Source organism: Thermobia domestica, chromosome 17, assembly GCF_964235325.1.
Source record: "Thermobia domestica chromosome 17, izTheDome1.hap1.1, whole genome shotgun sequence".
Taxonomy (NCBI): domain Eukaryota; kingdom Metazoa; phylum Arthropoda; class Insecta; order Zygentoma; family Lepismatidae; genus Thermobia; species Thermobia domestica.
In genome coordinates this window covers 182,409,639-182,553,817 of record NC_137470.1, presented here as the reverse complement: position 1 = coordinate 182,553,817, position 144,179 = coordinate 182,409,639, and the positions used below count along the sequence as shown (strand labels likewise).

Here is a 144,179-nt window from a genome sequence, read left to right as displayed (position 1 = left end):
AAACACGCACATGAAAGTTTCTTTCGTTAATTGTAGGTTGCAGAACTTTTTGTTTTAATTTTGAATAAGATTCCTAATTCACGTGCATTTTTCTGTGCATTTAATTTTGCAATAAGTATTAATTTATTCTCAGAAAAAGTGTTCATTATCCGAATTAAAATTGTTATGTTCTAACATTGTGAATAAGAGTGTAATGTAGTTACACTTCCAATGAGACAGTATTATAGTATTAAACACAGCAGAGTGTTTAGGTCATTGCCTCTAGTAAAAAAAAAAAAAAAAAAGGAAAAAGAAAGAAATAAAGAAAGAAAAGAAAAAAATCACATTTCAATAAAAATACTTTACAGATTAAAACTTTTCTTTAAATCAAAAGATCCAAAATATTTCAATTTAAAAAAAAAAAAAAAAATCTTGTACGCCTTATATCTGCAGAACTACATATAGTGTAGTCAACCCCAAAAGTATCACTTAACTCACAAGCAAGGTTTTCCAAGTGCCACTCTCCGATTTGCTTGAAAATCCTGCAGTGAATAAATGAATCAAAAGTAGGACATACGTGTTTTTTTTAAATATATATATATATATATATATATATATATATATATATATATATATATATATATCGGCCAACGTGGGGAATTAAGAGGGTAAACAGTCCCCTAAAATGCAAACATAGGACAATATGACACATTTTAACAAGGCGGTAACTAGCAACGCACAATGGGGATTTGCTTGAAACTCCTGGAGTAAATAATGCAATCAAAAATATGACGTACGTGTATATATATAATTCAATAAGAACGTACCAGGCCTATATCGCAGCTAATACTGCACGTAGAGCCTTCAAAAAAAAAATTGCATTAGCAAATCGTATGTGTAGAATGCAATAAAAATAGTAGCGAGACCAGTGGCGTCTCGTGAATACCTTCAACGGGGGGCAACTTCAAAATTTGCAACGGAAAGTGGTATAACTGTTGGAATCGTTCGAAAGGACATTAAATGTCATGCAACTTTTCGAGGACAAATTTTGTCATATAATTTCCCATTTAGCCGATAGAGGCGTTGTTGCAGACTTGTATCTGACTACCCGTAGCAGGCCTTTATCTCAGCTAATAATGCACATAGAGCCGTCAAACAAACAAGTGAACTACCAAATTGTATGTGTAGAATGCAATAAAAATAGTAGGGACACCAGTGGCGTATCGTGAATATCTCCAACGGGGATCATCTGCAAAATTTGACTTGGAAACAGGGGTTGGTTGTGCCTCCATTGAAACAAACGCACAATGGGAGAAACGTCAAGAGGAAACACCCTCACACCATCTGACTTTCACCTAGTTATGCGACCGTGTTGCTGCCAACGAGGAAGAAATATGACAGCGGAAGTATCAAAGAAACATTCATAGGTGGTTAATTTTGAAGAGGGGGGGAAATATGCTATACGTATAAAAAATGTCATGTTATCGTGAATTACAGGATTTAGGATTTTAGATTTCTGGGCTTTCGGCATCTAAGGCCATTTAGTCCTTTACGTTTTTGAGGGATGACGTCTCTCGGCGAGCACACAATCCGGGGAAAGGGAAGGAAGAAAGGATTGAGGAAGGAAGGAAGCGGCCTGGAACCTATAAATTAGGTACCGCCCCGGCATTTGCCTGGTGTAAATGAGGAAAACCCAGGAAAACCTCATTCAGGGTGTCTGGCCTGAAAAAGCGTTTTACACTTTTTCGACCGAGTGGCCCCACCGAAGGCGAGAGCGTTAGCGACTACGCTACGCTGGGCCACTATCGTGAATTACAGTTTTAGTGAGAACACATTGTACTGAGAAGTCCGATAAATAGAATGGAACTGAATATATTTTATTTAGAATTCCAGTAAACACATCGTTTCCATCTTTTTTACCCAGTGATGTGTCACGATCATGTCTATTCATGTGGTACCTAGATTCTAGCACCTCACTATCTCTAATAATCGGCATTAATCAGATTTCAACTATGGCTATTAAACTGTATTCATTGAATAAAATGTTTTTATAAAAAACCTGAAAGCTTGCTACGCAGCCCTCTAGCATTGTGAAAGACAACTGTAAATATGTTTTTGCCCACATGGTTTGCATTGCCTGTCAAATATTGCCATTTCTTGGTTGTTCGTACATCGCCACAGGCAGCGCCTTGGAGTGCAGCATATCCTTTTAAAGATAGTTTTGTGTAGAGTTTGAACGCAAAGATCTGTTTCAGAATTGCATGGTTTATTAATGAATTATTATTGAATACTAGCTGAAATATTCATTCTTCGCATAGGTGAGATAAGCTATCTATGGAAACTGAACGACGAAAGGAAAAAAATATATCGGTCATTTTCTACTACTGGTCATTAAATATCCTGGTAAGCACCCTCTGAGACCCCCTGGTTTGATTTTTTTTAAGAAACAAAAGACCTCTTGCCCCCAGCCAATAGGAGCTATATTTGAAAGTTAACGCCTGTGGAGGTATCACCATTCATCTCAGCAACCGCGAAAACTATGAATTTGACACTAATATCGGTCATTTTCTACTACTTTTACATCTCCCAGCAAACGCCCCCTGAGACCTCCCTAATTGGATTTTTTTTTAAATGCTTCGTTTTGGTCTGGGGTCTAGACCAAAGTAACCGTGACCAAAATTTGGTAACTCTCGTTCACTCCTCTGGTCCGCAGGCCGCACACAGACAGTCAAACAAACAAACTCTTTATTTTATTTATAGTAGATTATAATATAATTCATTGAATTTTTTTCAATAGTTCAAATACTCAAATAATTGACTGAAATAATGCACTCTGAAGAGGGACATTTTAAAGTATTGAGAAAAACTACACTATATCAACGGTATCAGTGCTACAGTGATCAGCGTGTTTGTGTGCAAATACAAATAAAATGAGGCCGTATGATCACTACATGTTTGAGGATGGTTGATACCGTAAGTTAGTTAAGAGTCTTCATCCCGGCGAAATTAAAATACCGCTAGTTTTACAGTAATTATGTGATATCTTCAAATAGATAAAAGATAGTCGAAATGTGGAACAAGAGTGCCCTAGACAATATTATTTTACATGAGATACCGTTATCACGACTCACTTATCTACTTTCGATTTCGAGCCATTTTGAAAATCGGCATTTATTTTCGCGTTTCTAAACGGCTGAAAACGGAAAGCTACTAGGTGACTTGTGGTAACGGTACCTCATGCAAAATTATATTGTCTGGGGCGCTCTTGTTACATATTTCAATTATCTTTTATCTATTTGAAGATATCACATAATTACTGTAAAATTAGCGGTATTTTAATTTCGCCGGGATGAAGTCTCTTAACTTAGTCTTCAGAATGTCTAGTCATCACGTGCATTTAATTCAGCTACCAAAAGCAGAAATACGATACCCTACTTAAACCTTCGGGAAAAGTTAATTAAAGATATTCTACTTTTATTTTCCATGTTTTCAAAAATTCAAAACAAACAAAGGAAAATCAAAATTTAAGTGATGATAAGACGGGTCGATTTTTATATCTTTTCAAACTTCAATATAATATATACAGTCTTAGAACGACATAAATTGGACATACGTAAATTAATACTTAAGTAAGAAATTTCTGATGTAAGTAACATTTATGAATGGTACTTATATTTGAAATAAGAAGTAGTAATCAATTTCTAATCTTTCTTGAAAGCTAACTAATAAGTGAGACATGAACTAATTAGGTAAAGTAACTGTTGTCGAACTGTTATTAACTAGTTATTTATTTATTACAGGCGCTATAGAGGCCGCGGTGGCTCAGTGGTAGAGCGTACACCTCTGGTGCATGTAGTCCTTGGTTCGAGTGACTCAGCTCTCGCCAAGTGAGCTTTGTGGTGGATAAACACCGTGTGTTTGAGTTTTCTCGGGGTTCTCCCATTTCCTGCCACTTTCTTCATTAAACCATTTCATTCATTTCTTATCATCATCGTTTTCTTTAGCCAAGCCGGCATAACCATGGAACCTAAATCGAAAATATTAATAGGCACTGTAAGACTACTAAGTTATTCCATAACTATGAAGCATATCAGGCTGTGTAATTGATTTTTTTGTATTACAGTGTTGCAAGTATGCCTAATTTAGCAGTATTCTCAATGTCATAGTGCCTAGTAAATTGAAACATTTCAAACTTGTGAAAGGTTGAGGAATTAATTTTGACCACTGACAACAGAGGACATGTATTCCGTCATACGAAAGAATATTTTCCTTCTCAATCATCTGGATCACTACTAAGAAATTAGATTAGATATAATTCTAATGCAGCTACCCATTTAACTAAGTATAAAAATGAAATAATCTTAACTATATATAAAACTACATGAACTGACATAAATTAAAGAGGTACTTCCGGTTGACGTGGAAAGTTGAAATTTGACATGATTGTAGCTTTCAGGGACTAACCCACAGGAGAATTGCCAAAAGTAATATTTTTAATTTTTAGGGGTCTAAAGGAGGCATGAAGAAATTCTCCATGTTATTTAAATGGGCATTTCTTTGGACATATAATCTCTTGTTTTAGGTACTTGGAATTGGAATAAAAACTTGAAGTTCGGTATGCTTGTACGTTTTCGTTAGCACTACCTAAGAGATCAATGAAAATAATAATTAAAAAATCCAACTATAGAGTGGTTTTATGGGGAACTGGAAAATCTTTCCCATGTTACTTATATGGAACACCTTTTACACCCCCAAATTATTGGGCACTTCCTATAGGACTACAATGATTAAATTTGATATGATTGTAGCTTTTTGAGAATAACCGAAGGAAAGTTGTCAAAATTGAATATTTGTAAGTTTTAGAGGGTATAAAGGATCGATGAAGAAATCCCACCATGTTATTTAAATGGGTCTTTTTTTTTTACCTATAATCTCATATTTTAGGTACTTGGAATTGGAATAAAACTTGAAATTCGGTATGCTTATACGTTTCCGTTAGCGTTAACTAAGTAAGTCGACAAATGTAAGAATTTCTGACTGTAGAGTGGTTTTATGGGGAACTGATAAATCTTTCCCATGTTATTTATGTGGGACATCATCTACACCCCAAAATGTTTAGGCACTTCCGGCAGGATTAGAATGATGAAATTTCGCATAATTGTGGCCTTCCTGGGCAAACCCACAGGAAAATTGCCAAAAGTGAATACTTTTAGTTTCTAAGGGGTATAAAGGGGTTGAAGAAATTCCCATGTTATTTAAATGGGCGTTTTCTTGGGATATAACATTTAATCTTTAGATAGTTGAAATAGAAAAAAAAAACTAGAAATTTGGTAGATTTATGGATTTAACTCCGGGCTAATGATTCCAAATGGCATCATAATTTATTAAAATTTTCTGTGTACATACTGAACACCCAATGCAAGCGCTTGGGATCAGTAATGTTTCCTTAAGCTTTCAATTGTGTGTTAGCAACATTGGTTGGAGCAAACAAAATAATATCGGGCAGCGTTATCTCATTAGTTTATGAAAGACTGCATCGTTCACACGTACCCACATGCACAGGAGTTTTGTTATTGTTCTTGAAGGTAAGTGTCAGCTTATATTTGTTGTTTTGTGCAGTAATATTTATTTTAAGATAACGCTTGTTATTTTAATATTAGAAATGTGCGATTAAAAACTCATTTATAATGTATAATATGATTGCAAATATTGATGATTCCATATGGTATCATCGGTCATATTATAGGGATAAAAAAACTCTATAATCAAACAAAAATCATACGTATTTTTTCTGCCAATACTTAGGAGACGAATTCCAGAGGAAATGTTTGTTTAGAAACGAGGTGTTAATTTCCCTGTTCGTTGTAGTTCTATTAAATTTCTCTCACGAAAGACCTAAAAATAAGTCAGTTTGATCCTCTGTATACATAACGGTGGCATATAAAGAAAAGTATTTTGAAACTTCTTTGAGTACGTTTCGTACGTTTCATACGTTTTTAATTGAACTGTGAAATTTAGCCCGCAGATACTTAATGCAAAGCCCTATGAAGTAATATATAGATATTTTAGGTTTTCCAATTTCCATTTTCACCTTGTAATTGGGTTGTGAGTAACAGGGGAGTATTTAGGAGGTGACTCTGGTGGTCTGGTCACTTCATAAATTTAGCGTTATGCAAATAAGTATAATATTATATTTAATTGTAGGCACTTAAGATATAATTCACACTCAAACGCAGCTTGGGTGTCCTTCCCGAAATCCCGTGGGCCTAAACCAAAGTTGCTAAAGGCTTTAAAATTCAATTTTTCGATAGAAATAGTTATTTGGAATAATGATATTGTTGCAATAGAACAATTGTAAAGTTTTTAGTAGCTCTCGTTTGTCACTGTTTTCTGTCACTTTCTTCACGCTAGTTGGCCGAGGTATTGATGTAAAATTTGTTACTGCTTTGCATAGATTTATGTGTTCAGTTTTCTGAAACATATTTGCCATATATTTATGACGTTCGGTTTACTTTTCATTGCAGATGATTTGTGGGCACCAGTTACTGGGAGATAATCAGATAATAGTTCTGTTGGAAGGTGACGTATCTGATGCAGAACTTGAAGACTCATCTGATGAAGAGGCCACCGTAGAGAAAGAAGTACGACAACCTGATTCAAGTTCCTCTTCAGCCATACCAGGAATAGAAGTGGAGATACCAAACATTGAAGAGGATGACGTCGATCAGATTCCTTTAGCAATAAGATTGAGATCGGAAGGCAACACTAGTTCGTCAGAAATTTTTCATATTGACGTGCACACTCCAGACATACCAAATGATACCAGAAAATATCTTCGGTGGCGAGTGAAAGACATTAATGAGGTCGACTCACATTGTAATGTAACTTTTTCGGATCCTCCTGAAAATTTAACGCCGTTCGAATATTTCAAGATGATGTTAAGTGACGATATCGTAGAAAATTTTGTAGAACAGTCAAATTTATACTCTATCTGTTTTCTGTAGTTCATTTATGATTTCCGATTTGTTTCTGTAGTCAATACTTTCAACTTTGTGTTATTGTTCATGATATCTAATTTTAATAACTGTATGATTGTTTATTAAACTCATATGTAGTAAAGTAATTAACATCTTTTGCATTTCGAATCTAAAAAAAAATAAAAAATAAAAATATCGGTTTTCAAAAAGATCTAGATGAGCCCAATGATTCCATATGTTATCATCACGTAGATTGTAAGCGTAACGTGAGCTGTGCCCAATGCTGCCATATGTACTCACAACGTATTTTGATAGTAAAGTCTGAAAAAAAAATGAAATGGGTATCTTTGTAACCAACAACCTCATTTTGAGCAAAATTCAGATAAAAATATTTTTTGTAGGTCATAGATTTAATTTGGGCTGGAAAAGATAGAGGCGTGAGGTCGTAGGTCGAACAAAGGTGGGGATGTGAGGGCGAAGCCCTCAGCTGGGCAAATTTAGAGAATATGAAGAGCAAATGCACGAAATTTCACTGTTAATGCAAATGTTGATACATAAGAGATAGGCCGAGCCAAAGTTGTTGTCTGGGGCGGAGTGAATAGCTAGCCAGATGCTATTCTTATATAAAGTTTTTCGTCCCACGATTATGCCGAGTAGGCTAAAGGAGACGGTGTTGATGAGATATTAACGAAAGGATGGAATGATGAAAGTGGGAGTGGGAGGAAACGGGAAAACACTAAGAAAACCCACAAACATGTTGTTTGTCCATCACAAAGCTCACTTGGTTCGAACTAGGAGCAGACCAATGACCCCATGCACAAGAGGTGATCGCTCTACCACTTTTTTAATCACCCCAACTGGGGCAGAAAACATTTTTTTGGCTTTTGATTTTCTGTCTAGTTAGTATACTTGCTCGTATTACACTAAACATGCATATTATTATTATTATTATTATTATTATTATTATTATTATTATTATTATTATTATTATTATTATTATTATTATTATTCTAAAGTATGCTACCGATAAGTGTTAGAAGTCTCATTGAACGGCTTTGCCCGTCCGTCCGTCTATCTGTTGACACGGTAAGAGATGTCGAGATGCAGTTTCTTGCAATTGATCCAGCATCCAAAGAATAAGGTTCAGATTTTTCGTTAACCCTATATTCAAACAGGAGGTAGTAGAAGGTAACAATTTTCGGTTTCACGTGTCAGCGTTTATCACCACAGAACAAGAATGGTAATATATGTCGATAAGGAAACTTAACATCACTACCTGCAAACCATCAAGTCGTTGACATTTACTAGTACTTCCAGTCTCAATACTCATTTTTAAAGAGCTGGGACGGTAATATATTTTGAAAAGTTGCTTTTTGATACAGATTCAGCATCCTGAGAATGAGTTTTGTTTGGACTTGTATCTATCTGCTGAAACCAGAAGTGGTGAAAATCTGGTTAATTTTTCGGTTAGAGCATTGATGGCACAACGGATGAAAAGGAAATAGATAGCAACCAACAGTTTTCAACGAACTTAAAAAGTTCGTTATTGAATTCTCTATTCTGTCCATGTGTGTGTACATATGTCTGTTATTTGCGATTTTTTCAATTTTGAGCCCCCCTCCCCATTCAACAGAGCATCAAAACCTATCTGAAAAAGTGATGAAATTTTCCGTGTCACTCTTACCGTTTCCTAGGTATTGTCCAAGAAATGGCCGATTTCCGGAGATTTAAGGAGCAACATCTCTGGAACCGTTAGTCATAGAGAGACCACATTGGTGTTGATTAATAGCTAACAGAGTGGTAAATATTTTGGTAGCAAATAGTAACCGGTGCCTAGTTGCTAACTGGCCACCGTTCCCTAGATATTAAACAAAATAGTTCGAATTTCGGGAGATTTAAGAAGCCATATCTCGGGAACCGTGAGTCATAGAGAGATCACATTGATGTTGATCAATATATAAAAGGATAGTAAATATGCTGGTACTAAATAGTAACCGTTGGCCACTGTCCAACTGGTCACTGGTTTGGCCAATGGCTAGTTCGCCAGTGGCCACCAATTAATATGGGTGCCAAAATGTTTATTATTCTCCTAGGTACTGATTAACACCAACATCATTTCTCTATCACTTACCGTTGCCGTGATATTGGCCAAAATATGGTCAATTTCTAGATACTAAGGGAGCCACAGCTCGGGAACCGTAAGTTGTAGAGAGATGATATTGATGTTAGTCAATTCATAAGAGGATGGTAAATATTTGGTACCAAGTAGTAACCGATGGATACTGTCCAAGTACTGGCCAGTTGTATAGTGGCCATCAATTGATATCGGTACGAAAATGTTTAACATTCTATTAGACATTGATTAACACCAATATAATCTCTCTATGACTTACCGTTCCTGTGATGTTGTCCAAAAGTGGACAATTTCTAGATACTTAACGAGCCATAGCTCGGGAACCATAAGTTGTAGAGAGATGATATTGATCTTGATCAATACCTAAGAGGATGGTACATATTTTGGTACTAAATTGTAACCGGTGGCCACTGGCTAACTGGCCACTGGTTTGGTCAGTGGCCAGTTGTATAGTGCCCATCAATTAATATCGGTAAGTAAATGTTTAGTATTCTATTAGGGATTGATTAATAGCAATATCATCTCTCTATGACTTACCATTCCCGTGATATTGGACAAAAGAGAGTTCGGATTTCGGGAGATTTCAGAAGTCAAATCTCGGGAACCATAAGTCACACAGAGATCATGTTGATATTGATCAATACCTAACAGGATGATGAACATTTTTGTACCAAATAGTAACAGTGGCCACTGATTAACTGTCTACTGCCAAACTGGCCACCGTTCCCCAGATATTTTCTAAAAAAGTTTAAATTTCTAGATATTTAAGCAGCCATATCTCGAGAATTGTAAGTCCTAGAGAGATGATATTTACTATTTTTTTGTGAGAAAGAAAAGAATGTGTGGATAAAGAGATTTACTTTTACATCTAGGAACAATGACAGTTATGCTTCCCACTCAATATCTCCATTCTTTTTAAGTTCGTTCAGGCAACGCTTTTGGAGCATTCTCAACTGGTTTGATATGAATTCAGTACCGCAAGAATATGTCCCACCTCTGATTTTATTTCGTTACTGCTACAGGAAGTGATATACTTTAATTAGAACTTTCGGCTCCAATGTACGTATAGTTCCAAACAGCCGAACCAGTAATAGATAGCGAGTAAGGCCTTACGCTATAGATTCAGTGTCCGAGTAACAGGTTTTATCTTCAATCTTATTTCTTTATTGCAACCAGTAGTTATAGATGTACTATTTCCAGTATGAGTATTGAACTTCCGTAGTTGGATATCTACTAGATATGGTTTCATACTGTGTAATGAAACTTATTAAATTTATTATTAATAATTTTATTATTATTAATTTATTATTTTATTGAAGATGATACCGACTGACGTCACGTGTGGATTGTGCCTCAAGTCATTTTTGGTAAACAACTAATATTGGTATGCTTCTTATTTAATAATATACAAGGTGTTTAAAAATAACACCGGCGATGTTTGGAAGGTGATTCCTGACACCAAGATAAGACAAAAAGTGTAGACCGTCCTGAGTGCACAAACGTTTCCTTTCGGAATTATAGGCTTCCGAAAACACGAAAAATAAATAAATAAATAAAAGTCCATAACTCAAAATGTATGGGACCTACCGTAGTCGGGTCAAGACTTCACTTAGAAACTGGTAATGTTCCCTGTCCAAATATTCATGTTTCATAATCCTGCGGTACTTCTGCAACAATTTTTATAAAGGTAGTTGATGAGTACTTCAAATTATGTGTCTGTAACCAAATTCTCTTTATAAAAATTGTTGTAGTAGTACCTTAGGATTCTGATACATGTATTTTCGGATAGAGCACATATTATTTCCGAAGTGAAGTCTTGACCCGACTACTGTAGGTTCCATAGTTTTGGAGCTATGGATCTTTATAGTTCATTTTTTCATGTTTTCGACAGCCTATAACTCCGAAAGGAAGAGTTTGTGCACCCAGGTTGGTCTATATTTTTTGTCTTATCTTGGTGTCAGGTATCACCTCCCAAATGTTGTCAGTGTCGTTTTGAAACAGTCTCTTTCACGTAAAGAATTGATTAAACTTTGGACGCATTCAGTATGACATGTATTTGGTGAATTGTATATAAACGTATAAATGCAAAAATTGCTTAAGGCAGCGAAATGTTATGCGCAATACCTGTTCATAACAATGATTTTTGCTAGAATTAATCAAGGATTTATTATTATTATTATTATTATTATTATTATTATTATTATTATTATTATTATTATTATTATTATTATTATTATTATTATTATTATTATTATTATTCAGAACCTTGAAACTCTCTCATTTCTACTTCCAAGAATACAGCTTGGTCCGGAAGTAGGCATACCCTTCATTGGTGTTTTCTGACGGTTTTAAGTTTTACCCACATTTGTTTGGTAACATTGCTTGTCATTGTCTGGTAACATTACTTGGCATTGTCTGGAAACACTGCTATCCATGTTCATTTGTTTTCTGCTTGGTAACAGTTATTTGCAGTGAAGTTTTGGTAATCAACAATGTGTGATCAAAATTCATATAGCATATTCACCAGCTCCCTTCGCCTGGCCTCCGAGAAGTCCCGATCTGACAACACCAGGAAATGCTCTCTGGGGTTTCATAAAGCAACAACTAAGAAACCCCTATCACACAACACAGGAATTACGAGCATCTGTGGAACACACCTTCACCCTCATGACTCCGGAGTATCTCTGCAAAACATCTGGGAAAACTTGGCGCAGAATTCAGCTGTGTTACAACATGGATGGTGATCATACCGATGTTTATTACTCTTAAGATTCTTAAGACTTCAAGGTAACTGAGTACAGACATTTTGCCATAACTAACACTATACTGTTGAAACTAAAGGGGGGTACGCCCACTTCCAGACCACCCTGTACATAACAATCGGTTGTCTTAACATTTGCTAATGGATCGAAGTATTAAACAACTTGCAGAATGCCCGCTCCTTCCACGGAAAGAACGATGTTTATGCGAAATATTTGAAAGTTATGTAAAACACTTTTTTTTTCTGTTTTCAAATACGTATCAATACAAGTTTGTTTTCGCTGAAATTATGCTCACAGGTGCTCCTAAATTGCCTTTAGTTACATCAAAACCAAGTCAAATCGTTTTCTTGAATCCGAAAAGAGTGGGTCTACTGAAATTCACAGAAATCCTTGGCAAATTTTTAGACATTTTTCTCATTCCAAAATATATATTTTTAAAGTAGTCTATTTTGCCAAAGTTATGTTATAAAATGTCTTTCTTGCAACCAAAATCGGAAGATTTTCTCATTTTTTGGAGAAATTTTACTTAAACTGAGTTTTCCAGGAACCGCCTATTAGTCTTGTGTGACATATTCATATTATGTATGTCCAAAATATATAGTATACAAAAACTTCATGGATGTGTGCTGAACGTTTCAAGACAAATTCGTAATATTAATGTATAAATTTTTAAATAAAACCTTTGTACTTCTCAGAGTGAAATTACTTAAAGCTCCATCGTAGAAAATTTCAAATTCCTGAATCAAAGATAGGTTTATCCCACTTTTTCTAACGATTAGAGAGCTCTCTTGTCGCTAAGCGGTTAGCGCACGAGTCTTTTTCGTAGGGGGAACGTTGTTCGATTCCAGGCAGGAGCTCATGTGATTTGGATCCCACGTTAAGCTGTAGGTCCACGTATCATATAGCCTCGTTGCTGACAGGAACGCTAATCAAATAACACAAAACTGTCTTCTCAGGTCTCAAATTTCTATCTTATCCGTTGTCTAGAGTTTGAGGAAAATATTTAGCTATAAAGAATTTGAATTCGCTACTCTCAAATGTTTTGGATATCTGTTAAACATTGGGAAACACTGCTACTCCGCTATCCTCCCTTAGGTACATTTTTAGTAGAACTCCAGTCTATCCTCTCTCTTGGATTCAGTGGGAAAATTAGTACAAAATTGCACGTTTTTGCGCTCTAGAGTTCCAAAGTTCTGGTACAAGACGAAGCAAATATTCAAAATTCCCTTTTGACCTGTAAACTCCCTTTACTTCTTAAGACTATTAAAGGTACATGAGAAATATTTATATACAAAGTTTATAGGTTCTATCAGGGCCGGATCAAACCCTACGAACTACTCATTCGCAGGAGGCGCCAGACGAAAAGGGCGCTAAACTGGGAAAGGGATTTTGTGTTTTAAATATGAATATTTATTAGAGAAACTGTTACGATGAAAAATTTGCCAAATAGTTTCTTAAAAGTATTGTACAGACTGAGATACATATAAAATACAGCAAAAGAATAATAAAGCCATATCTTTGTGTGGTTGGCTGTGAAACACCCCTTTACAATTGAAATGGACTTGTACATGAATTGGCACCAGTGCCCACACTCACAAGTGATGCTAGTTTGAGGAAAATTTTCTGTGGCGCAGGGAAATTTAGGAAAGATTTTTTAAGAGAGGGGAAAAAAGGGAGATCTTGCGAATACGAGATAAAATGTAGGGAAATTTAGTTTTTCAATAAATGTTATATTAAGTACTACGGTAGTACGACTAAACACAGCGGCATTCTTTCCACAATTCTACCATGTGCACAAAATATAAATGTAACAGACTCTTCGTTCTTCTTTCAACAACACTTCCTCGATCATGCTAGAGAATATCGTTGCCAAATATGTCTTTGAAATGGAAATGGATCAACAAACAAAAATAAGTCAAGTGCACGTGTTGCTTATGGATTGGGTGGCATTATCACAGTTGAAAGAATTTTCTTCAACGGTGCTCTGCCTTGTCACAAACAGTGTCCCCGCATAGTGCTTTGGTTCAATGATCATAGTTAAGGGTTGAAAAAAGACCACGTTATGCACATTATCGAAATTTAGGCGACTATGCTTTTGTTCTGCATTGGTCCAGGGAGGGAACGAATACCAAGAAAAGACGGGCGGTACAAACGGATTTTTGATCATTTCTGAGGAAAATTTTAATATAAGTTCCTAATATCACTGGGTCACAATCGCTGCCCACTTCTTAATCCTCACTTTATTAAGGTCTACTAGTCCATTTGTCACCCGTCAACTTTTTCGTTTCTATCCTATTTTTTTTAATTATTTACAGTCATGTGTATTCACTTTGCAATAGTACCTTGCTTTTCATGTAATAATAATGGCCGACGATAAAAAGACAAGTGAGCATTTTATCAGAAAGGAAATTTACGAAATTTGAATGAAGATCAGAGGGAAGCGAAGGCTCTAAAAAGTTTCTTTTGACTTCTGGACAAAAGTGATAATCGTACAAATGCTAAGGTAGAAGACAAAAGGTTTTAGGGGCAAAAGCCCCTACCCAGAATTTTGAAAGTTGTCGTCCGAAAGACAAGAAGTGGACCGAAGTGAATGAAATTGTGCACAAATATTGTAGAGATAAGATGAGGTAATACGTATTTCGTATTTTCCTGAAAAAAAAAAAAAAAAAAAAAAACTGTTTGGCGCACCGAGGTGATGGGTGGCGGAAGGAATGGACCGAAGAGAATGAAATTGTATGTAGATATTGGATATGTAAAATAAGGCCTTTCCTGTTTTACAAGTGTCTCCATCCGATTTCTTCAAATTTGGCAGATCAACTGTAAGCACAAAGACTAAAGCGTATTTTATAGTATTTCAGGAGGCGTCTTTAATACTTACAATGTTTTCCCGCATAAACAAAAACACGTTTTGATTTATTGCCTGCTTACTGTTGATGTGCCAAATTTGAAGCAAATCGGATTAGGATTCTTGAGAAACATGAAAGGCTTTCTTTTACATATATAATATTTACACACAATTTCATTTGCTCCGGTCCACTTCTTCCTGCGCTATTATGGTAATATTTACTTTTTTTTTCGGAGGGGGCCTAGCCCCAACACAGCCTTTGCGCAGAAATTAAAACACGTTTCGTTTATTGTTCTGCAAATTGTCCCTATAGCCTACGAAGTTTCATTGCAATTCTCAATATTTTTAGGAACTTCTGACGAATGCTTATTTACACTTTTGATATTCCGTAATCAGTGGTTTAGAAGGTCCGAGTCCCACCCAATCGCTTTCTTCCAGAAAATACGAAACCCAATTACCTCATTTTACGTCTACAATATCTGTGCAGAAGGTCCATTCTTCTTGCCTTTCGGGCATCAACTTTCAAAATTTTGGGTGGGGGCTTTTGCCCCCTAAAACCGTTTTCCTCGTAGAAAATAAGAAACTCGTATTAGTTTATTTTTTTGCGTATTGTCACTACACAAAGTTTCGTTCCATTTCTTGATGTGCTTTAGGTACTTCTGATATATTCTAATCAGTTCTTTTGATATTTCATGATCAAAAGTTTGGAGGGGTCCGTGCCACACCCAGCCGTTTTTTCCAGGAAAATAAGAAACCCGTACTCCCTCATTTTACATCTACAATATCTGTGCACAATTTCATTCACTTTGGTTCACTTCTCCTTCTCTTTTAGGGCTCAACTTTCAAAATTTTGGATGGGGTTTTCGCCCCCCAGAAACCGTTTTCCCACACAAAATAACAAAATGTATTCGTTTATTTTTGCCTATTGTTCCTAAAAAAGTTTCGTTGTAATTCTTCATGTCCTTTACATACATCTGACATACTATTATTAGCTCTTTTGATATTTCTTGATCAAAGGTTTGGAGGGATTCGTGCCCCACCCAACCGTTTCTTTCAGAAGAATACGAAACACATGTTCCCTCATTTTACGTCTACAATATCTGTGCACAATTTCGTTCACTTCAGTCCACTTGGTTTTTCCTTTCGGGCGTCAAGTTTCAAAATTTGGGTGGAGGCTTTGGCCGCCTAAAACCGTTTCTCCGCAGAAAAATAAAACACGTATTCGTTTATTTCATGTGTAGTATCTACCTGCCAAATTTTATCAAAATCGGAGTGTTACACTTGGGAAGTGTTACTTGTGAGTTAAGTTATATAATTTTGATTTGGCTATACTATATGTAGTTCTCCAGATATAGGACCTACAAAAAATTTTTGCCTGAAATATACTGGATCTTTTGATCCAAAAAGGTGGATTATTATTCGGAAGTCAGTACAGATATTAGTTCATTGCCTTAGGTACTGAGTAATGAAACATATGTAACATTCGAAACGTATGAGTAATGAAACGTAAATATTGCACTATAACATAGTCATGCTTCAGTGCAACAGCATATAGTGATTTCTTTGTTTATGCTTTCTGATATTGCTAAAGGAAAAATTGATTTGGTTCGTGATGAACACGGAAGATGGCGTTTGCTGTTAGATCTTGCTCGACTTGTGCTCAGTTTTGTGAAATGCTTATTTATACGTGCAAAGTAGCCCTATTTGAAAGTAACGATCTCATTATGAAATAGGAATATTGTTTGATCGTTTTTCATGTTATATTTTACATTTTATTCAAATACTATTTAAAATACTTGTTTTTCGTACGGGAAGAATAAGTTTATAGGAAATATTCAAATTCCCTTCTTCCTTAGGATATTTATTACTAAGAAAGTGTAATGATAAAAATACAGAAGTTTTCTTACTTTTGGTATAAATATTGAAATACCCTACCTCCACAGAATACGCCTTTAATCAAATTGATATGATTAAAAAAAAAACAGCTTTCCGTGGGCACTAACTTTCTTCCAAAAACATTTCGAACTAGTTAGATGTTTTATCGACCCTAAAAACTATTAATTTGACACAAATATAAGTAATTTTTGACATTTTTCACCTGTCAAACCAACCCCATCTCTTGCGGATGGGGATGAACTTGGGCTTAAAAGGCCTTGGAGTCGTCACTATTCATTTCAGCGACTCCGAAAACAATGCATTGCTCCGTAATAATGTCAGTCGTTTTCATTATTTTTACATGCCACTCCTTACAACTCCAACCTCTTGGACTGTCTTATCCAAAGTTTTTTTTTCCTTTTTTTATGTTGAAAATCACATGTCTACCAAGTTTGGTCGAAATTGCTCCAGACATTCCAGAGTTTTGCTGGAATATACATTCTGACGCACACTTCTATGTTTATACATATGTACGAGCAATGCCTTCAGAGCTTTCCCCTGTAAACTCTCAATCCAATTGGCATGCCCGTTAATACCTAAACTTGGGATTATGTATCATTGCCATCGTAACCTAATAGCTTAGCGAACCTGAAAACTATGGACTCGACACTAATCTCTGTCATTTGAGACACTTTATTTCTCATCCTTGTGGATGGGAGCAGAATTTGGACTTTAATGCTTTTGTTAGTGTGCTTATTGATCTCAACAACATCTATAACTATTGATTTTACACTAATATCGGTCGTTTTCTATTATATTTACATGTCAACCCCTTCCTGCCGCCACAAGAGTGCTAACGGGGATTAAACATAGGCTTAAGTTTTATAAGAAATATCACCAATCAACTTAAGAACACAAAAGCTATGGATTTGACATTGATATTAGTAGTTTCTGGTTAATTTTCTTGTCACCATTTTGACCTCAAGGATACTAATGTGGGCTGAATTTCGATTCAAAGGGCATCGGAAGTATAACTTTTCGTCTCAGTGATCCCGGAAACTACGGATTTGACACTAGCATCGGAAGTTTAAGGTTATTGTACATGTCACCCCCTCCCCCCTAGATGTGCTAGAGTCTTACACCCACTAGCTCAACTTGAACTTAAATGGTATTGAAACTGTTGCCAAGCAACTTAGAAACTAGGGATCCGCCTGAGACGAGTCGAGACAAGATTTTCCTGACAAAATTCGAGTCGAGACACGGCTCTTCCCATAGTAAAATATACATTTTTCGAGTTGAGACACCACTTTTACAGCATATTTTCGAGACGAGACAGCCACAAATCTCGTCTCGTGCGCATCCTTATTAGAAACCCAGAAGATTGTACATTCTACACAAACATTGGTCCCTTTTGTTTATTTTTACATGTCTCCATCCTTTCTTTCAGGGGCGCTAACGTGAGCTGAAATTGAACTTAAACTGCACAGGGAATGTCACTATTCATCTCACTCGGAGACCCTGAAAGGGAAAGTTCTTATTGCAATTACACCTACCAAAAATATTGTTGCAATGCTACAGAAGCAGAGTAATTCAAAATTGTTTTAGAAAGTTCCCACGCATATGCTATTTTAGGCAATATATACAGCCTATAAATTCCTCGATTTGTTTGAGATATCAAATTGCTGTAAACGGCATAATGATCTTCATGTTTATTGAAAACCATGTATGTAACTTGGATACTTATCGAAACATTTTCTCGACATGAAGCCCTTTGAAAAGAAGCCAAATTTTCAATTTCTTGTACATTGTTTCTACGTGTTCGAAATAAGTTATACGAGAACGGTAGTATTCGATACTACGGCACTTTCGATATGCATTACCCTGTCCGTCACACTTGTTTTTTACTGTTATAAAAGCCTCCAAAATTGGTCGTTTTTCGGTGTTTGTGATACCGTAGAGCAGTGCTACTCAATCTTTTTTTTTTCGCTTACCCCTAGACACAGTTTGCCATCCAATTGTGTACCCCTGCCCTGAAGCTGTTAAAAAGAAATTAAATCGAAATGAATTTATTGAACTTAATACACGTCTGTTGATTAAAAAGGAGAACAAATAGAGACCCAACAAAAGGACAATCAGTGTGCCAATCAAAAGATTATTTACAGGGGATAAAGCGTACATCCGAAATAAATTAACATGGGAAATTTCAAAACACAGGAGACACTCAGTTCTACTGAGGGGGATTTCCCCCTAATCCTCCCTGATAATTCGCACACTGAGGACAATGTTAAAAACTCAAAAAAAGAAAGAAAGAAAAAAAAAACTAACTAAAAGTAACTTTAGAACTTATATATGCATTTTCTCAAACTATGATCATTCAATAAATGTTGGAAATATGCTTATTTTAGGATTACGTACCTCCAGAAACATCTTCGCGTACCCCTGGTTGAATAGCACTGCTGTAGAGTCCCTAATTTGCAACAGTGCATATTAAGTGTGATATTGCAATTTTTTGTCCACATGTATATGTGAAATATGTAATAACCTGACGTAGTGCAGTTTTAAAAGATAAAACTTTATGTTGGGTTGGCGACACTGGTAGCCTTGTGGTATTACATAGTATATCAAACAATATACCCTTCTGATATTTTTATGATAGAAGTTTTCAGCCTCTTTGTCTATTAGTTTAAAAGTAACAAGGGTGGTTTTATGATAAATGGTCCACCATATATATATATATATATATATATATAGGGTGATTCAGGGAGAACGTCACATAATTTGTGAAGTGATTTGACATGTGAAAACAAACCAAAAAAAGTCCTATGAAAATGTGCCCGATTTTCAATCGTTACGTGGCTGGAGCGGGTTGAAGATTACACACTTCCAGGAATGATTGCTATGATGGATAGAATAATGGTGGGAAAATGAATGATCTAACTTACAAGAGGTGTGGGTGTTCTCCGACAGATGGCAGCACTGACGTCGCACCGAGGCAACAGCTGCAAGTGTACCCAGTGTGAAATCGTGGATTGGATCAGTGAGCAGTCGTGTGACCGGGTCCGTGTTGCGCTTGAGTGTTCCATTAACTGTCCTCCCAGATCAACCAACCTAACCCCATTAGACTTCCGTTTATGTTGCTGGTTAAAAGGAGATGTGTACGCTACGAAGGTTGATACCCGTGAAGAACTTGTCGTTCGCATCCCCGACGCTGTTACCTTCATTAAAGCCCGGCAAGATGATGTTGGAGTGAACGCAAAACTGCCTCCAACGCGTTGACATTTGTATTGAGATGGGTGGGGACTGTTTGAATACCTCTTGTAGGGTGAATCAGACATCTGTCCCACCATTATTCTGTGCACCACATCGCCTACACAACATTTCGCGAAGCAATATTCACACTTGTCTTCATAATCATTCAGGGATGTGTGTTGTCTTCAACCCTCTCTAGTTCCATAAGGATTGAAAATCTGACACGTGTTCATAGGACTTTTTCGGTTTATTTTTACATGTCAAATCAGCTCACAAATTATGTGTCATTCTTCAATGAATCACCCTATACATATCACCCTATCATTCTATACTTCTCACCCTATCACTCATTATTATCACTTCAAAGAAGAAACAACATTATATACAATAGTAAAACAAGAGAACAAAATCATCTGATGAATTTATTGCGTACTATTTGCCTTACAAGTTTTACCTATATTGGACATAGTAGAGAAAAATCAATTTCTCTATTGTTCTTAAACATATTATAGATTCGATAAATTCGAATCATAGAAGAATTCGTATGAACCAAAGTTCTCAATTTGGCTTTATAAAATGGCATACTAGTTCTTAAATAGGTCTTGTTGACATTAAAATTTATCATGCTTGAACGTTCTTTCTTGTCTTGCATAATGCGATTTACCAATTTTAATAAGAAAATTAATTGAGAAATTTCCCGCCGATTTCAATAATGACGAACAATTAAATTTTCCCGAGGAACCTACACACGCTCGGCGTTTATTTAACACAAGGCCCACTTGACGGGAGTTGGGATCGATCCAGACACCCCACGTGCCATAGCTGGGAGCTGTAGCACTGAGTTGACGCTTCTCTCCACACTCTCATCCAGTTGTTAAATGATTTCAACTACTTATTCTTCCCTCTGAAATTCAAGAAACACAATTGTGTCATGATTTCGCAAACTTGTGCTTAGGCAAACTACATAGTGGCAACAGTGTTCTTACGTCAAAAGGCTGTGTTTCAGTACTACAAGAGTTCCGTAGCTGATACGGGAATGTGAGGCGGGAATGTGTAGTCAATGGTAATGAATGTGCGTTATTCAGTCAAAATCAGCAATGCCATAAGAGTGGAGAATGAGGAAAGTTGAAGCGCCATAAAATACACGAGGTGTGTTCAAAAAGTATCGAAACTTTGGTTGGCAAAATTACATGTATTGATTAGGAAATCCAAAACACTAATCCACTTCAAAGTAGTTTCCTTGATAATGAACACACTTCTCCCAGCACTCCAGCCATTGTTGGAAACACTTCTGGAACACGGTTTTTTGAACAGTGAGCAACCGTACCTTCACATTCCACATGATGTCTTCTCTTGCCTCAAATCGGCTCCCTTTTAGTGGCATTTTCTGCTTGAAAATAAGCAAAAGTCACTTGGAGCAATTGTGGGCGAAGAGCGAGCCTGACGGCAGACAGAAGTGTTGTGTTTGATGATGAAAGCCTCAACCAAATTTCAGGGACATTCTCCTCATGCCCAAATTCTCGTTAAAAATTAAATGTACTGATCCTACCCGATTGAAGTTTTTGGGAAAGTTTGATGCAAATCACTGCTCAAGTTTGTCTGTCAGTTTACAACGAACTGAACTCCGACGACCGGTGACTACACGTCTTCACTCGTTGGACGCCTGCCAGCAACTGACACTTTCAGCGGGACGGAAAACATTCATGACTGCGCATAAATGTCCCCTCTATATCTACACTGAAGAAAGTCTCCCGCGTTTCATTGGTTTAAATGGGGAATAAAATGTTTCAATACTTTTGAACACACCTCGTATTTTAGAAAGACGAACAACGTGCTTGGATTGAAGTGAAATGTATGGGCAGTCTACAAGAATGCTTTCAGGGTCTGGTCTTCCATACCAAAATGAAGGAACCACTTCGCGGGAAGCACTACGACACAAGAGCAGCCATCGTCCCTACCGCATGGCGATCCCTGTGAGACATCGATAAAGGTAGACCCGCTGACGGTGTACGACGCCTTCCACCGGCAGAAGGTAATAGAGATGGGAGGAGATTACATTGAAGAAACACAACAGGCGTTCTTTTGTGCATAATAATGGTACGAATTAAGACAATGTTGACATTACTTTTGTCCAGTTGTTGTAACTAGCCGACTCCAACGATAGGGGACGATACACAAAGCATTGAGGAGAGAGGATACGGAAAACAATGAATAATCACCTCTCGGATTTAGTAATTGATCATGAATCCTACTCAGGTTAGAGCCATTCTATTTTACGTGTGCCCCTTCTGCCGCTGTTGTCAATGTGTGTTTTCTCTTAACTACCTCAAAAGAAGAGGGACAAGTTACTGCGGCTGAGTTGAGTTGATTTTTTAGTTTAGCGTCCCGTTCAGCAGCGAGGCTATATGAGACGTGGACCTGCTGATTAACGTGGAACCCGAACCACATGAGCTCCCGCCGAGAATCGAACCCGGGTCTCCCACGCTAAAGGCGCGTACGCTACCCCATCAGGATTCTGCCGCCTATTGTCGGACAATTTGTCCATGCCGACCAGATGCCGCGGTCGGATTGCCGGCGCCGGACGCCGGCATCTTTCAGCGAGGTTTTCGACCGCGACGAATAGTTGCCTTGGCGAGTGGTCGGCAAACAGCCGGAAATGAGCATTAAATGCGCCGGCACCGCCGTCGGAAAGTTGTCTTGCCGAGCAGTCGGCAAACAATCGTAAAGGCGCAGTAAATGCGCCGGCGCCGCCGTCGAAAAGAGGCCGGCATAAGGAGTCGGCAGAGGGTCGGAAAGAGGCCTTTCCGATTGTTTTGCCGGCTCTGACGGTCGGCAACAGTCGGCAAAGAGTCGGCAAAGGGAATTTTACTTGAAGATTTTCGACCGCTTGCCGCCTCGGCAAAAGGTCTGCAACTTTGAACAAGTAGATCGTCGTGCCGCCGCGGAAGGGTGCCGGCTGCCTCTGGCGGCCCGCCACCGTCGACGGCGGCAATCCATCTTTCCGACCGCGACGTCCTGATGGGGTAATCGCTTAGTCACGAAGGAGCTCAAAGTTACTGCGGCGGAGATCATACAAATGTTTGATGCGGAAGCGTTACCACAATGAATTATTTCACGGACTTTACTGTGCTCTGTTTTGTTAGCTATTCTAAGTAGCCTACAATCTTCGCCCTTTAAGACAAACGACTAAATGGCAAATTGGCAACACAGCTGAGGTAATTCACTTCTTTTCCCTAACCAAAGGGAGGGTTTCCTCCATGAGAGGGTAGCGGGGGTGGGTCAGAAGTGTGTTTCGCATATTTTCCGAGGATACACTTGAAATAGACAGGCTTAGGGAAAACTTGCACCAGAAACTGCGAGCTCCATTGAGGCAGATCTAAATCCAAGTTTAAATAAAAAGGTTAGCAGATCACTGTTATTCCTCATTTTGGCTTATCACTAGATACTTGCAATTTGTTTGGCGCTCGGCTCATGGTGACCTATGATCGGTCACAGTGGAGTATGCAGAGTTTTATCAATTGAGTGTTCAAGCACTTATTATCATGTTATTTCAGGACAGGCGTGATTTTTGTATGTAAGTGTGGTTTTGATCTTAAAAGAAAAAAACATTTATTTACTTTTTTCATTTTTGTATATAGGCGGAATTTTTACCCTATTACAGTAAACACTTGTTTTTCTATAATATTTTGTTGAAGGGGGGGGATCGAAACCACAAACCCCTTGTGTACGACAGTGATGTGCCAAATCATGTAGTTATGTGATGCGTGGCCAACTAATAGGCTTCCAAACAACCACATCTAGTTATTTTTACAGCAGAATTTGTAAGCCTTAAAAGTTACATGAGACGTGGGATACCAGGCTTCGATTCCTGGCGGTGATTCTGATCTCACTTTAAGTTGTAGCTCTACATCTTATATAGCCTCGCTGCCGAAAGAAACACTAAGCTAATAATTCAACTCAACGTTGCATGGCTCAAATACGAGTAACAAACAAGAACACATTTAAAATTCTTTGTTCCCAAACATAACTAAATATTCGTTCAAGTATTTTTTTTAAAACTTCTGGCGGAGTTCAAAAGATGGCACCTCAACTGTGATATTGTTCAACTTTAACCTCTATTTTTGACTTGTTCTTGCTTTTTAAAAATAAACAAATAATAATTATATCATATAATACTGTGAAGTTAATTGTTTTAAATTATTTATTCATTCTGTATCAATAACAAATAATAAAAAAAGACATGCCGTTCTCACGTGCTTTACTTTATTATGATAACTACAAGTGCTTTTTTCAAGCGCCATAGTTTACTGTTAATTATTTGGCCCCACCATTGGGTTATTTTTGAAGAGCGTGCTACGTATTGCACGCATATTTTATAGTATTAAATTGTGGTCTTTTTAGATGATTTTAGTATTAACAGGGGTTTCGATTCGCTTCGAATGGAATGGAGATTTTGAATTTTACGTTCCACGTTTATGCCGGTTAGGCTAAAGGAGACGGTGATGATGAGCAGTGAATGAAATGGTGGAATGATGAAAGTGGGAGGAAACGGAAGAACCCCGAGGAAACCACACTGTGTTTGTCCACCACAAAGTTCACTTGGCGTGGGATGGGTTCGAGGTGAACGCTTTACCACTGAGCCACCGCGGCCCTCTATTCGGTTCCATGACGTTTGAACTCCGTTTCTTAGTTTACTAAGAGCTGTTGTCATACAATCTAGTTTTTTTGAGAGAAGCAAAAGCACGTAAACATAGTGTAAACTTCTTAGTGAATATCCGCCTTTCGCAACTGCAACAACTCTGAAACTAACACACTTAGCACCCTTAAAGATAGGCATATTCATGTACTTAGTAATAAATGTTAAAAAAATGTAAAAAGTGCTAAAAATAAACACCCGCCTATAGTGAACTACGATATGGAACTGGCTGTTGTTGCCATGATGAAAAATAAAGGATTTCGTTTACTTAGTTATCAGGACACATAACAGATGGCAGTGGCCTATCCAAGGGACTAACCAGCTAGCCTTCCCTTATTGCAGTAGTGTTGAAAATTGATTCTGTTACATGCAATATGTTCCATGTGTTGTTCCGAATTTACGACATTGTTTTTTAAATAATTTAGCACAAGAAAATAATAAATAATGTACTGTCATGTTAAAAGAAACTTACTCACTAGAAACTCTATATTTGACTCTTGAAAATAATTCATCAGACTGATTATTCTTTTTGTGCTCTTCCTCTGAAGCATATGTCAAAATTTACCATCTTGAGGTGCAAGTAGGAAGCATTTAACAAGTGGGAACACAATCAGTGATCCGATCTTAGAAGCTCCAAGCGTGGAAAGCTGTGAAACACACCCTGTTGCTAAGTAGACTATATCTCTTGCCAAGCACGGCCACCATGTATAATGATCTATCCCTTTCTGGAACCTGGGTTTTGGGGGCATATTTTAGACTTTCAGTCAAGCAGTTACTGCATCGTCACTATTTATCCTAAGATCATGGTTCATACCTCATTCTCTTCAGAATGGAACAGGCTTTCAAATTGTACCACTTGCATGCCCATACCATATACCAGGAGAGGGAAAAGTGATGTCAAAGGGAAAATTTCGGGGGGATTTTTTTCACATTTTGGGCCCCTCTCGAACGGCCCTGTGTGAACGTAGAGATCTCAAAAAATCTGATAAATACTAATCGGTAGACTAAATGTGTGTGCCAAATTTCAAGTTTTTATCTTCAATAGTAAGGGCGGGAGAAATTTTATCAAGAATCCCCACAATGCCCCAAATTACCGCAAAATACCCTGATCCCAGGTAAAAAATTTCCTGAGACATCTCTATTTACCCTAGGACTATAATCCGCCCATCATTCTCTTCAGAATAGAACTGCCTTTCAGACGGTACAACTCACGTGTCTCTATCATTTATCTGAGGCGGAAAAATCCCGAAGAAATGAATTTTTGGGTCAAAATATCGCTTTTTCCCAACTTTCTGCCCCTCTGGACCCCCCTGTTTTAAAGCAGAGATCTGAAAAAATCTGATAAACACTACAAGGAGAGCTGAATGTTTGTGCACAATTTCAATCTTCTAGGTACAAAAGTAAGCCCGCCTAAATATATATATATATATATATATATATATATATATACCGACAATGTCCCATATTCCCGTATACAGAAGGATATTTTGTAAAAATTCCCTGATACATCCCTAATTACCCTAGGATTATAATCCGCCCACAATTCTCTTTAGAATAGAACTGCCTTTCAGATGGTAGGACTCAAGTGTCTCCATCATGTATCTGAGGCGGGAAAAGTCCGAAGAAAGGGATTTTTTGGGTTAAAATATCGCTTTTTCCCAACTTTTTGCCCCTCTGGACCCCTTTGTTTTAACGCAGAAACCTGAAAAAAATCCGATAAATACTACTAGAGGGGCTAAATGTTTATGCACAATTTCAATCTTCTATGTGGAAAAGTAAGCCCGCCAAAAAAAAAAAAAAATACCGACAATGTCCCATATTCCTGTATACAGAAGGATATTTTGTAAAATTTCCCTGATACATCCCTAATTACCCTAGGACTATAATCCGCCCACAATTCTCTTTAGAATAGCACTGCCTTTCAGATGGTAGGACTCAAGTGTCTCCATCATCTATCTGAGGCGGGAAAATCCCAAAGAAAGGGATTTTTGGGTTAAAATATCCCTTTTCCCAACTTTTTCCTCTCTGGACCCCTCTGTTTTAACGCAGAGATCTGAAAAAAAAAGTCTGATAAGTACTACTTGACGCACTGAATGTTTATGCAAAATGTCAATCTTCTACGTGTAAAAATAATCCCGCCAAAAAATAATGAACATAGACTTAATAAAACAAAATATATTGTTTAAAAATATGTCGTCATCACCTCCTATGTCTCGACGCAGGAAGTTGTGAAACCATACGTAACGTCTTCTACAATGCCTCTGGACTTGAAAAACAAACAAACAAACCAAAAAAACCGGACGGAAAACCTCAAATAGGAGAGTTATAATGTACCATGAAACACTCGTATGGTACAAATTGTACCATAAGATCCAGAAAGGGCTATATACTTTCGATGATGGGCCAATTGCCTACCAATTTTCATTCAGATCCGGGCAGTAGTCACGGAGTCCAAGCAGTGATCCGTTCATATCATATACAAGGCAAGCCGAGCCTGTCCCTGACCGAGCACGACCACCAAATATAGCGACTTTTATTCGATAGGCTACTTGCGCCCCAAATTTAGTTTAGATCCGGCCAGTCATAATCATCATAGGTATTATATCATTATTGCAGGTCACTTGTTCCAACTGAGAAGCTTCCATGCTCTACGGTCTTAAACTAACTTCCTCATCTTCACGTACGCTTTTTCTGTTTTGACATCGTTCATTAATTGTAGTCTCCTTCGTCCCCTTCCTTTCTTTCCTGCCACCATACCTCTAGCACGTCCTTCACGATACAATTTCTTCTTAGTAAATGTCCAAAGTAGTTTCTCTTCCTCTTCTTAATAATATCTAAAATGGATATCTACCCTATCATTTCTAATGCTCCCTCATTCGGTTTCAGCTCGACCCACTTAATTCTCTCCATTAATTTCCACATCCGCATTTCGAAAGCTTCCATTCGTGTCTCATCATTTTTGCGTAATGTCCATGTTTCTGCCCCATACAGTATAATACTCTACACGAAGCATTTTATGAGTATTTTTTTCAGCTCTTTATTCAAAATTCCACAACATAGACTTTTCTTCCTTCTAAACTTTTGAATGTATCCCCACCAAATTTAAAACTTAAGAATTTTGTGAAGTCCCCTAAGAGATTTTTTCAAATTTTCTTCTTATCCCGAAAATTAAGGGTAATTTAATGAAGCGTAAAAATTGAAAAATGTAATTATTTCGAAAACAGCTCTAGTATTTTTGCCTACTGCTGTAAAAATCATTTCTCTGGAAAAGATCTAACAAGGATAGTTTAGTCTAGGGAGTGAGCTTTTTCCGGTTATTTTCCCAGAAACATCCATACATTGATTGTGTTCATATTTCCCAAATAAATATTTCACTAATAACTTGTCTGTACGACGTAAGTCATTTGTCAAATCCACAAGAGTTAGTTTATTCTTGGCGATTTTTTTCAGGTGATTTTCTCAAAAAGTCTCAGTTTTGTTCACATGAGCTCATCCGTGGCTAAGCGGTTAGCGTAGGGAGATCCGGATTCGATTACCGGTGGGAGCTAATGTGGTTCGGATTCCAAGTTAATCAGTAGGTGCACGTCTCATATAGCCTTGCTGCTGAACGGGATGTTAACCCAAAATCAACTCAACTGAATTTTGTTCACATTTCTTTAATAAATATTCCATTGATAACTTCACTGTACACGATAGTTAAGTGTTAGTTTGCTCCTGTGCTTGAATTAATTTTCGTACTTTTTTCGGAAACGACTCAGGCGATTTTTTTCATATTTCATACATACATATTTCACTAATAATCTTTAATGTTGCGTAATTAATCCTTACGAAAATATCAACAAGACTTTTGAAAGCTCTCTTCGGTCTTTATTTTCTTCGAAAACGCCTGATATGCTGTTCGCATTTCACCACTAAATGTTTTAGTTATGACTGTAGCATAATGTAATTCAGTATAAAGAATTGTAGGATGAACGTGTAGTGCTTTGGGTCGTACCCTTTATTTGTTATAAGTATTGATGAATTACAACATTTCGAGAATCCACCACGTTCAATTTGAAACATTTTAAAACAGTCCCACTTAAAGAATCTCAAATTTTCACAGTGCAATCGCTATTTAGGTGGTAATAGAGAGGCCTTAGATTTTTGATGCTCCATCATATCATAGAATTTGGTGGGATTTCTGAGACAACGGTTTCAAGTAGACAAATGACTTCTGTAATTCCAAACCATTAGAAATCGTGTCCATGCATTTCCACCAGAAAGATCCTTCTTGAAACATTTATGGAATTCTTACCAAACAAGCACCAACGTTTTAGAATTTTCATTTGTTATTCGTAGATAGGTGCCTTTGTAGGTGTTGTTTGCTATCTAGAACAATGCACATAGTTTTCTTTAAATATGTAACAACATAGTAGAAAAGATATCGAAACCTAAGCTCAGGAAAGAATGTGATGGAGAAATGAGAAGTTATTCGGCTTCTCTTAGATTTTGGAGAATGTACAAGTCTGTCAGAAAAGTAATGTCATACATTTTATTGTGAAGCAACTGAACGTTGTAACGTGCTCTATCCACCGGGATCGATTGTGGTGTAAATCAAATAACGAGCGAGTGCTTGTTCACTTGTCTCCGATCTTTTGAAGGTGAAAGACTGGTGATTTCGTAAACCTCTGTTTCGTCTCTTGTACAAGTCGCGATGTAGCGCTGACTGGAACAAAGGTACATTACCAATTTTTGTGCGAAGCTCGCCAAGTCTGCAGCAGAAACTTTTCCAATGGTTCTACAAATCTTCAAGAATGAAAGTTTATTACAAAGGCAAATCTACAGATGGCACAATACCTTTAAGAAGGCTGCACATCTCGGCGACCCCTCGCCCCAAGAAGGCTCGAATAGCCAAATCAAAGATGAAGACCACGCTCATTGTATTTTTTGACATCAGGGGGATTGCTCGGCATGAGTTTGTACCTCCCAGGCAACCGTTAACTCTAAATTCTGCATAGAAGTCCTCAAGAGATTGATAAGAAGGATCCGGGGAGTCAGACTAGACAATCAGCAACAATTCGAAAGTTCGTCAGGACAACGCGCCAACCCATATTACCTTCGTCGTGACCAGCTACATACCTGGCCATATCTAACGTGCTTACGCTATCCCAGCCATCCTACAGTCTCGTCTTAGCTCCCGCAGACTTCTTTTAGTTTTTCCGTTTGAAACTCCCTCTGAAATCGTTACAGAACAATTGACGACGTGAAAGCAGCTTGTGAAATGGCTTTAAACGCACAACCTTAACAGGCTTTCTGGGATGCCTTCACAAATAGGAATTCCTACTGTCAAAAATGTATCGAAGCAGGAGGACAATATTTTTAAGAATTTTAATACACAGGTATTATTATTGTGTAATTATTTTTTTTTCATACTTGTAGACTTGGTGACATTACTTTCCAAACAGGCCTTGTAAATACTAACGTGACAAATTAAAAACATTCTCAAACAATGAAATTTTTCTACTCATGACTAACGCGAATAAAACCATAAATTATCTTAGGTAAAATAAAAGAGGTTGAGTCATTATTGGATTAAAATCTTACGCCTCTCCTTGCAGAATGAACTACTCTTGGCAAACCAAGAACGTATGATATTTTCCAACGTTGAGGTGATGAATATTGCCACATTCAATACAACTCTATTTTAATCTTCCGTGCCTTTATTATTTTTTTTAAAAAAATCGAAGGTCAAATCGCTATGTTCATTTACATTTTTATCGCTGCTCAATTTAAAAATGTATTTTCCAAGTGACCAAATATTCTAGGGTGTTGCATTTAATTACATATATATATATAAGTTCTTGCGACGTAGTAATATGATACCACGTAGTGTATTGTAGAGAATTATATTGTAGTATGAAATGTAGAAATTATCTCACACAGTTTTTATTACAAAAGTATTTATACAGTTTACACACTGAATTACAAATAAGAAATGTCTCTACATAATCCAACCAAACTTGGTAGAAGTATATTTGGGAGTATGCAGAAGCGGTTGGTGAAGAAAATTAAATTAGTTCCAATTTTAGCCACCAGAGGTAATTGTGGCGCTGTACAATACCAAGTAAGTACAACGTGGAAGAAAAAAGACACTAGTGATGCTAAATGATAAGAAAGGCTGTAATTACCTCTCTAGGTGGTTACTCACGCCTGCATGTGTTTCAGTGATACGGGTTTGAGCGTCACTGTGTGCTAAAAGTGAATTGATGGTGATCTTGATGTTTGCTTCTTTTTTTCTTTCCACACTCTTTGCCTTATGATCAAGGGGTCACGGGTTCGGTTTCCGGTAAAGACACACGTGAATCGCATCTCATGTTAAGCTGTAGGTCCCGTCCTTAGAACGACATCATCATCTCATGCGGTGCTAGTCACCAAGGGTTGTCCTTCCCCAGGGATCTTCACGTCAAAGATCTGCCTTTGGACAGAACCCCACACCACCATCATTGCCCATAACACATCAGTACACCACGGGGTTGTAGGTCTACAAATCAATGCCACAACTCACACGCGGGGCATAATTACGGCCTTTCATTGAACATCAGTAATAGGTGTATTATTTGCATTCCATGCCACAGTTACCGTATTTAACACTGAACGGAAACACAATAGCCTCTGGAGGCGAGATTTGACACAATTATTTTCCTGGAATTTTGGGAGAAGCTTGTAGTTTATGAGCACAGGAAAGACTAACATTTAACTTCGTTTTTGTAAGATATCCAACAATTTTAAAGGCATGCTTCAGCTCGAAAGCCCCTCCCCCATAAATCCGCCACTGATCACGAAGTATTAATAGCATTGGTAATCAATGCCACGAGACTCACACGAGAAGTAATTACAACCTTTCTTATCATTTAGCATCACTAGTGTCGTTTTTCTTCCACGCTGTACTAATTTGGGTTTGTACAGCGCCACAATTACCTCTGGTGGCTAAATTTGGAATTAATTTAATTTTCTACACCAATTGTTTCTGCATGTTCCCAAATATACTCCTACCAAGTTTTGTTGCATTCTGTCAAGTGGTTACGTCTTCAGAGTTCCCCTGAACAGCGATACTTATTTTATGATAACCTGGTATGTCCTACCTAGTGATGGGTAAATTCCCGGGAAGATATTTTTCGGGAATATTCCCTGGGAATATTCCCGGGAAGATTCCCAAAATGGGAATTTATCCGGGAATTTATGTACAAACAGAAAGAAAATTGCATTCTATTACTATATTGTGATTTCAAAGTGGAATTAATTTTTATATCAAAGCATATTACTACTGTTGTCCACAGAGGATTCTTTAAAATGTATATTCTGAACGGTACTATGTTACTTTATTAACCCTTTATTATATTTAGAGAGTACGCATAAATGTATATTTATTTACAACATGTTATATCAATTAAATATGTGTGAGAAAATTATAAAGTAACAGTTTAAATTTATATGTAAGTGGATTTGCTCAACTTGACTCTATTACTGATATTATAAACATATTAAATTTACAAATGTTCTAAACCAATTAGATTGGGTAAATGCTAGAAGATACATGTCTCACCAATTTAACAACATTTGCGCATACATATTTATAGTCTATAAGAAAAAGTTATATGATTGGTTAGTAACGAATCCATTTTACTCGATTCAAGAGTTTAGTGAATGTCAAGACATTGTGTCCTAATTTGCAGTGGCAGTTTATTTCAAATATTATTAGGTTGTTCATTATAAAATTAACCAATAACTGATTGTCTGTATGCAATGATTTATATATATATATATATATATATATATATATATATATATATATATATATATATATATATATATATATATATCTGTATCTATATGTAGGTATATCTCATTCGGACGTTATCTATTGCTTGTAAAGCTCAATGACAATAAAATATTCTATTCTATGTTTACAAAATTTGCAAGATACTTACTTATCTTTATATTTTAGCACGTAACATTGCCATACAGGGCCTTTCATTCTCCCTTTTTGTCGAAATTCTATACGTTAATTCACATGTAAAAGAAGTCCGAGTACCTCTTCAGAAATTCGAGTCAGAGAGATGAGACAGACCGACGTCTATTACTAATGTTGGTTCAGGGTTTATTAATAGCACTTCATCTCTATTTCTACATAATTCTAAATTACTTTACAAAATGGTTCCTTTTCATCATTTGTAAATTAGTACTTTGCTAATTTTGGCTGTTCTTTAGCATTGGGGGCCAGCTTTTGCACCTACTTTTTAGTGATATTCTATTCCGATTCGGTTGTTTTATTTTTTCATACGTTAAATTACGTTACCAACATTAAATTGAGACAGCATTGCAGAGCGAGCGTTAGCGAATGTAGGCGGGTTAGAGCCTTCCATGGCACGTTGTTTTATATCCAAATTCTTTATAACCTAGAAGTAAATCATAATATATATTAAAATAAAGTAATTAGTCATATCGTTTCTATAATTTTGAAGATAAAGTAAAGAAATGGAAATAAATTCCTTCCCGGGAATTTATAGGCCAGGGAAAAAACCCGGGAATATTCCCATTTTTAAATTCCTTCCCACCGGGAATATTCCCACTGCCCATCACTAGTCCTACCCAATGCAGCGCGAAGATTGGTAAGGAACCTCTTGACCGTAACAGAGCAGATGTAAGGTTAGGGAGTCTCTTTCGCCCGGAGCAGCTTGGCGGGATAGGTAGTGAGTGATCAGCTGGAACTTGTGTCTTCTGCCTCTTGACATGCTCTTTTATATTCAGGTTTTGAGGCGGAGCCTATGGACAGTTTGAATCGATCCTTTTCGTGACTTTTCGTGTCCTCGTATTACTTCGGATATGGCATCTGTCAGCTGCTTGGTGGTTCTTGTGCTGAAGCACGTGGACAGACGTCACAGCGTTATCTGTGACGCGTTGTGCGAGGGTTTTAAGGAGCAGGGGTGGTTTGTGATTCGGGAGCCCCGAATTCTGACCTCAGATGGACTTAAGAAGCTTGACATAGTCGCTTATAGTGCGTCTCAAACGACAGTAATTTAGAGACAGTACTTTCTGATGTACAGTCATGTCCAAAATGATTGTCGCATATTTATAACTGTCTTCTTGTAAGAATATAATTTGCTAATGATTTTGCAGGGTACTTTTAATACTGACACTATGTGTATAATAGCGAAATATATATTTGTATTAAATTTCATAGGAAAATAATTATAAATACGAAAATTAGATTTAGTAAAACAAAATGTTGCTAAATGAACAAGAAAGTTTTATTTTTGTTCTATTGTTCTTAATCACTACTCTTTTGACATGAAAGTTGCCACATACATGTCTTTGGCGATTATACACATACTAACATTAAAAGAAATACCGGGTGAATTCGTTAACAAATTATATTCCTACAACACCATATTTATAGACACGCGACAATAATTTTGGACATGAGTGTACACAATGAGAGCAGCGAAGGGTAAAAATCTGTGCCGGCTGACGACTTTGATGAACATATGAGTCGTGGAATTCAGCAATCGTCCAGAGAAATCAAATTATATTGTAGTTTACATTTGGGGAGCGTTTTGACTGCACTAGATACGGTTTCCATCTCGCTAATTAACAATGATTGAATGGCAAAGTCTACCTGTCGATGTGAATAATGAGCGACATCCAATGAGTAGCTTTGTCTTATATCGTTTCGTCATCTCTCGTCGTTCTACTTTGATGGCCTAACGGAGGTTGAAAAAATAGCCCTCGTAGAATGTCTGCATAATTATCACACACTGAAATAAATAATTAAAAAGGCAATGATGGTATGTTGAATACTGTTTTGAGTTCTACCACGGGAACATTCCAATTTGGTGAATTCAATTGCTGAAAATGATTGCTAGCACTAGATTCAGCATCAAAAGAAACAGAACAAGAGGGTGTTTAGTGGCAGACTGTATACAGGGTGGGAGATAAGTGAGGACAAAGTGCGAAGATAGAAGGTAGAAAATGTCTAGAAATGCCATGTTAATTTTGAAACGAGTAGAGGGACTGAAGTCAAATGTTGGACATGAGGAATGCATGTAGAGATCCACTGAATAGACGTAATGTGAATCATCGGGGACATCTGAAAAGCCGGCATGTTGGAATTAGCACAAGAATAATATACGAGAAAGGGGCCGTGTGACACATGGCTCTTGACGCACAACATCTATTGGAATGAATAGTGGCCAGTACAGTTTTAGACCTCTGTCTAATTGCAACTGTTATGGACCTTAAGAATGATTGTGTAGTTGACACAAAAAATGGAGACAACAGTGGGTACATTTGAAAGTGAAAAAGGTGGACCATCGGACTCGTCACAGCTGTCTCCGGTATTGAAATTGAAGCAGTAGTCTACAGGTATCATGAATCCGCCAGGTGCTGTTTGTTAATATCCAATTTTGTAGAAAGCATATCTAATCATAGATTGGAACTTCGGTGCTGTAAACTCGAAGTGGGTGAGTGATTGCAAGTTAATGGAGTTGTCCTGTTGTCATATTTTGAAGTCATAACACATAAAAATACAATGTCTGTTATACATTTTACGAGATTGTTATAAGGACGAAAGAAGAACACATTCAACGGTTGTATGAGTGACGTGCAACCATCAGGGATAAGGAGTCGGGTAAGTCCTACATTGTATGGTTCCTGAACGAACTCTTCATCTTTATTGGTTCTCAATGAACAGCGAGAAGCAGAAGTTTTATCTGCTCTATTATAGTAGAGTGCCACAAGACGTCAGTCATGAACTCTTTCAGGTTGTCCTTGGTCATATTTGCACTTTTTCCAGCATATGAACGAATATTTTGTGGATCGGGAGGTTTTTTGGCTGGGAAGTGGCCTCATTCACGTTTGTGGTTGTTCCTCATTCACGTCACCTTCACGATAGTATTGCTGCATTGACATAGCGGGGATCGCCTCCTGTTACTGAAGTTTCAAACTGTATTGGCATTCATTGATTTCAACAGGCGATGTGCATCAAGGACCATGTGTCACATGACCCCTTTCAAGTATATTCGTCTTGCGGTAATTTCAACATGGCAACTTTTCAAATGTTCCCAATGATTCACATTACTCCTATTCTGTGTTTTACATGCATTCCTCATACCCAACATTAGACCTCAATCCCTGTACTTGTTTCAAAATTAACATGACATTTATAAACATTTTCTACGTTCTATCTTCGCACTTTGCCCTCACTTATCTCCCATCCTGTATACGGTCTGCCACTAAACTACGGTCTGTTTCTTTTGTTGCTGAATCCAATGCTAGCAATCACTTTCACCAAATCGGAATGTTCCCTTGTAAGAACAACTAATAGAGTATGTGTGTGTGAAAGTTCTCCAAGCAGGTAAATAAAGTATTTCTCTACAGTTTGCAGATACGGTATGTTTCTATCGTTCATAGTTTGCATGGTATTACATTTTTAAAGAAAACGAAAAAACTGTTCTTGCCGTTCTAGAGCAGTGATAAACAAAGAACAATATAGTGGACGGTACGTACCTTTAGGTTTCCTTTAGCACTCAACACATTTTGCCAATGTTCCTGCAACTGCACAATATCCTGGTGATAAATTTCGGCGGTCGAGGGCGCAAAAAAGATCTGTGTGTGCGTTACGTACGTCTTCCTTATTTGCGAACGCTGTTCCTCGGAGGTGGTTGTCGAGAGAATGAAACAGGTTTATCCGAAGGGCTCCCGAACGAAATTACTGGGACTAATGCTTTGCATTCACGGCATTCTCCAAAAATGTTTGGCATATGTGGCGAGTTGATACGGCAGCTGACAGGCCTATTTTAGTCATAAACAAACACATGCAAACAAGTTGCCTCACCAACTACACCAACTACCAACGATATATATCACCAACTACACCAAATTATTTGGTGGGCAGATAGCCTGGCAATAGGTACTGTGTTCCACATTTTTCCAATGAAGACTTTCTGAGTTCAGTTCACTGACTGTGTTCTGCTAGTTTTTCATGGAAATACTTTGTGTCTAATATGTATATTAATGACGCATCAAAGTTGGGTGCATTTTATAACCCTGCATATATGGTTCCGATGAACTTATGAGGTTCTTACTGAACTTTATTCAAAAGTATAACATTTGTGACTATCGATTGAGAATTATAAGAAGGTAAATTTCGTTTTTACAGAAAGGCATAATTGCATTTTGAAACACAGCAAAACTGTTATTCTTTAGTATGAAACGTACAGATATAAATCATCTCTAGATTTCAAAATTTTACCATTGATAGGTATGTCGGAATACATCAATTTCAGTATACATAATTTCTGGTCATAAATTAACATAACTTACTTCGACTTTCATCATTTCACCCCCCTCATATATATATGATACAAGTTATTGTGTTTACGCTGTCTCTCGCGCATCAACAACACGCAAACATTAAGTTCTGTTTGAAGTTGCAAAAAAAAAAAAAAGTGTCAAAAATTCATGAAATGTTCAAATTGGTGTATGGCAATAATGCTGTAACACTGAAGACTTCTTATAAGTGGTATGAGTGATTTTAAAGCTAAATGTGTAGGTAAAAGCTGAAGAATGTCCGGGATGTCCATTAACCTCAAATACAGATGCAAACGTAGAAAAAGTGGCAAAAAATGTATTGGGGTGTTCGTTCAAATAGGCGAATAACTATTCGAGAGCTTTACGAAGAACTAAACATATCGCATTGATCGGTACAACGCATTTTCGAAAACCGTTCCTAAACTTTTGACTGGGCGACCAGGAATTTTTGGACGAAAGATATTCCTGTATGACCATATCAATCATACTCTCTAGATATAACATGAGGTGATTTCTTCCCCAAAATTAAAACCGTGGTTAATGGAAAATGTTTTGACACCATTTCTGACATTGAGTGGGCTATGACAGAACAGCTGAACGCCCTTTTAACAGAAACCTTCTAGAAACCGTCCAATCACGGATTCAATGTTGGTATAAGTGCATTTGCTAGCCAAGGACAGTGCTTTGAAGGAGATTAAATCACATTCTATGTAATTTTATTACTTTGTTTCTAATTACATTATCCACTGTATTTTTTGACCACTCCTCGTAAATCATAAAAGAGAATAGTACTTACGTTAGTTCCAAATAGTTTACGTGCCATCTTTCTGAAGGTGTACTTCTGATTTAACACAAGTTAAGATATTAGAAAGAGTGCAAATTATATTACTAAGGTTTTAAACATTATTTATTTTAAATCATACATTATCGATAAAATTTGTTTATAAAAATGCATTAGCTTGTTTAAAAGTAACTTATATATTATACAAAAGGATTTTAAATAACCTTACAAAATATATTCATATTAAATATATTTTTAAGGATTGTGTTAAAATGTGCTTTTATTCTTAAGATACATACAGTTTAATTTATTAATTATTATTATTATTATTTAAATACTTTGTATATACCTTCAAGCATCTACCTTCCCTTTGAGAAACCATAAACACCAATGTAAATGCGTATCTCAAAGAAATTTTTCATTTTTTCAACTTACATTGAATATATGTATTTCGCACAAACACCAGACAGTGCAACTTGCACAAACATAACTTTAATCATATAAAAAAGTACAAAATAAACATTTTTACGAAAGTAATAAATGTATTAATTTACAAAAATATATATATATAAAACAACAACAACAATTTAAAATCAACAATAACAATAACAAAACAATAATAAAATAACAATGTCGTAATCGGTTCATCAACAATGACTAGAATTCTGTTGATTGTCCTCATGTCTGTCACTAATTTTTGGAACTATCTTACAATTGAAAATCTGATGTCTTGATTTTATTCATTCTTTCCATACACTGTTTATTACACTTAGGCAGACATTCTTCGTTTTATATATATAGTTATAGTTATTTACAATCTTATAAACATTCGAGACCAAAATGGCACCCACTCATCCAGGAAAATGTCATGTCCATGTTGAAGACAACTACACCCAAGTCAGTCAATTGTCTATAATTTCAACTGGGATCCTACTATTCCAAGGAACGTGATTTGTAGTTGCGTATTTCCTGTAGAATAATATACAATAATTAATGTAAAATATTTTTGAAGCATATCATAATTAAAGATCAGCAATTTTGGCAAAAAGCCATAAATGTCATGTTTTTGCCATTTTTCCAAGAAATTATGAATAAATGCGTATATTGTGATCATTGGCCATATTTCCCATTTTATGATTACTTCTAGAGTTGGGTTGTCACTTTACAAGAATCTTGTAGCTATCATTAAAATATCTGGTAACCTGATCTTTCTATTTACTATTTACACATTACAACTTTCTGAAAGCAATAAAAATATCTCCGTCGATGCACCACTGCACTCTAGTGGACAAATAGCGAACTTATTCTTTAAAAACTTGTATTTTGGCGTGCTTCTCCTCTTAGTCCAAACGAATCCGTTGTTTTGGAAGCGGTGAAACTGTTTTTTTCTTTCTTTATGTCAGAGGGAGGGCGATAGCAGGTAGCAAGCAAGACGGCCCAGAAAGTTGAAATGGTTTGCCTCCTTGCAAGATGAGAAAATGTTGTATGCAACTATCAAGGCTATGTTTACATGGAAACATATTGTAGGCTTGCAAGATTTTTTTTTTTTTTGTATGAGAGCTACAAGATTCGTGTAAATTGACAACCCAGCTTTAAGTATTGTTTACCAGTCGACTGATATTACGGTATTACAAGTCGCATTTCCCACTGTTATACCGCGGAACGAAAATCACCTGAGAAATATGAAATTTAACGCTCCTCATTTTAGGGGGTGGATGAATTATTGTTGCCCAGCCAAACATAAAACAAGCGTGGTTCATATCCATATCAACTCAAAGGTAGTGTTGGCAACCATAACCACTTTTAAATCCCATCTCGAGATGTAGAAGTTTCTATTTTGCTCTTGAATTTTACACCTTATACTAAATTAAAAAAAAAATCTTAGAAATTAAACTATTGTATGTCACACATTTCCTTCGCTATATAAATAAATTAATCGTAAATTTCGATCTACTATGTTTATCTAGTAGTTTATGAATAATTACGTTTTTTAATTGGAAGAGACTGCGTAAAAGGTGGAGAAAAAAAACAAGTACATTTTCCCGCCTTTTTTGTGTTACCATAGTGTGTAATGAACGTAAAAATACCAGGAAAACTTTATTTTCCTATCCTTTTGTGTAGGACGCATTCGAAGTTGGTTGTTTATAATTTTACATTTAGCTTTTTTTTTTTACCGTTAATTGTATTCTTTATATTAAAAAAACACTACAGCACAATTTATATTTCTAAGAAGTATTTCTTTTAAACGAATCACACGTTTCTTCAGCACTAGTTTGCATATTCTGGTAATCAAGTTGGACAATAAACACTAATTTAAAGATTATTGAATTGTCATTGTCTACTGTCCGCCCATATAGAATTATGTTGCTGTCGATGAGAAATCCCATATTTGCAGCTCATTACAACGAAAATTCCTTTTGAGCTCCTCCGTGATTAAGAGGTTGGCGTACGCTCCTTTGACGTAAGAGTCCCGGGTTCGATTCTCAGCGAGAGCTCATGTCGTTGGATTCCACGTCAACCCTAGAAAGACAAACGGGTGATCAATGTTGCCGGCTAGTTGTTTCTTTTATTTACTTTATACGGATTAATATATATTCAGCATTCTCCGTTTTTTTATCGTTCCATTTGATGAAAGGTTCATTTTCGTTTTTTTCAACTGAAATATACTGCATTGTTTTTCTCTGTAAAAAAATCAAGTTGCGCGGGCCAATTTGAACCCCCTTGGTCATAGGTGCATGTCATCTTTGTTTTCTCCAATATTCCTTTTGTTTGCTTTTTATATCTAAAACTTGTATTACTTTTTAAAAATGTTACTTTTCTCCTTTATATAAACACTTTAGGCTTTTATAGACCTTGGTGAGTGTTAGTTATGATACTGGTTTTCTGCATAATAAGAAATTTGGTAAAATAATATAAGCAGTTTTACGCACCGCATTTACCTTTTTTTTTTTTTTTTTTTTTACAAATCAAAAGCATAATTCCTTGAAAATTTCTTCGTTCAAATTTAATTCAACACATTAACTCAAATTGAACAAATATGCTCTTAAAGTTACTTAAAATTAGTGCGAGCAATTTTGACCCTGCTCCTTGATCTTTCACGTAGGAGATGCGAGCATGGAATTTCTAGCGTTAATCAGTAGGTCCCGTTCCATATAGCCTCGCTGCTGAAAGGGATGTTGAACTCAAAATCAACTCAACGAAAATTCCCATTATTTCCTTTCGAGAAACTAGTAAAAAAATGTAATGTTTCCCAATGGGCTGGCATCACTGCTCAAAGGTTGTGACATGTTTCAGATTTGATCCCCACACCAATAGACGTTAAACGATTCTTTTCTAGGTTTCGAAAGCACTTTAACGGAAAGAGGTCCTAGCTTGTCTATGGACAAACTAAAGAAAATGCTTACTGATATTGTGCAATCAAAAGCGAACTATGTGTTGTGTAGCATGATTGCTTTACAAAATGCGAAGATAGAATTACAAACATTAAATGACTCTTTTACATTGCTTTTTGTCACGGTAATCACTACAGTATTTCCTCTTCCTCGTTTATGATACTATTACTTCTAAGATTTAAATTTTCTTCCTCTATTTTCATTTTCATATGTGATCGTTATTTATACTTAAAAAGTCATTAATTTTTCTTCCCATAAGTTTTTATTAGGAGGGGATCAAACTGTGAAAAGGAGTCCAATAATATAAGCCACTGCGTGTATACAGTATTGAACGGGTATTATTCTGCACCCGAAAATACGAAAAGTAATTGTAAAATACTTCCATCTATATTAAAATAAAAAACGAATGATAGATCTAGATAAGAGAGAAAGTACAGATGAAGGGCGAGATCAAGTTCTCAAGCTGCAACAACCATTTTCCAGTAAAGCAATTATAGTTTTATTGAGAAAACTAGCCTTTAGCTAGCTGAAGGCTCCGAACTCAGACCCAAGAGTTCCCTCGGAATACAGACTTGCATTTCTTATCTACTATATTGGTCCTTGCATCAACAGTGAATTTCGTGGAACTTGCTCTTCATATTTCCTGAATCTGCCCATCCGGGGGCTTCGCCCCTACACACTGTCCTTGCTCGGCCTACGGCCTCACACCTTTTGAACCCACAATTCTAGCGTTTCTTTTCCTATTTCAACTATATAAAAGATAAGATTTTGAATCCCAAGAAAACGCCCATTTAAATAGCATGGGAATTTCTCCATCCCCCTTTAGAACCCTAAAAAATTAAAAATATTCACTTTTGGCAATTTTCTTGTCTCTTAGTCCTGGAAGGCTACAATCATGCTAAATTTCATCATTCAAATCCATGAACATTTTGGGCTGCAGAAGACGTCCCACATAAATACCAGTTGAGAATGCTCCAAGAGCATTGCCAGAACGAACTTAAAAGAATGGAGCCGGAATGATAACTGTCATTGTTCCTAGATGTAAAAGTAAATATCTTTATCCGCACCTTCTTCTCTTTCTCGCAAAAATTGGCAAAATATCATCTCTCCATGACTTGTGGCCACAGGTTACTATTTGGTACCAAAACATTTACCACCCTCTTGTGTATTGATCAACATCAATTTTATTTCTCTACAACTTATGGTTCCCAAGATATGGCTCTTTAAATCTCTGGAAGTAGGCGAATTTCTGGCCAATATCTCGGGAACGGTAAGACTGACGCGAAAAATTGAATCATTTTTTGTGATAGTTTTTGATGCTCTGTGGAATGCAGGGTTGAAAGTTGAAAAAATGCAAATAACAGAAAGACAGACATAGAGAATTCAGTAACGATGTTTTTAGTTTCGTTGAACACGGGAAATATTTTTCAGTATCCCATAAAACCACTCTACAGTTGGACATTTTCAATGAACTTGAAAAGTTCGTTACTGAATTCTCTATGTTTGTGTGTCTGTCTGTTTATCTGTCTGCCTATCCGTCTGTTTGTTATTTGCGATTTTTTTTTTTTCAATTTTGAACCTTGCATTCGATAGACCATCAAAAACTATCAGAGAAAGTAAATAAAGTTTTCGCGTCACTCTCACCCTTCCCGAGATATTGGCCAAAAACGACAGACTTGCAGAGATTGAAGGAGCCATATCTCGAGAACCATAAGTTGAAGAATGATGATATTGATGTTAATGAATACCTAAGAGGATGGTAAATATTTTGAAACTAAAAAGCTACCAATGCCAGTTGACCAGTAGCCATCAATTAATATTAGTACCAAAATGTTTAGCATTGTATTAGGAATTGATTAACACCAACATCATCTCTCTATGACTTATCATTTTCGTTATAATGGCTAAAATATAGTTCCGATTTCGGGAGATTTAAGGAACCAAATCTCGGAAACCTTAAGTCACACAGAAATCATATTGGTGTCCATCAATACATAAGAGGATGGTAAACATTTTGGTACCAAATAGTAACCGGTGGCCACTGATTAATTGTCTACTGGTCAACTGGGCACTGTGCTTCAGATATTGACCAAAAAGTTCGAATTTCTAGATATTTAAGCAACCATATATCGGTAACTGTAAGTCATAGAGAGATGATATTTTGCTTATTTTTGCGAAAAAGAGAAGATGTGGATAAAAAATTTTTCTTTTACATCTAGGAACAATGACAGTTATCCTTACCCCTCCATTCTTTTTAAGTTCGGTCTGGAAATGTTCTTGGAACATTCTCAACTGGTTATTTCTGATAATTCACTTAGGTAATTGTAACAAAAACGTACAAGCGTACCGAATTTCAAGCTTTTATTCCAATTCTAACTACCCAAAACATGAAATTATAGGTCCAAAAAAGGCCCATTTAAACAACATGGAGAAATTTTTCATCACCTCCTTAGACCCTCTAAAAATTAAAAATACAGTGAAACCTCTACTAACGGACACCTCTATAAAGCGGATACCTCCCATAACGGACATATTTTGTAATTCCCAAACACTATAATAGGAAAAAACATATTGGCAAACCTCTCTAAAGCGGACACTCTCTAGTACGGACACGGACAGTCTTTCTCGTCTTTTATAGGTATTATTTACCTCCGTATTACGGACACGTATTCTAGAAACAAGTTGGAAAGTGCACTAAAAATACACTTTTAGTAATTCATACGTATATCACCAAAGAAGAACATGTGGGTGTGACAACATTTTGCCTCCTCAATTGTCTGTTCAGCAACCCAGAGGAGAGGTCTCTGTTTCACAACACCCTTATGTCCTTTGCTTGCATTTCACTCCCACCCAATCTGCTTCAGAAACAAAAGTGATTGACAGTTGCCCACTCTTAGGAATGACACATCATTCTATTGTCCTGCTGGAATCTCTAACCAAACAGAAGACAAGTTTGGTATTTTTGACCACGGGTACGCATATTGTCCTTTTTTTTAAAAAAAAAAAACAAGTCATTGCTGGACTGCAATTAACTCATAAATTAAAGCGACACCGAAAACGTAGTAAGTAGCGATAAGTGTAAAGTGCAGAGAACTATAACATCTTATTTCCATGTTGTGCCTCGAATTGGATGGCGCAAGATAATGCAGGTACAGTAACATTTTGGTAATATTCATAAATACGTGATATATGCAAAAATATTTTTTTCCTAATTGCATATTACCTTGTTTATTAATTTACGAAAGAAAATATTGAAACCTCTTTAAGACGAACACCTCTCTATAGCGGACAATTTTTGATTCCCCACGGCTGTCCGCTTTAGAGAGGTTTTACTGTATTCACTTTTGGCAATCTTTCTGTTGGTGCCTCTTGAAAAGCTACAATCATGCCCAATTTAATCATTGTAGCCCTACAGTAAGTGCTCAATAACTGGGGGAAGGGGGGAGTAAAAGGTGTTCCATATAAATAACACGGGAAAGGTTTTTCAGTTCCGTATAAAAACTACTCTAAAGTTGGATCTGTTTACTTTTGCTGATTTACTTAGGTAGTACTAGCAAAAACGTGCAAGCATAAGGAATTTCAAGTTTTTATTCCAATTCTAAGTACCTTAAATGAGATTATAGGTAAAAAGAAATCCCATTTAATTAACATAGGGAAATTCTTTACCCTGTCTTTAGTCGGTTGAAAACGAACAATGATCGTGACGTCGAAACCAGGTGAAAACGTACAAAAAGTGCCACAAATGATTTGTTCAAATAGGCGTATAACTATTCGAGAGCTTTTCGAAGAATTAAACATTTCGTACGGACCCGTGAAAAACATTTTAATCGCCGATTAAATGGACAAATGACTTCTTTCTTCACCACGAAAACACGTCGTGTCACAGCTTGCTTTTAGTCCTCAACTTTTTGCCGAAAGAAATATTCATGTCTGTCTATATTCACTGTGCTCTCCACATATAGCACCATGCGACTTCTGGCTCTTCCAAAAAAAATTAAAACCGTGCTTAATGGAAAATATTTTAACATCATTCCTGACATTGAGGGGGTTATGACAGAGGTCGTAAACGCCCTCCAAAAGAAGCGATCCACAGATGCTTCCAGTCATGGTTTCCACGTTGGAACAGGTGCATTGGTAGCCAAGGACAGCACTTTGAAGGAGATTGAATAAAATTACGTGTAAGCTTATTACTTTGTTTCTAATTACATTATTCACCGTATTTTTTGATCATACCTTGTATAACTATTATTCTTAATTATCACTTTCTTTATAATTTTTGGTAAACTAGTGACATAAATTGAAATTTATATATCAATGTTTGCAATATATACTACCATCTTGTAATGAAATTTATAAGATTTATTTATTTTTTATTTTATTTTATTTTATTTTATTTTTTTTCATTTCGTCTGCCATTTTTGCTGTTCTCTTTCTGCACAACTACCCGTTTTTAGTCACTGTTAATACTAAGGAAAGGTACGGAACTTATCTTCTCTGAGACGAATGGGCACAGATGTATTATATGTCGTGCAAGTTTGTGGTAGGCTAGGGGTGTTCCAAGAACCGGTTAATCGGTTTCGGTTCGGTTTGCAGGTTAAACCGAATCAATCGGTTTGAACTTCAAACCGGTCCGGTTCGGCTCGGTTCGGCACGGTTTCGGTTAACCGTTCCAAACCGGTTTAAGCGGCAAACCGAAACCGCGGTTTGCGTTTTCAGGAACCGTCCACCCTTATGGCAGACAACGCTTTTGCTCTTGAATTTTCTTGTTGTTTTAAGCCTCCGTCTAATATGTAAATCCGGTCAATTCTTAGATCACCATCTACTGTAGTATATATGTTTTATTTTTCCCTCATACTACCTTGTCTTCTTGGACGTAAAAATTATAACTGTTCACCGTCACAGGTTAAGTTTTATTGTTTTTCATTTATTTATTTTTTTTACAACTTTTGTGCTTTCTTTCGATGAGAATCTTGTAACTGAGGAATAATGAAAGTGGAACCTATTCTTGCAGTTCAAGATTCTCACTATTAATGACTACGCTTTTCTTTCACTACAGCGATCTGTGTTTAAACTAGATTTCGTAGATTTTCATCTTGGTTTGAAGAAATAGATTAAGGTTGAAATTTATAATTCGGACAGTGAATGCATATAAAAAAATATTTCTTATATATAACTAGCTGAAATACTCATTCTTCGTATGGGTTAGATAAAATATCTTTGTAAACAAGCTGAACAACGAAAGGAAAAAAAAACATCATTTTCTATTTCTTTTACATGTCTCGGTAAACGCCTCCTGAGACCTCCGGGTTCGAATTTTGTATAAGAAAACGCCTCTGCTCCCCAGCCAATGGGGGCTGTGTTAGGAAGTCAACGCCTGTGGAAGTATCATCATTCATCTCAGCGACCGCGAAAACTGTGAATTTGACACTAATATCGGTCATTTTCTACTAATTTTACATGTCCCGGTAAACTCCCCCCTGAGACCCCCATGGTTTGAATTTAAAAAGCACATCGTCTTGGTCTGGGGTCTGGATCAAGGTAAACGTGACCAAACTTTCGTAACTCTCGGTCAACTCGTCTGGTCCCCAGGCTGCACACAGACAGACAGACACACAAACAAACTGTTTGATTTATTCATATTTGATTAGATTTATGCTGTATCAACACTGAAGCTATAGTTGTTAGGATATTTGTATCATTTCTAGAGAAACAACTATGGAGTTGGAATATTTTCCAAGGAAAAGGCTTCTCGTAATATATTACCGTTTTCGTTTTATGATGATCAACCTTGAAACAGGAAATCATTTATTACTACCACTTTCGTTTCGAATAGGTTAATTGTGGATACGGAACCTAACGTAATATAACCTAACCTGACCTATACGGTGCATCAATTCCGAGAAATTACTTCTGGTTATCTGCTACCAGTTTTGCTCTGATACCTGTGACTGAAAGACGGAAAATTTCTCATATTTGCACAATGCACTATATAACATAGTTTGGAAGTGTAGCATCTGTAGAACGCAATTGAACCAAAAATGAAAATGCTGAGTGGTTCATTAGATATAACCTTCTACTCGATATACTCAATCCTACCAACACAATTTTCTCGCTATAAATAGATATATTTTTACGGGTGTTCAGTCTTTTTTTTTAAATAGCACAGAAATTATTTTATAACTTAAAATATAAATCTAGAACTCCTTGAGTGTGGATGGCTCTATTTCAATCCCCGGTAAAATCACATCCAGATCCTACCGTGTATGTATGCTATTGTTCCACATTTTACAGCATTGGTAGGTTAAAAATGGCACACAACTCAACAGAAACAAATAAAGATGAGGAAGGAAGAGCAATACCTCGGGAATTACTGCACCATTCAGTGTATCATTGCACTGCTACAACTGACTTGCCTTAAGATTAAAACATATAAAAAGTAATTCATTTTCCTCGAACAACGTGCAGTTTGGAGAATAGTAATTGTCTGGCACTTGACAAGATAAGTTACTTTAGCCAATGCTTCGCAGACACATATAATAATGCATTTGACATGTACTATGTAGTCAATACAAGCTAAGATTTACAGTTATGTTTGGCCATAATGTTTTCCTTTATTAATTAAACCGACAGAATAAGCATAATAATATTTCAAAATTATGATTGTCTTAGGTTTAGACTGCTTCTAGAATAAGCTTAATAACATCCTATATTCAGTTCTAAAAGATTATACAGTATAAATAACCCCCAAAATTTTAAATTACCTCAAAATAGTTTACATATAATCTTCAGAGAATTATGTTGTCTAACAGACATCAAATTACATTTAAATTGAAGAAATGTTTACATGGATATTATATCTTACCTTAAAGGAAACCACATGCTACTTCCAAATATACTTTGGCCACGGCCAATTTTGGTCTACATTACTAGGACGCTTGTTGCTGTAACTGTAATTCGATGCCTCCGGTGAGCTATCCTTCAGTCTTTTAGATGGTGATACATAAATTCCCTTTATTTCAAACTTGTCATCATTACCATCATTAAAAGGTGAGGGAGGTCGTTCTCTTTCATGTTTCGGTTTATTTCTTGGCATTTCTCTATCCGGAAATCGGTCTCCTGTTGGTGAGGTAGGTTTCGGTCGTGGGGCATCTCTAGGTGTTGTCGTGAAAATAGTACTGTGGGAAGTTGATACTGCTTTTGTGGGTGCGCTGAAATGTGGTGGCTTAGTTGTTGAATGGCGATGATGGTTCGATTCTTCAAAGCGATTATCCCTATGCTTCACGCGTTTAAAATCTTGATTACGGAACGGATCTTGCTTCACGAACTCATTTCTAATTTCATCTTGATTGAAGCTTTCTTTACCAAACTTAGCATCCTTGTGTCTTTGGTCTCTATGGTTTGATGGTCTGCGGTTTTCATATCTGTGACTCTCTTGACGATAAGTGTTAGAATTAAATTCCTGGTCTTCAAAGCTACCTAATTTGAAATTATCATCCGTCAATTTAAACTTTTTAAACTCATTATCCTTAAACTTCTGTGGTCTAATATGATCATCGTGATGATGATGATGATCAGAATGATCATCATCATATTCCCCACCTTTGAAGAAGGAAAACGGGCGATTTGTAGTTGGCCTACGTGAGCTTTCATGTGGGCGTTTGAGTGAATACCGCTCTGAGCTTGATTCATAAGGAGGACGCGTTGGATGATTATGCTTGTGTCTCTCTGAGCTTGATTCATATGGTGCTCGCGTAGGATGTTTGTTTCGATACTTTTCTGAGCTTGATTCATATGGTGGAAGTGTTGTATGTTTATTTTCATATTCTTCGTTTGAGGAACTTGGTTTTCTGTTTTTAGATTTCGAGTCGTATTCGTGCTCTCTGGGAGGATCTCTTGTGGCAGAATGATAGTTACTTGCTTGTGATTTTATGGAATTATGTGAGGAATAACTAGGTGCTCCGTAAAGAGGTGAATCGTAAGGACTACCTGGGTACAAGTATGTGTTTGTTGGCGGGTAGAAATACGGTCTACGCCCTCCAAAATAACCATGCCCATAATAATTCGAATGAGAATGGTAATGTTCTGAATCATGTTCTTTTCTTCCCTTTTGTGATTTGTAAGAGGAGTAATGAGATTTTGATCCACCAGGTCTCCTTGTGGTAGAACTATGGTCATATGGTCTCGGAGTGGTGCGCTTTCGACCATCACTGCCAGAAGCTGAAGACGTTGGCGGGTATGGTCGATCAGAATGGTGTGAAGCGGAAGAAGAGTGGTCATGAGAGTCTGAATGAGAATGCCAATTTGGTTTTGGTGTACCAGTACCAGCAGAAGAGGATTGAGTTGAATCTTCTGCAGATGAGTGTGGAAGACTGTAGGAATGCTCTGCAGGACTCTTATATGAATCAGATCCTGCAGAATCTGGGTAGTTGTAATGATTATGTCCTGGTGAGAAGGCACCTGGCATGCCAGGAATTGGTGGTCCAAGAGGAATTGGTGCTAGGGGAATCAAAGGCATTTGGCCATAACCATAAGTTGGTGCATAAGGCATCGGTAAAGGAGAAGATGGAGAATAGGGATAAGGATATGGGTATGGATAAGGATAAGGGTATGGCATCTGAGGTGGGTTCTTTTTGGACTCTTCGCTATTTTCTTTATCATCATTAGTTTCTATTAATTCTGAAAATCCTGGAGGTACTGTTATTATATGATTATGACTAAATTGTGGTTCTACATGTCCCGGATGACTCATTGGAGAATGATAAGCATAGATGTGATTATTATGCTGATTCATCGGAGGAATTGGCATTGGGTAGGAATGCGAAGGAGAATGGCCATGGAAAGAAGCATAATGTTCATGAACATGGCTGTGGGATCCGTCCATCATATGCCCTGGTCCGTGGTTATGACCAGATGCAGGACCAGGGTGGTGATGTCCGAAATATCCTGGTCCCCCATAACCATACGCTCCATACCCATAGTCATGAGCATAATGACCATGGTGCTTATGATGAACTATATGTACATGTTGTGGGATATGGATTCGTATCTTCTTCCTGAAAAAAAAATTAAAAAAATAGTATAAGTCACATGAAATTATAAAAACATAATTTAGTATCTTCCTTATGACAAAAATTGAATTACAAATGCCATTTTGAAATCTGCAGTTATCATTTTATGAGGACAATATTATAAAATGAATAGAATCCTTCTTCCCGTAGGCTAATTTTAATATAGATTTTTGTAGAATATTTGACACGCAATCACAATGTTATACACTATATTCATCACATCACCTAAGTACTCTCCGTGTTAACAAAATGCGAGCTGACCGGCCATAGTTCTTAATATACCATAGTGGCAAGGAGTTTAATCTTCGACGAACTTAAAAATAAGTTCCTTAATGAATTATCTCTCTCTCTCTCTCTCTCTCTCTCTCTCTGTGTCTGTGTGTGTGTGTGTGTCTGTTGTTTACGATTTTCTTCGATTTTGAACCATCCATTCCATAGAACATCTAAAACTATCCGAAACAAGTGATAAAATTTTTCACGTCACTCTTCCGATTTCTGGAGATTTAAGGAGCCACATCTTTGAAACCACAAGTCATACAGAGATGATATTAGTGTTGATCAATACCCAAGAGGATAGTGAACATTTTGGTACTAAATAGTAACCGGTGGCCACTGAGAAACTGGACACTGTCCCCAGATATTGGTCCAAAAATCTCGGATTTCGGGAGATTTAATGAGTCATATCTCGGGAAACGTAAGTCAGAGAGAGATTATATTTTGCGAATTTTTCAATTTTGAGCCCTTCATTTTGAGCACGTGTCTTCGTTAAACAACATACCGCAGAACATATTAACACAACTCTTAAACAAAACTTGTGAAAAAAGAAATAGTATTCAAGGAAATTATACATGGATAGATATACTACAAGAATTGTTTAATGAGTATAATAATAAAGCACATAGAACACTTGACATAAATCTTGTAGAAGTTAATAGAAAAAATAATTATTTTTAAGTTCGTTCTGGCAATGCACTGGTAACATTCTCAACTGGTTGATATTTATTTCAGTTATTGAAATTTGAATTTATACTCTACCGGCCAGGTAAATCTTAATTATGTGCAAACCATTTCTTATAAAAATGTTACTCATATGGATACAAAACAAAACAAACCAGTTGAGAATGCTCCAAGAGCATTGCCAGAACGAACTTTAAAAGAATGGAAACATGGAGCTGGAAGGAAAACTGTCATTGTTCCTACATGTAAAAGTAAATCCTTTTATCTGCACCTTCTTTTCTTTCTCGCAAAAAATTAGTAAAATACGAGGATGGGCTGATAAGTTCTCGGCCCGACCCAGAAGGACTTGAGCTGCAGGCATGAAAGTGTGAGGCTATTCAACATAGTCCTCTCGAAGGTCAACACACTTGGCAGTTCGATGCTGCAACTTCTTCAATCCCTCAAAAAAAAAAAAAAAAAAAAAAAAAAAATTCTCAAGGTCTGCAAAAAACTGTTCCGCAGCTGTTATCACCTATTCATCACTGTCCTTTCAGTGCTGTTTTGAGTTCTGGAAACAGATAATAATCAGAAAAGGCAAGATCTGGTGAGTAAGGTGGGTGGTCAATGCACTGAAACGCTAGATCCCTCAGAAAATCCATTGTTCTGCCAGCCTTGTGGACTGGAGCATTGTCCTGCCAGAACAAGACACCTCGTGTCAACTTTCTCCGGCGCTTTTCTTTAATAGCGTCCTTTACTTTAGCCAACAGACTGCAGTAATACTCTGCAGTTATGGTTTAGCCCTTTGGAAGGTAGTCTGAGAGCAAAACTCCATCCTTATCCCAGAATATTGAGTCAAGCATCTTCCCTGCGGACTTTTGTGCTTTGATGTTTTTTTTGGCCTTGGAGATCCTGAGTGGTGTCACTCGCATGACTGCTGTTTGGTTTCCGGATCAAAGTAATCCAACCACGTTTCATCGTAGGTAACAAGACGATTCAAAAAATCGTCCTTGGAGTTCGAAAAATGCCGTAAAATCACCTGCTATGATCTCACACGTTCGCGTTTCTGATCCGCGTTCAATCCGCTCCGCCATGGTTCATTCAATTACCTGTAAAATAAAAACCGTTCATGGTACAATCGTGAAATTTGGTACTTAAACATATAAAAGATCAGCATTTAACACGGCATCAATTACATTAGGGTAGTACATTTGGAAGGGGATCGGGCCGAGAACTTATCAGCTGACCCTCGTATCATCTCTCTATGACTTACAGTTCTCGAAATATGGCTACATAAATATCTAGAAATTCGAACCTTTTTGGCCAATACCTGGAAAACGGTGGCCAGTTGACCAGTAGACAGTTAGTCACTGGCCACCGGTTACTATTTGGTATCAATATGTTCACCATTCTCTTAAGAATTGATCAACACCAATATGATCTCTGTGTGACTCGCGGTTCCCGAGAAAAATGAAATGAAATCTTTGAGTTTTACGTCCCACGGTTATGCCGGTTAGGCTAAAGGAGACGGTGATGATGAGTAATGAATGAAATGGTGGAATGAAGGAAGTGGGAGGAAACGGGAGAACCCCGAGAAAACCCACGCACACGGTGTTTGTCCACCACAAAGTTCACTTGGCGGGGGCTGGGATCGAACCCGGGACCCCAAGCACCAGAGGTGAACGCTCTACCACTGAGCCACCGCGGCCCCCTCGGTTCCCGAGATTTGGCTCCTTAAATCTCCCGAAATCGGAACTATCTTTTGGTCAATATCACGGGACCGGTAAACCGTAGAGAGATGATATTGGTGTTAATCAATCTCTAATAGAATGTTAAACATTTTCGTACCGATATTAATTGATGGCCACTATCCAATTGGCCAGTAGCCAAACCAGTGGTCAGTTGGACAGTGGTCACCGGTTAATATTTGGTACCAAAAAAAAAAAAACATTCACCATCCTCTTATGTATTGATCAACATCAATATCATCTCTCTACAAGTTATGGTTCCCGATCTATGGCTCGTTAAATATCTAGAAATTAGACATTTTTTGGCCAATATCACGGGAACAGTAAGACATAGAGAGACGATATTGGTGTTAATCAATGCCTAAGGGGATGGTAAATATTTTGGCACCGATATTAGTTTGTGGCCACTGTCCAGCTGGCCAGTGGCCACCGGTTACTATTTGGTACCGAAATATTTACCACCCTTTTAAATATTGATCAACACCAATATGATCTCTGTATGACTTACGGTTCGCGAGAAATGGGTCCTTAAATCTCTGGAAATCGGCCATTTTTTGTTCAATATCTCGGGAACGGTAAGAGTTACGCGAAAAATTTAATTATTTTCTCTAATAGTTTTTGATGCTCAATTGAATGCAGGGTTCAAAATTGAAAAAAAAAATCGAAAATAACAGACAGACACACACACATAGAGAATTCAGTAACCAATTTTTAAAGTTCATTGAATATATGAACTATTTACAGCCACTTTGTTTTTATTCAACTATAGTTGATAAGTGATTATCCAAGAGCCAAAGTAAGGTTTTTGTTTTAGGCGTCTTAATCAGACATGAATTCAGTTTTTATTTGAATTATTAATTATGTCATTCTGTAATACAATGGTTCCCAAAATGAGGCGACTTTTCCTGGGATCCGTGAATAGCAAATAAACTGCGCACAAGGTCCTTACAGAAATAAACCGTGAAATTATGAAGAAAGCACATTTAAATTTAAATTTAACAAACTTAACTAAGTTTAACTTAGCAAATTTTGCAGGCGTTACATGCTTGACTTCTAAATACTAAATACTAAATGCATGTAACTCTTCCTTTGTAAGCTCTTTTTGCTATCAACAACATTAACTATTTTTATTGTTGGAAGAGTTGTCTATGTTGTAAGAAGTATTGAAACACCAAAGCTACATTTTAGATAACACTGTGCAATAGTGATTTTTTTTTTTTTTTTTTTTTTTACAGAAATGTGAGTGGTCATCCTTCATTGATTTTTGGGAGCTGAACACGAAACTGAAAATAAAAATGTGCTCCTGGATAAGATTTACTTGTACTTAGACAGTTTACATGTTACATATAACGCTACAATAATGAAATTATAAAGGTAAAAATCACAAAATATTGAAATGATTACGGAAATAAAAATAGCTATTCTTTATAATTCCTTGCACGCTGAACAATAAAATGACAATGATAATATGCTCCTAACTTAGATTTAGTGGTAATTGCATAACTTATCTTTTGCATATAACGCTAGTATATTGAAATTTAAAGGTAAAAGTCACCAAACTTTAAAACGATTACTGAAATATAAATATCCGTCCTTTAATGTTTTTGGGAGCTGAACACGAAAAGCACTATAAATAAGTGTTCCGAATTCAGATTTAGTACTAATTACACAATTTACAGTTTGCATATAACGCTATGATAATGAAACTGTAACGGTAAACGTAACAAAAATTAATATAATTACGAAAATAAAAATAGCTGTCTCTTATAAATGTTTGGACACTGGATATGAATATAAAAAAAATATAACGTCTTCCTGGACACTATCGGTGTAATGGCACTCTTAACATTTTGTATATAGCGCTACAGGGCAAGAACTGTATTGGTAAATGTTATCTAATGTATCTGTTTTAAACACGCCGTCTTTTTGCTAGTTTCTTGTGAGGAAACTCTGGAGCATCTCTTGGAATCATCCAGCAGAAATCCGCTAAAATTGAAACCACTTTCCTTTGTAATGTTGTTCCATCGAAGAAATGTCCTGGTGAAATCGCTCTCCTTGCTCGTCACTGAAGGATCCACAATCACTGGAAAGACATCAAGGTGGGCATGGAGGAAGTGGATTTTGAGAGATATATTGCACCCAAGTTTCTTGTATTCAGATAACAATTATTCTACTAATTCTTTGTAATTTTCGGCTCGGTGCTTGCCCAAGAATCTGTACAAACATTGCGGAAACAATGCCACGCATGGAGCTCATCAGCACTGAGAATAGATTCAAACACCTCGTCTTGCAATAGCTTGCGTATTTGCGGACCAATAACGACTACGTGCTTAATCTTTTCTGTACTTACACCCGGAAACTTTTGGCACCAGTATGCAAATGCACGTTCATTCCTGTTCATGGCCTTCAAAAATGCCTTCATGAGTCCAAGTTTGATGAGCAATGGTGGTAGCACAATGCTTTGTGGATTCACGAGAGGTACATTTGATTTTTTCTCGCCTGGCAACAAAGCTCTTCGTCGCGGAAATTCCTTTTGAGTGTAATGGACATTCTTTGCACGACTATCCCACTCACATATGTAACAACTGTACTTTGTATAGCCACCCTGTGGACGAAGAAAAATTGCAATCACCTTAAAATCACCACAAACTCACCACTTGTGTTCACGATATTTTATAAGATCCAGAACGCGTTCCAACATGGGATAACTTTCTTTACCTAGGGGTGCATAAACAACAGGGATTGAGGCTGATATATCCTTACTGTTACACAGGAGCACAGCCTTATGCCTTGTTTTGGAGGCGTCTATATACAGTCTCCAATGTTCTCTTTGTACGTAATCTTCAGTTTCTGTATCAAACCTGGAACACCATTGCAAAATACTAACCCATCGGTGCAGCAGAAATATTTTGCAAGATCTTTTTGACGATCGCGTAGAGTTGATACGGTAAGTGTATCCTCCAGAAGGTTCCACTGCTGTAACCTAGATGCTAAGAGCGTAGCTTTATTCTTTTACAGTTCCCCTAGTGCTTGGGGTCCCGGGTTCGATCCCAGCCCCCGCCAAGTGAACTTTGTGGTGGACAAACACCGTGTGCGTGGGTTTTCTAGGGGTTCTCCCGTTTCCTCCCACTTTCTTCATTCCACCATTTCATTCATTACTCATCATCACCGTCTCCTTTAGCCTAACCGGCATAAACGTGGGACGTAAAACTCAAAGATTTCATTTCATTTTTTCTTTGACAGTTCCAAATCTCTAATCAGGTTATGAAGCTCCACTTGTGTGAGTCGGTGTGGTTCAGGATAGTTGGTTTTCGGCTCAAATGAAGGATCAGTGTCATCAGTATGTAGAGCAGGTTCACCTTCACTTTCATTCTCTGTATCACTTTCCGTCGGAATAGCCACGGGATCGGGAACAGGCAATCCTTTTCCATGGGCCACTGGACGAGTGACAGATGGTATCACTGGGTATTCGATCTTCCTCTTCTTCTTCGTAGTTATAACTTTCTTCAAGCAGGGTAGCATGCAAAAGTAGCAGTCTGTACTATGGTCTGTTGGTTTATGCCAAATGGCTGGCACAGCAAAGCGCATGGAAGCGTTCTTCCCATGCATCCAGGCATTGAAAGCAGATGAAGAACTCGTACAACAAACGTAGGGAGCCCATAATTTATCCTGGTCTCCAACACGATATCCAACGTATAGTAAATATGTTTTTCGCACTGCAGCAGTCAATGGGCGCTTCCTGGAATCACAAATCACGTCCGCACATATGTAGCACATACTGTCCACCGAATTTTTAGAAACGGGGCATTGCTGCATTTATATGCGGGGCATTGCTGCATTTTCCTTGAATCACTGACATTTCGCAATGAAAACAGTATTTACAACAGCGATAATGTCCCCACTTACTACTTTCAAACATCTGGTTCACCAGTAACACAAACATTCTGCCAAACTAGGCTACTGCTTGAAGCACGCCACGAATACAATTAGAGACGTTAACTGGAACTAGTTGCAACTTGCAATCATTGCCTCACGTAACTCATGAGACGCTCGCACTAACGTACAACGTTGCCAAGTCGAATATGCAGCAAATACTTGTCAAGAACGACACTTTGTACCGTGTAAAACAATAATTTCAAATCATGTACTTAGAATATCCAATAGCGTTATATGCAAAATTTAAAAAGTTAAATTACTGAGACACTTGAGCCAGGAGAGTTCTAAGTGCGATTTTCCAGTTCTGTGGCCAAGAATCAATAAAGAACGGCTACTTTCGTTTCTGTAAAAAATAAAAAGTGAAAAAAGTAGAACAGTGCAATTTATAACTAACTTACAAGGAGCCAAGAATGTATATACGCTGTTTCTAACAGTTATTTAATTTACAAATATTATGTTGCGAATGTTGTAACAAGAAGCGATGAACTTAGTCCATGCATTTATCCATCTCTGCACTAGTGTTCCATCAATATTGCTAGCATCGGGCTTCATCTGTCTTCATCAGCCCTGTGACGCTCCAGGGCAGAAGATAACCATTCACTCGTCCATACTAACATTACCCTCGTGTTTTGTGACGTCCACTTGCACTTCATCTCATCTCTCATAACATACCAAAGCCCGGCCTCCAGTTACAGCAATAGTGAATAATCAATGAAACCTACTTACTGCAAATTGATGTCTCCAAGGATAATAATAATAATAATAATAATAATAATAATAATAATAATAATAATAATAATAATAATAATAATAATAATAATAATAAAATGATGCCCACAACTAAGAATGAAATAAAATAAAATAAAACATTGCTCCAAGCCCTCGATGCCCCCAATCAATAAAGAAAATTCCCTATACCTCTAATACTCGTCCCAAAGAAAGGGCATAACCCTTTGACCGGCTTAATCCTTTAAAAAAGAAGCGATGAATTAAATACTGTACAAACTCAAAACAACTTTTGAGAAAGAACTGAGGTTTCACTAAAAACAAAACTGGTAAAAGTAATACAGCACATTAACGGTATGCATAAGTCTTGCTGAAAATAAATATACATCCTGAGAAGTTGTTATTATTATTATTATTATTATTATTATTATTATTATTATTATTATTATTATTATTATTATTATTATTATTATTAATATTAATATTATTATTATTATTACATTAATTTATAGATAAAATTATGCACCACCTCGTAGAAATGTTCCATGGCAATATAATTTCGTACATGTTCACATCCTTGACATGATACAAAGGTCTGTGTGGGCTACAACGGCTACCAGAGTGCACTACTGTTGTCATACCATTATTATAGGATTTTATTTCTGTATGCTCTTGGACTCGAATGGATGCACTGATTCGGTTGGGAGAGGCGTCATTCAACTCTTGTGTCCTCTCATGAGGTTAGTTGTCCCACAACTGTTGCAGCAGGATCTCAATTTCCAGAGTATCGGCATTAGAATATTTGACGTCCGAGCTGATCCCACACATGTTCTGTCGGGGGAGATTTTGCTGGCCAAGGGAGTACCTCAGCATCATGCAGGTAGTTCATAGAGACACGTGTGTAGACGAGCGTTGTCCCATTGAAAGATGGTACCAAGATAAATCTCATGAGAAATAACACACGAGGACACTGGATGTCCGTGACGTACCGTTGTTCAGTTAGAGTTCCTGAATCACAACCATAGGTGACCTGAAGTCATATCCGATGGTTCATTACATCATGGTGACAGAAGCAACAGTGATATGTGTCTCCAAATCATTGCCAGAATGTGTCCTTTCCCTTCGATGCCACCATGATGGTAGACGATCGTCATCTTAAGTGTTGCCAAACCAAGATTCATCGCTGAAAGTCATTTGACCCCACTGGTCAGCAATTTATGCTTTCTTGGCACGGCACAAGTCCAAACACAACTGCATGTGTTGTAGTGTCAAGAGCAGACTACACATTGCAATTCATAGTCCGACTGCTGTTAGCCTACGATCAATTATGCGAGATGACACGGAGTGTTGTAGTGAGTCCACCAGCGCGGATGTCAAATGGTTACACTGAGCTTGAGACAAAATACGCTGATTCTCCCTTGATGTGGTCAGACTTAGTCGAGCGTAACTTTGACGACACGTGTTGTTTCTCTTACCTTCCTATTTATTTCAACATAGTACAATTGTCACAGTTGAATGCCCAAAAACCTGGATATTGCACGATACGACCAAGCGACAATGAGGCCCCCTTTAAAATCTACCAGGTGCTGGTAAAGTTGCCTCACATGGGCACATGGAATTCTCTGTTGTTGTTTACAGTGTTCTCTAAATCTCTGGGCTGCGCACGCCTCTTATATGCTCTGTTGGTCCTAATAGCATAGTCTCTTGGTGGGAATACTAACGCACTCGGGTGGCTGCTCTTGCCGTCACAGATCATTGCAACTCTACACCTGCTGTCCGAAATTACGTTCGTATTAATTTTCCTTCAGAATTTGTTTTTAATTAAACGGGTTAGATCCACCTCTTTAGTTTTTATTGATTGTAACTCCATACAGTAAGTATTATTCGGAACACTAAGAGAAGTTTATTTAAAATTATTACAGAATCAAATGATAGAGCACATTTAAGTGTATGGTGGATAGATGAATAATTAACTCTTGAACTCTTAACGGTCTTTAATCCCAATCCCGATGAAGATTGAAAAACTTTAAAGGAATGTCGTACTGCGTCTAGTTCTAATATATATATATTTTTTATGTGAAAGATTTTGGTGCAAGTTGTTTTATTATAATATTGTTTAAATAAGGAGCCCTGGAACTTTGAAATTACTCTCATTCCCCCTCATCTTTCTCTAGTGAATGTCATTAAAACAATTTAAAAAGAGTATGCATTACGCAATATGTTTGATTAAAATCAAGCGTTTTGCATTATCATCATCATCATCATCATCATGGCTATTGTGCCATAATTGGAGGTCACTTGCGTAACTAAGAAGCTTCCATACTCTACGGTCTTCTGCTAACCGATTCTCCATCACGTACGATTCTCCTGTTTGATCAATTGCAATTTCTTTTGACCTTCCCTCTTTTTACTGCCACCATACCTTTTAGCACGTCCCTCATGACACAGTTCCTTTTTAACCAATGTCCGAACCAGCTTCTCTTCCTCTTCCTAATAATATCTAAAATTGTTTTTTTTCATCATTTCTAATTCTTTCTCAGTTCTTTTTAGCTCGACTCAGTTAATTCTTTCTTTTCTTCTCCACACTCACATTTTGAAAGCTTCCAATCGTTTTTCATCATTTTTTTTTCGTAATGTTCATGTTTATGCCCCACACAGTACGATACTAAATACGAAATATTTTATGAGTCTTTTTCTCAACTCTTTATTGAAGGTTCCAGAAAATAACTTTTCTTCCTCCTAAAGGTTTCTTTCGTCATTTCTATCTCTTGTTTATTCCATGTTCGCACTTTATAGTGGCAAATTATATTTATATGTGTGTGCAAATCTGTAATATGGGGTGGATTTATCCCTTTTCTCCAATTTATTCTTAATTGACTGCAACTACCTTATTTTGAAAGTTTGGAGGAATGCGAGTTCTGTATTATGTTTAAGTTAGGCAAGCTTTGCCAGAGTTATTGTGGAACAGACATATGGATATACAGACGCACAAATGCCGATTGAGCAAACTGTCCAAACAGACAACGCTTGTTTCAATATACTGAAAGTTATTGGAACTGAATAATTCAAATTGTTTTTGAACATTTCAATCGTCCCCATTGTCTGCAGTTGAAAGCATACAAGGATAAATTTGTGATGAAGGAAATGTAATTTTCCTTGATCACTTTCACCAAAACTTTTCGAATTTAATGCAATATTACAATATTTGATTTGAGGCTTCCCTATCATCCCATGATTGGACTTAAAGTCCGTCAATTACGATTACCTCTGGTGCGTGGGGTCCCTGGTTTGATACCAGGACAAGTAAGTTTGTGGTGGACAACATCTTGTTCGTGAGATTTCTCTGGTTACTCCTGTTTTTTTTTTTTTTTTCACAATTCATACCGCGTATTCTTCCATCATCACTCACTTGCCTTAATTATTCGTCACTCTTAGCCAAAAGGGCATAATCGTCGAATGTTAAACTTAAAGATTTTTATCAATTACGAAAGGGTACCCTTCATTTAAGAAAGGTTCCATAATAATTATCAAAAAAGTATATTTGATCCTAAAACAGTATGGTACACACTTTCTTTCAGAGTTCCCAATATATATATATATAAGTGATTATGTTCGTGAGTTAATAACTCTTGAACCACCCAATCGATCTCAATCAAATTTTCAACATACATGAGGTTTGAGCCTGGGATGTTTCTTGTTATTTCACTTTGACGCTAGAGTTTAGAGGAGGGGGAGGAGAGGAGTTGAAATAAATAAAAATGAATATAACTTAATAGCTCTTAAACCACCTGACCGATCTCGATCAAACTTTCAACATAGATAATATTCGGGCCTGGGATGTTTTCGCCATTTCACTTTTACGATGCAACGTAGGAGAGGGGGAGATATATGTTAAAAAGTTAAAAAAAACTGACTCTTTTTGTAACTTCATCAAGCTTAAACCACCCTACCGATCTCAACCAAATTTTCAACATAGACGAAGTTCGGACCATGGGTAGTTTATTTTATATCACTTTTACTGTAGAATTTAGGGGTGGGGGAGGAGAGATCTATAAAAATAAATAAAACTTTATAACTCTTGACCCACCCAAGAGATCTCGATCAAATTTTCAACATAGATGAGGATCGTGCCGGGAAAGTTTTTTTTTTAATGTTTTCGCTTTGACGGTAGAACCTACGGGGGGAGGGATGATGAATATTTTTATATATAAAAATAAACTTCAACTCTTGAACCACCCAACCACCTTTATCATCAAATTTTCAACATGGATGATGTTTAGGCTTGGCGTAATTTTTGTTATTTAACTTTGATGGTGAAACGTAGGGATGGGGGAGGGGGAGATATATGTAAAAAATAAAAGTAAAAGTCACTGTCTTTGTGACTTCATTACTTTTCAACCTCTTGTTCGAAATCGATCAAATTTTAACATATATAAGGTGCGAGCCTGGAATGGTATTTATCTATTCACTTTGACAACAGAACTTAGGGGAGGGGGAGGAAGGAGTTAAAAATAAATAAAAGTTAATAATTCTTTAACCAAACGATCAATCTCGATCAAATTTTTAATATAGATGAGGTTCGGACCTGAGCTATTTTTTATCATTTCACTTTGACGGTAGAACTTAGGGGAGGGGGATAGGGGGAAATACATAAAAATAAATAAAACTTAATAACTATTGAACCAGCGGACTGATATCGATCAAATTTACAACCAAGATGAAGCTTAAACCTGAGATGGTATCTTCATATCATTTTGACGGTGTAATTTAAAGGTGAGGAAGGGGAGAGACAATGATCGAAAATGACAAATGCTAGTGTTGAACTCATAGTTTTCACGATCGCTAAAATAAACAGTGACACTTCTGATGCCGTTTAAATCCAAATTCAGCTCCCAACTTGGGGGAGGGGGAGATACATAAAAATTATCGAAATGAGCAATAGCAGTGTCGAATTCACAGTTTCCGGGGTCCTGAGGTGAACAATGACACTTTTGATGCCGTGTACCTGAACATATATAAGAATCATCAAAAATGACCGATATGAAAAATCGCTTTAGTAATAGTAAAAAGTGACTTATTAACGGAAGATATTACTATTTTTTCTTAATATAACCCATCGAAGCAGGCAATTGATGCTAATATATATATATTGTAACAACCAAGGTGGGTAATGTTGCCATTACCATCCCTTTCCAGAAAAACTAAATCTTTGAAAATCAGGAAAGAAAGTTTTACGTTCCCTTCCCTCTACTCAAACAAGTAGCCCCTCCGAGAAGAGTTTCCCGGGCCAGGTATGTGGTTTACAACACCGCTTAACGCACGTAAAAATGTAGGCTACTGAAAAAGAATGGTATTCTAAAGTTTAACAAATAAAAATACGTCTTCAAAGGTTGCAGGAACATAACTCTACTTAATAAACAACACTAAAAAGAATTCAGATAACATTAACAAATTTTACTTTTAATAAAACAATATATATATATATATATATATATATATATATATATATATATATATATATATATATATATGTAATGTTGAACAGAACAACGAATTTGTAAAGTTCGAAACAGTTTTGTTCGGTCTTGAAAAATATTTTCAACCACTAGTAGATTTAAATAAATTTGATTCATGGAAAAAAAAAAACATAAGAAATTTATAAATACTGAAACATTCATCGGGCACATGTTGTATGAAGTAAAATTCCAAGATGGCTCCTGCCTTACCACAAGTCATATTCAACGTAAACCATATTTGAAATATAATTATTTATATCACAGAAATTCAATACCAATATTTGAACTGATGGTTCAATTAGAATATTTAACAATTTTCTATCTACATATTTGTATATGCTCACGGAAAACCCAAAGTATGATTTTAAATTCACAAAATAAAATATACTACACACAATAATAAATATGGTGTAACACATACCTCGCGAAGAGAACAAGTAACGGGCCCAATCACTTATTTTCAAGGCTCCTTCATCGGAAGGATAAACAACCAATCAAATTCGAGTATAGCTATCACATGTCATTGACAAAAGACTAACCATAATACCAGATCACTTAAATTAAGAAAACACCAAACTCAATATCGCAATAAATATACTGTAGGGGAATACAATGAGGGAAAAGGAAGGCGAATAGGTTACCGAAAAAAAAAATCTCTAGAAGGAAACAGCACTGTTTCTAATTTTAAATTAGATCCCTTTTGCATTCATTTTACTCTATGATACCAATAAATACGCAAAAGTAAATATCACTACGGCACAATACACACACACACACACACACACACACACACACACTATATATATATATATATATATATATATATATATATATATATATATATATATATATATATATATATATATGATACTTCTCAATCATGCCCAATGTTTGAGTTTATAATCCGTCTATAATGAGGAAGAGACTATGTCTTTTTAAGAAAAATATTCCATGATGGCTTAAAATTATTGATTTTGTTAAAATAAGCTATCAATGTTCTTCCTTTGGTTTTCCCACAATCTCTATTGCTTGGGTTTGAAATCAATTTAATAATCAAGTAGTGGATTTATGGAAGTATGGAAGTAAATTAAATCTTTTAGTTTTACGTCCCAGGCTTATGTCATATGTGCTAAAGGAGGCTGTGATGATGAGAAGTGAATGAAATGGTGCAATGAAGAAGGCAGAAAACAGAAGAACCTCGAGAAAACCCACGCACACGATGTTTGTCCACCACAAAGTCTACTTAGCGCGAGCTGAAATACAACCTGGGACCTCATGCAAGAAAGGTGAACGCTCTACCACTGATCCAACTCGGCCCCAAGAAAAGAATTTACCGCCTCTTAATTTAAAATAACTACGTTCCACACAGTGTTTTGTAAAGCACTATTTCGCCCCCGCCAAGTGAACTTTGTGGTGGACAAACACCGTGTGCGTGGGTATTCTCGGGATTTTCCCGTTTCCTCCCACTTCCTTCATTCCACCATTTCATTCATTACTCATCATCACCGTCTCCTTTAGCGTAACCGTCATAACCGTGGGACGTAAAACTCAAAGATTTCATTTCATTTTTAAAACACTTTGATTTTTATGAAACATAATGAAATTGATAAAATGAAATGGAATCTTTCAGTTTAACGTCCTACGATTATGCCCTGTGTGCTAAGGGAGACGAGTGATTGATTATGGAAGAATTAGTGGAATGAGAAAGTGGGAGGAAACGGGAATACTACAAGAAAACCTACGAATACGAACTTGGCCGTGCAAAGAACCAGATATCCCACGCACCAGATGTTAGCGCTGTGCCAATGAACTATCGTGTATCGTGCATCCTGAAACTGCTAAAAAATGAGGAGATGAGGATATTCAACTAGAAAACAATACTAGCTATCTTTAGAAAAAATTTACTTGTGATGTCATCTTTCGTTACTAGCACTGCATTGGTTGGACAATCGGATAGGAGGAGGAGGAACTGCATTTTCTTCTGTGTGACGACCACCAAGTTGTGAGACTACAAAATGTGTGTCTTTCTCTCAAAATTAGTATACTTTCTTCGGGAAATAGAACATAAAACTTTCGATTTAGTGGGTTACCATACAATCTATATATTAAAGATTTTACAGCTCTAACGCTCACGTAAACTCGTTCATGCGAGAACACTGTCACTTGATTGCGTTGGATGAAATCAATGTGTGTATCGAAATGTATCAAGAAAGGCAGTGTTTTCTTGCCAATGGTCACTTTGTGAACCATCATTAGATTGCTTGAAAGATATAAAGATAAACAACATGCAATCCGTAAATGAATCTATATATTGATTCTGTGTTAATCAGCGTTGAGTAGTTCATGTTCTATTTACTTGTAGTTATTGGTATCTGCTTTCCTATAAATACTTGTTGACGTTTTTTTTTTAAACGTAAGTATCACTCCATTATTACACATACATATTCTCACCAAGGAATCCCATTATCTGATTTTTTTTAACCTGATCAAGCTGAGAAACAAGAAATAGGTTACGTAAGTTTTGCCAAAGTTCGTGAAACTGAAGACAAAAGAAAATTATTATTATTATGCAATATTTTAGTACACATATATGGAGCACTAGTGTCAATTACCCGCTTGACTGGGTTAAAATTAGTGGTATGTTCCGTTAGTCAGTCACTGTTTACTATTACTGAAGCTCTCTTTGATAGATGACGTTCTATGTCTTGCATTTTTCAACCAGAACATACACATTTTCGGGATTTCCAACTCGAGACATTAGCCCGTATTCATAAAAATAAGGATAAGCTTATAGGTGTAAACTATGAAGGAAATCATTCAATCTGTATTAATAAAGATTCAAGTACAACATTCTACTTTTAGAGCATAAGCATATCCTATTAGATTGATCCTTGTACTTCACATCAAAGTAAAAGGGTATTCATAACCTTTACCTTTTACTTTAACTAAAAATCATATCCTTCAAAAAATATGAGTGTGATCAGTAGCAAACTCACCGTTGCTGTTTAATGTTTTGGAATGCGATGGCGGATGTTGTTCAGCTAAGGGATGTTAAACATTACAAACCCCAGTTATCTACACTTGTTCGTGATTTTAAACAACTATATCGTTTTGAAGAAGATAAGTTACTGTGGCTTACAGATGTATTGTTGCAAATCCAGAAACTCGGGAAAGTGCGCTGTCCTCCGTACATAAAATAAAAATATGTTTACGCTTTCACGATGATCCCGGCTACCAAAAAGGAATCAGAGAGGAGCTTAATGTTAGTCGGTACAAGACTGTAAATGCAGTGGTTGACAACATCGTTGCACAGCACATGAATGGATAAAGTCCTCTTCTACCAAGAGTGAAATAATGCAGGCTAAACAGTTATGCCAAAGCAAATTTAGGTTTCCCAGAGCAATTGGTGTAGTGACTGTACCCACGTAGGAATACTGGAACCAAAATTTTATACAGATTAATACATGAACCGGAAAGGTAAACTTAATCTGAATGTACCAGCAACTTGTAACGTCAGAGAAATGTTCAAGTGTGCTGATGTTAGCTAGCCTGGATCTGTGCATGATTCAAGAATATGGAAAAAATTCAAAGGTTAGTTTACTATTAAGAAACAAAGTGAATGTTGTACTAGTTGGTGATAATGGGTATGGGATAGAACCATACCTCATGACTCCGTTTACAAATCCTGCTCCTGGTGCTAAACTGAAATATAACAAACTTTTGGAAAAGGAGAAAGTAATAATCGAGCGATGTTTTGGCCAAGTGAAACGTCGATTTCCAATCTTACAGTACGTTTGACGTGCAAAGTTGGAAAATGTTCAAAAAATAATTATTATGTGTTTCGTGCTCCATAATATTGTAAAAACCTAAGGCGACCCGGATTTCGAACCAGATGAGGAAATACCAGATGATGATGATGATCATCAACTCGATGATCATGGTGAACTTGTTCTTCGTCTTCAAGGACAAGAAATAGGAAGGAACTTGAGTGTTAGGCCTACTGTAAACAGCCTGTAATGATTACTATGGTATAACTAATCACATGTGCACATGAAGTTTAACTTTACAAGCAGTAAATTTATTAACAAGCAGTACATACACCTTTCACCATAACTTCACAAGCAATTTATTTTCACCAGTTACTATAATTTGTAAGGAAGGCTCCTTATGCTGTATTATTTTCAGTTTTTTTTCGTAGTAATTTTTAATAAGCAAGCTATTTGTGGATCTAGATTCTCAATTGTTTTGAAACCATTTGTTTTAAACAATGAAGGATATCCTTGTAAGTATAAGGTAATTATTACGAATACGGAAAAAAGCATATGCTTATACCTCTACCTTATACTCCAAAGCAATACCTTCTATTTCAACCTTATACTTGGAAGGATATCCTTCAACTTTATGAATACTGCCTATTGCCACATAAAGTTGGATGTGAGAAGAGCAAGAGGTTCTCTACCACTCCCTCACTCCAAGTTAGGGGGCTAAATTTGGATACAAACGGTATCAGAAATGTCACTGTTAATCTCAGTGACCCGAAACCTACACTAATATCGGTCATTTTCGATCATTTTATATATCTACCCGATCTCCTTCTCTAAGTTGCACCCTCAAAGTGAAATGACATAAAACATCCCGGGCCCGAACCTCATCTATATTGAAAATTTGATCGAGATCGATCGGGTGGTTCGAGAGTTGTTATGTAACAAACATAGCCACTTTCAATTTTGGATCAAAAGATCCAATATATTTCAGGCAAAAATTATCTTGTAGGCCTTATATCTGCAGAAGTACATAGAGTATATAATTCCTAAAATTCTTGTTACATTTTACGAAACCAACAACCAAAGACATCTTAAATTATGCTTCGAAACACTTTCATAACCATCATTAGGAAACATCGTTAGCTCAAGATCCTTATGAGTTTTAAACCATATTAGGTAATTGTGAAATGATAGCTTAAGGAAACCATCTACAAAGAGAAAGTTCTGTTTTGTCTCTCAAAGTATTAACTATTTCTGTTTTCACCACAATTTTGCTTCCATTTCAAAATCAGTTCCCGTAACAAGCAAGATAAATGCCTTCTCATTCTCCAACATATTAATTTTTGTTTGTGCTTCGGGAACCGAAACCCAGTAAATAAATAAATATATTTACACCTCCCTGTTTCATTATTCACTGTTTATGCTATTCCATCATAAGACAAACTGTCTTGGCTATGTGAATTTTGTAAACTTTCCGTTACTTCTGGTGGTTGTTTCTGCTATGGGTTTCACCCACAATTCATGCATACACCATTTTGTTTCATAAAGATTATGAAGGGATCGCCCAGCATTGTATTTTAATAATCTCTCAGAGCTTGAAAATAGCCAAGTACATGAGCTGATTATTTTCTAGAATGTTTGGGGAGGGGATTTTAGACAAAATATGTAAGGAGTTGAAGTTTGCAGTCAAAAATTAGCTCCTTTGGTACTGAGGTAAACTAAGTTAATGCTCTTCAGGTTACCACATCTAAGGAAGTAAACAACACCGTGAAAAAACTACACGGCACCTTTTCAACTAGAGATGTTTCTATTAAGTTGATAAGGATCTACTTTTAAATACTATCTTTTACTAATGAAAACCCTACTAGATATATAAAAATATATTTTACCAGGACAAATATGATTGTTCGAGGAATTCTTAATTGCTAAGGCAAATACAAGATAGATAAATGTAAAAATAATTTTAAAAAATAATTTTATTTTTAATGCACTTACCGCTTCTTTTTTGCTTCAGTATTAGAAATCAACAGAGCAATGACAAACACAGCAAATAGGAGCTGAAATAGAAAATAATAATAATAATAATAATAATAATAATAATAATAATAATAATAATAATAATAATAATAATAATAATAATAGTAGTAGATATCAGCCAAGTCCAGTACTTGAAAATGATAAATACAAACTCTACTCGGAACGAAAAATCAGAACAAATGTAACAGTAAATGCAAACAGACTCGACATAACTGTTTATCAATAAATTGGACGAAGAAATAACCCTCATAGATGTGCCAGTTCTATTGACTCATAACATACGTACAACATTCAGTACGACAATAAGCAAATATTAAAGACCTGGCACATGAAATCAAAACAGTTATAGAAATATCAGAAATTTACAGTAAGACCAATAGTTATTTCAACTGCAACAATTGTCCGTAAAAGTACTGTGACACAAAATGAGCACATAAACGCAAAACATCACCTAACAAGTCTTCAAAAATCAGTAATATTAGACACCTGTTATTTGGTCAAAAAGCTCTTTGCAGAAGAAGAACTCTTCAAATATTCTGCACTTATCTGCCGTCATATTAAGCTGAAAGCAGTCTGAACCAATATACAATAATAATAATAATAATGATAATAATAATAATAATAATAATAATAATAATAATAATAATAATAATAATAATAATAATAATAATAATAATGATGATGTTTGGAATTTATTTGAAGAATAATTCTATTCGTAGCAATGCTTATTTGAGACCTTGCAATGGTTTGGTTATAAAGGTGTCTACTATTATTATTTCCATGAATACATACGAGCATGCAAATATAAAGTTTTCGGGCTTTAGAGAGCAAATATACAGGGGATATCAGCTTTGGGAGACTCGCACACGAACTCAACTCAACACGAATTCCTGGATTAAATCCCTAGCTGAGGTGGAATATTTTTCTCGCTCTAACGTCGTTCCGATGGGATCAGGAGTTCACCAGGCCCCCGGAGATTTGAGTAAATCTGGGGGATAAAAGCGTCTGAGGCGTGCTGTTTATGTATCATTTTCCTGTGTATGTTAAAATCTAATAAGTGTGAGGTATTACATTTACCTACTTGTTTGTGCCTCATATTATTTACCGAATAACAGATGATATTCATCTTACCTCAACTTCGGAAAAGCTCTATTTCACAGTATAGTAATATACAAAGAATCCAATGAATCCGTGGTGATACTTTCATTTCATATAGTGGAACCTTTGGGATAAACTCCGAATCAGTAACTGTGTGCTCAGCTCGCATATTGTATAACAATGTTCCAGTCCACACGAATGTTGTTGTCATGGCTGTAGGCTAAATTTGGGTAGTAGGGTATATGGGGAAATCTCCTCGAAGCTACAGTCTTGCACTACAGAGTTGGCAACAACAGCCGTGTGGATTGGAGGAGCCATGACTCCTTCCAATGAACTGGGTAAGCTAGACCGTTGAATCTGATGCATTATTTATCTCATAGATGGCACTATATGTCATAACAAGCCTATTACCAGCGGCGCGATATTTTAGTATCAGACAGGTAACTTTTGGAAATATCCTCTGGATACGTAAGGCAACAAGAAATGGTGTATTTACAATGTAACCAAAAAAGTTATTACCGTTCTAGAGCAGTAATAAAAAAAGAGGAATACAATGGACGGTATGCACTTTAAGTTTTTGAAGTAATCTGTATGAGAATTGAACACCTTTTGCCAACGTTCCTGCAGCTACACGATACCCTGGTGGTAAAAGTGGACGGTCGTCGATGGGAAGAAGTGTTGTGAATCCATTAGGCAAGTCTCCCCTCATTTGCGAAGGATCTTTCACGGAGGTGCTTGTCGAGGGAATGAAACAGGTGGTAATCTGTCGGCGGCCTGCCTGTGTAACATACGGATAACATATGCTCCGTACTGATTTGTATAGTAAGCAAGAGGATACCGTATATTTTTACAATATACCGCTGTCCGGAGAACGAATTTTTCTCTGTGTAGTAATTCCGATTGTAAAACGCAGCTTAAAATGAGTCTATTGTTGTGATAATATAGTAGTGGAGCTTCTTACGTCGTATATATGCTCTTCATTAATCTAAACAACAGACGTACCCTGCAAGTTCACACTTTGACGCTAGTGGTCTACTGGTCCACGCTTAGTTGCATGCATGGGGAGCATGCCCACGACCATTCGTTCTATTTGATGGACGGGTACCGCTTAATGTATTGCACCCCGCCCGTAGTTCCTCAATATGCTATTGAATGCTCGTGCACATGGTGCACCGTCAAAATTTATCCCCTAATTCTGACTCGCCTAAGCGATGTAACACCCATTCTCTGGGGGAGTGGGATACGCCGACTGCGCGGCCAGATCGAAGTCCTGAGTGCCTACCAGTAGACCTACTGGTTGAGGCAGACTGCTAGCAAACCAGTCCTACCATGCTCTGCAGGGATGGCACGCGAGCGTTATAAGGCAAGCTCACCTCCCGCCCGTGTTCACCGTTACCCAGATTCCTGGGGTTGGTTCCACTCTGCAAGTAAAGTTTAAACAAATCACAAATAATAAATCTTTATGTATCCAACTTTTTTACGTAAAGTTCCGTATTATCCGATCAGAGACAGGTTGTGCCAGAACACGTTCTTCAGGCAAAGTAACGTTTCTAATCAACCAATTAGGTGCTGGATGTGCTACGTGCCTCAATGGCCTACGTCTGGCGAAAGCTTAATATAATCGATGTCCCAAAATTCACACAAGAAGTACAGGCTTAGGGTATATAATGTATTTTCTATAATATATTAAACATTGTATTTTCAACGAACTTAAAAAGTTCGTTACTGAATTCTCTATGTCTGTGTGTTTGTCTGTCTGTCCGTCTGTCTGTTATTTACGATTTTTTTCAAGTTTGGGAGATCCATTCGACAGAGCACTGAAAGCTATCTGAGAAAATGATGGATTTTTTTTTACGTCACTCTTACCGTTCCTGAGATATCGGCCGAAAAATGGCCGATTTCGGGAGATTTAAGGAGCTATATCTCGGGAACCATAAATCATAGAGATATCACGTTGGTGTTGATCAATTCCTAAGAGGATGGTGAACATTTTGGTACCAACTATTAACCGGTGGATACTGGCCAACTGACCACCGTTCCCAAGATATTGGCCAAAAAAGTTCGAATTTCAGGAGACTTAAGGAGACATATCTCAGGACCTGTAAGTCACAGAGAGAGATATTTGGCGAGAAACAGAAGAAGTTGTGGATAAAAAGATTTACTTTTACATGTGGGAACAAGCACAGTTATTCTTTCTGCTCCATCTCTCCATTCTTTTTAAGTTCGTTCTGGCAATGCTCTTGCAGTATCCCCAACTGGTTTAGTTGTAAAAATAAGTATTTTAAACTTTATCTTGGCCACCGTTTCGTTACCACGCAGCTAGTAACAGTGAAAATACGGAATACATTCTGACAACATTTTTAGAAAATGATAGACATGGGAGACACTGGTGGAATTGTTTTCTTTCTAACCAGGGATGATATCGAAACTGCACCTTGAATTGAGAGACATTCTATTTATTTCCTGATAGGACATCCCGAGCAAGTTCCAAAACAGGTGTTTGCTTTTTGCCCGGAAGTGACCCCGCCTTTGCAGGGGCTAAAACATATAAAACATTTTGACCTATTTTCTATAGCAGGTGTACATAAAGTACGTTGCTACCCCTAAAAGTTGAAACCTATGCTAAAACGCCAAAACACCTGTTTCATCATTGTAAAAGCATAATTTAACGAAGTGAAAATATTTGCCCCAGAATCTCCGCAGGGTCCCAGGTGGGGTCCAACTCAAAATTTGCAATTGAAAAGGACAAGTAGCATATCGTTTGAAAGCTAGTGTTAAAAGAAAAACGATAACAGAAGTCTCACAGCTCTAATCAAACTCTGTGCGAAATGGCGGAAGATTCAAAATTTGAAAACAGTCTGCAGCTAACAGTGCATGGCCACCACTAGAATTCCAAAACTGTGATACAGGTGTCAAAATTCAAAAACATGTGTTACAGTATTTAAAACGTGCAATTTATCTAAATGAAAATGTTTGTCCCAGGGCCCTCGTAGGGTCCCACGCGGAGTCTACCTCGAAGTTTTCATTTTGAAAGGCTTCAAAAAGTATATCGTTTATAAGATATCGTTCCTGAACTTTCCGACGACCAGTCTGGTAGAAGCAGTCTAGAAGATACGGCTCCATCGAATGCTGTTTGGTGAAGCTTGGTTTTTGTTCTGGTCTATGTGTAAGAGCCACGTAAGCCACACGCCACGGTCGTAGCAACGTGGTAGCTGCCGGGACTGTATCTTTGTTATGCAGGTATGAGGGGTATATGCATGACGATCACTCTACGGCGTGCTAGTGAGGCTTGAGTGTCTCGTGGAGGGGTGCGGCCGTGCTATTGTTCATGAAGAAGTGATAAAAGCACAGTGGTTGGAGACACCAACTGCACTGAATAAAACTCTTCTCCATGCAGTGTTCGTCGTCCGGAATCGAACAGGTCGAGAAAGCTGGATCCTTTGTGTGGAAACGGAAAGACAAGTCTCTCACTGACTGGTAACTAAAACCATCAGGAAGGTTGATGTATCCACATTTGCCGAAAGCGTACTTGATCATATGTTGGAATCCGGGTGATTCCAACTGATTTCGTGTTACCCCAATCAAGTGAGCACTGGAATACCGATTTGTCATGTCTAGCTTGTCTCCAAGTCCTTCATTCCGAACATGCTTGTGGGCACGCTTCACCATCATTTTTCTATAAAGAATATATCCCACATCGAATGACTGTCCATTGGAAGTACTGCCTGGAGTGATTGTTCCTGGATGTAAGTCAGGACACTCTTGATACAAGTCCGGATCTCTCATGATGGCTGCGTCGTCCTTCAACAAAAGACACGAAGTTCCAATGTCTCGAACAAGATGTGGCACGTATTCCTTGAATATTGCCTTTGTCATCATTCCTGACTTGTTGGCTCTGATTATGACTCCAGGGATCTGAGGGATTTTACATTGGACCCTTGATCCAAATTCCCCGGATGGTTAGCGGAGCACAATAACAGTCGGGCCCACGAGCTTTCCTGATGCAGAAATCGCTTCGTGGACTGTGTAAGAATGTGTCAATTTTGATTCGCATCTTACTTGAGTTTCGACAATTTTTACTCCACGTTGAGTTATAGTTCGTGGTGTTAATAATTCATAATTGAATCCATTTTGATCAAGATTCACAATTTGATCAAGATTGTAGTTATCCTCTTCAGTCTCCCGCCTGATTTGTTGAATGTAGCTGTCGAATTCGTTTGAACGTTCCAGTGCTTTTGTGTTGGCTGCCATTGTCATGATTTTTGTGATTTTCCTGGAACCCCAGTTCATTTCTCTCAATAGTCGGCGGATCCAGAATCGGGATGCCTTGAAACCAGTAACCCCTAGCTTCCGCGATTGTTCCAAGGCTTCCACGGCAATGCCTTCTTCAGTGATCCTGAAAAAATTCGGAGCAGCGCGTTGATTTTTGCACCATGCTTTGACAGATTCTCGGAGTTCTGCTAGCTTGGTCCGCTTGGATGCCTTGTCCAGGAATAGTCTCATCCGAATGATGTCACTTGTACAGACGTCAACTTGCTACCCGTTTCTCTCCTTGAGTTTGGGACCAATGGATGCGTTGTTATAAGCTGCTACAGTATCCCTCAATTTCGTTTCACTCCATGAACTCCAAAATGCGGTTTCCTGAGAAGGATTTGGGTCCAGGTAGTCGTAATCAGGATCGCCTTCGGTACCCGAAGCAGTTCCTTGTTTGACTTGATGTCGTGTCCAAGGGCTGGAATTGAGTATTATCTTCGAACGTAACATAATCGTCTACGGTCATTGTAATGTCCTGGAGAACAGAGTTTGTCACCATCAACTTGATGAGCTTGTGAACCTTCTTTGCAATCTAGAGAATCAATTTTCTGGATGTAAGTCAACGATATTGCAAACTGACTAACACAACTTTTCATTCAAGCTAATCACAGGCTATAAGTCAGGGTTGGCTTTCTAAATTCGTCATTGCAAACGTTCAATGTATAGAAATGAAAACGTATGTCCTGGAGTCCCTATATGCGGGCAGCGGTCAAACTACACATTTTCAAATGGGTTAAGTAGTATTTTCTTTCAAATCTGAGTATGGTCTATGGTCTAATCGCTCAAAACAGACAGCGTATGGAACCAATCTTTCGTCTCTACGCAAATCCTGTGCAAAATGGTGGGGTGTTTACACTACGTCTACATGGTGAATCTTAAAATTCATGACCACCTCTAACACCTAAAGCTTTGAAACAAATGTCGAACTGTGTGGTTCTTCACATAAAAACGACACTTGTAAATGCAAAACAGACAAGTGGTCTAGAGGTTTCTAGATCGCTTCTACCAGACGGGCTGGCGGTAGGTTGTATGGGGATACTTTCAAACGATATGTTACGTGCCCCTCTTTTCAATTGCCAATTTTGAGTTGAACCCCACCTGGGACCCTGTGGGGACCCTGGGGTAAACATGATCATTTCGATAAATAGCACTTTTCAAATAACGAAACACGTGTTTTAGAATTTTGACACCTGTATCACAGTTTTGGAGTGCCATGCACTGTTAGCTGCAGACAGTTTTCAAATTTTGAATCTTCCGCCATTTCGCACAGAGTTCGATTAGAGCTGTGAGACTTCTGTTATCGTTTTTCTTTTAACACTAGCTTTCAAACGATATGCTACTTGCCCTTCTTTTCAATTGCAAATTTTGAGTTGGACCCTACCTGGGACCCTGCGGAGACCCTGGGGCAAATTCTTTTACTTCGTTAAATTATGCTTGTACAATGGTGAAACAGGTGTTTTGGCGTTTTAGCATAGGTTTCAACTTTTAGGGGTAGCAACGTACTTTATGTACACCTGCCAAAATAGGTCAAAATGTTCTATATATTTTAGCCCCTGCAAAGGCGGGATCACTTCCGGGCAAGAAACAAACACCTGTTTTGGAACTTGCTCGAGATGTCCTATCAGGAAATATATAGAATGTCTCCCAATTCAAGGTGCAGTTTCGATATCATCCCTGGTAAGATATCAATCTCATGGAATCATTAAAAATGAAATGAAATGAAATCTTTGAGTTTTACGCCCCACGGTTATGCCGGTTAGACTAAAGGAGACGGTGATGATGAGTGATGAATGAAATGGTGGAATGAAGAAAGTGGGAGGAAACGGGAGAACCCCGAGAAAACCCACGAGCACGGTGTTTGTCCACCACAAAGTTCACTTGGCGGGGGCTGGGATCGAACCCGGGACCCCAAGCACCAGAGGTGAACGCTCTACCACTGAGCCACCGCGGCCCCTCATGGAATAATTAATGTTTTATTTAAATTCATTTCCCAACTGCACTGAATAGTCAATCTCGACCGAATCTGTCAATGATCTTCAGAACACTTAATTTTTGGTCCATATCAGTCAAGTTCTTTTCGAAAAATTAAAATGAAATCTTTCAGTTTAACCTCTTACGGTTATACCATTTAAGATAAGCGAGATGGAAGATTAAGGCAAGTGAATGATGGCATAATAATTGGTGGAATGAGAATGTGGGTAAAACGGGAGGACTCCGTGAAAACCCACAGACACACGATGCTGTCCATCACAAACTTATTTGGCCGGGGTTCCTTCCAGATATCAATCCAGGGACCCCACGTAAAAGAGGTAAGCGGTCAACACTGAGCCACCGAGCTGTTTTTCAGAAATGGAAGTACACGAACGGTCAGGCTGATGAGATGTTTAAATATTATATGCTTACCCGTCAAAGCTGTTATGAAAGAATCATGATATGTATTTGTACTAATCAGAGACAACTTGTCAGGAAAGTCACACCATAAAGATTAATGCTATTTTCTGTCGTTTGAAACTAAAAGACGAAATATTTCTTAATGTACTAATTGATGGATACAACAATTAACACATTAGATATACTTTATTACATTAATTTTAATCGATAACATTTTAATTTTAACCAGTACGACTTCCTCCACGAGCTGACTCTGGTACAAACCGTGTTTATGGGAAAGATTTCAGAAATTGTTTAGGTTATAGTTAAGGTTCGTTATAGATCAGTAGGTTATGCATTACATTTTCGCCGCATGTTTTTTTTTTCAGTTTAGCGCCCCTTTATAACTCTGAAGTTACATGAGACGTGTGTCTACAGTTTAAAGTAGAATCGTAACCACAATAATGCAGCCGAAATGAGTGCGAGCAACACTGAGAGAAGTGAGACCGAGCGGGAATAACGCGTGTCTGACTGAAGGAAGTGAGCCCTGCGTAAGTGAGTGCGAGTCCCAATGATATAAATGAGCGCGAAACCGAGTGAGCCCGAGTCCCAATGAAATAAGTCAGCGCTAGCCTAAGTGAGTTGGAGCTCAAGTGAAGGAAGTGAACCCGAGCGCGATTGAGTGCAACCCCAGTCGAGAGAAGTAAGTGCGAGCTCAGTCAAGACAAGTGAGCACGAACCCAGTTAAGAGAAGTGAGCGCGAGCCCAGTTGGAAGAAGTGAGCGCGACCCCGAACGAGCCCAGTGCAAAATAGACATTTATGGTCCTCAATATGCTGACAAAAAAAAAAAACTATGTTGAGATATTAGCGGCACTGAAACAGCAGCAGCTTAGGGACAAACACAAATCCTACAACTCAGCCACATGCACGAACCCCAATCAGCATTCCTTATTCAAACTATTTTTTTTTTTAATTTTTCTTTTCACGTGTAATCACAGCTTCATACCCTGAGAAAAATCCGTTATCCGGACAGAAGAATGTTGTACAAATATACGGATTCCATATGTTTACTGCAGAAACCTGTACGGAGCATATGCTACCAGTATGCTACATACGTACTACCTTTTTTCCGTTTAGGTGTTACATCTTGCCGCTGCAGAATATCTGACATCTAACACTTTTCCGTATATTACTTTGTATACGTATGTTACATACGTCAGCTATATCTTATATACGTCCATCTGTACGTGAGATGCTCACCGCCTACACTGAAGAATATCCGTTCTCCGGACAGCAGTATATTGTACACATGTACGGAATCCTCTTGCTTACTATAGAAATCAGTACGGAGCACACGTTATACGTATGCTAAATAGGCACTGCAATTAGATGTTACATCATGCCGTTGCAGTATGTCTGACATCTAACAATTTTCCGTATATCACATGCATATACTTATGTTACATTCCTCAGCTATATGTTATATACGTTCATTTGTATGTGAGATCCTGACCGCCTACATTGTTTCACACGGAAAGTACGTATAGATGGAACATTTACACGGAAAGCATAGGTTACATACGTTTTCCGTTATACGGTTGCTGCAAGATGTGACTTTACAGCATTTACGCACATAACCTACGTTTCTACGTAAGCCACATCCGTTTTTTCCTCTATGTATACCAAGTTTGAAAACAAAACAGTTATAGCATCGGAAAAGACGAAAGTGTAGAAAGAAAACCTAGATTGATTTCGCTTTTACCACATTTTATTAAGGTTCTAAACTTAAACGATACCAGATTTTAATATCTGCCTATTGTTTGAGAGATTGAGAGAGAGAGAGAAAAAAAAAACAAAGGTTAAAGTCACAACTTTGAATAAATCTTACGCTCGCAAGTTGTTTGTGTTTATTATCAATCACCTTCTGTAAACAAACAAAAAAAAAAAAAAAATCGTACTAGCAACAAATGCTCCAAAAATCGTTCTAACCATGTTCGTATAAGTCAATAAAAGCATCTTCGCAGTCTAGTGCTTAATGGAACATGGGTTATAGATAACCACATTTAAAGTCACATTTAGCCATGTTAATATATGTAAAGGATCCCGTTTAAGAGTTTCCGTGTGTAGGAGCAGGCACATACAAAACTGCACAGGCACTAACATTACAATATTATAAGTCCCGTTTCTGATCCTAATACGAGGGTAGACTGTGAGTAAAATTTGCTGAAATACTACATTTTTAGAGAAGTATGCATACATAATTTATTGAAAATTTGTCAGGAAACAGTAAGTACAGTGTACTAAATAGAAAAAAAGTTTGAGTATAATTGAAAGGCCATAAAAATATAATTAGGCCTATATAAAATGCACCTAAAGATCATTGTGTCATAAAGGAATAATTTATAAAATTTACAAAGTGAAAATAATATTTTAAGTCACTGTCAAGTTCCTCTAATAATTTCGTTTTGTATTTATGTGTTTATTTTATTTTATATTATTTTATTTTATTGGACAATTTCTGTGAACATAGTCTTGCATTTGAAAACAATTAACCCTGGAATATATAGATAGTTTCTGAACTTTTCAATAAAAATAGAATACTAGTGAACCCCAAGCATTAACTTCACATTTGTACATCTTTTTTTAACAGGAATATCTTTATTTCAATTCCATCACGAAGCTCAAAGATGACTGAGATTGTTAATAAAACACAATTGCTGATACCATTTTAGTAGGCTTATGCTTCAAAAATACGGAACATAAATTTCGGCGAACTGAATTTCCACGTTATCTTCTTCAACTACACTTAGGTCTTTAAAATTGTCAGTCACATTCTTTATTTGATTCGATTTGATTGATTTTTGTGGACCTTATGTGACCGTGGACTTACAGCTTAACGTGGGATTCGAAACATATGAGCTGCGGCCGGGAATCGAACCCTGATCTCCCACGCCAAATGTGAGTACGTTAACCGGTTAGCCATTAGGAAGGTCTACATCTTTATCAATAATATTATGTATAACATTTCCAAAGTCACAATCAGCTGAATACAAGCGATCTACTTCGACAAATTTTAAAATAACAAACAATTATTACAAAAAAAAAGCTTTAAATAAACCAACTCACTCAGCAATACACAGGTGGGGTTACAGGGAACTCCAAAGCAAATACAAGCCGTAAACCCCAACTAAAATTCAATTCGACAAACAATCTCAGCATCATATGTAGATTGTGACTTCAACTAAAAACACAAGAAATCAACGAACGCCAGAACGTTCAGTGCGACGGATATAGATAAATAAATAACTGATGAGGAATCACAGTACCCCTTTACGTATTCCAGGGTTAAAACTACACTCACACTATTTTCGTATGTGGGAACGGTTGCAAAATTAGCCTGTGAAACAAGTCACTGAAATAATATTTGTCCTGGCAAGCTATTTTTGTAACGTAGACGGTAGCTGGGGCCTTACCAACTCTATTAGCCTTACCATTTCGATATGTTTATGACTTTAACTTCGACTAAAGATAGAAGAATTCAGAATTTTATGTCATCGAAATATGGTTATTGAGAAATTCGAAAAAAAAAATTAAGCTACTGGGCCTGGGAGGCCCCGCTTGCCCGGATAAGAAAGATTCTAAGATTACTCACCGCTGTTTTCATGATGCTTCGTCTTCAGGCTGAAAACACTACACAAGAACTTTCTACGCGTCCTTCACCCGGTCAGCAAAGCAAGTTTAATGAGACTAGAAAGCGTCAATGCTTTTTAGGTTCTAAACGCGGTGTGTTTATGTGTGGTGAAGCTGTATGTTTGGCCGTCATGGAAGATGAAACGGCCAGTTGTTGCGTAGAAGAGCGTGAAAACACATGTGCATGAAGAAAGTCACTGCCAACTGAAGGATGGATTGAAAGCAGGGAAAGTAAAGATGTTTCGTAAATTAATTTTTGCTTGTAAACGTCACTTTACACCGTCTTGTTATTTAAAAACTCCCAAACAATGAGGTCCTACAATCACTATTAATAACAGATCAAAGTTCCGAAACAAGGATATTAATTGTCAACTACACTGAAAATTTAAATATGTCGTATTGTGTTGAAAACAGTGTTTTTCAAGATATGTTTGTTCACGGTAGTTTGTTTTATTTCATAATTGTAGTACATTTTACTTTAGTGTTACATCTTTATGAAAATAATAACAATATAAATTTCATGTATTAATTAACAACAATGAAATAATTAACAGTAATCCTCAATTATTGTACTAAGCCCAAATTATTGTCTTGTTGGTATTTTCTTTGTTTCAATTTAATGTGTCTTGTCAATGCCCTTTTACAATTAGCAGAGGTTGTTGAACGCCATAGATCTCTTAACATGGACATAATGCTTTTCTTCTTACTGTGGTTATGCTTCCTAACAATTTTTGTTTTAAAAATAAGTAAATAAGTTAATTAAAATAAATAATAAGTATTAAAAAAAAATAGAAAGTAACCGAGATAGTATCAAAATGTTATTAGGATAATTAATAACTTCCAGCTTAGTTAGAAATCATAATGCGCGGTTTATAACTCCACAGTAAATGGACACATGAATTTCTATGTTATGCTATGAAGGTCATGGAAACATATATTATATACTTTAATTTTCATATGAAGAGTCTCATTGGAAAAAAGGACAATTGGTAAAATTATAAAAATCTTACTTGCCTTCTTTTCCCCTGTAGTATTTATATTATTTGTTTTAATATAGAAAACGATTATTATGCTTGTCGATTATTATACTGTGTGGTTGCGAAACATGGTCGCTTATTCTGAGGGAAGAACGTAGACTGAAAATATTTGAGAACAAGATCCTGAGACGAATATTCGGACCCAAGAGAAACGGGAATGGGAAATGGTGTAAACTTCATGACAAGGAACTACGTCATTTATATCGTTTACCAAACATTGTTAGGGTCCTCAAGTCTAAAAGGCTCCAGTGGGCAGGTCATGTAACCAAAATCGAAGAAAATAGGAACACTTTCAAAGTTTTTAACTGGAAAACCAATCAGAAAACGTCCATTAGGAAAAGCTAGGAGACGATGCAAGGGCAATATTAAGATGGACCTCGGAAAAATAGAAATACAAGGTAGAAACTGGATCCAGTTGTCTATGGGCAGAAGTCAATGGAGAGCTTTTGTGAACGCGGCTTGTGCTATGAGTTTCTAATTAAACTAACATTCTGATAGCAATTCTAAAGTGTTAACATTTAAGTTACATTTTTTGTCTGTTTACTGAACATTTGATTCAATTATTTTGATTGCATTATAGTACATTTTCCATACCTAAAATTTTAATATTCTATCAGAACCATGAAGAATATTTTGTTAATACATAAACAGCGATATGTAAATCCATTCCTACTTAAACCTTGCATACTTGTAAATTTGAAACGACTACAACCGCACCCTAGAATTAAAGAAATTACTACATCATTCAGAAAATTGCAGGCTAGTTTATTAATACAATTTCATTATCATTATTCTTGGTAAAGGTTGAAACAGAATAGAAGTAAAAAACGCAAAGGGAACAAGATGAATTGTTTGTAACAAGCAAAGAGTGCCACAATTATTATTTTAGGATTAGAATAAGAAATTACACAGTATTTCTGGACTTTCGGAGTTATGGACATGCTAGCCCGCCACGTATAAGGGATCACACCACCAGGAGAATTTGACATGAAAAAAGGGAGGGTGAAGGAAGGAAGTGGCCTGGGACCACCCCGGCATTTGCCTGATATGAACGAGAATAAACCAGGAAACTCTCACACAGGATGGGTGGTCTAGAAAAGCTTTTACGCTTTTTCGACCGAATGTCCCAACAGAGAATGGAACCCGGTACCGCTCGAACCAAAAGCGAGAAATTATATTTTTCGTTGTTTCTTAGATTTATAGATAAACAATCTTTTCGTAGTTAGTAAAAAACACGATTTTCAGTGGTTTAGCAATATATATACAAAGTAAAACTGTAATATTTTAACACTGCCTTATACGATACAAAGACTCGACTTCAGTTTTCAATTTGTTCTTGACAAGATTGAAGAATAAGGCATTTGTAGCTATTTCACTGGACAAACTTTTCCCAATTCAAAAGTGGCAAAAAATTAAGAACAGAGAGAAAACTAAAATAACGTGAGAATTTCTCTAGAAATTTAAAACAAAGCTCTCACTGAAGCAAGTAACATATTTATAGTGGAACTTGTACTACTGCAAAATAACACATACGATTTCTTGTTAGAAATGAAACACCGTAAGCAACACAAGGTTACAACGTACATTTATCAATTTTAGCATGAAATACGTGAGACTTTATATCTCAAACATCTACTCGTGGGTTCTTGAAGTGATGAATTGTATCTGAAATCTTCTTAAGATTTTTTCTTGCGATAATGTCACTTTCCACGCGAGACCATCTTCGAATCACAACTGGAAGCCGTTTGAGTGATTTATGAGTACTTAGAACCATGGCGTGATACGACATGCGCATGTTACAATAACTACTGTCTCACAGAAAAAAAAATCAGAAATTGAAAAAAAGAAGTTATAATGTACTTGGCAGCAAATTTCACGGTACATAAAGCATCCTTAATTGGCAACTCTAGTATCACCAAAACTCATTAAGTTCATATGAGTTACTGTTCAATAAGATTCAATATACGTGAGCTTCTACTGTTTGTTAACCAAGGTTGACGTTCTGTCTCTAGATTTAAGAAAACATGAAGATTGATGGAAGATATATCAATGTTCTCTCAGTAAGAACCGATCTCTCGATTTGTGACATTATTGTGTCATGGAAATATTTAATGCAGTGAGACGTTGTATTCTTTACCAAAACAAAATTTAACTTAAAATATTAGAATACTAGGTAATAGTAAAAATCATTTCAAAGCAATTCAAGATCAATGGATAACTCTAAATCGAAATACTAGAGCTGTAGAAAGACGTGAGGTAAATCAATTACGATGTGTTAAAATGTACAATTATTATCCCATTAATATGATCTCTAATTTTACCCAACCTCCTGCGTAACTCTCAGGAAAATAGGGATAACTTTGATATTTTACTGAGATGATATGGGGTGTGCCATAAAAAATGCAACTTTTGAAATGCCCGCCATTTCTGTTCTAGTAAGTTGGCAGCACTGAACGTTACACGATTTCCATGTGTTGTCTTTGTGGTTTGTAGTCGCGGAGTGTCGAATAATGCATGATCGTCATTGCCAAACATTCACCAGTCTTTGGCAACATTCACCATATTTGTAATAGGTTTTCACTGTGACAACATGCTGTTCTGTCGTGAAGAACTCCTTTCCTAAAAACAGATGACGATCATCTGCTATTCGTCGCTCCGTGACTACTAACCACAAAGACAACACATGACAATCATGTAACGTTCAGTGCCGCCAACTTACTAGAACACAAATGACGAGCACTTCAAAAGTTACGTTCTCTATGAGACACTCTTTACTTCGGGGCATTGGTTGTTTTCTAAAGAAAAAAAGAACATTCGAGGTCAGCAGTTTCAAATCAACTAGAATATGATCCGTTCTGTTAACTGATCAATACATGTAATGATCAGGTAAGTTTTTATAAGATTCAATAGCGCTCAACATGTCATAAGATTGTTCGAAAATGTTATTTATAGTCATGTAGAAATTCTGTATAGCAAAGAGAGTGTTAGGTTCACGGCTTCAAATATTTTGGGACACAATTTTAAAGAGAGTTGTTACTGTAGTTACTCAATAAAAACAACACAACATATATAATATTATATTAATTATTTTAAGTTCGAACAGTATATATGTAATTTATCTAATCTATTTGCAGACAAAATAATATAGCATAACAACCTTAAAGAAATGCGTTTAGACTCATCCTGATCATTGCAACTGCACGAAATTACACTGTAACAGCATAGTTCAACCACCAATAACAACGTGACTAGAAAGAAGTTTTTGCAAGCTTGAAACACATAGTCCTAATAAACTTAACGGTCAAAAAACGTGCTTCTAATGACTTACTAGATTGTTTGGAAATTCTTGCTGAACGCAGTCATCACATTTATTACTATACACAAATAATACTCATACAAACAATAGTTACTTCGCAAACTGAATAGGATGAAGCACATCGTTTAATATAGTATTTTGAGTGTTCTTTCTCGAAACAGAAATGTAATTCACTGAACACAAATGTGGCCCACTTCATGTTCACTGCCGAGCAACAGCTCACTGTGGTGAGCCACATGAAAATCCATAACAATCATTATCGGGCATCTAAAAGAACCTGAATGCATTTATGACAGAGCAACCAAAATTTCGTATGGATGTATCAAAATATCAAATAACACTTTCATTAAAGTAGATACTCTCAAATATCTAGACTCAGTATTAACAGATCAAACCCATATCCATGAAGAAATTAAATTCTGACTGACAATACGGATTTTTTGTTATTATTTAGCTCAAAATATTTTGTCGTCTCGAATTCTGTCGAGGAACATAAAGCTTAAAATATATAAAACGATAATTACCAGTATACCTGCTGTGCTGTACGGTTGCGGAACATGGTCGCTTACTCTGAGGGATGAAAGCAGACTGAAGGTATTTGAGAATAAAATCCTCAGATGAATATTCGGGCCCAAGAGAAGCGGGAATGGGGAATGGCGGAAACTTCATAAGATGGAACTGCTTAATTTATACCATTTAGCAAACATTGTTAGGGTCACCAAGTCTAGAAGACTCAGATGGGCAGGTCATGTAGCCAGAATGGAAGAAAGTAGAAACACTTTCAAAGTTTGGACTGGAAATCCAATCCGAAAACGACCGTTATGAAGACCTTGGTGTACATGCAAGGAAAATATTAAGATGGATCTCGCAAAAATGAGAATACCAAGTAGAAACTGAAGGCAGTTGGCTAACGACAGAAGTCAATGGAGAGCTTTTGTGAACGCGGTATTGAACCTCCATAGAGTTAGTTAGTATCGTAAATTTTGTGGCATGTGAGCGGCATGATTTTCCAAGGGCTTGTGCTATGTAACTTGAATGATATTTTATGAGTTCTCACAAATGGAGCGTGGCGTTCTGAGTCTCTGCGGTTTCACATCTAGATCAGGAATTTTGTGGACGAATAGTGTCAGTATTTCGTCCATCTGCTACGAATAACATTAAGAAAAGAAGTAAATTTACTTCTACAATCAAGCCACTAGCGTGGCGATGCGTAAAAACTGCGAACACGCAAGAAACTTTTACTTTTATAATTTCTCGCAAGTTGTAAAATTTCCTTTCGCTGCCACACTCTGCTTTCTTGCAAATTTAGGCACATTACACTTAATTGAATGAAACAATTAATTCTGCTAGTTTCAAGGATGATGAAACAAATATGATATTTATCTATTCCGATAATTTAGATCATTGATGTGGGAAAATGGTATGTATACTTTAGCAGCTTTAAGAGTTTTTTTTAAATAAACTTACTTTTGAAACATGTTTTCGAAATTCTTTAATAAGTGGAAAAAAAATACTGTCCATCGTTGATTTTTATCTGTTTCGTAAGAGAATAGTGCTTTTATGTTCATTTGTCCATCATCAGTATATGAAATTCTTCATTCGTTGTTCTGCATCTATTCATCGTAAAGGAAACCCTTTATTACGTGGTTTGAGACTCAACAACCAGTCTGATGTCAGGAAGTTTTGAAAGGAATCGATGGAAATGAACTGCCGAAAATCTCGTACTTTCATCACCATTGATACTCCGTTACGGCTGTCTAGAAAAGACTCTGTCCTACATAAACTTAAATTCAAAAATGAAGTGAAATCTTTAAGTTTAACGTCCCACGCTTATGTCGGTTAGGCTAAAGGAGACGGTGATAATGAGAGATGAGTGAAATGGTGGAATGATGAAAGTGGGAGGAAATGGGAGAACACCGAGAAAACCCACCAGCACGGTGTTTGTCCACCACAAAGTTCACACGGCGCGAACTGGGATCGAACCAGGGACCCCAAGCACCGGAGGTGAACGCTCTACCACTGAGCCACCGCACTCCCAAAAACTTAAATTCATTTATGGACATTGGCTCAAATATTGCTCATCATTCCAATGTCAGTTGCTAGCGAAGAATTATTCATAATAATAATAATAATAATAATAATAATAATAATAATAATAATAATAATAATAATAATAATAATAATAATAATAATAATAATAATAATAAGCTATCTCGGTTTGCCATTTCACAATAACATCTGAACAGACTAGAAATGCTGGTAGTAGAAAGTGAAGTTAAAATTATCATAGATCAGAAATATTATCAAAACAGAATGCAGACAAATTCTATTTTTCATGTGTTTCGTTTTAGCTGAAAGTTCTCAAAAAAGGTTGCATCTACTACCAAATATGATTCTCAGTATTGATCTATATATTGTGCAGTTATTTTATTATTTTTCGTTTGTTTAAATATAATTAGTTATATTTAAATGTGCACAACTGTTTATAATTTTATTTTACAAGTAGCACATAATATTTTTTTAAAAAGTAGGAAGTACTGTAGTGAAGTATCAAAGTAAAACAGAGAAAAGTGGAATGAATTTTGCACGGCTGATAGGATAGCGCTATGTCTACGCCCAGAGAAATTTTGGTGTACTCTTTATTAATCTAGGTGCACCAATTTGATTTGATTTGATTTGACTTTCAGTTTAACGTCTCTTCCAGCAGCGAGGCTGCATAAAACGTTGACATACAGAGTAACGTGGGATTGGATCTACATGAACTCCCGCCTGAATTCAAACACGGGACTGCCACGGCAAAGTCCTTATGCTAGCAGCTTAGCTACGAAGGAGCTCTACAGGTGCACCAAGTCGTGCATTCGCAACCGCCAGAATTTCCCGTCAGTCCGGCTCTGCTTGTAAATGAACAATTATATAAGAACCGGTGGAATGGCAATGTGGATGGAAACTGGAGATCCACTAGAAAATCCACAATTAGGATGTTGTCCACCAGAAAGCAGAATGACCTACGACCAAGCTTGCACCCTTTTATGTTTTTTACTTCGTTTGATTGGATTTTAGCGTCTCTGTCATCGCTGAAGCTATATGAGATGTGGACCTGCTGATTAACATGGATTTCCAATGGAAATCGAACCCGGGACTTCTACGAAAGGCGTTTACACGAGGGAACTCTAAACTGAGTACTTTAGTCACTGGTGAAGTGCTTAATCATTGTATTGACTGACTAGGGCTACCCTGTAACCGACTTTAGAAAGGAGGGCGTTTTTTATTTTTAGATTTTACAAGAAAATAGTTATATTACTCTTCAGATCTTTTAATTGCACAGCCGAAAAATAATTTTCAACTTTTTCTTTCAACGTTGATTGTGGAAATGTTAACTTTCTTTCCTCCACGCTTACAGCTGGATCAGTTTCATTGCCTTGCAAATTGATGGGTTATGCCAATGAAGGGATGGCCAGTCTTGTGTTTCCCCTCGTGCTGCCACTTGGAATACACAATACAATTGGTACGTGGATGGGCGTATTGGTAAGAATGACCTCGCTTTGTTCCCCTGGCCTACCAGATCTCCTGATTTAACACCCTGCGACTTCTTCCTGTGGAGGCACGTTAAGGATCTTGTTTATGTACCTCCACTACCGCAGTCCTTACTCGAGCTCAAAGAACGCATCAGTGCTGGAGTGCAGAGAATTGACAGGACTATGCTGCAAAATGTATGTAATGAGCTCGAATACGGTCTAGACGTGTGTCGTGTCACCCGAAGGGCACATATTGAACATTCGTAGAGGGTGTATAAACTTGGTCCGTTTGTGATTCTTTTCATACATGTAAGACTTTTGAAAATATAGCCTTTTCGAAAGGAATGAATCATTTGTGCTAATCCTGTATGATGCCCTAAATATGGAACCTACTGCATGTTAAATATTTTCTTTTTCATGTACAGTAGCTTTCTTCCCTTGAATGTAGGTATTTAAAATTGAATATTCCAAGGTTTTACACGTGCTCCCAATACCACATGTTGAATATAAACAAACTTGAAACGATAATCACGAAGAAGAAGTCGTTAACTACTGTAACTATTGAAGTTAGCAACATTTTTGGGTAAAAGGACACGGCAAATGACATTATGTTTTACTGATTGATTATTTCTTCCACTTTTTAAGACGCCTGGTTTTTGAGAGTGTGTTTGCTAAAACACTTGTTTTTTGAATACACTTTACTACCTTTAACGACGCCAGGTCTCTAAGTTTTATACTCCTTTCTAGAGCACCTGGTCTCTGAGAGATACCTACACTCAAAAGCCTTGGATCCCATCACCATAGGACGCTTGGTCTCTGAGTTCCTATAAACTTAATAATCTATCACAAAATATTATAAGAAAGAGATATCTAAAGTGTCATTACTACTACTACTACTACTACTACTGTACACAAGAATAATTTTATAATAAAAGTAATTTTAAAAGTCCAAAATTCCGTGTCATTTTTAGCTCTACCCTAAAATAGACAGAGTTTTACAATATTTTGGGGTATCTCGAATTCTGGATAATTCGACTTTCTCTTGGATTTCGAAGTTTAGGATAAGCTGCTGCATATATAGTTAATCACATTCCACATCACACCCGCTAACACCTTGAATTGTAATTTCTGAGTATCATACTGTTTATGCGAAAATGAAATGATACATTTCAGTTTAACGTCCCACGATTACGTCCTCTAGGCTAAGGAAGACGGATGATTACCACAAGTGAATGATGATGGTAGAAACGGTGGAATGAAAATGTGGGAGGAAATGCCACTACCCCGAGAAAATCCACGAGCCCAATGTTGTCCACCACAAACTTACTGGGCCGTGAATTGAATCAGGGATCCCACATATAAGAGGTAAGCCGTCTACCACTGAGCCATCGTGCCTTGACTATTTATGTGAGATGTAATGACATACCGGTAATAATCATAATTTTAAAGACAGCAAATTTATTCAACCCTTATACGTAATAAAATGCAATGAAATACATAAATAAAGGGCTTAATTATAATAAATAGGACGTGTTTAGCGTAGTAGCTTTCTAAATTGAGTTGCAAATAGAAATAAATAAAAAAATAGAGAATAAATTAATAATTAATTGAAATATATAATGTCCTTGTCCTTGTGCTTTGTTACATGTAGTTTACAAGGACTAATAAAATTTATTTATCTTTATTTACGATACTATTATAATTATATTTAGCTACCCTTGTGCTTAAGTCTTTTATACAAGGGAATGTCTAAGAGCAAAAGTGCGTTGGTGGTGTTGTGTGCGTTAAACTTCATTTCGAAAAAATGTTGACCGTCAAAAAAATGTTGGTTTCTAAAATTAAGCACGTCTCACTTTCTTATGAAAACCCCTATAATCTTTTCCGTCGCTTGCTTTGTGCACAAACGTTCTCGGCTCATGCAAATTATGTTTACCTTTTTGGTAGATCAACATTATATATGCTAATAATAATAATAATAATAATAATAATAATAATAATAATAATAATAATAATAATAATAATAATAATATGCAATGTGCTACCCAATGTTTCGATGATTTTAATATTGTGCCCAAACCAGCAGTAGTACTCTCTCTCTCCGCTAGTTGCTTCTTGGAGTATAATTCGACTCTCAGTCTATCGAGTGGCATCGCATTGAGTGCGCACATATTTCTTTTTCTTCTTTTTTTTAGCTTAGTGTCTCCTTCCAGCACCGAGGCTAAATGAGACGCACACCTACAGTTTATGGTTGAATCCAAAGCGTAGTAATGGATTCAAATTCGACTACTCTCTCACGGGAGTCGAACTTGGGAACATGCACACCAAGGGTATGCATCCTTGCCACTAGACCAACGATGAGATCTCACGCATTTGTTAGGTTTTGCTGATTTTGATACACCGTATCCTGCTTTGTTTGCAAATTTCGATCTGCATTAAATTTCGTATCAAACTGAAGCAAACTGTAGCTCAAACTTATCGAATGCTAAACGAAACTTTTGGTGAGAAAATTGTAAAGCGTGTCAAAGAGAATGTGGAGGATGACAAACATTCAAGTCGATTCTTATCATGCATAACTCTGGAAACGATCGCGAAAGTAAGTCAAGAGATACCTGAGAACAAACGACAGACCATACATGATGTTCACAATAGAGCAGCAATGTTATATAAGATATACCAATGCATAGCAACAAAATTTCTTTCTCGTTGTGAGGGGCTTCATCTGCAAAATCATAACTACCATCTGCCACCTACCATACTCGTCTGACCTAGCCTTTTAGGATCTCTACGTCTACCCTGGAATGAAATTCCGGTTGAATTGAAGGCCTTTTAACTCTCCCAGAAAGATCAAACAACGGAAGTTCGGGAGGAAGCACTCGCCTGCAGATTATGGCAGAAGATTTGTGCCTGGTATGAAATTTCTTCATCCGGACGTTATGATGTGCCAGCGAAACAATCAAAGTTCGGATACATGCTAATGAATCAGTTCGATCACCGCCACACATTGGATTACTTCGGTTTGCGATCCGCAAGGTAAATCACCGAACAAATTATATATCTTTGAATCACCTGCCGAATTTGATTTTCGCTATGATTATGTGAACTGTTTCCTTGACGGATGCAACAGAATTGCACATCTAAAGAATTCATGGTGCAAGGAAGTGTTTTGCCTGCGTCATTTCTTCATAGAACAGGAGAACAACAGTGATCAATTTTCACCTCTAACCCATCATTATTGTGAACAGTATTATGACTAATTTTAACTAACTAACCAATTAGTTACTGCAGGACAGCTTCTTCTGTTACCTCCGATAGATTTCAATTCGAATGTCAATATTCATTGCTAATAATGTTGTACTCAACACGTTTAAATGCGCATATACTCATTTTTTTCACATAAACTTTCAAATTGAATTTCTCAAATAGTTCTCAACCATACAGGAATTTTATTAGTTTGTTGTAATCAGCATAAATTGGTCTTTCAAATGGCATGATTAGTGTCTCTACAGGCGAATGCTTTCTCCTGAACTACCCTTGTAAGCTTAATTGGAAGAATTCTTAAACATGCCAAAACTATTGGACTTTGAGCTTACAAAAAATGGGAAAATTGCTCCCAAGGGTGGGAAAATTACTTCCACGAATGGGGGAAGTGCTTCCAAGAATGGAAAACATTCTTCCAAGAATGGGAAAAGCCGTTTTAAGAATGGAAAAATTGCTTCAAAGAATGGGATAAGTGCTTAGAAGAATTTAGAAAGTGATTCCAAGATTGGTTCCAAGATGGTGAAAAAATGTTTCAAGAATTAGAAACTTGATTCAAATAATGAAAAAGAGCTTCCAAGGATATAAAAATTGCTTCCAAGAATGGGAAAAGTGTTTCCAAGGATCGGGAAAATGTCTGAAATCGTTGCACAGAATCCCGTGGTAACTATGTGGAAGGTGACGGTAGAAATTAGAGTTTAAAGGTAAGTTTTGTGATTTTCACTAAATGTCCTACTAGCTATGAAATTAAAATACCACTAATTTTACAGTAATTATGTGATATGTTCAAATAGATAAAATATAATCTAAATGTGGAACAAGAGCGCGCTAGACAATATTATTTTGCATGAGGTACCGTTTTTACGAGTCACCTAGTAGCTTAACGTTTGTAACCATTTGTAAACGTGAAAATAAATGCCAATTTTTTAAATCACTGGAAATCGAAAGCAAATAAGTGAGTCGTGACAACGGTATCTTATGTAAAATAATATTGTTTAGCGAGCTCTTGTTCCACTTGAGTTGAGTTGATTTTGAGTTTAACATCCCGTTCAGCAGCGAGGCTATATAAGACGTGGACCTACTGATTAACGTGGAATCCGAACCACATGAGCTCCCGCCGGGAATCGGACCCGGATCTCCCACGCCAAAGGCATGTACGCTCTTGTTCCACTTTTCTATTATATTTTATCTATTTGAAAATATCACATAATTACTGTTAAAAAAAGCAGTATTTTAATTTTCCCGTGATTGAACCTCTTAAACATTTAATCGTATTTGTATGATCCTACTTAACAAGCGTTATATTTAAGCTTATTCATCTACTGGCATAACACCGATTTAGAATTGGTGATCAATAATATTGAACAATAAGAAGGTAGCGCAAAGAGAGATACTTAGTGAAATTAATTTTTTTTAAATGATAATTTGACATACAAATGAACGGAGTAAGTTAAACATACTTTTTGAGAATAGTTAGGAAACTTATTTCAACGTTCCGGACTGACCGAATCATTTACTTTTCTGAATTTTAGTGTGCATTTCTTGGGTCATATCTCAGTCAAGGACAACTTTCCGTTTCTGTAATCATGCCTCAGAAAACAAATAAGAAGAGTGAGATAATACGTATGATTTCTAATTAAGAGGAACTAGGTATATTCCAGAAAAAAAATACTTTATTCAGCTTTAAAGCTTTTTTCTTTGTCAGTTTCCTTCCGTTTCCTTCCGAGGGTCTTGTTTTGGAAGGTGATTTGCTGATTTCTTTAGCTTATGCACGTCTTCTTGTCTTTACTGAGGAACTATATTATCCACTATGATACATTTTTATTCAAATGAAAGCTTTTCACCTGACTACGAGCCATACGCTCCAATTTTACGTAGTAAACTCTAATACTTAAGATCGAACAAATATCTCAATTGGATAAACAATACTCATAATACTTTACTCTCTAATCCTATCGCTAGATAGAATAAAAATAACATATTTCAATTTAACGTCATACTATTATAGCTTTTAGGCAAATGAATGATTAAGGATGATTAAGGCAAGTGAATGATGATGAAATAATTTGTGGAATAGAATATAGATGGAAATGGGAGTACCCAGAGAAAACCTGCAGAAACAATGTTGTCCACAACAAACTTACTTGGCCAGAGATCGAAACAGGGACTCACGCATCAGAGACAAGCGCAAAGTGTTTTCTAGTTACAAGTTTGTTCTAGTTCAAAGCTGTACGATTCTAAGTTAGAATTTGCAGTGGTAAATATAGGCTACATTAACACTGTCAGAAAACGACAGATGTTAGGACTTGCATTTTACTACCTGATTGCAATCAGAAAAGATTCAGTATTAACGTTAAACTAATTTAATTCTTCCTAAACCCTATACCTAATTCGTATATGGCATTTTTGATAACCTCTACACTGTGCCAGTCGTTTCTCACTGGTCACTGGGGTTTTGGCAATGTGCAAATAGTCACAAAGAATCTGCAAGATCACCTGCTCCGCTGTCGTTGCTTCGACAATATTTAAGTTGTCTGATCCACTCCTTATTTCTACTTATAGCCTTTACTAAGAACATGACAAACAGACAATGACATCCCAATACATCAAGAAGGAAGTGACCATTCTGTAGAGCCAACGTTGCGTTATTTTCTAAAAATGTAATTGCACTAATAGTATTGTATTTTAGGACTCAAAGATTGCAATTTCAGAGTAACATGTAAAACCAACAGCTCTACCAAATATTTCAGGAGAGATATACATTTGAACATTACGAGTCCTGTATTGTTCGTCCTTCATTGGATGTTCAAATATATTCTGTGATCTACAAAACTCATCTGATTCTGACCAAACTAAACCTAATGGTAGAAGACCTTGACGTACTTAGCATGCATTAGTGTTGCCCAACAGGTGAGACGATACGAAAAATAAGGTTGCCTCGTTTGCTCGTTTCGGTTCTTAAAATATTCTATCTCGTCTCATCTCAAAATTGTATAGTTTGGTAAATTGACTTTTGGAAGCAGCCTTGATAGAATTTTACATTTTGTATTAGAAAGTTCAATTGCTATATAGGTATAATTTGAATAATTAACATTAATTAAAATACACATACCCAGGTTCCCTAATCAATGTTGATATCCAAACTAAAATAAAATGTCGTTCACAGCACAGAGCTACAAGTAATTGATTTTAGCAAAGTTCATTTTGAGTATATGTTGTAATAACCTACGCGTGGTTTATATTAGTAAACTGGGGCCGCGGTGGCTCAGTGGTAGAGCGTTCACCTCTGGTGTTTGGGGTCCCGGGTTCGATCCCAGCCCCCTCCAAGTGAACTTTGTGGTGGACAAACACCGTGTGCGTGGGTTTTCTCGGGATTCTCCCGTTTCCTTCCACTTTCTTCATTCCACCATTTCATTCATCACTCATCATCCCCGTCTCCTTTAGCCTAACCGGCATAACGTGGGACGTAAAACTTAAAGATTTCATTTCATTCTTATATTAGTAAACAACAACAGTTGTATCTTATTTATAAAGAAAACCACGTGCTATCTTATTACAACTACTATAAGATGCAGACGACAAGAATCCTCATCGCCATCAGGTCATATGACAGAAGAGAAACACTAGCGCCACTACTGTCCAAAAGAGGATATGAAACATCATGTAAGTTCTCCATTGAGTTTAGTTTCGGTTGATCATCCCTGCTCTCTTAGCTTTCTTGGAGCTCTGAGAGATCTAACTTAATTCAAGCCTCTTTAGCTTGCTTAGAGCTTTTAGTATTCCTGGCCACTTAGCTTGCCTGGGGCTCTGTGGGAACTCTACCACTCTCTTAGTTTGCCTGGAGCTCTGTGAGAGATCCTAACCGCAACCACCCAGCTTACCTGGACACCAACCACTTTTTGCTTGCCTGGAGCAATGAGAATTCCTAAACTACTTCCACTTAGCTCGCCTGGAGCTCAGTGATATCCTTCCCTTGGCTGTATGGGTCTTGGGACACCTATTTTTACTCAAACTACATAGATAACTTTCTATTGATGTTCGGACTATACTTGTAGTGATTCGGTATATTTTAATTGTAGGAATTCTTTAATAAAAAAGATTATAAGAGAAAACTGAATTTCGTGTACTGAATTGCTCTACTACTACCTTAACAAGGTTATATTACAATATGAAATGCAAAGATACTGACTGGACTTCTGGTCTGTTACGGGTACTTGTAGTAGTGCGTGTGAGACTCATAAATTTGTCATGTTTCTAGTCTTGCATTGAAATGAAAAATTTACATTTCATCTAGATTATCGTCTCCTTCTCTAGACGAAAAATGTGTCATCTCTGGGCCTACACTACCATGCATGTGAACTATTTTCCTATGATTCCAAAATAACGGGGTCAGGAAATTTTCAATATTTAACTATTTAACTAAGTAGAAACATGTAATTATAAATGATGGAGAACTTCAACATGAACCATTAATTATTCAGAAAAGTTAATGGAATATAATTTTCTAAAAAAAAAGAAAGAAACCTACCAAATTCCTCATACCATGAGAAAGAATTTAAATGAAGTTAGGAATGATTTTTTTTTGTTTTAGTTTACTGTTTTTTGCGTCTATACCTATAAAGGTGAATAACTGCAAAGACGTAAACAACAAAACTACAATAAATATTTAGAACTATCCAAACTATTTAAATATATACGTGTTCTGATTTTTTTTTTGTGAAAACTAAGTTGCCACGAAATAATAGTAAAATTTAACCCATCCAAGAAACTTTAAACTCAAATGACTTATAATTTAAAGTTTGTTTTATTTAAATGGTTTAGCATTTAATGAGTCAAAACGTACAATATGATAAATTTTGTAAACCGAAAATCAAACAAATCTAGCTTCACAAAATAACTATAAAATATTTTCTGGTTATATGATGAGAGGTATGACAGAAAAGTAAATACTTTTTTTTTGTTTCGAATATGGTAACAATGCAGCAGTAGTAGGACATAGTCAAGTTGAAATTTCACGTCTTAGATGTACCTGATACAATTTTGCTGACAGTTTTGAAATTGTTTATGCTGAATTATGTACTTTTAGTGCTTTATAAAAATATAGTAACGAAATAGTGTACAGAATTATGCGATCACGTTTAGCTAAAACTTAGTAAGCACACATGTACAAGCAAGAATTATGTGCATACTCCCAAAGAAACTAATTCTAAAATAATAATGCTATAGTTTATGATTATTTTTCTACCACACCTCGTATTTTCATTTATTATATGAACACTGACATCAGTCAGATAAAATTATAAACACACATTTTCGTAGAAGGAACTGTCATGTACAGGATTATCACACCAAAATGTTATTAGGGACAAAGCATCTAAAGCATGTGTCAAACATCTTGGCATCTCAGCTAAACGAATAAAACGCAAGCTCTGAAGCGGCGTTGCCAAGTGAGAAAGGGGTGTGGCTATGGCTTGGCTAAGCAGACGAACTACAGCACGATCAGGTGTCAGGAAAAGACTGAAGTGAATTGTACAAAATAAACGTGGCAATACTGCGGGACTCTCATTTGCCAGTAGCATTTAGAGGGAACTTGGAGCGCCGCCTTCAAATGCCAAGATGTTCCATTCTAGAACTAACGTGCTTCAACAAAGCGAAAACGCAAATCAAACTTACAGCTTCATTCCGCCTTTGCAATCAAAATCATATTGCATTTAGTATTTCGTAACAGAATATAGAACTTTATCGACACTAAATTTTAAGAAGTCTCAAAAATAAATAAATAAATAAATAAATAAATAAAATAAAATAAAATAAAATAAATGTTGAAGTTATTAGAATGCTTTGTAAAAATGCAAACCCAACCTTTCTTCAATATTTTCCAATATTCGGTTGGAGTAGGAAATGCTTCTGAATGTATCAAGGGACTAGAGTAGCTCAGTAGTAAAGCCAGTATTAGTAAAGCCAGTACAAGTTTGTCAGTTCGAACTTGATAAAATCATTGAATGTTAAATAGCGCAGAATTCTTTAACTTGCGCGTCCTTATTATTTTTTAAAAAATACTTAAAAAAATAATCGTACCGGGCTATGAACAAATGAACTAAGTGGCAAAATTAAAGGACGAAATGTCATGGTAAATTTTACGGCTGGACCCTGATGCGCATTACAAAGTTAGAAGAAATGAAACGAGCGGGATATGAAAACTTCCCAATAGCGCACGACGTCCCTAGACCGTCCAATTTTGATTCCAATTATCCTATATAGTTCCCGGTATTATCGGGACAACGAGTAGACATCCCATAGACGTTCTACATGAGACATTCAACAGAATTTCTACGTAGGATGTCTACGGGACGTCCCGGATAGAACAGGAGATCCCAGGGAAATCCCACGATAATGTGGACATACCTGGGACCACATTATCTCATGATTTGCCAGTGGACATCCCTTTGAGGTCCCGTTGAATATTCCGTTTTCCGGAATATTAGGGGACATCTGGATACCCCGCAGAGGTCCTATGGATGTCCAGGGAGCAAATTAGGGTGATCCAGGAATGTCCCCTTGTCAATTGGGATCAGTCTCGGGCGTCAGATCCGTGTTCTATGTGGGTCTCATAAAAGAGAGCAATTCAACTGATGGCCACTTTACTTTTGAACAATAACTTTCATATTGAGTTTTGTTAAAACTATAAAAATGACATATTATTCATTTTTTTTTTATTTTGCATAACAGCATAACTTGTATGCATTTTTCTATGCTGTTGTTGGGCCACGGTGATTCAGTGGTAAATCTCTGGTACATTGGATCCCTGATTCGATCCCAGCTTGCGTCACGTAAGCTTTGTGGTGGACAAACACAGTTTCCTTGGGTTTTCTCGAGGTTCCTTCATTTTCTGGCACTTTCTTTATATCATTTCATTCATTTCTCATCGTTACAGTCTCCCTTAGCTTAGCCGCCATAAACGTGCGACGTGAAACTCTAAGATTTCATTTCATGTTTTCTATACTGTTGTTGTAAATCGTTGTGATTATTATTTCATTTCTTGTTGTCTAACTTCCACTCTTGTTCGAGTAGCATTCACCCAATATGTTAAAAAATGTTTAACAAGCCATCTAGCGCATTAACTTTTAATCAAATATTTCACCGCCTATTGGTGAATTTATTTTCAGGAATTTTTAGTATCTTTGAAATTTGGATTTTTTTTTTTGGCTTATGTAATGTAAATGTTCACCTTAATATAAGATTGCATTCCTACTTATCTACGGGGAATTGAAACTCAATATCCTTTGTCGAATGAGGAAACTTCTTAACCATACACCGAAATCTTTAAATGAGAAGAAAATAACTAGCAGTAATCACTGAAGTACGTAGTGAGTACCGTTTGATTTTAATTTATTTGTAAATTCTAGTTTAAAGAGAAAGAAAATCTAATCAGTTACATTGCTTTCAAAATCTTTATACTCTAACTACGTAAAGATGTAAAGTGTGGCCAGGGGGCGTTTGCGTGTACTTTGAAAAAGTTCATCCCATTTCGCCTAATTCTGCGTTTCGCCTAAGCAATTATTCCACCCAATTATGGCAGATAAATTATAAGGTTCGTGTCCACAGTTTCAGGTGAAATAAAGGTTATCTTTTTTGTTCAATCCTCGTTGGATCTTCACTGATTTTGTGAAAAGTTTACCCTTAACCAGATAAAATAAAGGAAAATGAGAAACTAATTGAGTTTTTTTTTTTAAACATAAGCTACTTCTATTGTCCATAATTATATCTAATACCGTCGTTGCCGGGTGATAATCCAGAAAGCACCCATATATTTTTGTTGGTAGTGTCCCAATGCTACAAGCCGCTATGCTTATGTAGTATTGAACGAGTATTATTCTACACCCGAAAAGACGATAAATGATTGTAAAATACTTCCTCTTACATTTTCGAAAAAAAAAAAAAATGACACAACTAGATTGTTGTTATAAGAGGAAGAATACAGATGAAATATAGTATCAAATTTTTATGATACATCAATCATTTCCTTGTGAAGCAAGTATAGTTTCCATTGAGAAACTATACACATTGTGTTGAGTTAGAAAGTTTTTGGGGGAATCCGGACCTCACCCCAAAAAAGTGGGCCTCTGATTCAGAACCTTAATTAATGAGAGGAAAAAGACTGTGTCTACAACCATTCCATTATTTCGGTGTATATCATCTAATATTATGCAAGCCCGTAATACCAAAACGTAAAGTTGGTTGCATACAGACCAGGCATTCTTAGAAAACATCCACAATATGGATAAATTTACAACTCTATAAAACTATCTTAAGAACCGAGAATCATATAAAAGACCTTCGTAGGCGATTAGATTTGTTGAAGATATAGGATATACGTATACCGAAATTGGAGCATCTAGGTCCCTCCTTTCCAGGGCCGCACTCATGGGGATCCATTAGGTCCGGATCGAGTCAAAACTTCCTAACTCAACATACATGCGTACTTTCTTTTTCTAAAAAAAATCTTTGTTTATCTTCTCACAGTTACGTTTGTTAGGCAAGGGAGACAATGATTAAAACAAATGAATGATGATCGAATAATTGGTGGAATGAGAATCTGGGTGGAAACGAGAGTACTCCGAGAAAATTCACGGACACGATGTTGTCCACCACATACTTGGCTGGAGATCGAACCACTCTACGCGTCAGAAGTAAGCGCTACCACTGAGCCATTTGACCACCACACAAATTTTATAATTTGTTTTAACTATGTGACTAGGCGAAACGAAGATTAGGTCAGACGATCCAAGATGAGGAGCTAGGAATGTGAGGTCAAACAAAGGTTCTCTTCCTAAAATAACCTTGCCTCCAAAGATTGTGTTTTGGCTATAGGCCTCATATTAATCCGTGGAAGTGAAATAAAGTGAATCGTCTTTGCCCCAAGAATACTCTTTCAAAGTAAAGAAAAGAAAAAAAAAGTATGTATTAAAGTGTCGTATGTATGGTTAGGGGAATATAGACTTTTGAAGAAAAGTAAATGGCCATTTTTAAAATATAAGATTGTATGTATAGTTACTTTCCTCGCTTTAAAATTTGTTTATTCTTAATTCAAATTCGAGCTCCTTCGTAGCTACGTGGTTAGCGTACGCACCTGTGGCTTAGGAGACTCGGGTTCGATTCCCGGTGGGAGCTCATGTGGTTCGGATTCCACGTTAATCAGTAGGTCATGTCTCATATAGCCTCGCTGCTAAAACGGACGTTAAACTCAAAATCAACTCAACTTAATTCGAATTCCCGCCAAAAAAAATACATGTTAAAGCATTTCAAACAAACTGCTTAATGAATGGGAGTAAGTTGAAATAAAAATTTCAGTTTAACGTCCTACGATTATGTTCTTTAGGATAAGGGAGACGGATGATTGGGGCAAGTGACTGATGATGGAATATTTGGTGGAATGAAAAGGTGGGAGGAAACTGGAATATCACAAGAAAACAAAAGGATACGATGTTGTCTGCCGCAAATTTACTTGACTCGAAATTGAACCAGGGTCCCACATCCCAGAGATAAGCACTCTAGCACTGAGCCATCGTACTCCCGATTTGCTGAGATGATATGAATTCAGAGTTTACGAAATTACTTAAGTCACAAGTGCTGTTCAGCTACAAAATGAATATGTCCTAGGACTGAACCTAAGGTCTTACAGAACGGATGTAACTGTGTTACTACTAAACCACCTTGCAGCTAAAATAAAACGAAATCGCATCTTTATATAAATATCGATTGGTTGACTCCTCTTTCAACACCGAATTCATATGAGTGGTGGACCTAACCAAAATCGAAATTCAAAAACGTGAGTTCCCACTGTGAATCGAACCTGGGTCTGCTGGTAATTATGGAAGTCACTAGAAAAATATAAGGAATTTGATTTAAAAGCTAAGGAAACTAATATCTCAAGAGAGCCGACCTGCATGAATCAACCAGGTATCGAACTGGTGACCATGTCTTCCAGTTGATCGAGTTGTTAGGTCACCATCTCTGCAGCGTGGGATCCCAGGTTGACTTCCCGATGGGAAAGATTTAAAATTTTAACGCATTGCGATTGTTCGGATTTAATTTTAAATTCCTCGCTCATGTCAAATACAGCCTCGATGCTAAAAAGAGACACTAAACTTCAATAACCAACAATGAACTTGCGATCAGTAAGCGTACAACACGTTTGTTTTAACTTGAAAATTTTCTAGGGAGTCGAAGTATAACAATAATAAAGTGGATAATGATGTTAATGCAATTTATAAAGTGTAGTTTGACCATGTTCTACATTGAAAATATATGCTAGCAGGGTCGGCCCTAGGCAATTTGTCGCTCCTTGAAAGGGCATCATTTGTCGTCGCCTTTATCCAGAATGAAAAATAGTAAAAGTTACGATGAACATGAACGACGAAGGGGCGGGAAAATTTACTCGCACTCAGAAAGAAATAAACACCATAAACACAGTCCCCTGTGACTGTTTTTTTCTTTAAATCATAATCTATTATGATAATGAAAGGTCAAGCAAACACACCTGCAAAGGGAAGATGGTAATCCTTGTTATAGAACCCAATATCGAGCTTCAATCTCAATATAACAGTTTGTAATACTAGTGCAAGTAGCTCCTTTATCTTTATTTCTTCACTTTCCTTCTACATTTGTTAAACGATTAAAAAAACTTGTTTCCACAAATAAGAAACTTGTTTGTGACAAAGTCAAGACTAGTTTTCGTATCAAAACTGTGATAACTAACTAAATGGAACAGGTGTTCGCTACTATTCAAGAATTGATTTCTTGTATTTGACAACAATCAAACAATTCATTCTGGAATTTGCTTGACCATTTGCTTTAGCACTGTCCATGTGACCTTAAACTAATGTGACCTAAACATGATTTATGAATATAGTATTCAAACAGAAGGTCAGCTTAGTAAATTCAACTACCATCATCATGAAGTCTGTTTCCAACAATAAATATTTATTTTAAATAATATGTTATGAGAGATTTTGCCACCCCTCGGAATTTGTCGCCCCATGCAAATGAAAGTGTTGACATATGGTAGATCCGGACCTGTATGCTATTCATTATATAGATGTGCTATCACATTAGTTGGATATCTAAAAACAAACAAACAAAAAAAAATTGAATGTGGTAAAATGTTTAATATAACGATTGATAATTATAGGCCTACCATGTAGGCTAAATGAGAGGGCTGATTAACGAATGTAAATTCCGATGAATGAAATGGTGGAGCAATGTGAAACACAGGACAATTTCTAGAAAAACCCAGCATGTACTATTATTCACTACAACCTTGCAAGGTTTAGGGTCGAACTTGGGACCCTTCGCATATTAGAGACAGATTCTCTACCACTGAGCCACCTTTTTCCTTCCGATACAAACAATTCATCAATGCACGCTTGAGCAAAAAAAAAAAAACTTTTTTTTTACTTCACTGAAGAACTCACCGTTGTTTTAACACCCATATTAAAAATTGTTTGTCACTCCACTGTGTCCAATATTTCACAAAAAAACACAAAACCCCTCCGGCGTTGACGCCGCACTGTCAGATACTCTGTGTTAAAATGAGTTGTTAGAAAGCACCATTTACGTTTATATATGAGTGCGTGTGTGAAGCACGTTTTCAACGTCACGGAAGACTTCGGTCCAACAACGAGTGGAAAGGGATATTTTGATCATGTAAGCGTAGAAACAACGTTATGCGGCTGATGAAAGTTTTGGCGTCAGGGGGAGGAACAAGACGGGAGGAGTAAGCTTATGGGAAAGAAAGTGAACCATTTCACGAAGTAATTGTCGCTGTTTTTCTTTTTATTTTTTTGTTTTTTTAAAAAAGCGTATTTCTTTGTTTTAGTGGGTAAAGCGTGCGAGAAAACAATAACAACACTGAACTAATTAGTATCCTTGACGGTCAAGTCTTCATAAATGTGTTCTTCTAGTTCTTAGATGACATTGGTCAAAGGGAAATATCATGTCACATGACAATGACATATTGTAGTCTTCGTATACTTCCGCTGTGTACTAACACAGTATGACCTTACCATTCACGGTTGTACTTATAGGTAGTGGTTTTTAGAACTAAAATGATTAGGGCTACGGTTAGGATTTCTGGATCTATGGTCACGTACGAGGGATGACGTCCCTAGGCGAGCACACTATCCGGGGAAAGAGAAGGAAGAAAGTATTAGGAAAGGAAGGAAACGGACTGGAACCTATAAGTTAGCTACCATCCCGGCATTTGCCTGGTGTGAATGAGGAAAACTCAGGAAAAACCTGAAAAAGCTTTTTACACTTCTTTCGACCGAGTGCCCTCACCGGAAATTGAACCCGAGACCGCTCCCACCAAAGGCGAGAGCGTTAGCGACTACGCTACGCGGGGCCACAGGACTAAAGTGAGTATGTGTTATCTAGTTACTGCTACCTATAATAATGTACGAAGTGCTATTTAATATCTAGGGTCTCACTCGGTGGAAGATAGCCATAAACTATCTCATTATGAACAGCAACAAACGTTTAACACCTAGGGTTATTAGTGAACGAGAGATCGTGCCGTCTTGTTATTACTAGCTACAATACCGTGCAAATTGGGGTTTAATATCTAGGAACACACTAGATGCTAGACACAATACTGTACAAAGTGTGATTTAATATCTAGGAACACACTAATTGAACGACAAGTATAGGTTATCTCGTTAATGCTAGGTACAATACTGTACAAAGTGTGGTTTCATATCTACAGTCACTAGCAACCAAGCGCCACGTGTTGTCTCGTTATTGGTAACTGAAATATAGTGCGAACCGTGATTTAACAGCTAGAAGTAAACTAGTGAATGACAGCTATAGATTATGTTGTTGTTGCTAGCTGCAATACTGTTCAAAGTGTGATCTAACTTCTAGCGAATCACTAGGTAAATATTTGTTACGGATCATATCGTTATCGCTAACTGCAGTTGTGTACGAAGTTATATCTAAAAACGCACTGGTTGAAGGACAATAACAAACTATCTCGTTATTGTTAGCCAGGGCCGGTTCTAGGCAATTTGTCGCACCCTTTCTCCAGAAAAAAACAAATCTTAAAAGCCACGAGTTTAAGTATCTTACCTTATCATGAACAACGAAGGGGAGGGAAAATACACTCGCACTCAGAAAGACTTAACACTACAAATACAATCTCGTTGTCTCTGTTTTTTCTTTAAACAATAATTTATTATGCTAGTAAAAGATAAAGCAAAACACACCTGCAGAGAAAAGATGGCAATCCTCTTTATAGAATTCAATATCGAGCTTCAATCACAATATATCAGTTTATAATTCCAATGCAACTAGCTGTTTTATCTCAATTTCTTAATCTTCCTTCTACATCTGTTAAAAAAAATCTTGTTTTCACCTTCAATAATAAGGAAATTGTTTGTGACAAAGACAATACTAGTTTCCATATCAAAACTTTGATAACTAACTAAATGAAACAGGTGTTCGCTACTGTTCGAGAATTGAGTTATTGTATTCGACAACAATCAAGCAGTTCATGCTGAGATTTGTTTGACAATTTGCTTTAGCACTATCCATGTGATCTTAAACTAATGCAACCCAAACATGATTTGTGAATGTTGTATTCAAATAGAAGGTCAACTTAGCAAAGTTAACTACCATCAACATGAAATCTGTTTCCAACAAGAAATATTTATGTTAAATAATATAGTTATGACAGATTTACCATCGAAACTCGCCGGTCTGTGCAAATGCACGTGTTGCATACATATTAGAGCCGGCCCTGATTTTAACTACAAAAGTGTAATCTAATAGCCATGGGCACACTATGGAACGACAACTACCGGTTATTTCGTTATTGTTAATCGTAGTATTGTCTGAAGTGTGGTTTATCAACTAGGGGTACATTAGTCAAAAATTATCTTGTTCTTAGATGCAATAGACTACAAAAGTATATATAACTTATAGGGGCATATTAGCTTAATGATAGTTATTTCGTTAATGAGAACTGAAGTGTATTATTAAATATGAGTTAATTCTCAGGTATTCGCAGGCAACTGAGGCTTAGTTCATTAATTAATTGTCTATTATTATTATTATTATTATTATTATTATTATTATTATTATTATTATTATTATTATTATTATTATTATTGAGACTGTGTGGGACGAAACCTATTGATCAAACTGGAATCCGAACCACTTTTTTTGCATGCTTATCCAAGTCTTTATTCACTTATCAAGATAGAACTCGAAAAGACATGGATATAAGTAATGTGTATTAGCCACTTTGCTACGAAGATGAAATTAACATGTTCGAGAAACATTTCATGAACTGACAAAAGCAACATCTATTCGTTCTATTTGAGCTTTACTATCCCTATTATAAGCTATACAATTTGAATTAAAATAAATTTACTGTTTTAAATTTGATAAAGGTTCACATTGCTTTTCTTGTTATGAATCATAACCTGTAAGTTAGATAAACCAATCTAAATATTTGAGAAGTAACCTTATCAGAAAACAAGAATAAAAAACAGTTGAGAATACTCCAACAACAATGCCAGAACGAACTTAAAAAGAATAGAGAAATTGAGTGGGAAGGATAACTGTCATTGTTCCTAGATGTAAAAGTAAATCTTCTTATCTCACATTCTCCTTCTCGCAAAAATTAGCAAAATATTATCTCTCTATGACTTACAGTTTTGGAGATATGGTTGCTTAAATATCTAGAAATTCAAAATTTTTGGCCAATATCTGAGAAACGGTGTCCAGTTGGACAGTAGGCAGTTAATCACTGGCCACCGGTTACTATTTAGTATTAAAATGTTCACCATCCTCTTAGGTATTGATGGACACCAATATGATCTTTGTGTGACTTACGGTTCCCGAGATTTGGCTTCTTAAATCTCCCGAAATCGGAACTATCTTTTGGCCAATATCAAGGGAACGGTATGTCATAGAGATGGCATTGGTGTTAATCAATCCGTAATAGAATGTTAAACATTTCCGTACCGATATTAATTGATGACCACTATCCAACTTGCCACTGGAAATACAAGTGGCCAGTTGGACATTTTCCACCGGTTACTATTTGGTACCAAAATATTTATCATCCTCTTAGGCGTTAATCAACATCAATATCATCTCTCTACAACTTACAGTTCCCGAGCTATGGTTCCTTAAATATCTAGAAATTGACCTTTTTTGGCCAATATCACGGGAACGGTAAGTTATAGAGAGATGATATTGGTGTTAATCAATCCCTAATAGAATGCTAAACATTTTCGTATCGATATTAATTGATGGCCAATATCCAACTGGCCACTGGCCAAGCCAGTTGTCATTTGGACAGTGGCCACCGGTTGCAGGTGTAGAAGTATGAAACCGGAATTTCCCAATAGATGGTGTTCGCGTCAGTTGAAACACCGCAAGACCGCTTGTGCAGCACCTGCGTCTGCCTCTTACAGTTGACGAAGTGTGGCAACATTCAGTAACCAAATTGAATGCATTGGGGTCCGTGGTTCGATCCCAGCTCGTGCCGTGTGGACTTTGTGGTGGACAAACACCGTGCTCGTGGGTTTTCTCGGGGTTCTCCCGTTTCCTCCCACTTTCTTCATTCCACCATTTCACTCATCTCACATCATCACCGTCTCCTTTAGCCTAACCGGCATAATCGTGGGACGTAAAACTTAAAGATTTCATTTCATTTCATTTCAAGTTGAATGCATCGATAGAGTTTGCTACAACCTCAAACATGCCGAGTTTTGTGCCTACGAACTATGATTTGCGGACAGCATTGGTGTTTTTCTTTCATTTGAAGAAAACTGCAGCGGAAACGCATAGAATGCTTGTCGAAGCATACGGTGCGCATGCTCTTGGGAAAACTCAGTGCTTCGAGTGCTTTAAGAATTTCAAAAGTGGTGATTTTGATGTGCGAAACGAGTCGCGTGGGAAACCACCGAGAAAGTTTGAAGACAAGGACTTGCGAGCGTTATTGGATGCAGACGATACTCAGACTCAACAAAAACTTGCAGAACAATTAAATGTGACGCAGAAAGCAGTGTCTCTTCGTTTTCAAGCTATGAAGAAGATCCGGAAAGTGGGCAAATGGGTCCCACATATGCTGATCGAAAGACAGCAAGAAAATCGAAGAACCATTTGTCAGATGCTGCTCGTCAGATATCAACGCAAGTCATTTTTTCATTGGATAGTTACAGGGGATGAAAAGTAGATGTATTTGCAAACTCCCATGCGTCGTAAATCATGGGTGAATCCAGGCGAACCATCGATATCCACTGCCAGACCAAATCGGTTTGTCAAAAAGACAATGCTCTGCGTGTGGTGGGATCAAAAGGGTGTCATCTATTGTGAACTATTACAACCTGGTGAAACCGTTAACACTGATTGCTACCAAAAGCAAATGATCGCTTTACACCAAGCCATACGTGACCAACGACCGGAATATGCAAAAAGACAACACCAAGTCATTCTGCTCCATGACAATGCCTCCTCCTATCATCAAGGAGTTCGGTTGGGAAATACTAGCGCATGCGGCTTACTCACCAGATGTTCGCCTCATTGGGAAATGCACTTGCCGGGCAACACTTCGAGTTGTATGAAACTGTACGACAATGACTCGACGACTGGTTCGCTTCAAAGGAAGCAGTTTTTTTTTTTTGGCGTGGCATTCATAAGCTGCCGGAGAGGTGGGAAAAATGTATCACTGCCAGTGGAGATTATTTTGAATAAAATGTGTTTGCTCATTGGCGCATAACAGCAGTGTCATTTGCACAACAAGTTTCCGGTATCATACTTCTACACCTGGTATTTGGTACCAACCTATTTACCATCCCCTTATGTATTGAACAGCAGCTATATCGTCTCTCTATAGCTTATGGTTCTGGAGATATGGCTCATTAAATATCTAGAAATTGACAAAGTTTTTTGACCAATATCACAGGAACGGTAAGTCACAGACAGATGATATTGTTGTTAATCAATCCCTAATACAACGTTAAACATTTTCGTACCGATATTAGTTGGTGGCCACTGGCCACTGGCCGTTATTGTCGCAACTTAACGGATTTAGAAGCGTGGCCATAGATTTTCTGATGTAGGTTGTATTGATATTTTGACCAGTTGCCCGTTTGCACAGGTTTATCGTAGAGAGTTGAGATTTGTTGGGAGAGATCTTCTTTTATTTAACAATAGCTTTCATACAATATGCTACTTGACCCCCGGTTCTATTTGCAAATTTTGAGTTGAACCCTGCCTGGGACCCTGCGAGTGTCCTGGCGACAAAAAATTTCATTCAAAAGGCGCTTTGCTCCCAACACTAATTTGATATGTATTCGCTGAATTTCCTTACTCGACCCTTTCCGAAAAATCTGACCCGGAATCTGACTTTGTAATGTATAGTATGGAGCTCAATTTCTAACTTTTCACGCTTATATCTCCGCAACGGTTGTGATCGAGGGTGTACCCCTTTTAGTGTTATCTTCTTTTGGGACAAGATATCCAACGGCTATAGTCTCGACTCGATGTCAGAGTTACACTTGGATAGGTTCCCTCGTAAGTCAAACCAAACTAAAGCAATCCAGAACATTTTATTATTTTGCTGCATAGACATTCATCACTTTATAATTTACTAATATCGTTTTCTTTTAAAAAATATTGATTAGTAAACTAATATACCACTGAATCCTGTTTAAAAATAGCTAGTGTAGATTTATTTCGTTTGGTTTAAAGATGAGCTACGAAACTTCTTACATTTGATCTGGTTTTACGACTCAAGTGGAGAAAGAATTTAATTAAAATGCTGAAAACTCCGGAATAGAAAGGGAAATATGTATAATGGCAATAAAAATTATGTGTAATCACAGATCACTTAAATTTTGGAGACATTGTGCATCTATAATTAACTAACTAACTCTATGGCCTATGAAACCCGGATGTTCAATGCCGCATTCACAAACGCTCTCTACTGACTTCTAGCCTTAGCCAACTTTATCCAATTTCTACTTTGTATTCCTACTTCTAAAAAATCCATCTTAAAATTGTCCCCTTTCCCCATCTGCCGCTACATCTTCCTAATGGTTGTTTTCTGATGAATTTCCAGTTAAGATTTTGAAAGTGCTCCTACTTTCTTCCATTCTGACTACATGAGCTGCTCACCTGATCCTTGTAGACTTGATGACCCTAACAATGTTTGGTAAACCGTATAAATTCTGTAGTTTCTCGTTATGAAGTTTCCACCATTCTTCATTTCCGTTCCTCTTGAGTCCGAATATATGTCTGAGGATCTTGTTGTCAAATACTTTTAGTATATGTTCTTCCTTCAGAGTAAGCGACCATGTTTCGCAACCATACAGTACAACAGACATGTTCGATGACCTATATTTCTAGCAATTTAGTTTAGTTTCAGATGGATTTTTCTACTTAATACTGTATTCCGTGCTTTCATCTGAATGAAGAGCACTATAAACTAACAGAGTTACTATGGGAATGCAGATGTTGTACTGACTACGATGTAATTAAATTTCTGCATCACGTAGGCTTTGAGAGAGAAAAGAAACGGGTTACCACAAAATGTAGTGGAACAAAGGAAGAAAGTAAATTACATGAATCGAGAAACGTCTTAAGGAACAACACGCTGAAGAACATAAATCATGGGAACAAGAGAAAAAGGAACAAATCAAACAAGTAATTAATTAAAACGAATTGACAGTGCAGCATCAGAACACGTATGTTAGTTTGAAAGAAAGAAAAGATTGTAAAAAAGATCTTTATATGAGATTTTCAATTCCCTTCTTATTAAAAAAAGGAAATAGTAATAAAAAAAGACAATATTAGAAGGGAATATGCGAAAGCAGAAAAACACAGATTAGAAAAGATCACTGAATTAAATTCACCATAGAAAATACGAAAGGAAATAAGCTGTGAACATATTACAGTCTCGTTCGATTCTCGTCCAGGTAAGCTTGTGGTGGACTACATCATGCCTGTGGGTTTTCTACGGGTAATCTTGATTCCTGCCAAATTCTCATTTCACCTGTTTTTTCAATCATCATTCACTTGGCTTAATCATCGTGTTTCTTAGCACAAAAACATAATCGTGGGACGTTAAAATGAAAGATTTCATTTCACTTTCCCCGTATTTCGCATGTATTATTATTATTATTATTATTATTATTATTATTATTATTATTATTATTATTATTATTATTATTAACTAAGTAATCTATGACCTATGGAACCCGGAGGTTCGATGCCGCGTTACAAAAGCTCTCAACTGACTTCTATCCTTAGCCACCTGGATCCAATTTCTACTTTGGATTCCTATCTCTCCGAGATCCATCTTAATATTGTCCTCCCATCTGCGCCTAGGTCTTCCTAATGATCGCTTTTCGATTGGTCTTCCAGTTAAGACTTTGAAAGCATTCCTACTTTCTTCCATTCTGGTCACATGACCTGCCTACCTAAGACTCCTAGACTTGATGACCCTAACAATGTTTGGTAAACCGTATAAACTATGTAGTTCCTCGTTATGAAGTTTCCGCCATTCCTCATCCCGTTCCTCTTGGGTCCGAATATTCGTCTCAAGATTGGTCTCAAACACCTTCAGTCTATGTTCTTCCCTCAGAGTAAGCGACCACGTTTCGCAACCATACAGTTCAACAGGCATGATTAGAGTTTCGTATATTTTAAGCTTGAAATTACTCGATATTGGCAGATCCTGGGACTAATGAGGTTGTCTTTCTCTTTGTTCTTAATCTTCAGTTTCGTCCTGGAAATGTTTATTCCAGGTTTCACGACTTTCAGCTTCTTCTTTTAACTCCCAATATTTACTTCTATTTTTCAAATCATCGATCACTTGTGTTCTTCTTCTTCCTATTCCTCGCTTTCCTTCCATCTTTCCTTCTATGACATGTAGGGGCCGCGAAAGATATAAATCTTGAAAATTTCGTTTTTCTTTCTTATTTTGGAATCAAATTTCCTTCTTTTCTATCCTCGCTCAAAACTGACAAGAATCACTGAAATTAAAAACAATTATATCAATAATCTAACTGAGATATGTAATGTAATTTAAGTTTTATACTTTGTGTACATTTTGTTCTCTTCCTGTGATAATCGTTCATTGGTTCCATGATTCTGCTCGGGTAACCTGGGGAGTTGCCCAAGACTTCTTTCTTTGACGCCACACTTCGTTCTAACTTCCCGTTTTCTTATTTTCATTTGTTTCCCATCAGTATTTGTCCTAAACTAAAAGCTCACTAACCAATTTCACTTTAGATTCGTGGCACTGGGATTAACAAGGATAGTGGAGCAAGATGTCTGAACAGTTAGATAAAGTATCTTTTCATTTGGTTATTTTAATCCAATAAGGAAGATGGCGGTAATATGGGAAGGTCTTTTCTTTCAATCATAAGCCAAGATCCATCACATTATAGACATGAATTTTCAATGTAAATCAAAATATGAACGTTTTGATTTATGTAGCCAAATATTTATTTAGCAATCTTAGTGTCTAAAGGCTTTTGCGAATGTTTTGGACAAAAAAAAAAAAAAAAAAAAAAAAAAGGAATCTGGAATGGCCGAAACTTCATAACGAAGAACTGAGTAATTTATACCGTTTACCGAACATTGTTACGGTCGTTAAGTCTAGGAGGTTCAGATGGGCAGATAATGCAGCCAGAATGAAAAAAAGTACGAACGCTTTCAAAGTTTTAACTGGAAATCCATTTGGAAAACGACCATTAGGAAGACCTAGGAGCCTATGAGAGAACAATATTAAGATGGATCTAGCAGAAATTGGAATACAAAGTATAAACTTGATCCAGTTGGCTAAGGACAGGAGTCAATGGAGAGCTTTTCTGAACACGATATTGAACCTTCTGGTTCCATAGGCCATAGAATTAGTTAGTGTGTAAAGAAAAAATGTAAAAAAATAATAATAAAAAATAAAAATAAAACAAGTTTCAAAACGAAGGCCTAAGACGATGTTTATTAATATCGGAAACGAATAAGTTAGTTTCTAAACATAAACAAAACATAAACATAAATGAAAAAAGGTAGAATTAAATTCCTAAAGCAAAATTAGCGGTTGTTTGTGTTTATTTGGGCACATTCCATTTGAAGGATATCTGTGCTTCTCGAGTTATAATTCCAATGTATCAAGAATTGTAGTGTCACTTTTTGTTTACTTGTTGAAACATCTTGCTTTTTTGCTTCTGATATTTTAGTATGTTTTCTAATAAATTTTAAGTTTTCAAAACAGTTCGTGAAATGATCAAATCAAACAAGGTTTCTTATGTTGTGCTTGAAGGGATTTTCAATATTTTGTTTCGTTTTGGTAACCGATAGACCAGTCTTTGTACATCTTTCTTAGTTAATCCCCCCGAAAATTTACTTTCCATAATAATAGACCCCCTATATTCAACCAATTCTTTCTCCAACACACAGAATTGGAAATCTTCTGAATGTTGTATAAACTAGTCGTCAGGGCTTTATTCACTGTAAATGCAAGTAGTAATAGTGTTGCAACTTACTACTTTGAACAGGAATTAACACCTTGAAATATTTGCATGCTTCCATTAATTTCATTTTCCTTCTTTTTATCCGCAATTACTGCTTGTTTGCTATCACCCTTATTCCATTTTTTTTTCTTGAGGAGTCGGCCTTAGCTTATTTCCTGGTATCTTTGTGGCAAAGACAGCCTATGACACAAAAAAAAAAAAAAAAAAAAAAAAACGTTTGTAATACGGAAACCATAATTTCTCTAATTCCCATATGACCACCTGCGCCATGTCTTCGACAACCTTTCTAAACTGTCATTTGAAATGTTATTGCGTACTAAATACAACGATATTTTTTTTACATCAGTTTATACTTTATTTCACACAATACTATGATATTTCTAATTTGTTTCAGAACATAAAAGAAAATAATGTAATACCCATCTTGCAAAAGTTTTGATAACAACAGAAACAATACATATTCACGTATTTTCACATTTTATATCATATTGTAGCAACGTCTCTAGTATAGAATACAGAGGTTGATTCAGTTATATAGAGCCGAATTCAATGTTCAACTGTACAGCGCATGCAAAACACATGCCCATGAGATTGTCACTTTGTGAGCAACAATATCTCGAAAGTCACGTAGTAGAGCAGTGTGGTCAGGCGTTGTCTGATGTCGTCACCGAAACTGAACAGATTCTGGGAGGGATTCATTACGGTCCTTTCCGGCCCTAAACCCATGGCGTTGCGCGTCGTAGAAATCTGTCAAGTGCGTAATTTTCGTGTAGGTCGTGTCACTGTCAATCGTGTAACATGGAAGTGTGTGGAACAGATTCCTAGGCCTGCCACATCGCCGCGAGCAGCTAGAATCGTTTCCTAAAAAGGTTCATGATTTTAGTGGGTTTCTCGTACATTTGCAAACTATGTCTCTCAAAGGTGGAGCGAAACGTTAAAATTAATGCAGCGTACTACAAGAGTTATGTCCTGACTGAAATGTACCAGCAAAAAATCCGAGCATTGTACGGACAAGACATGGAGCAGATTGAACTATACCAAGACAAGGCATCCAGCCACACATCGAGAACATCACTGTATCTATCGTCGTATGGAACACGAAACTAGAATTTCGGCAATTCAATTCTCTGGCATCCCTGTCATAAGTTTAGATGCCAATCCAATTGCCTGTCGTGCTTTCAGAATCCACAAGCAGCTCCTGTTTTATCGTCGAGCGCACACTGTCACCGGCCTGTGTAAAGCCTGTAAAAAGGAATGGGACGCAACGTCGATGGTCTAGCTGCAACGTAGTTTCCTGCAATGGAAAGTTTGATGTCGGACAATACTCACAAGTAAAGGGTCCAAATGGATGAATCGAGTTGCAGGATGAGACATGATGCGCCTGTTAGAGGATGTGAAAATATGTTTAACTGCAAAGTTATAGCAGCTGAGAGCTATAAGAAACGAAGGGGGAGAAGTCAAAGTTGGTGGGGGAAGAGCTATGCTATGTTATAGAAATACATCGTAAAAATAGTGAAAGATAGACAATGCACATTGTGGTAGTTTCACATGTTTGCAAAAAAAAAAAAAAGAAAAAAAAGAAAAAAGAAAAAAGAAAAGAAAAGAAAAAAGAAAAAAGAAAAAGAATGGACAGAGTAGAACACAAACCTCCGCCGCCATCTCGAAATCCGCCATTGTGAAAGCTCTGATATCTTTTTAACGGAAAGGCAATCATGTGATATATCAATTAGGATCAGCATGTGCTAAAAAATCAATTATGAACTTTAGTGATCGTTATCTGTACTTATTTAGAAGATTTAAGATTATCTTTGCAGTATTTTACGAAAATCTAGGAGACTGATACTCGTATGTTAAATGTCTGGATTATCGCGAAAACACATATAAGTTAAATATATCTACAAGCCAAGAAAACTAATGAATTTTGATATCAAATTTCTATATCATCATATTATTATTATCAAATTTCACTGTTAGTTTCCTTGGCTTGTAGATATGTTTTCGTGATAATACAAACTTTTAACATACTAGTATCAGTCTCCTACATTTTCTTAAATAATTATAAAGATGATCCTAAATCTTGCAAATAAGTACACATAACGATTACTAAAGTTCCTAATTAAATTTCTGAGAACATGCTGACCCTAACTGATAAATTACATGACTACTTTTTCATTTTAAATGTATCAAATATTTCAAAATGGCGGATTTCAAGATGGCGGCGGTGGTTCGTACTCTACTCTGTCCATTCTTCTTTTGCCAATATGTGAAACTGCCATCGTTTGCGTTGTCTATCTTTCACTATTTTCACGATTCAACAATTCATTTAATGTATTTCAATAACATAGCATAGCTCTTTTCCCACCAAATTTGACCCCCTTCCCCTCCGTTTCTGATGTCGCTCAGCCGCTACAACTTTGCACGTGCACATATTTTTACATCCTCTATCCTCTATCCCATGTCGCAATTTGATTTATCCATTTGGACATTTTACTTGTCAATAGAGGTGGCCTGCAGATCGAACTCACCAGGTGATGGAAACACGGCATTTTTTTCTGTAAATGGCATATTAAAATTCGGCTCTATATAAGCGAATTAAGTTATATATTTGATTGATGTTGCTTTTCACAATTGCAATGCTTCGCTATAGCTTGTCGTTAACAAGTTATAGTGATTCATGTATAACAACACTTTCATATATTACCACCTTCTCTAAAGATTTTTATGTGACATACTACTAAACAATGATTTCCTAGTGCTAGAAAGCAATTCAGCTATGCCTTAGCTTTCTGAGGAATTTTAGAATGGAAATTTCATGTTGGTGCTTTGGACAGGTGAGTCAATAACATCAAACTTACATAAACGATTTTCTAAGCCGCAAATAAAAGTGTTGCTTATGCTTTAAATAGGATAAAACTACACTAATGCTACTTTAATGTAATAATGCAGTTTTTGATATTTTGGTTAAGATTTTCTTATCAGTTTATTGTTTAGCGGTATTAATGACAGTGGCCTTATTCTGTACTAGCCCTTGAAAAGTTGTGGTGCGTATCACTACGCAAATATGTAAATAATTGCTACGCCTACTATCACAAACTAATACGCAAATTTTGCATTGCGTAGGCGCAAACCGTTATGGAAAGTGGCTCAGCTTTATTTCCCAATAGAAAAGGTGACTGGTACTCATTTTCTAGAAAATATCAAAAGTTGATAAGAGACTGTCACTTGGTATTTACAATTTACACAGGTAGCATTATGTTGTCTTATCTCGATATCAATCGTGACTTATAGAAGACAACATCGTGACATTGCGTTGAGCGTAGGTTTAATCCGTGCTTCAGACTTCGATAATAATGAATTTGTACAAAGTAAATAAATGGTAATTAAGTGAAATAATACTTTTCAAAAGAATCATATATATCATACATATTTGTCCCTTCAGTTTTTTGCTACATCCGTAACCGCTTTTCTTATTATAAAGACATATTGAATAGTTCATTAACACCCAAATTATGTTAAATGTGAAATCTATACCTAATTGTTTTCCACTCACTGTAGCAATATAATATATAGGTTTGAGTCATGTCATTGTACTAAGCTTCCAAGAAAAAAAAAAGTAATTAACATATACTTTAACAAATTCCGTCCGTGAATGATTAAGTTTGATTATAAAACTCATTAGTGTTGTATACAAAATAAGTAATGCGTTAATTACTTATGAGTAGTTGCATTTGTTGCATAAACCCTCAGTGAAAGAAAGTGTTAAATGCACGGAGATTTTTCCACTATCCGCTGAAGCATCTACCATAAAATTGCAACAGTGTCACGACGACCATCTCTCTAAATTACACAATTAATCCATCTAATTACTACTCCTTTGTTTACTAACATTTTCTCTTAAACCGAGCTTAATTTCTAATCAAACATGGTTCAGAACTTTCCTGTTAAATTGTAAGCATTAATGTTTAAAATTATTTATGTTTTGCAGGTGAGGGTTCTTAGCAGAGTTATGCAAAAAAAAAAAAAAAGTTTTGCACCTCAAGGTCAGGCTTTACAAAGAATATCCTTACCTACTCTGAGCAGTGATAACAAATTCCTAATAACGGCAGGCCGTTTACGTACTTTCATGAAACCTGGTATGATGTAAGTGACATCAAGTAAATCCGATAAATTTTGCTGTGCTGTAGTAACAAAAAATAAGTGAAAAATTTACGTCAATTGCGAGTGAATAAACACAATTGTTATGACTGATCGGTCTTTCAGAAAATTAATGATCATACAACAGCTGTCCCTTCTAGAGATGGCGTGGGTCAATGAAAACTTGACCCATGACACACCGGGCCACCACTCTCCGTGACCCACTACCCACTGTGACTCAGTCTGACCCACCACCCACTATAGCCCCCAGACCCACCAAAACCCATCGTCATCAAATGTGACCCATGATCCACGCCCTCCTCTCTATTGTCTAAAGAGTTAACACTTATAATAAAACAAGGCAGTGAAATGATCACTAATCGAAATTTGAATTTCTAGGGTCAATCCCTCAAGCACCGCTCTGTTACAATAATGGTGGATCTGACCTTTATAATATAAAATGGTAAAGTGTTTGTCATACGATGAATTTAAATTTAATTAGCATATATAATTATTTCCATGTTGAATTACAGATACTTTTCAATGGAAAAAAGAGTACAATTTGAAACCCTGAAATCAAGGTAAGGTAGGCCAACGTAAATGAAAAATAAAACCAGTGTAAAATCCGGCTGTATTTCGAAAGCCAAGTACCAGTTACTGTTGTTATTATTATACAATTACAAATATCAATATTCAAAAGTACCTGAAATTGTTTTTCACTTAGGTATGCTCATCTCAGGAAAGTAATTAGAAACAAATGAAAAAGGAAGGAAAATGGATGCCTTGAAAGTAAAACGTACACAAATTCCCCAGTGTTCAAAAGATGCTGTATAGAATGCACTGAGCAGAGTGGATTGGTGGGTCGTAGTAGGTAATGGTGGATCAGTTCGTCACAATGGATCACGTCCTGTTGACCCACAACCCACTGACCCACTCACAAATATTGACCCACTTGACCCATGACTCACTGACCCACTCTATCTCCGGTCCTTTCAGACAACACGTGTCATTTAAACCTGAAGAATAAGGAATGAAATTTTTGTGGTTTAGCGGTTTGAAAACCTTCTATCCTCTTAATGGCTTGCTTTATACCGGAAAAGAAAAAAATAAAGAAAAATAGCTCCGGGATTACGGGGTAGAGTCGTTGAAACTCTTACGGAACCTTAACAGAAGTCGTACAGAAACATAACCTGTGATAACTACTTTACCGATTATGATATAGCAAGAAATATGTTAGAAAATGAATTTATTCTCGTACTAACTGGGCATAAGAATTAGAAGTGTACCCCTAAAAAGTTTTCAATCTTATCGAAACATTCTACGGTGTTTAGTTTACGATTCACAAGATATTTACGTTGCGAAGGCAAGTAGAGCTGTGGTTCTTCTACGTACGGGGGTGGATCAGAAACTGAGGTTACAAGGCCAATATTTTTTGAGTTTCGTCTGTTATAGAGAAACAAGGAGTGTGCAGTAACTGTAATACATGGAGTTGGCAATTGTGCATATTTTCAGGAACCTGCCACCTACAGCGCTAGTTGTAGATAAATACAAATGGCGACGTGTTTGGGAAACTCGTCTCGGGAAGAGGTCCGATCAGTTATTTGATTTCTGTGGGCGAAACATGTAATCGCGGCTGAGATTCTCTGGCAGCTGGTAAAGAAAACGTTACGGACGAGGAGAGTAGTTTCAGTCCCAGCACAGTATCAATAGATTTGTACGCAAATCACTACCCTGTCTACAGTCCGGACCATGCTGTTGAAGCAGTTTCGCTGGTACATCGATCACCTTCTCTACAGCCAGGACCTCACTCCAATTGACTTTCACCTGTTCCCGCAAGGAGAAATCTTACAAGTATAGTATGCTGGGTTTTACAACAGATGTAAATGGGCATCAGCACTTCAAATGAAAAGCGAAAAGAAAAGAGCTGGTTGCCATACTTGAGACTTGCGAAGATGCCAAACATGGGATTGAATTATGCCAGATTTTCAAATTATATTTCTGAACTACTTATCTTCATTATTTTAATGAAGTGTTTTAACTGTATTCATGCACAAAGGTAATATGACGCTGTGTCGCAAAGATAATACAATAAATTGATAAATACCACTATATATATATATATATATATATATATATATATATATATATATATATATATATGCGTGTATGTGTTTATTAATTAACAATTGATTTTTTTTAAATATCCTGTTTAGTATTCACAGAGAATATTTTTTCAAAATTTAAATTTGATGGCTAAATCAGTAGACTTTTAATATATTCACATTGTATCCATTGACTTCCGAAATAGTCCACCTCCAGACGCACTTAATTTTTTAACCATCCCCAGATTAATCGAACAGTTTGATACATTTGAATGTGACTTAAATTTCTATTCATAACTATTCTTATAAAACAGGGAGATTATGAAGAGATGGATGTACTGTACAAAATAGAATAAAAGTATATCATTCGGATTTCTATAATCCCACAGTCCAACCCAGGGCTTTTTGATTTTAAACAAGATATTGTGCCTAGCTGAGACTTTACATTGTGAAGATTATATTAGTGAAAATTATGCAAATACTATTTTACAATTTAAGAGATATTACTAAATATTGAGCTGTGGCTATGTGGTTAGCGTACGCTTCTTCGGCGCGGGAGTCGGGAGTCCGCGGTTTGATTAACAACAGGAGCTCATGTGGTCCAAATCTCAGGTTAAGCTGTAGGTTCACGTCTTATACAGCTTTGCTCCTGAAACGGACACTAAACTATAATCTAATTTAATATTACTAAATATTTTAATGGCTTACCAAGACGACGTGAATTTGACTGCCATCAAATCCGTTTTATATTGTCACTTAATCCAGTGGATATTAATATAACAATTATAAGACACGAGTGTATAAAAATATTCAGACACAAGTGTATATACATACACACACATGCATACCAAATATCAACACTTCAAGACTATTTTACAAGTGGTAGACTGCGCTGCATCAAGCAGTGTTACCTTCAAACAAAACTTCTTCATTTTCCCATTAACATCTCATATAGTAACGCTGCTGAACAGGACGTTAAGCTCAAAGTTAACTCATTTTCCTATTTGCTGAGCTGACCTGATTTTGAGTTTAACATCCTTCAGCAGCGAGGCTACATGAGACATGGACCTACTGGTTAACCTGAAATCCGAACCACATTAGCTCCCGTCAGTAATCGAACCCGGATCTCCTACACCAAAGGCGCTTACGCTAACCGCTTAACCATAAAGGAGCTCAATCATCTTCCCATTTGTCTGCATTATTTGATTCACCCACAGATTTGTCATATATATTTGCACTTGTCATTGGTTTTACCATTTTCGTGGGGGTTCGAACTAGTCACAACCTGTAAGCTGAACACATTCAGAAACTAAAAGAATTACGTTCATTGTGTCTGATAAAGAACTTCGTGCTTGACACAAGCGTTTCATTTTTCTCTGAACATCTTTCTTCAGCAAAAGAGTCGGTTCTCTGTATTGGAAAGAGGGAAGGGCAAATTTATATTTTATGCATGGATAATATTTTAAGAAGTTTACACAAAACATGCCGCTTCCGACATAGCCCTGAAGCATTTCTTTTAACGGTGTATTACTGGCTGTCCCTTGACGCTCATCCCCCTACCCTCTCAAGTTTTAAATTGAAAAGGGACACAAACATTCCAGATAACCACACACTCAGATTTCAGTTAACACTAGTAAAACTATGGGTAATTGGTAAACAGTCTTTTGTAGAATCACGTTCTGCTTATTTTTAAACATTTCTGTGAATTTAACAATACAACAGCGGAAATACTGCCAAGTTTTATTGCTCCAACCATTGCTCCAACCATGCGTGTGAATTATGCAGGGTGGAAAAAATCGTGATTAAAAAAAATATTTTTGTTTTTTTATTTAAATCATTTTATTTATTTATTTAAACAAAATCTTTCTTCTCCTACAGTACAAGTCGCGAACTGAAGAAAACAACATTAGGAATTAGTATTAAATGTTAATTATGCCATTTAGGTGAAGGTACTATAGTATTGGTAGTTAAATTTTGAATTAATCCCCAATCGTTAACCTATTTCAATCCCAAACAATGTCTCCTAAGCATTACGGAAAAAGTATAACGTTTATCAACATTGCATTTTTTCCACAAAAGTTACTGAGGGTAGGGCATATTAAAAAAAAAAAAAAAAAAAAAAAAACTAGCTTGCGGCACGAAATACATATAACATCCGTAAATTTCGCCTAAAGTTATAAAATCTAAAAAAAATATCTGGGAACAAACACACATGCACGTAAAAGAATTTTCGTCTTAAATTCGAATGGTGATTTCCCCGTTGGAATAGTTTACGATTTACAAACACTATGTTACGAAGAGAAGAAAGCAGGAATGCCTTGTTACCCGTTCAAAACGGGATTTTCCCTAATCGTCCTCTGCATAACACTCGTTTTCATACTGTACTGTACTTACCTCCATAATTGAAATAACAGAATAGAAACGGAATTTTACTTTTTTTCACTTCAAATTAGGCCTAATTTATTTCGGAATTTGATTTTAATAATCACTTGAATATTTAAAAAAATCAAGTGATTTAAATCCTGATTTAAATCAGAATGATTTATTAGAATTAATCCAATACTCCAGATTAAATCAGAATTAATTCAATGCTCCAGATATAGCACTTGACTAACTTCTTACTAAGTCCAATAAATTATTATAGACTACCAACTGCTCATTTAGACAATTTATGAAGTTCACTTTAACGCAACAGTTTTATACAAATTAGATATCTGGATAGATACTTAAGTATTGTTAGCATATTTAAAGTACTATCAAATATCATGACATATAATTATTAGTTTTAATTAACTGTAATGAGAAGAAAATCAAAACCCGCTGGCGAAAGGTTAACTATTAATTCTAAAAATGCCTGTACCTTTTCAAAGTAATAAATGCTGGTACCGTTTAAAAAATAAACAAAGATTTTCGAGACATTCGAGTTGAATAAAGATTTTTTCGAGCACAGTCTCGACTCGAATTCGAGACATGTCTCGACTCGTGCGCATCCCTACTTCTCGGTTCGGCTCCATAGTGAATGAGCTGTGAGCAGAGCCGCACGAGCCGTTGACAACCCTAAACCCGGGCCGAGTAGTTTTGAACATGTTTGGCCGGCACCCTATAACTTTTAACAAATTTTGGCTCGAGCTCGAATACTTGCTCCTCCAGAATTCAAATTCCAACCTCATGAACAACGTTCTTGCCTTCTAGACTTCACGACTACCTAGGTCGCAGTCAACTAGTTCTTAGTATTCAGATACATACCGCCTATCTTTCATGTTTATACACGGTGTTATAATAATAATAATAATAATAATAATAATAATAATAATAATAATAATAATAATAATAATAATAATAATATAATTTGTAGTAGAATTAGTAAGATTGATAATAATTATATTGTCTATGTGGAATAATTCAAGAGAGTATGAAACTACGTACAGGATTTAGCTCGATTTGACTCGTTTTGGCTCGAGTTGAAGAAATTTTTTCGAGCCGAGCTCTCGAGTCGAGCTAAAAGATGTCTGTTTCGAGTCGAGTCGAGTTTCAAAGAAAACTCGCTCGAATTCGCTCGTGCCCATCCTTATCTGTTACTATAACGGTGTATCTGACCTTTACGATATAAAATGGTAAAGTGTTTGTCAGTGAGAAAATTGAAACAGTTCGAGGTGGGGGGGGGGAATTAGTGTGTGCCTAAAATATACTTGTACTAAGAGAGTATTTTTGCAAGTGTTAATTTCTGAACGCATTCCACAATAAACTTCTATTCGCATGAAAATACCCCTGTACAATATGGAAAAGGTTATGGTTTCTCAGTTCGGGTACCCTATGCGAGAGCATTTCCATAAAGTATGCTCATAATTGCAATTTGTGTAATCACTAAAACACCACGTTAAATTTAAGTTACAAATATGCATAATTGCAATTATTATGAATATTTATTCAAAGTAGTTTAGCTAAAGCAAAGAAGAGACTTACTAAAAATGATACAAAGTTGAATAACACAAATAAGCCATTAGTAATACAAGTATACATTTTCCAATATACAAGTATATAATTTTCCACCTTAAAACAAATCTGAAATCGGGTTTATTTCCTGTTGATAACTTTTTCGTGGTAAATCATCCGCAGCGGAATAATGTTCATCCTTCAGCCAAGAAATAACTAGCTCGTCTACTTTGAGCTTGTCTAGCGGTGGGGCATTAACATTGATGAACAACAAGTTAGACAATGTTTGAGCACTTAGTCTATTTCTAATATCAGTCATCTGTAAATTCATAAGGGGAAACCCGTTCGCACTCTGTCGTGGAAATTGATAATGCTTCTACCCGATTTCTGCAACTCCTCATCGACAATCTGCTTGTTAGACTTAAGTCTGATAACGATTTTTCTTGGTCAGGTTTGAAATACTCAGCAAGAAATATCATATCTCTATCACCATACAATATCTTTTCCATATCGACCATGCCAGTTGGCAATGTCGACCCATGTAGAACAAAAACTTCATCTACCACGCCTTTGATAGGGGATCTTGTGAATAAATTATCAATTAAAGCCTGATAAACTGATGATTTCTTATTTGTTTATAAATTTATTTTTTGTAATTACACATGAAGGTTTGATACCATTACCAAGTTCCCTCCCCCGTCTAGGAAGCGAAAGGGAACAAGGTTCCTGGAAAGTGTTCAGAGGTGAATGGGAATTTCCCTCCTTCTTCAACTTCAATTACCACACTGCTGTTTGCCATGTGCCAAATTACGATGAATTTCAATTAAATTATCATAGTATAATTATTTCCTTGTTGAATTATCAATACTTTTCAGTGGAAAAAAGGATGAAATTTCAAAGTTCCAAATCAAAGTAAGTAGACCAACGTAAATGAAAAAAAAAAGTGTAAAATTTTCCATACAATTATGCGTATAATACAAACTTCAAATTTCCGTGTAATTAAGCTTACAGTACAAATTTTATGCCTATTTTTCTAACAACTTTATGGGTTGATTGCCCTGTGCTGTAAGCGCTCCATATAATAAACATAAGCTTCAGCAATTATTATAGCAGAAAGCAATGGATATATGAAGCGAAGCACTGTATTTTTTGTTTCTGATTTTTTTCTTAAATAACATCGATCGTTTTCGATCATTTTTACAAACTAGCTCACTACCAATTTTCCATATATAGAAAGTGCCCTCGCCCCACATAAAGGAGAATTTAAAAAATGCTAGAACACATTCTGTTTATTTTCAATAAAAAGTTAATACATTGAATTTCAGCTCTGTAAGTTTAACGGTTTGCGAGATACTCATTTTTTTTCTCAAAAATTCAGATACTTACTACTCCTTAGGATATTATACATTATAATGAAAGCAATATAACATCCCAATTTGGATTGAGGCCTAACTAGACCTATATACCAAAAGTAATTTCATTTGACTTTGCAATTTGATCGTGATGATCAGCCACACATAGTTACATTCAATTTTTTATATAATAATTTATATATTACAGTGATTCAAAAATGTATTTTTTCCAGTAGTTAGCTCTAAAAACTCTCAGGTCTCGAAAGCCAAGTTGTAGTGTAAGTCCTATTGCTATTATTACAATTAAAAATATCAATATCCAAAAGTCCTGAAGTTCTTTTTTCACTTGGTTAGATATACTCACCTTAGGTAAGTAGAGAGAAACAAGTGGAAAAGGAAGGGAAATGAAGGTCTTGAAAGTAAAACGGAGACAAATTTACCAGTCCTCAGAAGATACTGTCTACAATGCAGTGAACAGAGAGGGTCGGTAGATTATACTGAGTCGGTGGGTCGCAGTGGGTCATGGTGGGTGGTGGGTCGCAGTGGGTCACGGTGGGTGTTGGGTCACGGTGGGTGTTGGGTCACAGTGGGTCACGGTGGGTGTTGGGTCACAGTGGGTCATGGTGGGTGGTGGGTCGCCGTGGGTCATGGTGGGTGGTGGGTCACAGTGGGTCACGGTGGGTGGTGGGTCGCAGTGGGTCACGGTGGGTGGTGGGTGACAGTGGGTCACATGCTTTTGACCCACGACCCACTGACCCACTCAGAAAACTTAACCCACTTGACCCACTGACCCACCGACCCACTGACCCACTCCATCCCTTCCCTTCGTTGTTCATGCTGGAGTAGCATACTTAAAATCATTACTTTTAAGATATGTTCTTTCTGGAGAAAGGGGAAGGCAGCAAACTGTGCCATTGCACGGGGCGACAAATTGCCTAGGGCCAGCACTGATGATATGTATATACAAGACATGAATATAGGATGACACAATTTGAAGTAATGCAGGGTGTTTCAAAATTAATATTAGGGTATTGAAACTTTGTAGTATTTATTACAATTAACTTACAATTATAAATATTATATCAAATGAAAGAGCAACTCAAACAGTTTTGTACGCAGGCATGTACATGCATTATTTCTTCTGTCTGGCGTTAGAAAGAGCAAGTAGCAAAGATGGAGACAAGAGAGCAGAAAGCTTTTTGTGTTTTAATAAAGACTGAATCTGTACAGTGCAACCTTTTGTGTGAAGAATATTAAGAAGACGCTTGCAACTACCTCTTTATCGTTTGCAGTTGCTACAGGTCTAAAACCTACAGACTACGGTTTACGTGCCAATTTCGTAAGTGAAATATTGCTGCATAACAATGAAGATTTTCTGGATCGTGTCGTCTTCAGTGATAAATCGACCTTTCACCTAAGAGCTAATATGAACACTCATAATGTTTGCATCAGACCGTCAGTAAATCCTCAGGAGATATTACAGTTGAAACGAGACCCCTAAATTGAATGTGTTTTGTGCCGTATGGCGGAAAGTTTATGGGGCTTTCTCGCCTATCGACTAAATGTGTGCCGTGTGACGAATGAATCTTACATTGAACACTTGTAGCAAAATTGTTTGAGGTGCTCTTTTACTTGATGCATTGCTTATAATTGTACGTAAAATGTGATAAGTACTACGAAGACTTAAAGCCCCAAAAATTTATTTTGAAACGTCCTGCATTTCTCGCCAATAGTGTTGGAACTAAGATGTAAAAAGGAGAGAAAATTTTCCTTATAAAGTTATTGTTTACAACGATATTATTGTTAGTCGAGACTATAATTACAACAACAATACGAATTAGTAGTCAAAAAATGTAATCAAATGTATACTCGGTGGCCCAGGTGGTCAAAGTGGCACACACAGGTGTGTCACTTGTTTAATCCGCTCCTGTGTGGACACTAATTAAGATATCGGGCTATTATTCTTGCAAAATATGGTTGGACTATAGTTTATCATACTAATTTATTTTTCTTCTGGTGTCGAATTTCCTTCTCAAATTTCACCCCAGTCAAAAATTCGAGAATTTTCTAATTTCGAGTTTCCTTTACTTCTTTTTTCCCTGTAGGTTCCTTCGTTGTAGAAAGACATCCTTAAGACTTGCCAGGTACATACCTCGGATGGATACTGTTGACATCAATTGAACGGGCCTGCGCACAGTGTTGCCAATTAGGTAAATTAAATTTCCCTAACTTTGGGCAAAAAATTAGAAATTTTTGTTTATAAATCCGTACCTATACGCCGGATTGCGAGTCAACTCACGCCAATCGAATATTTGTCCTTACTTAACAAACGCAAGTACAGATCGTTACAATGGGGTATTTAGGGGGCGCACGTATAATTCGTATTTAGGTTCTAACCCTTGATTTTTCTAGTTTTTCCTTACTTTTCTGTTTACCGTAATATATTTTTGGTAATTAGAAGCTTTGTTCCTTAAATATCGCCATAATACTTGTAGGATATATTAGTGGTGTACCAATGTTTAATTTAAGATAATTTGTGTCTGTCTGGTAGCAGTTTTTCCAGCTACATAAAATTTTAATTCCAGATTTTAGGGCCAAATTTTGAAAAAAAATCCCTTTTTTTATTTCTATTATTTCCTTCTTGTTGGCTACATTCGAACAAACGTACCAATGTTTAACAACCTCATCCTTAGCCTACACAACGCACCGTAAAAAGTTTCACTAAAATAATTAGGAAAGTACAGTTGAGGTTTATAATAAACCATGTTCTGGAAATGGTAAGGAAATGATGAATTTCTGAGGTAGAATGAGATTTTTTTTTAATTTCATGCTTTCTTTGTTATATATCGTTATGATACTTGTAGGATACATTCTTGGAGTACTACGGTTTATTTTCAGATAGTTTTCGTCTGTCTGAATGCAGCGTTTCTAGCCAAAACAATTAATTCCCGCTATTAGGTGAAAAATTCGGGAAATTTCCCTTTCCCCTCTATTATTACCCTCTTACTGACTACATTTTAACAAGCGTACCACTACCTGAAAGCTTCCTCTTTGCCCTACAGAACGCACCATAAAAAGTTTCAATAGGATAATTAGAGAAGCTGTAGCCCCGGCATATTTGATTTTTGCTTCTGAGGCGTGAAAAGTGTCGAAATTTCATGTGTATGACAGATTTTTTTTCTTTCCCTCTTTGAATGGAAGACAGCGACTTCAGGATTTCATTGTACCTTGTTAACACACCAAAGATTTGTTTAGATGACTTGAACCCATATAGCAGCAGTGGTGCTAGATACAAAAAATTTTGAAATTCGGTTAGAAATATTTTTGTAAATTTTCACCCCTACACTTCCATAAATAATTTCCTACCCGTTGGCAACACTGCAATGCAACTTACACCAAAAAATAGCCACATCTATTTTTTAAACAACAAGGCCTTAACCATACCAATCGAATGAATAGTTTTTGAGCAATAAGTCAGTAACTGGAAATGTAGGAAAACGCCAAAAATGACCTGGGGCCGAAAGAAGTAATCACACAATTTTGCTCGTATAGGTACAAAGAAACAAACGATTTGTAAGTTACGAGGGCTTCGACTCAAGTTCTGTTGATTATTTCCATAATCTGCAACATAAATCAATAAACAATAGTTACCAGAAAAAAATCAGACATTTGAAAAAAAAACATGAAAAAGTACGGTTTTTTATTGAAAAAAAAAACTTCACAGAAAAAAAACACGTTTTTTTATAACACTATGTAGCTGATGACATTGTAAGAAGACTTTTTTTTTTTTTTTTTGGCAAAATCATCTATAGAGAAGATCTCTTAAGGGGTTTAAAAAAAAGCAATTCTCACAACTATAAGGCAAATTTCTTCCGACATACAACCATCATCATCATTTTCAACTACTACAGATACTAAGAAGAGGAAGATGCACCACTTATGTGCGTGATCTAAAAGCCATAAACGAAAGCAAGTTTGCAATCTTTGCAGTATGTGACGATCACAGCAAGACAAGCAGAATTTGAAAAAAAAAGAAAGAAAAATAAAGAAAGAAACTAAGGAATTCCCTTTATGAAGACAAGTGTGAATAGAAACATTTTTACGTTGAGATGAAAAGAGTATATATTTGCTACGTGTAGAAAACAAACTAATTATGCTTTGATTGCAAATTTGGAGCGAAGCGATAGACCTTTATTTATTACTCATAAGCTTTCTAGTTAATCAAAAATAGTTTTTCTGAACGAACACAACATGCAAAAAGTTGAATCATATCTGATCGCCCAAAAGGATAATGACGAAAAATTATGATCTCAGAACAAAACGAGAAGGGTTTCGGCCTATTTATAATGCTGAAAGTACTACTTTCCATTGTTTACAATGAGAATTCGCACCCCAAACGCTTTTCTAATATTAAGTGTAGAGTCATCCCATTTTTCGGTGATTATTCTTCAATGGTATGTCCAATCGGGACATGCGAACCCCTACGACACTCAGCGCGTGCTTTCGAATCACCATATCAAATTTTGTGAGAACGGTTGAGGCATCTTGAAATTCCAGTCTTTCGGTGATTATTTCTCGAGGGTATATCCGATCGGAACATGCGACCCCTTACGACAACTAGCACGAGATCTAGAATCACATGAAATTTGGTGACTAAGGTTCAGACATCTCGGAACGCCTAAGTCGAGTAAAAATGAGTTTCACTCCAAAATATATTCATAAAATTGTATAGTATTATTTCTAAATAAATAATTTTATATGCAAATTTAAAAAAAGTCAAATAAATATACTTCGAATTACAAAACTAAATATATTCTGTAACAATTGGAACAGGCTATGGTAATTGGCGTTGAATTCTGCGTGTTTTACACTTAAAATATATAGTGGGTCTGTCAGGTCACTGTTGACCGTTCATGTTACGAAAATCTGTTGCCCGGATAATGGTTACGAGATCATCTGGACAACCATAAGGTGCGATATCAGCTTTTTCAAAATTATAATGATCCACGTCATGATTCCAAAGTGTGACCAATATTTAACGAAGTTTACGAACAACAACAATTCATGGAAATCTCCAAATTAGAGTCGTATATTTTTCATTATCATTTGGCCATGAAACAAACGCCTGAATGATTTACAACCCTGGTATACAACATTATTGTGTTGGAATTATAACTCATAGGATATGATGCTTTACTTTCTAAAAATTTCAACACTTCCAGTGGACCCTTAAAAATGTAATAAAAAATAACGGTCACTTTTTTTTAAAAAAAATATTCAATTACAACTGGACAATCTACACAAAATTTGGAATCGACCAGCGAAAACAACAAGTTTCTAGCACTTGTGGTTTTCGAGATTTCATTGTGGAAAATTTCGAGACAAACATATAAACTTTTCTTTGGAAACAAATATATAATCCCTGCATTTTAATATATAGACTAGCTGAAGCTGCGCTGTCTACTCTGCGAGTCGTTCTGTTATAACCATGAATCTCCTTCCCACTGTGCATGTCTCCTTAGTCACACAAGTAAAGGATAGGAGACTCACAAAGGAAGTGAATTGCTATGTATAGATGTTGGAGTGAGTTTGTAGCAAATTTGTAGAAGTATCAGGATATCAAGTGGAAATATTTTTCTAATAAATCCACATCCGTCCGAATACGCCTCATTGCTTGCCTTGATACGTTTGAAGTTGCCAGCATGCAATAGGCTTTGTTTGCCATTCAGATTTAAGCGAAGCGCCTCAATGTCCGTCAACCCGAAAAACGTAGCTTCTCTACTGATTGCCTAACACCACAGTTTCAGCCTGCAACAATGATTATCTTATGGGGTCGAAGCGGCCACTAAAATGTTGAATAGAAAAATAAGGACACGGTGTTTGAAAATCTGAATGAGCACTGGAAAATCTACACAAAATTTGGAATTGACCAGCGAAAACGGCACGTTTCTAGCACGTGTGGTTTTCGAGACTTCGTTGTCGAAAGGACTGGGGACAAACATATAAACCTAACATTTTAATATATACACTAGCTGAACCTGCGCCCTCTACACTGCGCATCATTCACATATGAGCATGAATCTCCTTGTCATTTCTCGCAATATATGTACATGTCCCTTTACAGACACAAGTGAAAGACATCGTGATAATAATCGGCAAGGTGTACCATAAGGGGAAGATTTTTTTCAATATCTCGCACCTTTTGCAAGATTGAGCCTACTTCCGGTATGAGTTTCTAATTTATGTATGATCACTGTTTTCTTCCTTCTTGTATGCAGTATGTAATAAGCAAATACATTACATACACAATTAATTATAACGTCAGTGATATATTGTGTTCATTGGGCAAAACACTCCAAACAATAAAGATTCATCTGAGCCTGAAGAAATGGTTATCCTTCGTTTTTCATTATAATTTGGCCATGAAACAAACGCCTGAGAGATATACAATCCCTGCAGACAACTGTGTTGTGTTGGAATGTATAACTCATATGATATGATGCTTAACTTTTTTTTTAAAATTTCAACACTTCGAGTACCCCTAAAAATGTAATAAACAAATAACGGCCATTTTTTTTCAAATATTCAATTAGAACTGGACCATCTACACAAAATTTGAAATTGAGCAGCGGAAAACGGCATGTTTCTAGCACGTGTGGTTTTCGAGATCTCATTGTCGAAAGTATTGGAGACAAACATATAATCTTTCCTTTGGAGACAAACATATAAACCTAGCATTTTAAAATATAGATTGTTGTTTAAGTGATATTGGAGGTTTGTGTTTGATTGCTTTTAGAAACGAGAGATACAAAGTTTGATATGCATTGGAACAATAAATAGAAGGGATTATATACGGTTGTCTGAAAATTCGTGAAGTATGTTTTCTATATTTTATAAATATTATTTAATCATAAATAAAGAACAAACGTCAACCGGTTTCCTTTTTCTCTTCTTGTGTGCCTCTATGTGTCTATCTGTCTATGTATGCGTCTATGTGTCTATGTGCCTATATGTGCTTCTATGCGTCTATGCGTGTCAAAGCATAGCACTGAAATATAACTGCATGGTATATGAGAGCCGATCAACACCACCTTTACGAAGACACTTATGTGTCGGGTTTGGAGGATTGCGTGCTACAGTAAAATTTAAAGCTATGTCGGTGGTAGTTTACTACCAGAAGGGCCACCCCTACCGAATTGGTCTAAATGGAGTAGACAGAAGATTGGTTCGGCAACTTGGACATTAGTCCCAGGCGTGGTCAGAGTGACTTTAACGGCTGAGATACTGCGGGATGGAAGGCAACGGGAAACCACCACTCTCTTTTTCCCTAGTTTGCTGGCAGCAAAAAGAGAACATATGTACAATGGTCTTACGCAGGTCAAAATATAGTTCCGGTGGTAAAATATCTCCCCATTCGGATCTCCGGGAGGGTGATGGCTTGGGAAGGACTATTGGAGGAGAAAGTAATAATGGCGGAAGACAGACAGAGAAAGAAATATAGGGAAGAGCAAAAGGTTTAGGATAGGGATATAACCGCTTTCCGGGGTCTGTCCTCCGTTGTCCTGCCAATGAGTATTTTCAGGAGACCTGGACTTACCTGAGTAAGACGTTGAAGGACATCTCCAAAAAGGGATTACAGAATTGTTCCCAAATTGCCCGCCGGTCTCAATAACGAGATGATCATTAGGCACCGAGAGGTTCGGATGTCTCGTCTCGTAAACCTCACGGACGATCAGACGGTCACTCAGACCACAACGCACACAAACATTATTCATACACACAACAAAAACACACTGGATTAAAGGACTATGATTATTTATTAAAATACTATAAAAAGATAACGTATTAGAAAAACAATCACAACACTCAATACTGAATATATATAATTATTTTCACTAATAAAATAACACTTTGCTCTTTCACTACACTATGGACCTTTTTCACTTATATATATATATATATTATGATTGGGATTCTACTATAGATACTTTTCTCACCCCTTTAAAGCACTTGGGGAATTAGCATTGCGGGAGTGACATCGGGATGATTCCACGAAGTAGTATGTTTGCTGCTCCAGAAAATCCTTAGAGGTCGACATTAGTCTTCAGCAAAAATATGTAGTCACCAAAATGGATTGATAATATTGGAGGGCGCGTTTATAACTCAGACGCACTAGGTACGTGAACCTGGGATTTCACTGATTGGGGCTAGCCATAACTAGCTCCTTGACTGGCTAATAACATATACCCCTTAGTACAACATTATACTTGATGCCCGATGCAACGTACGTGGTTGCTGCTTAACGAGCTTACGGAGTAAGACTCCTAGAACTCAAGGGTTGGAGATACGAGCTGCACTGATCGCCTGATCAATGTTATCAGTTTATTCTCAAAAGCACTCAGGTTAAATCACCTGTATGTTCACTCATGTCCTAAATGATTGTCGCACATCTATAACTGTCTTCTTGTAAGAATATAGTTTGATAATGATTTTACAGGGTACTTTTAACACTGATACTATGTGTATAATCGGGAAATGTATATTTATGGTAAATTTCATAGGGAAAAATTATGAATATGAAAGTTAGAACGAGTAAAACAAAATGTTGCTAAATGGACAATAACATTTTATTTTCGTTTTATTGTTCTTATTTACTGCTCTTTTGGCATGAAATTTGCCACATACATGTCTTTGCCGATCATACAATACTAAAATGAGAAATACTCTGCGAATTCTTTGTTAAATTATATTCCTACAACAACATATTTATAGACATGCGACAATAATTTTGGACGTGAGTGTACGTGCAAATATAATATAAAAAGAATTGACGTTAATATTAGTCCACTGGCCACGACGCACAAGACATTGCGATAACTTGATGGTGGAAACATTTAGATAACGAATTGGTAAAGCGATGTGGCTGGCGTTATTATGGCGCCCAAACATCTGGTGTGCTCTGGGTCGCAGATTTTCCATGAATGATTGGAATATATACTTAATTCAGTTGCAAATAACTATAAAACATAGGTTTTACATATTAATAATTCAGGGACAAACACTGAGAACCATCGTCACTCACTAAAATGTTTTCACCACAAAGCAACGTTTTAAATATAAATAAACGATGAAGGATTTCTTTGTCCTGTTGCATGGTAAGAAAAACAGTTTCCATCTAAGAAAGAAGTTATTGCCTCGCAGATTAAAGTATAAATAGAAAAATAATTATCAGGCCCCGGATTTTGTTGACCTAAAATTTTCTAAAAAGTAACCTATAAAATGGCACAAAAATTCCTGTAAAATGACCCTAAAATCCACAAAAATTGACCTTAAAAGTTGTAGTATTTTAAACGTTTATTTCATTAAAACATTGACATTTTAAAAATATCCATTGGATTTTAATTACCATTTGCACTCATTTTCAAAAGTTTTGTTTCAGTTAGTTGCAGTCAATTGATCATTTGTGTCTGTGGTTTAAAAAGAAGCAATAATATTGAAACTAAACTTTGACCAATTTAGTAAATAGCGAAGTATTTCATATTTGAATTACAGATATATAGGCGTATATCCAGTTAAGCAACATATAAACATTTTATAAACTGTGATACAACAAACTAACTCAGGAACTTTGTAATTGTCACAAAATTTAGCTCATAATTTATTCAGCATTGTAGTAGATAACTGTGAACATTGTTACGATTTTATTGAATTAGCAGCCTTAATTATATACGGAACAGCATCTGATACAAAAACAACATGGTCATGCTGGACACCTTCAGGCCAAAGTAGAGATATCGATTTATCGAAAAGTCTACATAATGTAAAATGGTTTACATATTCCAACACTTCACCAGTTAGCAAAAATATTTTGCTAGGTTCGTCGGCTTTCATTGCCCCAACAATAATATTGACTATATAGCGTTCCTTCACATCACTAGTCTGCCTATAGAAACAAAAATTTTCTGAGTCCAAAGTTCCTCTCTTATTTTTCTTATTGTGTCCTCGTTACACTTTGGCACGTAATTTTTCCTAAGATTCGTTTCGACTGGAATGGAACGACCTGTATGACGCTCGAGGAAATCCCGCAATTTCACATTATTGAGTTTCCAAAGAGGAATATTGGAAGATACTAAAACTTCACACAACTCTTTTGAAAACTGAGGATTTGCCTTTACTATTCGAAGAACTCTCCACAAGTAACAACTGCGAACACTTGCTTTCATGTTTGTTTTCAACTGCGCGTAAATGTTTTTCGCTTCTGATATGCTTCTGCACAGTGTATCTTTTCTCTGCTGCCACTTTTACTTCACATACTTTGCAAAGCAATATTGAACCGTCAGTACTAAAAACATCCCCACCAAATTCAGAAACAATCTGTTTTAAATGAGAATTTATAGATGGTTTAGGCCTCGGCATTCTACATACTGAAAGCATCAATTCACTCTCAAGTTGAAACTAGGAAGCACACTTAAAAAATAAAAGTTCGCAAGTGCAGATTGTGTATGCCCTGTTTAAAATCTTTGTACGTCTTCTAATCTATTTTTAGTTATTCACGTAGTCATATCTTTTGTGGTAAAATAACCTACAACCATCTGCTTTGGCCACTTACGAACCCCAGCCCTCGTCAATCAGCTACAGCTAAGTTTTCACTAACTTGTTAGGAATGCAGTTTTTCCACCCCAATAATCAGGAAGAGGAAAAAAGTTAATTTAACTTCGTGTTTTTAAATCCGTAAACAGTTTTCATTTTAAGATTTCCTTATGTAGAAGAAAAAGAATAAAAAGACCATAAGTGGCATAAAAGTTACCTTAAAATATTAAAAATTGACCTGAAATTTCAAAACGGCAAAAAGTGACCAAAAGTTGACCCTAAAAAATATATTTTTAGAACCAAGAGTTGATGGATAATGTTTTTATTTGAACTTGCCTTGTCCTATGCGTAACAGAAAAAAGTTGACTTGTCAACAAGATCCGGGCCCTGATAATTATTGTCTTTACAAAATATACAGAGCGTCAACAAGAAATATTTCTAAAACCTGATGATTTTTATAGAGACATGGAACGTCCGTACTATGTTACAGGGAGGAAAATTAGAAAATCTTAAAGAAGAAATGAAACAAAATAATCTAGATTTGGTAGGAGTTTGTGAAGTTAGATGGGAAGATAATGGGGTGTTGAACAGCGAAGGATGAAAATGAAATGAAAATGAAATTTTTGAGTTTTACGTCCCACGGTTATGCCGGTTAGGCTAAAGGAAACGGTGATGATGAGTAATGAATGAAATGGTGGAATGAAGAAAGTGGTAGGAAACGGGAGAACCCCGAGAAAACCCACGCACACGGTGTTTTTCCACCACAAAGTTCACTTGGCGGGAGCAGGGTTTTAACCCGAGACTCTAGCACCAGAGGTGAACGCTCTACCACTGAGCCACCGCGGCCCCCAACAGCGAAGGATATAGAATGTTTTACTCAGGTAATGAAAAGAGCGGTCATAATGGCGTAGGAATAATTCTTGGAAAGCGCTTAAAGAAGAAGGTAGTGAGATTAGAATTTATTGATGATAGAGTCATTATATTAAGACTTACAGGGAAAACGAAGAATCTAGTGGTTATACAGACATATATACCGATGACTTCGCATGCAACTGAAGAAGTAGAGGAAAATTATGAGAAAATAGAAGAAATTATAGATAGGGAAAAGAGAGGTGCACGCGTAATTCTACTTGGAGATTTCAATGAAGTTGTGGGAGAAAAAGCAGGAAGGTAGTATAGTAGGCAAATATGGTTTGGGCGAAAGAAATGAAAGGGGAGAGAGACTGTTGAATTGCTGTAGACAGAATTTACTAGTAATTGGGAACACTTGGTTCAATCAGCACAAGAGAAGAAGATATACATGGAAGTCACCAATAGACGGCGTAAGATATCAGATAGACTGCGTTATGATTCAGGACAGGTATCGGAATAGCTTAATGAACGCGAAGACCCTTCTCAGGGCTGTTATTTTCTCTGATCATAATCTTGTGCTGGCCGAAGCAGATATTTAACTGAATAATGTAGGCAGAAGAAAAGTAGGCAACAAAGTGTTGAATACTGAAAAGTTGAAAAACGAGGAAAAAAGAAACCTTTTCGTTGAAAAATTTGAAGAAAAATGTTCAAACGAGGAAAGGATAGTCGCAGGTAGTAACGCACAGTGGGAACATATTAAACGTTGCTTACAGCAGGCTGCAGAATAAACACTAGGTTACCGCGAACCCAAAACGGGGAAGAAACCATGGGTTACAGAGCATATTTGCAGAAAATGAGGGAGAGGAAGACGTGGAAACAGGTTGATACAGAAGAGGGCAGAAAGATGTACAGAAAGTTAAATAATAAATTACGAAGAGAAGCAGGCAGAGCAGACAGAAGGAAGAGTTTTACAAAAGAAAATACGAGGACTTAGAAGAATTAGAGAGAGTTGGGAAATTTGAGGAAATGTATATACAAGGAGGTGAAATCTATGGAATTTTGCAGTAAACAAGGAGGTGTTACGATGGCAAAAAATAAGAATGGGAAGGTATTTAGCGAGAGAAGTGAGGTCAAAGGAAGGTGGAAAGAATACGTTGAAGACCTATATGAGAGTAGGGATAGACAGTGTAGCCTCAATGTTGAAGTTGAAAATGAAGTACGCGAGGATGATAAAGGATTTAGTATTCTTCGGGATGAGTTTGAAAAGGCTATAGCCGAGATTGGGAATGGAAAGGCAACCAGAAAAATTACATACCAATCCAATTCATTAGAAATGTGGGAGACAAGGTTAATAAAGAATTGTTCCGACTCTGCAGTGCAATATATGGAACAGGAGAGTGGCCAAAAGAAATTGTAAAGACGGCCGTGATCCCGGTGGCTAAGAAATTGAAACCCAAAGAGGTATCAGGATTATAGAACTATTAGTCTTATTTCCCATGCAGCTAAAATTCTGCTCCGAATACTGAACAGAAGGTTATGTGGAAGAACAAATGAAGAAGTTGAGGAGAAGCAATTCAGGTTCACAAGAGGCAAGGGCACAAGAGATTCAATTTGATTATTAAGGGCAATCGGTGAAAGATTTATACAAAAAGGGAAAGAGGCATATGTTGTATTTATTGATCTAGAAAAGGCTTTTGACCACGTGAATTTGGAATTGTTGTTGGGAGTTCTAACGAAGATAGGGTAGGAATGGAAAGATAGAAGACTCATAAGAAGCTTATACATGAGCCAACAAATAAGTGTTAGGATAGGGGAAGAACTGACGGAGGAGAGTGCAATTGGAAGGGGAGTTCGAGAATGATGCTGCCTCTCACCAACACTCTTTAATTTCTATCTAGAAGACATAGTGAAAAGAGCCTATCTGATGATGACGGCATTTCGGTAAGAGGTAGAATGATCAGATGCATAAGATTTGAAGACGCCATGGCGCTTGTTGCAGAATCTGCAGAGAAAAGCAGTAAAATGTTAAAAAAAAAATAGGAAGAGCTTTGAAGAATATGGGATGAAAATAAATGTTAGAAAGACAAAAACAAAGGTGATTGGAACGAAGGGGTCTATGTTAAATATAAAAGTGGTAGGGGAGAAAATAAAACAAGTGAATAGTTTTCGATATCTGGGTAGTATTCTTAGTAATGAAATGAAGTGCGAACGTGATATTAAAGCAAGGATTCGAATGATGAAAGAAGCCTTTAGGAGGAATAAAAGTGTTTTGTCGAACCTTAAATAAGGAGTTGAAAAAAAGACTCATGAAATGCTTCGTGTGGAGTGTTGTACTGCATGGGGCGGAAACGTGGACATTACGTAAATGTGATGAAAATCGACTGAAAACCTTCGAAATGTGGGTGTGGAGAAGAATGGAAAGAATTAGTTGGGTTGAGCGGAAAACGGATAATAGAGTGTTAGAAAATGGCGGGGAAGAAAAGAGCACTTTCAGATATTGTTAAAAAGAGGAAGAGAAACTGGTAGTAGTACTCGCCCCACCTGAGACAATTTTTTCCGCCCCCTGGAGCATGGCGACCGCCGCCGCCGCCAAAATTTTAAGTGTAAAAAGCTTCGTTCTAGAAAGTTTGATTTGATTTTTTTTAGTTTAAAATTTTGAGATCTTCAAAATTTGTTTCAAAATTTTATTTGAAATCTTTTAGTTTGAAATTTTGTTTGAAAGATTTGTTTCAAAATTTTGTTTTGAATTTTATTTGAAATCTATTAGTTTGAAATTTTGTTTGAAAGATTTGTTTCAAATTTTGTTTTGAAAATTTTTAAAACTATTTTGGATGTTAAAATTTTAGTTCGAAACATTTTTCGTTTTGAAAAAGTTTATTTTTTTTTTTTTAGTTTTTCAAAATTTTTAATTTTGAAAATTCTTGCACTCAGCGAAACCGTTTCGACAAAGAATCGGAGCAGCTTAGATTTTCAAAATCTGGCAACATTGTTTCCATCAATGAAGCGCTTACTGATCAACAAACTCTGAGCGTTTAAAAATCGCTCGAACAATGAACTAATCAGATTTAAGCAGAGTCATCTTTTCTATTTAATCCACGAACGGAAACGAGAGGTACTAACTAGGTCCAAAATCACATCACCCCATCCCTTTTATCCTTCTGAAAGAATAAATATATCCTTTCAAAGTAAACCATTGACAATTAAATACTGTATATGTTCAATATGCAATGATACTGACAACGAATACCTAAGCACATGTAACACAATATAGCTGACGTTTGCTTCTAAACATATGATTATAAGTCAATGCACGAAGAAGCTTTTTTAAACTTGTGATACATTTTTATTTAATCTGCGAACAAAAAGATATAAATTAATGTTGTTAACCAGGTCCGGAATCGACCCTCTTTTACACATCTTAGAAATATTCAATAAACGAACTGACATTATACTCTTCGTAAAAGCAGATTCTGCAATTTCACAACAAACTCGTATGCGTAACAACAATCAGAAATGTGTAATGTAACATAACATGTCCATGTTTTTTTCATACGTGAAATTGCTCACACCGAATGGAGCACGGTGGCTTAGCGCTTGTCTCTAATGTGTGAGGTCCCTGCTCCAATCAGCAAGCAAGTTCATGTTTTCTCCTGTTTCGTCCTATCATTTCTCATCATCGTTTCCCTTAGCCTCAAGGGTACTTAACATTTCCTGAAACTAGCACCAAGGATCGATCTCGGACAACTGCAATGTCTATAACATAATAATTAACATATGTAAGGTATCCATGTTCATTAGTGAGGTGGAACAAAATGGATCACGAAGTACATATCAAATTTAAGGAAATAATCTTAAGTACACCTCCAAATAATCATATAACATAATAAGACTCCAAAATCAATCATTGATAATCATCAAAGGAAACGGACTATACACACAAGCTATAAGGTAAGAAAAGAATATAGCAATCTCCAAAATTGTATACCCATAAAAGGAAACGAAATAAACCCCTCAGTGAAATTACCTCATAAAGGTGGAGCATAGCCTAACATCACGTGATCCCATGACGTAATTCTAAAGGTAATGCTAAGGTGTGCGCAAGGGCGTATCAAAGGGAACAAAAGTAAGGTAGGCTATATAGGAAACCTATAAGGAAAAAAAGGAAATAACATTCTTCAAAAAAACATTCCTCTACCCATAAAAGGAAACAAAATAAACCCATAGGTGAGACTACCCCATAAAGGCGGATCGTAAAACTATGTAAACTAGAAGGGCCGGGGGCGCAAAATTTCAGCGGGCGTCACACTCCAGGGGCGCAAAACTTAAAATCAGGTAACACAAAATAAGCTATACATACACCTGTACTCCATCATAAGGTAACAATCCCCTAATTTTATGCCGTAAAAAGGAACAAAATAAACAACCTACCCCATAAAGGCGGACGGGGTATGGCATAGGGGCGCCGGGGGCGCAAAACTTAAAATTAAATACCGCAAGGTAAACTATACATACACCTGTATTCCATCAAAAGGAAACCATTTTCAAAAATGTGATGCCGTAAAAGGGAACAAAATTAACAACCTACACCATAAAGGTGTGACCTAACACCACGTAACCCAAAAAGGCGTGGCCTAACACCACGTGACCCAAAAAGGCATGGCCTAACATCACGTGACCCTATGACGTCATACCACATAACCGCCAAAAATGGGCGCCGGGCTCCAGGGGGCGGAAAAATTTGCCTCAGGTGGGGCGAGTACTACTCTGGTTGGGACATTGCCTGAGAAGAAATTGTATCATGAGGGACGTCCTAGAGGGTATGGTGGCGGGAAAGAGAGGGAGGGGGGAAGAAGACTACAATTAATGGATGATATAAAACAAAAAGATCATACGTGAAGACGAAGAGGTTAGCGGAGGACCGTGAAGCATGGAAGCTTCTCAGCTTCAGTAAGTGACCTGCCAATACGGGCAAAATACCTATGATGATGATGATGTATATGAGAGATTAAACACACGAGAATCGCAGATACAAAATCTGCATGTTTTTTTTTCTTATCAGAGATTGTCAAATTTTAATGAAATTAGTTTGTAAAACTTACAGTGTAGAACATAAAAATGCCGCTGAGGCGAAAGTAGTGTCATGCTAAATATGCAAAACCTGTATTTTAAAACCAATACATGATTTTTCAATATGTGAAGACGGATAAGCACAAACTTATATTTGAAGTATTCAAGACACCTTGGTTAAGAAACGTCACTCGGAAATCATACACGCGCATATGCCGGAGTTCTAGACCTTTTCCATGGTGTACCACCAGTATATCTTAGTTATTAATATCGCGAGGAGTCGTACGTTTCACCAATAGTGATTAGCGTGTCATATGTTGAGAAACGCTAAACTATAGAATTGACAGTAATGCAGAAGGTGTGATATATAGGATGCTTGTGAGTTATCGGGTCAGATGGCTGTGTGAAACGAGATCCAGACCTGAGGAACCAGAAAAATGTTACAACCGAAGTTATCCGTAAGTACTGTCCTTCCCCGGGAATCGAACTTAAGGGCAAGAGCAGAGAAAACACGTCCTTCAGCAAGTTGGTTTTGAAGGAGCACCAACCTTAGTTGTTTATAATTAATGGAAGTTACAATGTTTATGACTTAATAGCTCTTGAACCACTCGACCGATCTCAATCAAATTTTCAACATAGATGAGGATCGGGCCTGAAATGATTTTTGTCATTTTCCTTTGAGGGTGGAATTTAGAGAAGGGGATATATGTAAAAACACTCGAACATGACCGATATTAGTGTACAATAGGGTGCAGCGTTTTGCCACTTTTTTTTTCGGAACGAAATGTAATACCTGGCAAAAGTGGCCCACCCACATGGACATTACAGGTATAGATTTTTTTTCAAATCGGATAATATCTTCTGTGAGAACTATTGCCTCAAAGTTTCAAAATTTCACTGAAAATTACAAAAAATACCAAAATTGTCCATTATTTTTAGTTATGTTAAAGTAAACATTTTTTGGTTAAATACATGTCAGTTGCTTAGAAAACTGACATTCAAGTATAAAAATGCCAGTTATGTGCCCTTAAGGGGGATAGGAATGCCTCCTCTGGGACCAGAAAAGGGGGCAAATTCAGTACATTTAAGCGGTTGTGCAGGTCCTCGCTCACCTGGTCATATAGCCTGTGCAAGCGTCCCAGAATCTACCACGTGGAGGTGGCTGTACCTAGGGCTCCTGCGCCAGCCCTATCCAACCAACTAACCATACATAGGGACGGATGAACTAATCCAATTCGTCACTATCAGGAAAAATTGTCACAAATTGGGACTTTGATTGAAATTTAGACACAGCTTGCCTAGAAAATAAGGTTGACCTGATGATCCTGTCCCTAGCATCACTACCACATACTCGAGAGGCTGCTTCAGTGACTAAGTTCACTATCCGTTCTACTGCCATCGTGTGGCATGGATAGACGGTGGAGGACTATTCTGGCACAGTGTTGTCAGAAAGAAAAGGTTTGTCCATGAGCTATTTGTTTGATACCGTCCGTAGAACTGGTGGTACAGTTATTGAAACATCAGTGCTTTCCCAAAAGATCATTTCAGTGTAATCTTTTGCCTCAAAATTCAGTCTGGGATTGATGTTATATCTAATAGTGTTATGAAGATTCTCTGCTTCGTGTTTTCGAGCACTAAGAATCTTATATAAATCATCTTGTCGGACAGCAAGTGGACCATCAGTCATCATGGCCAAAAGAACGTTCTCTGGGAGTACGAGAAATACATTCGTCTGAATGGATGAACGGATTACAGCCTAGTATTCATTTGGTAAGTATCTGGACCTATGAATGGTCTCAAAGACGTGACGAGGACCATTAGCAATGGAAGACTTGAGATAAATATCTCAGGTCTTTACTGATTTTTCTGAGCTCTTCTGACTATGATGAGGTAAGTCACATTTTATTGGTTTGAATGACACCACTGGAAGCTTTTCACAGTCAGATTGTTTTGAACCTATGGGACCTGTGTAGAAATAGAGGCTTGAATTAGCGCCAATATGCGTGAAGAGAGCTCGAAAAGGCAGTTCATTAAAATGCAAGAGACAAATAGCCTGTTGGTTCCTTTAATTTTCGACGAATACCTCCCTTCCAACCAGTGTTAGTTTTTGTTCCATCACATCCAAGAACCTCAACGTCATCAAAGCCACTTTCGATTTGGTTCATGATGTACTCAAAAATAGCCGTGGTCTCGTCATGGCAAGAGCCAGACGATGGTGTCACGTCACCAACGTATTGAGAGTTAGGTTCAGCCACAAGTGATAAGTGCTCTTCTCTAACGATGCCTGCGAGTGTTTCAGTGTCTTCCCTTTGACCACCAAAGTATATTCTTTTAATGGCATCATCACTTCTAGAACTTTCTTTTAAATTCCGAGCAATTTTAATTTTCGCACGTCTTATTTTCCTCCTGTCCACAATTAGAGCAGAGTTATGTTGCTAGATTGTTGAGAAGTTATAATTCCAGCCTTTAAAGCTGCCTGAAGCACAGTTGATGTTATATGTGCTGCAGCACTTTCATTGTATATCTGTATCTCATTGCAATCACACAGATCATTGTATCTCTGAGCAATCATAGCAGTTTCAGTCAAATCTAGCTTCGGTTTAGATGTTCTGTCTCTGGGTTTGGTCTCTTCTTCAGAAGAGCTTTCCTCTGCTTTCTCTTCAAGGCCTGCTTTATTGACACTGAAGTCATTTTTGTGATATAATAAATAATATTGACTTTTTTAAAAAAGAAATACAGAATTTTCTGTGAAAATAGTGTTTAGCAAACTATTATTTGTAACGACCAATTCATATAAGCTGAAGGCAACAGTAACCAAATATAGCGCTTGAGAAATGGCGCCCAATTTGAAGCGTATCCGACTCGTTCCTGATACTGACGCTGAGTTACGCAGATCGAGACAGGAGAAGGGCGTTGTAGTATTGTGAGGTAGAGGAGTGGGAGCGTCATGGTGTAAAATAACAATGCTCTGCTACCACTATGAACCACCAGTAGAAGGAAAAGGCAAGGACGAAACTAGCTGTAGAAACGCTTAATTGTACTGAATTTGCCTCCTTTGCCGGCCCCAGAGGAGTCACCCCTATCCCACCGCAGGGGCATATAACTGGCATTTTGAGACTTGAATGTTAGTTTTCATAGCATCTGGCATGTATAAATCCAAAAATATGTTTACTTTAACATAACTAAAAATAATGAATAATTTTGGTATTTTATGTAATTTTCAATGAAATTTTGAA

At 36.7% G+C, this 144,179-nt stretch overlaps 1 protein-coding gene across 2 annotated transcripts; it reads right to left on the bottom strand.

Moving 5' to 3' along the window:
* Positions 1-37,826: 37,826 nt before the first annotated feature.
* Positions 37,827-102,970, bottom strand: LOC145673844 (uncharacterized). 2 transcript variants are annotated; one of them, XM_081743615.1, is made up of 4 exons: positions 102,837-102,970; positions 68,725-68,786; positions 47,901-50,091; positions 37,827-38,615 (listed from the first exon to the last, which is right to left on the bottom strand). In XM_081743615.1, exons 1-3 carry the CDS (start codon positions 102,852-102,854, stop codon positions 47,919-47,921), a joined length of 2,253 nt encoding a protein of 750 aa, XP_081599741.1. In that variant the 5' UTR covers positions 102,855-102,970; the 3' UTR covers positions 37,827-38,615; positions 47,901-47,918. The 2 variants fall into 2 exon arrangements, with proteins under 2 accessions (XP_081599741.1, XP_081599742.1); XM_081743616.1 differs by lacking the exon at positions 102,837-102,970 and adding an exon at positions 80,202-80,312.
* Positions 102,971-144,179: the final 41,209 nt, after the last annotated feature.

Coding starts and splice junctions, on each gene's coding strand:
- LOC145673844 (XM_081743615.1), bottom strand. Junction 50,092..68,724: donor ACTGAAGCAAAAAAGAAGCG/GTAAGTGCATTA, acceptor TTTTTTTTTCAG/GAAGAAGATACGAATCCATA.